Source organism: Rhea pennata, chromosome 7, assembly GCF_028389875.1.
Source record: "Rhea pennata isolate bPtePen1 chromosome 7, bPtePen1.pri, whole genome shotgun sequence".
In the NCBI taxonomy this organism is placed as follows: domain Eukaryota; kingdom Metazoa; phylum Chordata; class Aves; order Rheiformes; family Rheidae; genus Rhea; species Rhea pennata.
Window position 1 is genome coordinate 21,904,728 of NC_084669.1, and position 144,179 is coordinate 22,048,906.

General features: G+C 46.9%; 1 protein-coding gene across 3 annotated transcripts; it reads left to right on the forward strand.

The window, feature by feature from the left end:
* The first annotated feature begins 36,818 nt into the window (after positions 1 to 36,818).
* On the forward strand, positions 36,819 to 120,623 carry PAX2 (paired box 2). 3 transcript variants are annotated; one of them, XM_062580165.1, is made up of 10 exons: positions 36,819 to 36,876; positions 40,391 to 40,559; positions 41,667 to 41,864; positions 70,481 to 70,566; positions 72,659 to 72,778; positions 94,805 to 94,980; positions 96,868 to 96,994; positions 113,508 to 113,609; positions 119,057 to 119,143; positions 120,483 to 120,559. In XM_062580165.1, exons 1-10 carry the CDS (start codon positions 36,834 to 36,836, stop codon positions 120,557 to 120,559), a joined length of 1,185 nt encoding a protein of 394 aa, XP_062436149.1. In that variant the 5' UTR covers positions 36,819 to 36,833. The 3 variants fall into 3 exon arrangements, with proteins under 3 accessions (XP_062436149.1, XP_062436147.1, XP_062436148.1); XM_062580163.1 differs by having other exon boundaries at positions 36,834 to 36,876; positions 120,502 to 120,623; XM_062580164.1 differs by lacking the exon at positions 113,508 to 113,609 and having other exon boundaries at positions 36,834 to 36,876; positions 40,394 to 40,559; positions 70,481 to 70,539.
* The last annotated feature ends 23,556 nt before the right edge of the window (positions 120,624 to 144,179 follow it).

Consider the following 144,179-nt stretch of genomic DNA (forward strand, 5'->3'; position numbering starts at 1 on the left):
TGAGACAGGACAGATGGCTAACGTCCCCTTCCCATCAAAGAAACCCCCCAATGCAGAATTGGGGTGACCAGAAGAAAGCGCTCTGGCTCTTGGCACTTCCGAGCCTCCCAGGAATGTTCATCCTAGTGCAGCCAAACAGAGTCCCCAGCACCGAGAAGCGTGATCCTGGTGTCGATTTCTTCCCCTCTCTGCTTGGCATTTTCCGATCAGGAGAAGCACGCTGAGTCCTGCCTATATTGTGTGCTTTCCCCGCCTCCTGCCAGCCCAGATCTGGGTTTATTTCCTCATCCGTGATTATTGTAAAGAGGAGCAGAATGAAATGCAGATGCAGAACATGCTCGTAAGAATTTCCTCTCTCTCTCTCCCCCATCTGCCAGAGAATAGATTTTAATCTTTAATCCATGAGCAATCAGCGAACACTAGCGAATTGCAAATTACAGATGTTTTACTGTCTTTGGCATTTTTAGCTTCCTCGCTTCCCCACTGCCACTCAGTGTCTTTCTCACATCCTCCCCTCTTCTGCATTCATCGAATGCCACACGCCATCACCAAAACCATATGACACTGTCATCATTTGGTAATTAAACCTTTACTCACTTTAAATACGCAAAGCTGGCTGGGGTAAGCAGCACTTAACCCTTTCCTGACAGGCTCTGTGCATATCTTGAATGAAGGGAAGGGGGATGGCAGACAGAACAGTAGATAAGGAAAAGCCCAAAGTTTGAAACCACGTCCAGGTGTTGACGGCTTTCCTTACAGGCATTTCTGCTCTCAGAGAGGCCAGAAGAGACAGCAAAAGTTTCTGCTTGTTTCCATTTACCTTGTTTTCTGGGCTGTGTGGTACCACTGACAGTGAGGAGCACGAGCTTCTCTGTCAAACACGTCATGGGTTGCTGAAAGACAGTAAGTCCTTTATGAAGATAACCTCCAGGAAGGTTTACTACACCTTTAATCCTGCACTGTGCTTTCTCATTAAGAAGTTATAGACATAGGTATGGACTAGCTCTGGCTGCTTCAGGTTGTTTTAGCACAAGCTCTGCCAACGCAAGGTCCCTCGTTTGACCCTTTGCTGCTCAGACTCTCTGCTTATCTCCAAAGAAAAATCAAGTGCAGTGGGAACAGGCAGCAAGTGTAGGAACATGGGCACCCCTAAGAGGGGTGGAAAGGAGGCTTGGAACCAGTCTGTCTTTCTCCTCAGCCCCTGAGTGAGTCCAGGGCTGCCGAGCTCCTAGTACCTATGTCATGTTACTTAGTTCCTTGGACTATATATCTCGGCTGCAAAGGAGTAGGAAGAACTTTCGTACTGTATGAATCACAGACATTTCTATTGGCCGCAGGCTTATGGAGAAAAGACGTGTGGCACAAAATTACACGAGCAAGAGCTGCAGTAGTGGCAAGGGGCTCTTGTCTCAGAGCTGCTTTCAATAGAGAAAAGAGAGCGCTCATCACAACCACTCTGTGAGTAATCCAACTTTGCAGTGGGAGGTTGCATCACTATTCTGTACTGAAGGAATCCAAGGCGAATCTGGCCTGGAGAGTGTGACATGGCAAGAAAGAGAGACAGAGACAGAGAGAGACAGAGACAGAGACAGAGACAGAGACAGAGAGAGAGAGAGAGAGAGAGAGAGAAGACGTGGCTGCAATTATTTTGCCATAGATTGGCAGGGTATGCTTTTTCTGTAAGAAGACTGCAACATTTGGGGAAACATAAATAACAGTTGACAAGAGACGGCACCGCAGAGACAGGCTGTAATTGTTTCACCTCCCTCTGTGCCCTGTCCACTGCAGGCTCCCAAGGAACTACCTTTGCATCTTAGCTCGAGGCAGCAGCTCAGGGCCCCTCCGCACCAGGAACAGCAAGTGCCTTAATCATTTTCTACAAGTTTGTCAATTTAACAAGTGTTTGCCCAAGGGGCACCTGTCTTCCTGCCTTCCTTTATTTCTCCCTCTGCTTGCTTGTTTGTGAGCTGGTGCATTCTGCCTGCCTTCACCAGCTTCACAGAAGACTAGCTCTAAGCAGAATTTAGCTATCACTGGAAGCAACTTGGTCTACCCCAGTTTCAAAGTGGTATCCTCTCCACTTTCTGCCTTCAATTCTTTTTTTCTCCATCCCTGCCTCATGTATATGGAGGCTGCTGCAGCTAGAGAGAAACACTGATCTCTCTCTCTCTTCCTTGGCTGACTCCCTGCACTGAAGAGTGAATTTGCCCTGTGGCAGCCGGAGTTGAATTCACTAAAGCTTGAGCACCGCCTCTCCATGAAAATGTTTCCTTCCAGGTGAATCTCCATGGAACCTGGGGAAATACGAGCGAGCTCTGTTTCCTCAAAGCATTTGGGAGCAGCATCACACACCTTCCACGCGTTTGGGCTTCTCAGCTGGGAGCCTGTGCTATTTATCAGGCTATGAGGAAGAAGGCGGCAAGAGTGAAAATTGACCACTCATAAGATGGGGCCAGATACTCTCCCCGCACCAGGGCCCTGGATCCTCTCACAGAGTGACAGATGGAAATAAAAGCTGGTGAATAGACCATTAAAAATAGGTCCGGAAGCTGCTTGTTTTCTATTTTTCTTTCAAATGCAATGATAACAAAAAGTTTCCATAAGAGAGAATTAAAGCCCTTAATTTGAAATGTATTCCTTTGGTTTAGATTCTTCAGGGCAGGGCTGACTTTAACAGACACTGTTCCTATCAGACATAACCCTGAATATCATTGTACATGGCATTAGAACAACCCAGCATTATCTCAATAAGATGCCTTATTTCCTCTCACATTAGTCTGAGCTTCTGTTCTCAGAAAGTGTTGGACTTTAGTGCCCGAGATTCCCAAGCCCTGGCCTTAGCCCTAGCCTGAACCCTAGGCTTGAGAGCCAAGCCACCCATCTATACCGTAGAATAGACTCCGAAGTCCAGAGGCACTAGACCTATTCCTTACTCTCAAAATCCATCAGGTAAAAATTAGGACCCTTGACTCTTTATATTCTGAAAGCCTGACTCAAAAGCAAGCCAAATCCTAGTGACAGCCAGAACTGTCATCCCTGTAGCAAAAGAGATCAGAGGCACCAACCCTGATCAGTACCAGGCATCTGCCTAAGTATCACGACCCTGCAGAACACGCTGGACTCTTCAGTTTTTTGGCTTCCTCAACTCAAAACTTTGCTTTAATTATAATGGACAGCCCACCTTTACAGTAAAGATAAATAAGGTTTGTCCCACGGCAATGGCCATTCTGAGAGCCCAGCAGCATCCAACTAAATTTGATTCCAGCCCTTACCCTAACTTTCCAGCACTGTAGTCTCAGATGTAGCTATTGAAGACACTTCACTAATATAAGAGGATAAGAGATTGGTCCTAAAGAAATAAGACCCTTCTAACAAGGGCTTTACAGTAAACAACTTTAAACAAGATCCCTCTGTCATTAGATTCCCAAGCTTTACTCCCAGCTGTAAACTTAAAACTAACCACAGCTAATCTTGACAGTAAAATGGAAGTTAAAGCATCGTCTCTCATACCCCTCAGCCACTTCCCAACTCCAAGAATCCTACAGCATGCAGCAACTGACCAGATCCTACACTTTTTAGTTCCCAAACCCTGCTTGGAGATCTAAAAACTGAGGAAGCTAGATTGCTACTGAATGCTGCAGGGCCTTAAGAGTGATGAAAAGGGTTGGTGAACTGGGATTAATGCCTTAGATTTCCCAGATTGAGCAATGGGGCCATTGCTACAATTAAGAGCACAATTATATCAGGTTGGGTTAGGATTTTGAACACTCAAGACAGGAGAGCCCAGCTGGAGCAATGGCTTGGATTAATGCAGACCTATACCTCTTATTCTCCTTCACAGACAGGACCGATCTTTTGACTTCAAGCTGAAGTGAGATCTAGTGATAGCATTTAAGTCTCCAGAAAAAAAGATGGAGGAGTGCTGTATATTCCTATGCTCTGCAGACTTCAGAGTTGGGAAGAGGGCTAATCTTGATGAGGCAGCATTTAGGACTACATCATTAATGCAGGGATGAAGACCTTGGCTAGATCTGAGGCTACACTGGGGCTTGGGAGCCTAAAGAGTGAGGATACCAGATTCTTGCTGTAAAGTTCTTGGAATTAGAAAACAATTTCAGCCAAAGTCCCCCCTTCACCTCGTGGTGGCAGGAGGTTGTAATCAAAGCCAGGATCAGAATCATGGGCTGGTAAACTTCTGGGAAGTTGTTTGCTTCTGCCACATCACCAGGGCTAGAGGAACCCTGATGTCAGCTTGGGTAAGTGCTTATGTTGTTTCCCACAGAAAGATACTTCTCTGAGCTATAATTAAGGCAACTTTTAAGTGAATGTTATCACTCTGCACCTAAACTCTGAAGAACTCTGTTCATGCCTGACTATCCAATGCTAGAGGATGGAAAGTGTCATCTGGTATCACAGGATAAATCCTTCTTCATCACTGAAATGGTTCTCCAAGCTGTATTGGGGGCTTACCCAAATACAGGAGACTTATTCTTGTTATGTTGTGGGAGTATAAGGACTGAGGCTTCTAGTTTGTCTAGAAGTCTCACAGTACTGGGTCCTCTGTCTTCAGGAGCAGGCTGTGTTTAATAGGGAGCAGTACAACACATTCTCTGAATTATTTGTATGGATTTTTTTTAAATGGTATTTGAGCATCAAATCCTTTTTCAGAAATCTCTTTACAACTAATACAGAGTAAATTCAGCTGATTTCTTACAATATTGAGCTGATTCATGAATGGAATCTAAACTTCTGGTATGTTCCTACCCTAGATTTGACTTAGCCTAAATATTAAATATGTGACCAAATGATCAAAATGTTTAAAGAAGCTATTAAAGATGGGAGGTGTAGCACAGTTTTGGCATTTACTTCCCTGTGAGGAGAGATAGGGAGGAAACAATTAAGAGCAAAACATACTTCTGCTTAAGACATGGCTTTTATTATGGAACTGGCAGTGGGACATTACTGCAGGCAGGGAGAGCTGTGGCAACAAGCTCAAGAAACTTCCCTGTGACTATCAGTGATTTTTACCCTGAGGCTGATCCTGAGCTTCGTACTCAGGTCAAACCTACATTGATTACAAGGGAAGATTTGCCTGGACAGTGCTCCATTTGAGAAAGGCAAGCAAAAGAACATCCACTTAGCCACATGGGTTCGCAGTAGGCTGATTACATCTCACAGAAACCATAAGACAGGCAAAAAGTCCCAAGTCTGATGAAAAATATTCCAGGACGCCCACTTGTTGGCTTTTCTTGACCTTTCAGACAGTGAAGAAATGCCTTCCAAAAGCCAGAAGTACTACAACAGGTACTACTGAGATTGTCACCTCCGAGAAGATATTCAGTATGAATAACAATGAACTGTAGATTCAAGCGTTTCCCTTCAACTGCAGGACGCCTACAGCTGACAGCAGAATTTGTCTCTGTAAGCAGCCTTGTGCTCTCTCCATGCCTGGAGCTGCATCACAGCCTTTCCAAGACTTGCAGCCCCAGGGCCCTTCACATGCCAGCAGTGGTTTATAATCTCAGGCTCCTCACCACTGGCAGGAAGGACTTTAAGAAAAATGGGTGCAAAAGCCAGGAAGTCTGTGTCCTTATTAGTCACTATTAGGGCTGACAGGGGGCAACCGAGTCTTAGAACATACTCAGCTGCAGTGAGAGAGAGGGGGCACTGGAAAGACCACTTCCCAAACTCTAAACAAGGCTCCAGAGCAGTGCCCAGACTGACTCAGGTGCAAGCAGAGGAGTTGCAGTATGTTTACAGGTTCCTTTCAATCCCACTCAAACGGGCAGGGCCAAAGCAGACACACCAGGGCATTTTCCACCCGTCACTCTGATCAAAAGAAGAGTTTCTCCTCCTGCCTTCTCCACTCTCTGGTGGAGAATAGGTCCCCAGTTCATTCATAATGAAAGTGATAGGTCCGAGAAGAGAGAAACAAGCCACTACATACAGAGCATTTGCCGAGTTCTGGCAAGAGGACAGAGCGGTGGAAGTGCAGTGACCCTTCACATCTGTCTCAGCTCCTTCTCTCCTGGCTATGGCCTGCTGGATGCCCCAGTCAGAGCATGTGTTTTGCTCCACAGCACTCCTTCTCTGCCTATCACTGCTGTGAGACAACCCCCCACCCCACTCCAGGCAGGACAGGAGAGGGATAGGATGAGACATGCACTTGTTCAGCAGCAACCATCAAATCTATGCCACTGTTGGAACTGATAGGGCAGTCAGGGAGATTTTAGGAGACAGATCTGAGTACCTCTTCCTGTCTCTCTTCTACAACTTTGTCTGGCCCACAGACCTGTCTCCCTCAAGTCTTCTCCAGCTCTTCATCTCACCTAATCCAGGCATTTCATGAGCACACCTTGGTCATCCAGGCACCCAGTCAGCCTGTAAGCCCAAGAACTGCTCCAAAGTGTAACTTGAATGTTAGGTGGGAAGAACCTCCCCCAGCTGCATCTTTGTCTCTGCTGACCATAGAGGGAGCCTGGACTATGCAGGACTGTAGCTGAAGAGATCCAATTAGGCATTCCTAGCTAGGTGGAATAGTACTGGGTCCAACAAGGCCAGAGCAAAGACTTTTCCGTGAACTGCACCAAGATCCAATAAAGTTTGCTATGTGTTTTGCCACAGAGGGAGGAGCTGAGCTTGGGCACGTGGAACAAAAAGGAAGACTGGGAACAAGTGGTGCAGAACAAAAGGCACTGTCTTAGCAGGGTGGACGATGGTGCAGGAGAGCGCTGAAACCAAAATAAGAAACTTCAGAACATCAGTATTTGACACCAGTCACACTGCTGAGGTTTCATGCATGCTGGCACTGTTTTTTCCTCAAACTTAACCAGAAGGCATGCAGCATTTTCTGTTTGATTCTGGGAGGTAACTAGAATATTGCAGCGCAAGTCACTCTGCCTTTATACCCTCCCCTCCAGCACATTAAAAGATCATGCAAGATAATGCAGCCTCCTCTTAGCACATTGCCACAGAGCAGTTCCCACTATGAATGCAAGAGCAGACAGACACTATAACATAGCATGGAGGTGAAGCCCAGATGACTGTCACGGAACTAATGCTGCTAGCTTGGCTCTGTTGGAAGGAATACCTCCGCTGGGCTCCACCTGCTACAAGACCTGGAGAGTACCAAACCTGACCTGCTAGCAAATGGCAATGAGGAACTCTTGTCAGAGGGTGCTAGAGAAGTAATCCAAACCACTTACCTTCTCAGTGCCTTCTCCCCGCCCCCTCCTCGCAGCATTTTTCTGCCTGATGTCTCTACACTGCCTGTGCTGTTTGTCATGCGTTGTACAGCACCTTGCACACAGTTATGCTGGCCTCTGCTGGGCTATCAGGGCTCACAGCAGTAAGAATGATAAAATCCATTCGAAGAAAGTCACAGGGAATTGAGAAAGGTCTGGAACACAAATAAACCTGTACTGGGGGGAGGGAAGCAGAGGCGAAAGAGGCCAGCAGTACTGTAGCAGCCTTGAGAAAAGGGCCTGGCAAATTCCTAATAGGAAAGCAACACCAGATGGGCTCGCGCAGAGTGCTGTCACGTGTACCAAAACCTGGCTGATGGCCCATAAAACAAAGGTAAGGTAACATAGTAATGATCAGCACGGGGGGGGGGGGGGGGGGGAATAGCTGAACTTGGTGCCAGGCCAATTCATAGATTTATTAATGATGTAGGGCAAAGCATATCAAACAATAGCGGATGATACTAAATTCCGTCATCCGTCAGTTCAGCAGGTACGACAGGGCCAAACTAAGTTCCTCCATCCGTTTTACGCCTGCAGTCTGACACACAAGGTGCTCCACCACAGCTATGGCCATGGCACCCAGGACTCCTTGGTCACTTCCCATTCAAGTACTAAACAGACCTCAGCCTGCTCGGCATCCAAGGGGATAAGGGATCAATCTGCCCAGCAAAGCTAAAGACAAGCTCATATCCTGAGAGCTACACAAATGGCTGAATCATGATATAATCCCAAAATGAAAGTGGGCAAGGCACAAGCACAGAGCACCACCTACACTGTAATACCCCCAGGCAGTTCCTAATAACTAGGAAATTCATGGTTGCTTAGCCCTGCTTTTTTGTTGGTTTTTGGGGGGGGCGGGGAAGCTTCCCTCAGTGACTTTGCACTGATTATGGGGTGCTAACAGGAGAAGGGCATGCACAAAGACTGCCCAAAAGAGCCAACAGGAGGCATTCCCAAGCCCAGTTCACCCCATGGCAACTTGTTTATCTGAATCCCAAGTCATCTGCAGATGACATTTGGCCACTTCTTGTTACTCACTGTACAAATGTCCACACATTTATACAATAAGACACCATGCCAGTCACTCACAAAGTGATTGTCAGGCTGCTTGCCAGGATCTGTGCAATCAGCACTTAAATTAGTTTGGCTGTAGGTCGGTGATAAATACATGCCAGTCACAGAGCATGCAGGTACCCTCCCACACCACTCTGTTGTCATCAGAGAAACCAGCCAGAAGAACAAGAAGGAAGGTGGCTTTTCAGGGAGCAGGTGGGAAAGTCAGATGAAAAGACAGATCTGACCCTAAGCTGCAATATTCAAGTCCCATGAACAAAGAGTTTTAGTTTATGAACATGGGAAGGATGAAGAGAAGTCTCTACAGAGACCCTGCTTCTACAGAGGAGGGTCTCACTGGATGCAATGGGAGAGAAGAAAGGAAGAGCCAACTTGCAGGTTATGTGGAAAGGCCCCAAGGGAGGGGATAGAAGCCTTGGAATCATGTAAGACATTTAAAGCTTGCCTGGATAAAGCATCTGATCATATACAGTCAAGATTAAACATTTGCTGACCCTCTGGGGAATGACAGCCAAAGAACAAGCCTGTATTCCCTGTGCAGGAGTGGTTCACACCAGGACACAGTTGATGAAGTGTTCAGCTCTTCCAGAGCATTTTGCAGAGGGTAGCAACGCAGCCAAATGCAGGCAGAGCAGTACTTAGGGCTCCTTGCAGGCTCCCAGATCCGTGTTGGGAAGTTTGGCTCATCATCAGCCCCTGATGCGAGTTCCTTCCTTTGCCCGAGCAGACTGCTGATTAACTAGGAATTAAGCTGGCATGAGACAAGAGCTTGTTGATGTCTCTATAATGCTTCAGCTGATAGAGAAGAATAACTTTCATGTTGTCTATTCTGCTCTTTCTTCTGCAAAGACGTCCGATACTGCCAGGCTGTCAGCCAAGGTCCTCCTGATACTGCAGTATCGCACTCAACAGGATATGTGCAGCTCAGTCACGCTCCCTTACCCACACATACATGTTCAGTCATATGCAGACATATGACTTCCTGTGTGCATCCCCACACATTCACACCCAGACTTAGACACCCAGACATGCACACATGTCAAGCATCCCCAGACTGCCTGCAAAAGAACATTCACCATGTGCTCAGGGATGCACACACATGACTGTATTGTCACACACACGCTTTGATATTGGCATGATTGTGTATATGGGGAAGTACAAAAGTGCATCTCTGCAAGTATGTTTGAAGCTGTCTTTAAAGGGATGCATTCCCACTCTCACACATTCACATAGTCATTCCCAAGCAGTCACACATTTCTCTCAGCACAGATACCATATGCAAATCACACACAGGACATGCTAAGACATGGAGACTGACATGTAGTGGGTAAGCAAGTATACATGTATGCAAGTACATACATCACAGGACATGTGCATACAACATGCAGTCTTTTGCAAGTATGTCTAAATATGCAAATACCCTGCAAACCTACAGGAGGACAAATATTTTTAGGTCATATCTCAACAAGACTTCTTCATACATGAATGAGGTGCTGACAGTCCTATAAGAAGGGGAAGAATTGTTCTCTTTGCTAAAGATCAAATCCTTGTCTCTTCACACTCTATTATCATGGCAGGAACATGAAATAGTCTTAAACTGCAGATTTTTGTTACCACATTAAACAGCAAAAAGTCTTCTTAATGTTAATTTGCATCTTTCTAAAAGTGCTTTCCTCCTCACAAACCAGTCTCCTAAAAAAAGACAGAAATACTGCCCTATTCTCCATGCCTAGCACATAACCAGCTCTGTAACCACCATTGCCGACTGTACCGTAGCAATATCAGGATCCAGACTATGGATCAGCAACCCACTGTGCTAGGAGCTGTACAGAATGGTCCTTAAAGAAATTATAGCTAACATCTAAATCCTCTGTTTTTGCCCCAGTGCTTCACACAGTACAAGAGCCACTTACAGAAGCAGAGCCTGTCTTACCTAGGTGAGCAGTGTCTCCTCTTCCACACAGTACAGGGCAGACCTGCACTAGCTCTGCAACTCACAGCAGTGTAGCTATGATGATGTGAAGCTCAGCATCAGCTGTGAAACCCTCCTGAGGGGTCAAACAGGTATTAATTAGTCCAAGCTGGACTTTGTGCTTATAGACTATGAATAACACCCAAGCTAGCAAGTTTAAAGCCAGATCAGGTACATCCACACAACACAATGGACACATTTCTTCACCAATGCAATCAGCTCTGGACTTTCTACCAAGAGTCTTTCCATAACTTTTTGGAAAACAGAAGTTCTTCAGGGGTCAGAGATGCGTTAGTAAAGGAGGAATCAATATGCATGTATTTATTTGTTTTAGCGTTACGGCTTTTCCTTCTCCTGTCCTTAACAAGGGTGAGATACCACATGGGACACTACAAGCCAGCCGAAAAGGGCTGGCACTTACAAGGCACTTACTTTGGCAGATCTGCTTCAAAATAGCTTCAGTAGTCATAGGCTAACTTCAAACCAAGTACAGATGTTTTCAGAACAGAAGCAGTGGGATTGAGGGAGAAGAAAATAATGGAGTCAAAAAACTCTGCTGTAGCTCAGTTGTTAAAATGAAGAAATTCAAGTTAGTTTTAGCACATGCCAATAGCATCATTGTGGAGGTTACCATTCCAGTAATGGTTCCTGTTACTTCCTCTGTGCATGGGTGTACAAATGAGAAGTGAGCTCAATGGTATATATTTTGACTAATTCCTTAGCATTTCAGAGGGAATAGAAATGCTTTTAAGGCCTCTACAATGAATAAACACAGATGGAAAGGTTTTGACACCACATTCCCTCTTAAAAAAAGTATACTAGCTGACAAGGAAAAGAGAAGGTGAAAGCAATTGTTCTTAATCTATCCATCAGGTTTTGCCAAATTTGGAAGACTTCGTTGGTCAGGGAAAATAATTTTGAAATAATGGTTTCACAGCAAGTTGAAGTTAAAAAGGACATATGCCCCATCACCTCACAAAAACACTGAACTTTTATGTTGTGAATTTTATTGAACTCTGATGGTAAGCAAACACCAGGGAGCAAGGGCCTTTCTTAATCCTTTGACCTCTTGACTGCAGCCAAGGTGTGAAAGGTCAGAATAAATAGCAACAAGAACCCCAAGTAATTCTTCAACAGAAACACACCGTAACACCTCAGGCCTTCTTTTTTGCATCATCAGCTCTCAAGAACAGGTGTAAACCCTAATGGAAAGCACAGAGCTTTGTAACAGTTCTGTGGTACAAGCCATAGCCTCTGTCAGGGAGCAACAAGGGCCAGCTGCTCCCTAAGCAAAGGTGACTCAGGAGGTAGGGGGTATTAATACTGATCAGGGGTATTAAGGCCAACCGGTGCCCTCAGGGCTCTGAGAGCATCTCCAGAGAAGGCAGATTTGCCTAAAACCAATGTTACCAGCATAATGTCCAACTCGTGTTCAGAAGGGAGTGTTGCACAGCCTGCACCACTCCAGAGGCGTCTTGAAAGAAGCACCCAGAGACCACCTGGGCACGTCTGCAATGAACTGAAAAAGAGCCTGGGTGGATTTGTACAACAGTGTCAGAGGATTCAGACAGCCTGATGCGCCCTGCTGCTCTCTGGGCAAGAACAGCAGTTGTGCTCCTCCTTTTGCCCAGGTCTGAGGGAACAGCTTAGACATTTTGTTTAATAGGCCTTCGCTAAATCAGCAATAATGTGGTTCCCAGCTCTGTCGCTGTTTTCCTTTGCGTCTTTCAGCTATTTTTGCCTTTGTTCCTCATGAGTAACATGGAAATACTATTACTACCTTTATCTGCTTTGTACTCTAACTCTGGAAAGTGCTTTCTGAAAAGCATCCTATGAGGTTCTAAGATAGCTGCTTTGAGGAATAATAATTCTTTCCTAAAAGAAAATTTAGAGAAAGAATCACCTTATACTATGTCTGCCCTACAAGTCAATACCAGACTATTAATTAATTAACTTAAAATGCTTCCTTTAAAATAATATACCTTCCTGTACTACTCTCTCAATTTTTTAAGAGGAACTTGCACCTATTGGACCTCTTCACCTTTAAAAAATATGAAATAAACAACACCAGTGAAATTATTATACTTGTTCTAAATGGTATAACTGAAAAAAAAAACACAAAATAAATTGCTTGGTGTGCGTGTGTGTGTTTTGCTTTCAGGTTATTCTTTAACCATGGACCATATGAATTCATGTGATTACCTGGTTGTAGAATTCTAAGAGAGGAAAATGATCTTTATACTTTGAAATGACCAGAAAGCTTGTTTTGTATTTTTAAAGAAGAAAGCTGTTATGATTAACAAAATAACAGGAGTACATTGCCATCCCCAAATATTGTAACAATCATGAATTGATTACACTTGGAGATATTTGCAAAATAACAGTAAACTTTATATTCTTTTCATTTGATTGCTGAGGTCCAAATTAAGCTTTTCCTTGCAACTATATTAGGCTAAAAATACACTTTTTAAAAAATACCTGATCTTTAAGATTTGCATGTAATCACTTGACTCCAGGAGCTGGGGCTCTGAGAGGAATTGCTGTCACGATAAGATTTGTGACAATATCCCAAGAAGCGTCCAGGCACCTTCGAGGAGGTAGCTGCTAGATAAGGTTAAAAGGCAGCTCCTCACCCATACGGTGCAATGAATACACAAACCCCTCCAATATTTCATTCACGCAAGAGTCAGGCTGAGCCTCAGAACAAAGTTCGTAAATGCTAACAACGACCAAGGGAAATAACAACATCCAATCCATGTTCAAAATATGCACCCTGGGCTAAAGGGCACCCGGTTCATTATTGCCGGATGGTTCTTTTGCTGCTGGGTGTTGATCATTTGTGCTTGCAAGTCTAATTCATTTGTAAGGGTGTCTAGATGGCGAGGGGGGTTCGTGTGGGGGTGATTTCTAGTCTTACTTACATCTAAAGGGATATCTGTCATTAGAAGTCTGCGTGAGCTCATCCTCTGCATACGCACCTCTTCTACATCCATCTCAGACCACCCAGCCCACCAAACAGCTTGACACCACCAGCCCAGCCGAGGTCAACAGGAACCAGAGAGCGAGCAGAGCTCAGCTGACTGCAGCCGGCGGGACTTGCTCTAAGGATGCTGCTCTCTGGAGCACCTCGATCAATCCACAGGAAGAACTGCAGGAGTAGGAAAATAAGTGCCCAACTTTGCTGTCTGGTGGGCGGCTCTAAGAAGGCTGCCAGCTTATGCCAGCAGCACCACCAGCTTCCAGGCTGCCGGCAGCAAGCAGCACCACAGGCTGAGGCCCCAGAGGGACCAGAGCTGGGCAGGCCATGTCCCCCTGTCCCCAACGGACCGGGGCTGCACCTCAGCAGAGGGACCAGGGCTGTGCAGGCTGTCTCCCCCCCATCCGTGACCCACCTCTGGCCCTGGCAGCAGCACATCCCATAGTGCGGCATCGGGCAGGGGGCTGGAGGATCCTGCGGCATCACCCCCCTCCCTGCAAAGGGAAGCAGAAATAAAAGGCAGAAGAGCCTTGTGTGTGTTTTTATTATTATTATTTCTGATTAAAGAGGAATTCATTTCATCTTTGCCTCCTGCCAGGGGCTGAGGTGCCGCCATTGAGGTTAACGGTGCGGAAGAATACAAAAAAATTTCATTGAGGAGGATTATAAAAGTTACTAGCTGGAACATTAACAGAAGAGTAACTTGTAAAAAATGCAATATTACAATATTCACAAGGACGGTAGAGCGTGGTAAAGCTATAAAATTCAACATTAAAATCTTCTACAGCCTAGATAACCTAGTTAACAAACATTGTATTGGAACTACTTTTCGCCGCGGTGCCGAGGGGCGCGCGGGGCCGGGCCGGGGGGCGGCGGGGGGCCCGGGGGGCGGCGGGGGAGAGCTGGGGGCGGCCCCGGAGCGGCCCCGGCCCCGCCGCCGCCCCCCGGCCCCGGCGCGGCGCGGCGCGGCGCGGGCGCCCCGAAGGCGCCGCTGCGGCGCGTTTTCCCCCCGCGTGGGAAGCCCCTCGTGGGAAACGCGCACCAAAGGCGTGGGGCCGCCGCGGCGCCCGCCGCGCTTTGGCGCTGATGAACTTTCTGCCATTAGCAGCGCGTGGGAAGTGATTTGTCTAACCCCAAACCGCAAGCAGGAAGCAGCGATTCGTTTCATTTGTCACTAACACCAAGTGCCCATATAAATAACAGCCAATATGTTTCGCGGCTCCGACGGAATTCTGCAAGGCGAAACACCGGGAGCGTTTTCAAAAAATATGGAGGGGAATCTGATAATATTATTATTATCGCTTCCACTAATGATAATATCCTCATACAAATACATCAACGTTAAAGATAAATCGATGCCGTTCTTCCAAAATCGGCACGCAGAGTTGGTTGGCTCTGAAGTCTTGCTACACCAGGCAAAACTTATTTCTCTTGCAGTGGGTGGAGATCTCATCTCGCTTTGTTGTCTGTTATTTTAATGTTGTTTGTGGCTGCATCTTCCTCACTCTCTCCTTGCGCTCTCGCCGTCTCTCTTCTCAGGGCTGTTGAGTCGCAGGCAGAGAGTGTGAAAGGGCCAGGAGAGAGGGAGAGGGAGAATTGCTCTGAGCTACTGTGAAGTGGAATTCAGTTCCCTGGGGAGTTAGCAGACAGTTTGTGGAGATGTTACTCCAGAGTTTCAGACTATGATAAATATGATAATTTGTATAAAATTTGAATGGGTTCTTGTTTTCAGGGAGAATGCCTCCGATGATGAATGTTCATGATTTTCAGATAGATGGCTGATAAAAAGTGTATTGAATTGTTGAAAGCGATTTTAATTTTAATTCTCTACCTGCAGATGTCTGATAATAATAATGTCTCCTAATAAAATAGGAAGGTGTCAGTTTAAGCAGCAGTATTTCGCTTCACTTCATCCTTCCCATCCCCAGACTGTGGCAACATTAACCTCTTCTTATAAAAAGGCACATAAAATTATTATAATTACAGAGTTATTAATTTTAAAAAGAGGGTTAGCAGGATTTTTTATTATTATTAATAGAGCTCGCAGAGTACCCCTGCAAGTAAATCCCCGTGTGAAATGATGGATCCGATTGCTAATTCTATTATTAGATATTGCCTAGGAATTGCCTTTCGGGTTTTTAATTAGAGTAATTGAAACTAGAAGAGGCGGAGCTAATTATTTTTATTTTCTCCCTTTGTTATTATTTAAAAGTCATTGATAATGCTCCCTGCATTCAGATCTCGGCTTCGGGAGGAGACTTACAACAAAGCAACAAAGGGAAAACAGGCAGATCCGCGGGTCTGCAGGTGGAAGCTCCCAAGCCAGCAGTGTGCGGGTAGCAGGTTAATTGGGTTTGGTGGGTTTGGAGGATCTCAGAGGAGACCGCGCTCTACCCAGCTCCTGCTGCCTCTGATCCGGGCTGATATTTCATGTCAAAACAACAACAACAACAACAACTCTGGTAACATGAAATCAATGACCTGGCAGTTACACTCTAATTAGCGCCTCCCTCGAAGCAGCCCAAAGGCAGCCCAGGAAAATCTCGCACCGCACCGCACCGCACCGCACACTCGGGCGGGCAGCGCAGCGCACCGCGCAGCGCGGCACAGGCGCCCCGCGGGAGCCGGTCGGGCCCGACACGCCGGCGGCGGCGGCGGCTCGGCCGCGGCCCCGGAGCGGCAGGCGCGGAGCGGCCCCGCGCTGCCGCCGCCGCCGGGCTGCGAGCGGCCCGCGGGCGGCGCCGGGCCCTGGCGCCGCGGGAGCCGCCGGGTCCCCCTCCCGCAGCGGCCGGGCCCCGGCCCGCAGCGCCCTGCCCGCAGCGCCCCCCCCCCCCCCCCCCCGCGGCATGCGGGGCGCCCGGCTCCGTCCACGCCGCGCCACTCGGGGGGCGAAGGAAGCTGGATAAGCGACTCGGTAGCGCAAACCCGCGCGGAGGGCGCAGGCTGCCTAGCAGAGAAGCGCCGTTTTATAAACAGCAGCAGCTGGCAAAAGGGCAAAGAACTGAGCAGAGCTCGCAGCTTTTCTTAAAACTCACGCTAATATTTTATATATGCCCCAAAGGAGAAAGAAAGAGATACACATATGATATATGTGCATAAACATAGACCTCACAACCACGCAGGGGCATTCACTTCCAAACCTCTGTGCAGGTGCTTCTCTCCACATACTAAGTATTCCCTAGCTGTCTCCGAAATAAATGGTTATAATACGTAATATATATACATATCAGTTAAAATCTATTTCTTTAGATATAGAGATTTAGTTTTATATTATACACTTCCCATATACATCCATGTATTCCTTTCCACGGATGCATTCATTTCGTATCTGTGCGTGTAGTTGTGAATATAACATATATACCTATAGCTACGCAGGGGATCAGAGAACTGCCAATACACCCAGCAACAAGACAACTCGTTAGATACATAGTTGTCTAAGGAAGGGTGTACAGTTACATTAAGTCCCATTAGGAGGGTGCATGTCGGTCTGCGTGGTTTCGCACACGCAATTAAAACTGTAAGTTTCTGACTCCAGAGCAGGAGGAAATTACCAGAAGCTGGGGTGGTCTGGTCCCCCTGCCTGCTGCCTTCCCCCGGGGCGCTCAGGGATTTAGGAAGCTGGAGACGGGCAAAAGACATTTATTCAGGGCAATTAGAAAGCAGGTACCGCTTCAAAAATGGATTTATTAAGGGGGAAAGGAGTTGAAATTATTGATAAAAATGCACATAAACGATTCTAACAAAGTAGGGAAGCAGAAGCAGCTTGGCGTGTAAGGTATCATATTGGAACTGCTTCTGCTTTAGACCTCGGGATTAATCAAAGAAATCGCTGCAGCTGATGAGGAGTTATTCAGCAGCTGAGCTCTGGAAAACTGCATCCTTGCTTTCTTTATACATTTTATTATTTTCAATTGGGTTGAAAAATTAGGAGTGTTTAGAGAAAAGAAATACACATTTCTTCTTCCAGCGGGCTGGAAAGCTTTGATTTTATTTTCCCTCTTCTCTTCTCTCTCTCTCTCTTTTTTTTTTTTTTTTTTTTTTTTTCCTTTCCTTTCCTTCCCTTTCTTCCCCTTTCCCCTTTCTATTTTTCCTTCTTGTGAAGTTTGTGGTGGGGGCCGAAGGGAAGGCTGCACTGGAGAAAGTGAGAAGCGGCAGTGCCGGTTTTCCGAGGTGATTCTTCCTCTTCGCCCCTCCCGCAACATTTACCACTGCGGGTCCACCGGGGCAGGCAGCCGTGGGCCCGGCGGCCGGGCCGGTTTGCTCCTTGGGTGCCAGAGAGGGAAAAGCATCAGGCTTGGGCCCCTCGTGTCAGGTGTCTTTCACCGGGTCTTTCATCGTCCCCCTCGCAGGGCTGCCGAAAAGCCTCAGTCCGCTTGGCCGTGGCCGTGGCCGTGGCCGTGGCCGGGGCGGGGCGGGGCGGCGGGTCCCTCCTGCCCCGGAGATTCACCCACTGCAAAACTTCCCTATGAAACTTGGCAAACGATAAAACTCCCGGGGCTGAGCGCCCAGACTGCAGCTGCCAGAGATGCCCACCACGATCAGCCCTTTGCAACTTTCCCCGCTTTCAAAATACAAAGAAACGAATCTTGTTCCCAGGCTGGCAACCCCCTTCCTGGGTTACTTTTAAATGCCGACCTTCAGCTCTGTTGAACGAGGAGCTCCGTCCCTCGGTGGGCTCGGGGGCAAAGCTGCCAAGCTAAAGAGATAGCGGAAGGGAAAGTTACAGCCGTAAGGGGGCCAGGGCACACGCACCCAGGGCCACTCGGGAAATGTCCCGCGTGTGCAGCCGGCGGAGCGCCTGGCGAGGAGCAGCCGTGCTATTTCCACCCGGATGCCCGGGGCGCGGAGGAGGGGGGGGATGAAGGGCGTAGGGCCGGGGGGGGGGGGCAATTTATCGGTTATTAAAGGACTCTTCCCGGACCTAGAGAGCTCAGGGGCATTTCTCATCTTAACTCCAAACAGGAAAAAAAATGTAGTCAGCTATCTTTAATCATTGACTCCAGGGCACATTTCACATCATCTCTCAAATCTGCATTTTTTATGAAGTGTCCAAAACGTGTGCTGTGTGCCTAATTTTCTCTCCCTTACAAGCGTTAAGAAGAGTAATGAGAAATCGGCTGGAAATTAACTTGCTTTTGCCCCTGCAGCCTTCTCCCCCTCCATGAGGGATTGCAACTTTTATTCCCCCCCCCACACACACACACACTTTTATATCAACCGGCTCAAAGACTGGGGCTAGCGAGGGGTGCCGGGCGGGCGGGGGGGGGGGGGGGCTGGCCGCAGCAGCGCTGCCAGACAGACCTGCAAACTTTCCTTTTCTCTGCAGTTCCCAGACCATAGCAGAGATTCTTGTCACACGGACAATGGTTGTGCTCCCGGGATAAGGTGAAAGGCACACGAGCTACATCTTCCCCGGCTTTTATTCTTCCCATCAATATTCCTCGCCCGGCCCGACTCCAGCTCCCAAACCCCCTGAAAACTCAGCAAGCGCTAGAGATCAAGGGATCCAGCAGGCAGCGGGTACATGAGGACATTTATTTCTTAGGTTTTAATACTGGGAAATCCGTTGTCACTGTTGCCATTATTGTTACTGTTGTCACTGCGATGGTTAGTGATGCAGCGGGTACTGGAGTTTTCCACCGCGGTTGGGAGTTTTCCACCGGGCAGGAGGCGGCGGGTGCGGAGCGCGGTCTGGGCAGGCAGAGCCCCCTCCCTTCCGCCCTGGTCCGCACCCGCAGCTCGGCCCTGGGCGCTCGCACGGCCCTGCCGCCGCCGGGCAGAGCTCCGAGCGAGGCCGCGGCCTCCCGCCGGGCTCCCGCGCCGCGCCGCCGCCGGCTCTCCCCGCTGCGCGCCCCTCGGAAGGCCCTGGCCCGGGACGCAGCGCGCCTCTTCGCCTCCCTCGGCGCCTCGGGGAACTGTTGCTCCCGCCCGGCGGGCTGCAGCGGCCCGAGCCCCGGGGAGGCGCCGCCGCGGGGGCGGCAAGCGGCTCCCGCCGCCCCGCTCTGCTCCGCTCCGCGGCGCGCCGGGGCGGCCCGGGCGGGCGCGCCGGGGCCGCGGGGGAGCGGCGCGGCCGCGGGGCACCTGCGCCCGGGGGAGCCGCGGGGAAAGTCGAAACGAGCCTACGAAGAAAAGAGTGCGGGGAAATAACTCTCACGTTTCAAACAGTGTTAGGCGCAGATTTAGGAGCTCCATAAAATGCCAGTGGGGAAATCGCCTCGGCGCGGACTGTCATAAACGTTTCTGCTTTTCCGATCTAATTCTGATGCCTACCAACTGTTTGATGGCTGTTAAAAATGTTCCTTTCCTTTCCTTTCCTTTCCTTTCCTTTCCTTTCCTTTCCTTTCCTTTCCTTTCCTTTCCTTTCCTTTCCTTCCCTTCCCTTCCCTTCCCTTCCCTTCCCTTCCCTTCCCTTCCCTTCCCTTCCCTTCCCTTCCCTTCCCTTCCCTTTTCCCTTCCCTTTTCCCTTCCCTTTTCCCTTCCCTTTCCTTCCCTTTCCCCTTCCCCTTCCCTTTCCCCTTCCCTTTCCCCTTCCCTTTCCCTTTTTCTTTTTTTTTCTTTTTTTCTCTCTTCTCTTCTTTCTCCCTATGCCCCTCTCACTCACTTCTCTCTGTCCAGAACCTATATAGCTTCTTTTTCATTTTGTTTTCCTCTTCTATTTTTCTTTTTTTGGCATTATAATTCTATCACTATTCTATTTATCCATCCATCCACCCATCCATTCTCCTTTCATCTTCAAATTAATTATCCCCTTCTTTTATTCAGTCGTTTTCTCTAATATTAGTAAAAATCAATGTGTCTCTATCCATCCACCCTGATTTTCATCTTCTCGCTTACTTCAGTCCTTATTTTATTTTCCTCTTCTTTTGCACTTTAATACAACGTGTATGCTCTCTCTCCAATCTCTTTTTCTTTTGATGTGATCTCTCAGTTTTCCCTTCCTTTTCTTTAGTTATGGGGACTGGGGTCCCAGGCTGTGTGACCGTCTCTCATCTCCCCCCCCCCCCAGTCCCCAGGGCGTCTCCCCAAATTCCCCAAGCTCGCAGGGCAGCTCCCCAGCCCCTCCTACCCCAGGCTATCCCTAAGCGTAGGGCAATCGCAGGCCACTCGGCTGCTGCGTCCCCCCGCCTCGAGCTGGAAAGTTACGTCGGAGTACCCGGAGAAAAAACAGAGACCGCACCGATGCCTCCCAAGCCCCGGGAGCGCCCGGGCCGCCCGCGCCCGAGCGGCGCCGCGCCGGGCTGCGGCAGCCCCGATCCTCCCGGCCCGAGCGGCGCCGCGGGACAGCTCGGCGGAGGCGCCGGGGGAAGCGCCGTGAACCCGCTTCCGCGGGAGCAGAGTTAGCCCTGCCGGGGCTAAGGCAGCCCCCTCCCCGGCTCGGGTGAAGGCAGCAGCCCCGCTCCCGGCTGTGGCGGAGGGCGACGCGGCGGCGCGGGGCTGCAGACGCGGCGGGCGGCCCCGGCCCGGCCCGGCCGGTCTGCACCGCCCCCTCCGGCGAGCCGCGCGGCCCCGCGGGAGCCGCGCCCGGCCCACGGGCGCCCCACGCCGGCCTGGGCCCCGCGGCAGCGCTCGCCGGCAGCGCAGCCGCCGCGCTGCGGCCAGCGGTCCCCGCCGCGGCGAGCGGGCAGCCCCGGTTCGGGAGAGCCAGGCCGCAGCGGCGGGGCCGCACCCGTGGCGGGGCGGCGCGGAGTTCAGACAGCGGCGTGAGACTCCGCGGGAGGAAGCGTGACAAGCTGCTTTTTTTTTTTTTTTTTTTTTTTTTTTTCCGTGGCCAGGGCAAGTGTTTGCCTTGCAAATGGCTCAGAGCTTCGGGTTAATCATTTCCCGGCGCTGCAAAACACCGCCGGAGCTGCCCACCTCGGGGCTGCAGCGCTCTGCCTGCCTCGGCGCGCCGCCGCCCACGCGGGGGCACCGCGATCCCCGGGCCGGCGGGGGTGGCGCCCCCCGCCCCGCCCCGCCGCGGGCCCGCTCCCGGCGCGCTGCCGCGGCCGCCCGGGCCGCCCGCAGCCCCCGCCGCTCCCCGCAGCTCGGCGGCCTCCGCGCGGGGCCGCCCCGGCCGCTCCCCGCAGCAGGCCGGGCCCGGCGCCGGCCCCCGCCGCCTCTCCAGCCGCTCTGGCTCCCCGCTGGACTCCGGCAGCCCCCGCGCCCTGCCCGGGGGAGACGCCAGGCAAAGCGAAAGGCGCCGAGCGCCTGCCGAGCGCCGCCCCGCACGCCGCCACGGGTGCGCTTCCCCTCGCCGCTCGCCCGGCCGCCGCTGCTCTCTTCCCTACTACCTGTTGCAGCTAGTTTGTGTCTCGAACTACAGGGAAGAGGTCTGCCTCGCTCCTCTCTACACCCCCGTCATGAGTTTATCCCTTAAAACTCTCAGCCCAGATCTCTTTCCTAAAATGAACAGGCAGCCGGGGACCCGGGTCCGGAGCGGAGCAGGTTTCTCCAGGAGGGGTTTTACGAACTGAACTCTCCCAGTTAGAGGGAACTGGTGGCCAGTGCTCGTCGGGTGCATGGAGAACCGCTCTCGTTCTGCCTCCGCATTTCCCTGGGAACTTTCTATTCCGGAGTTAACTATTAACTGAGGGAAAGCAGGCAATTTTCTTCGGAATGTGAACTATTTCCTTTATCCAGCAGATAGATGGGGTGATTGATTAATATGGAAATTGATATTAAAATATGGGTCGTAGGCATGAACACTTTCCCTGTAGTCAGAGCCACGCGGCTACAGCCGCACGGAGGAACAGGCGTCCGGGGAAAGAAATGCACGAAGCTGTTATCGAGGGTTTTCCTGGTTCGCCAGGAAATATTTTAATCGTGGAATATACCCAAACATAATTATAATAATGGCTAATGTTAACACATTCCAAACAGTGCTGATGAAAAGACACAAGGAAAGGGCACAAGAGCCGGAACACGACGGACTTAAGTGTCTGCGGCCACGGCCACAGAAGACGGGCTTGCTGGCCGAGGCCCTGTGGTCCGGCAGGCAGGAGCGGCGGGGGCGGCCGGGCGCCTCGGGGCGGGGGGCCCCGGCGCCCCTGCCCGGGCCGCCCGGCAGGGCCGCGGCATGGACTCGCGTGTACACATCTGCGCTCGCTGCGCAGAGCAACGCGCACCCTACACTCGTTTGTAGACTGCCAGTTTGCTATAAGGGCCGGGGGGGGGGGCACAGACTGTAGCCAGCGAGTCCGTAATTCCAGGCTCTCGGTATTTCAGCAGGGCTCTGAGGTAGGAAGAGGTGCGAGTCTGCACGTGCGCCCACAACTCTCCCCTCCTTAATCATTTACTCCTCGTATTTGCAGTCGCACTTTTGCTCCGTGGTTAAGGGTCGCAGTTTGCCACCGAAAGGAGCTGTTCCAGCCGGGGGCCGGGGGCCGCGCTGCTCCCCGGCGCTGCTGGGGTCCCCGGCACCCCGCGCCAGCGCCGCGGCGCACGGCTGCCTGAGCGCCGGCAGTGCCCGGCGGCCAAGCCCGCGGCCCCCTCCGCTCCGCTCGGCCGCCTTGCGCCAGCTCTCCGGTCCTCCCCCCACTTTTTCCCCCCTCCCTCTCTTCTGCCGCTTCGTGTCTTTCTTCTTCTCTTCCTTTCTCTTTATTCCTCGGGGGGCGAGGGGGGAAGAGGTTATTTTCCAACTTCCTCTAGTGCTTTGCTATCTTGCAGGGGGTTGCTGCTCTCCCTCTTGCCCCTTGTCCCTGCCCCCCATTTCCCCCTGCCCCTAGCACTCACTTTCTCCCCCCTCTCCCGTCTGTTTGTCCCGGTGCCCGGACAATCATCGCTGTGTATGAAGTTCTAACTGGTTTGTGTCAGGCAGCTCTCTCTAAGCAGCCTGGCGTGACGGATTAAACATCAACTAGTTAAATAAAAATTAATATCAACTGCCTCCTAACTTCTAATGTCATGTTGTTTATAACTAATGAACTGATTAGGGGATAAACACATCAGGAAGACATTTCTGCTTCCCTGCTCTTTCGAGAGAGATTTGCAGAATTCAAAGTAAATCTCCCAGAGTCCCCCTTGGGTTTTTCTCACACCATTTTTTTGGGGGGGGGGGAAGAGGGGGATTCCGTGGGGTTTGTTGGGGCTAGCTTTGGAGGAATATGGTGTGTGTGTGTATGTGTGTGTGAGGGTTAGCTGGACTTATTTAAACATCTCCCCGTGGCAGCACGTTTTAGAGGAGTGTGCGGCTGCGAGCAAGGCTCAGCCGGCAGCGAGGTGATGAAATGCGCTAGACAAATCCGGTGCCTATTTTAACGCCGGTTTGGAGAAGACGTCTTAGAAAAATACTCATTGCTGCCATTATTGACTTTCTTGCGTCCCATTTTAATATTTAAAACGAAACTTTCTCCTTTGCTTGAAGCGACAATCGATGATTTTTAAGTGTTATGAAGGAAAGCGCTCCCTCCACGTTCTTTATTTTTACAATCATCCACTTGTCTGTGGCATGCTTTTTGCCAGACTGCTTTGTTAACATTTTCCTAAGCACTTTAGAAAAAGGAAACACATACACACACAAAACCCCCAACAGCCTCATCTTGGAGAGGTCCCAAGCTTTTAAATACTGTTTGCCCAGCACCGCCGGCTTTGACAAGACAATAATAACAGGGGAAGCTTTTTAAAACCAATTTAGCAAATGCAGAAATGTAATTTTAATGAAGAATCGATAGCAGAATGGTTCATTTTTCCTAGGACTCCTTGTTGGAGCTGAGAGAGACTTTCAATCAATGGGGAGATGGAAGAGGGGGGTAGAAAGAGAGAAAGAAAAATATTCGCTCAGTGATGTCTTTAGCACTGGAAATTTTTCTTCTTTTCTTTGCAGCCTTGCTTTATTTACTTATTTTCAATCGCAAAGCCTTTACCAAAATGCGGCGGTGTGGCCGAGGAGGAGTGGACGGACACACGGATGGACGGATGGACGGACAAACAGATGATCTCTCAGAAACCCAAAGCCGAGCGCCGCGGAGCCCCCGAAGCGGCCGGCGGAGCCGCGGCCGGACCCCGCAGCCGGAGGCGCCGGCCCCCCCCCGGCCGGGGCCGGCAGCCGCTCGGGCCCCCCCGGCCGCAGCCCCCCGCGGGGACGTCCTCCTCCGCCCTGCCTCCTCTCCTGTCCCCCTCGCCCTGCCAGCCCCGCTCCAAGCACATTTTTATGGTAATAAGACAACAAATTAATCTGCTGTTGCAACAAGACTTCCCTACAGGTAGCCAGTTTGTGGGAGGGGGGCAGAGGGGGATCAGATTCAAAGTCCAGGCGCTGCCCCCCGCGCCCCCCAGCCCCCTTTCCTCGCCGGCTGCACAGCCCGGTACGTCGGAGCAGGTGAGTCCCTCTCCACTTTTATAAGCAGCAGAGCTGCATTTCCTTTGATTGTTATTTATTTTCCCCTCCTTCTAGCCTGTCCCGGCTCAGTAGAGCGGCGTTTCGTTCTCTGTGGCTGGCTTTTTTTTTTTTTTTTTTTTTTTTTTTTTTTTTTTTGGTGGTGGTGGTGGTGGTGGTGGTGCTGTGGTGTGTGTGCGGCGTGTGTGTGTGTGCGTGCGTGTGTGTGTGTGTTGTTATCTAAACCGTTTAGTTTTGGGTGGTTGCGCCTAGATCTCGAAAGTCAGCGGGGGAAAGCAAGACACCCAAGCGGGGAGGAGAGAAGCGAAGAAAAGGCCGCGGCGGATCTACTGGTTTGCAGCCGTCCCGGGGAGACGGGCCATTAGGCAGAGGAGCCATGGCTCAAAGCTCAGGGAGAGCAGGTAAGGGGAGGGGGGGCGCTGAATATTCAGCAGGGAGGGATGAGACCGTCACCCCCAACTCCCTCCTTTGGCAGGAGGCAGCCTGCCTCTGCTCTCTTCCACACACCCCCCCTCCTCGCCCAAGCAGATTCTCCTCTAACGCCGCCACCCCGCCCGCTAAATGCCCGCTTCCCCGAGGGCTGCCCGCCGCAGCCCCGCCGCAGGGCTCGTTTCCCACCGAGTTTACCGCGCAAGGAGCCGCACGGAGCCTGCGGGCGCCGGGCTGCGCCCTGCCCCTGCGCGGCCGCTGCGCGCCGGGCCGCTCCGCTCTGCTCCGCCTCGCCTCGCAGCCCCGCGCCCGCGCCCGCGCCCGCGCCGCCCGCTCTCAGCCCCCAGGCTAGTGCACGCTGCGCCGCGGGCAGCGCGCCGCGGCCCGGGAGCTTCTCCCGGCTGTACAAAGCTCAAGGTATCGCCTGAACTCTCCCCCTCGCAGCTCCCTCCCCACCGCGCGGAACTTGGCGGCGGCGGCGGCTTGGCCGGCGGCGCAGGGCTGCGCGCACGGCGGCGGCGGCGGCGGCGCGGAGCGGCCCGGGGGGCGCGACGCTCGCTGCGCGCCCCCGCCGCCCCGCGAAACCTCTGGTGGGGGCCGATACCCCCCCCCCGGCTTCAATTTTATGATTTGCAAACAAAGCTTCAAACAGCCCCTTTCGGAGGGGAAGGCTTTGCCCCTGCGCTCCCGTCCGCGGTAAGAGCACAATTACGCGGTTTGTCTCTTTCAAATCACATATAGAAACGGAGCTTTTAATTTAAGAACAACAACAAAAAACAAACAAAAAAACCCACCTAAATACCTAAATGGAGGTTTAAAACGCAAACGTCGCCGGCTGTCAGCACGGAGCCGTGCTGCTGCCCTGGCTGCTGCCCGTTTGCTAGAAGGGGAGGCTTGGAAAGAAAGGCTCCGGCTCATGTCTGGAGCTGGGGGTTGCAGCTCTTGTTTTCTTTTATCGTTTCTGGTCGTGTCGCAGAGTGACATATCCCCCACCTAGAGAGCGATTCAGGTACACAAAACAGAGACACATGCGGGAGGCAAATAAAATCCACCACCCTTTAGAGAACCAGATCTGTTGCCTATCGATAAAATCCCCATATATAAATATATGTGCACCACGTGAATGAATGTCAGTATTAAAAACATTGTATTTGTGCATATATACACATACACACGTGCGGTCAAATTTTTCATAAACGCACCAATTAAATGTATTATATATGTTGCATGTTATATATAAGTATCACAAAAATTCACCAAAATGTAAAGGAAAAATATATAGGTAACGAAAAACGGCCATATAATAGAAAAGGCCATAGCGGCTTTTTTCGTTCTTCTCCACTGAAAATCTTCTAAGTCGAAACAGAAAAAAACCTTCAGAAAGTTTGCAATCCCCTCTGCTCCTTTTCCCCTCTGTGTTTTTAAAGGATCTGCTGAAGTCCCTTTGCATCTGAGGTTTAAATAGGGAGATCAATAGAAAACAGTTGTAATGATCTAATTAATTATGGCAAAATTAAAAGCGAGTAGAAAATCAATCTCTGATGGTGTTGAAGATGGAATTAAATTGATAGTCCATCTGTTCACCTCCTAGACCGTATAAATATGCAACCCAAGGACGGAGCTAATGGGATCAAGCTGCCTGGGAGACTCTCTCTCAATCTCTCTCTCTCTTCTTTTTACTTCTTTTCTTCCCGAAGTTGAACCCTGCAAAAATCAGACTTCCAGTGCTCCCACTGTCAGCCCTGTATTTACACAGCGTTACCCTGCACATTAGAGACACGCGCAGACGTTTGCGCCGAGCAACTCAAACCAACAAAAACTGCAAAACCTGAGGGTAAAAAACGTATGCTTAAGCTGAGAAAATGAGGGGGGAAAGGGAAGGAAAAGCTGAGGAGATAGCGTTCAGTGACAGGCATGTTGCTATCGTGCTATTTTTAAATCAAACCGACAGGCTTTATTATGATGGTGATGACTACCGAGTAGTTTGAGGATGCTCTCTCTTTAAGGATCTTTTTCATATCAGTCGGGGTTTAAGGAAAGTCCTCCGTTTCTTTAGCGGGATTTCTCTACAACGCTGTATGCGCGGTGCCAGGAAGAGCTGATCTATCGAGATAGTTTGGTGCCGAGGTTTGCTGGGTCTGTGAAGCTCGAAGGGGAGAGACGCAGCGAGAGGACCCCGGTGGCGGGCCGCCCCCCTGCGCCCGGCCCGGCCCGGCCCGGAGCTCCCCCCCGGCGCTCGGCAGCGCCGTGCCGGGCTCCGCCGGGCTCCCGGCGCTGCCCGAGCGCTCGCCAGCGTGGTCTTTGGGGCTATCCGCGCGCTTTGAAAGAAAGGAGAACTGATGTCATTGCCAAATCAGAGAGCCACCACCGAGTTCCCACACGTGCCCGTTTAGAAATAGCAGTAATAAAGAAATATTCTTTTCCACCCATTTCCCCGCTCGTTTGTACATGTGGAGAACACAGAAATAGCAGAGAGAGCAACGGGGCTAGGCTGAGCTGTCACACTGGAGGAGTTTCCCAGCATCCCGGCCCCTTCTTAATTGTGAAAAATGAAACCTAGGTGCTGCAGTTCAGTTTGAAAACACCCGAACAAAATGATGATGTTTATTGCCCGGGCTGGAGCTGCGTGGGGTGGGACTGAGCGATAGGGGGAGGCGGGGGTCGTCTAAACAAGTGAAGCCGAAATATAAATCAGCTCAGACGGGGGGTCCCAGGCCCCGTGGCAGCGGCGGGTGCACACCCACAGCAGCGCACCAGGGCGCCGCGGCTCCGGGCGTGCGTGGGGGGCACCGGCCCCACCTTCCCGGGCTGGGCTGGTGCAGCGCTGCAGGACCCTGAGCCCCGAAAGAGAGCCCGGCGCGGGCTCCGCTCCTGCGCTCCCCTGCGGGCCCCGGGGCCCCGGCCCCGCTGCGCCGCGCCGCGCCGCCCGCGCTCGGCGTCGCCTCCGCTCGGGCCCGAGCCGGGCCCGGGAACCTGGGCTGCAGGAGGAGGGGGCGAGGGCGCGGGGTCCCGTCTGAAGAAACTCCCCTTGTGAAGTCTGCCTTCCCCTCCCGCTTCCCCATCCACCCATCAAGAGTGTCCTGGGGGAGCAGCCCGCAGCACCAATCGGATTTATTAATTGATGTATTGAAAAGAAGGATTGATTGACATCTCCTAATGGAAATTACAGCCCCGCTTTGCTGCTGAACGCTGCCCTCCCGGCTATCCCTTCGTAAAGAAACCCTTGAGGCGAAAGGTAGCTTTTCATTTAAAGTGTCTCCATCCTCAGTTTCACAGATTAGATACATTTTAAACACAGACACACATATTGCAAATTAGAAGCTAATTTAATTATAAATCAAAACTGGGCATAAATCTGCACTCACCACAAAGGATCCATTTAGCAGAATGCAACCACTTCCCCTACCCTGGAAAACTGCCTTGCAGAAATAACGCTGTATATACATTGCCAAAGTTATGGATTGTGCACAGTTAAAAGAGATCCACGGGAGATATTTTCCCCCACGCTGGGGGAGGGGTAACACCCCGTGTGTCAGAAATTAGCTGATCACATGGTGACAATTTCTCTTTCTCCTAGAGAAAGGAATTCTCCGGTAAATGAAAGTTTGCATAGATGTAGAAGGTTGTAATTCGGGACTTACAGGCTGGGAGGGAGTCGGAAGCGGCAGATTTTGGCAGTCCGGCAGGTCAGGATCAACAGCCGGGCGCGCACTGCGCGCCCCCGCGCGCCCCCGCGGAGCCGGGCTCATACCGGTCGGTGCCGCGCTGGCCGCCAGCCCGGCGGGCGCGGAGCGGCGCGCCCGAGAGCGGCCGAGGCCGCGGCGCTGCGCGGCTCCGAGGCGCTCGCCGCGCCGCCTCCTCCGCCCCGCGCCCAGCCCGCAGCCTGGGGCGGCGAGCAGCGCCCGGGCAGCGCGGCTGCCCGCTCGCCGCTCGCTCCTTCCCCGCCCCCGCCCCCGCCCGGCTCCTCTTTTGAAGTTAAAAGTGTCCTTTTCTCCCCTTCCTTCAGCCCCTTTTCTCTCTCTCTCTCTCCCCCCCCCCCCCCCGCTTGGAGACTCCCCCCCGTCCTTTCAGCCCCCTCTGCTTCTCCTTCTGTCTCTCGTCTCTCGCGCTCAATTCTCTTCCTCGGAGCCCCTAAACTCCGAGGCGCGAGCAGCTGATGCTGAAGAGGGAGGACTCTGCCTCCACTCCGCAGCGAGGCGCCGCACTCGGGCTCTCGCTGCTCCCAGGCAGGGGAAGGGGGGAGCGAGTCCCTCCGTGGGACAGAGCGAGCCGGGACCGCTGCTCCCGCCTACTTCCCTGGCTGTCCCAGAAGGGGGAATGCGGAGGGCGGGGAAGCGCTTCCCCCCTCCCCAACTCAGCACCAGCCGCTCCCTAAAGCCCGCGGCGGCCCGCGCGCTGCCCGCCGGTGCGGGCGCCCCCGGCCGCGGGAGCCCGCGCCGGGCTCGCCTGCGCCCGCCGCAGCGGCGCCGCCGGCCGCCGCGTCCTTCGTGGGGGCCTCTCCGGCGCCCGGGCAGGGGCGGAGAGGAGCCTTCCTTCCCCGCAGCAGCCCGGCCCCGCGGCCGGGGGCTCCCGGGGCAGAGGCAGGGCTCGGAACGGGGCTTGGAAACGCTGCCGGGAATCGTGCGGGGGAATTTTCTCTGGGGAGGTGGGTCCGCGTATGTATAGGACTTGTCCGGGCTCAGCTCTGATGGGAAAGAAAGAAAGAGGGAGAAGAGGGAGAAAGAGGGAAACGTGGGTAGGCATAAAGAGAGAGAAAGAGAGGAAGAGAAAAAAAAAGAGAGAAAGAAAAAGAAAGAGCGAGAGAAGCATATATAGAGAGAAACCGGAGGCAGTCACGGGGAACACGTTACTTTGTAATGCCTGTGTGCAGAAGTCTGCTCCCAACTTCCCCCGCCGGCCCCGCGGAGCAGAGCGCGGCGGCCGCCCCTCTCCCCGGCAGGTCTCTTTGTGCGATCCTTTTTGGAAATGTGAATCCCAGGCAGTCATTACCACACTTTGGCCCCTCTGCCTGCTGGAATTACCCTTTCCGGGGACTTTAATGGGCAAGCGATAGGGTTTTTCGCTGATCCACAGCAGTTTTCGCTCCCTCCCCGTTTTTATGGGTGTATTATAGTTAGGGGTTATATAAATGTTTTTGCGTGTGATAACTGTAAATCCTAACATTTGCAAATGGCCCGGAGGCAAACTAACCTTGGACGGGCAGAGAGAGGGAGGGAGGGAGGGTCTCCCATTACTGCTGATTAAAAGGAGACTTTAATAAGCGTCTAATTCACTCATCGGGAGTTTTATGGAGAAATTAGAGGAGGACAAAAAAAGGCGCCTCTAGCGTGGGGGGAGGGGCCCGCAGAGGCTCCTCTGCTCCCCCCGAGCGCCAGCGCAGGGCAAAGGGAAGAGGCAGCTGGGCCTGGCCAGGGCCACAGCCTTCCGTCGCAGGAGGAGCAGGAGGGCTTACATGTGGGCCCAGCTCCTGTGGGTCAGGGACGTAGCCTGGAAACACCCGCCGGCCGCCTGCTCCGGGGGCACAGAAAGGACCCGGTGGGGGAGCGGGGGGGGGGAGGGAGACGCGGTCCCGGGGCCGCACAAAGACAGCGAAATGCAGGGGCGGCCGCGGAGCGGCCCCCGAGGCGGCCCGGCGGTGCGGGGCCGCGGCCGGCCGCGCACGGCCCCGGTGCAGCGCCGCAGCCCCGTGCCCGCTCCCTGCCTACCTGCTCGGGGCGGGAGGGGCGGACGCAGGCGGGGCGCGCCGAGCCCGGCCCCGTCCCCACGCGTCTGTGGCCCGGGAGGCCTGGAGACTCGCCCCAGCTCGGCCGGCCCGGTGCGCTAAGAGGCGGCTTTGTCGCAGAAGTGTCTCTTCACATTGTTGGCTTTTTTTTTTTTTTTCTCCCTCTCTTTCTTTCTCTCTTTCTTTTTTCCCCCCTCAATGAGGCTGTAAAAGGTCTCCGGCTTGTCTCGTTTTTGTGGCAAACGCTCTCTTGTAAAGAGGAGAGGTTAAAGTGTCGGTGACTGAATAAAGAGTAGCACACGTGGGCTATTACCATTCAGGGCAAACAAACGCAGGGAAGGGAAAAGCCAGCAGCAGGCAGGGCGGGGGGAGCGCGGCCCCCCGGCGCACACACGCACCCAGCCCGCTCTGCCCGCTGCCAGCCCGCCGGCTCCCCGCGGCCGCCGCGGCCCCGACACGCAACCCACCCACGGCTCACAAAGGAGCCGCAGAGGGGGGAGGCATGAGGGGGTCTTAGACGGGGAAAAAAAAGAAAGTAGCTTTAGGGGGAATGTGCTGTGGAGTGTGAAATTGCAGCCCGTGGTGCTCCATATTGTACCAGAAGCTCTCCAAAAACTCATCCTCCAACGTGACCAGAGGTGCTTAGAGGGAGAGAGCGCGGGGCTCTCAGACAGGGGGAGGGGAAGGATGGGGGCCTTTATTCCTTTCCTCCTCTCTTCCTTCTTTTTAATTGTGCATTTAAAACTAAACTTCGGATTTATTTGTTACACTCGCCACCGCGTGCAACCTCGCATCGAGTCTCCCGGGCAGAGCGAGGGAGGGGGAGGGTATCCCTGTCTGCCTCTCGTCGCTGTGTCCTGCCAGGGAAAAGCTCCCCAGACAGCCTTTGATCCGCTTCCACAGCCTCGCACGGCTGCCGGACCGGCCCCGCCACCTCCCTCTCGGGGGGCGATCCGACCCCCCAACCCCACAGTTAGGGGTGAGCCCTACTCCGAGCCCTCCCTTCCTGTGAGCTCAAGCTGCGGAGAAGCAGTGAGATGTCTCCTCAGACCAGAAATCACTGTCCTCACGACAAAACACCCCAAAAGTCACCCGGGCAGATTTTATCAAAGCGGCCCCTTCCTCGAAGCCCCCCCGACACACACACACATTGATTCATTACCACGAAAGCTCACATCTCTGGCTTTTCTTTCCTTTCACAGTCAGGGATTTTGGCTCTTATTTCCTCACCCGAGGTTAAATTAATTGTCACAGGTCAGAAAAATATATATAGACGGTCAGGGTAGATTTATCATGTAAATTCGTAAATACAGTGCTGGGGAGTATTGGGGACAGAGCTACCACCCCACGTCACCAATATTTGGGCTGAAAGCGCTCGCCGACTTGGTAAGGTGAAATAGGAAAAAAAAAAAGCGATTTACTGAGCTGATGAGTTAGCAGCTCAGTAAATTTCGAGGTGGCATAAACACAAAACTTCTGCCCCCACTGCCCCCCAGCACGCCGACCCTATAGCAATAGCTTGCGCTTAACTAGGTCCCAGTGGTAATGAGCGGCCAGCACAAGCTATAGAGGCTGAGAGACAACGTGGGTGCAACTTCTGGCTCTGAGACAACGATCGCAGTCAGAACAATTTTGCTAAAGGCCTGAATTTTCCAACAAATTCCCCCCACTGCCCGATCCCTATTGTTCCCCGGTCTTCGCCTTCAGACCAAGCCGATCTCCCTTCCCCCGGGTGGAAGAAGAGGAGAGGAGGCAATTGCCGAGAATAACTTTTGTTTAACCCGTTTCCGAGAGATAATACAAGCAAGGCAAGTTTGAGAAGCCAGCGCAGCACGGGAGAATTGAAAAGACTTTGGAGGAGAGTTGACAAGGCCCTCGTGGTTACGAGTGTGCTGCGGGAGGAGGGGAGAATGGGATCAATAGAGAAGATTTTGGCTTGATCAGCTGGAGAAAGCCGGCTAATGAAGCAGATCCAAAGATCGCTATCGCCGTAACTCCCCCCCAAAGTTTATTTTTCTTGAAATTTCCGCAGAGAGGCGGGCGCCTCTTTTGAAGTGTAAATGTTTCTAGGTTGGGGGGGGAGTAGAGAAGAAGGAGGAGATCCTCAGATCCTCTTTGAGAAAAGAAGAAAGAAAAGAAAAGAAAAAAGAAAAGAAAGAAAAAAAGAAAGAAAAAAGAGAAGAAAAGAAAAGAAAAAGAAAAGAAAAGAGAAGAAAAGAAAAGAAAAGAAAAGAAAAGAAAGAGAAAGAGAAAAGAAAAGAAAGAGAGAAAAGAGAGAGAGAAAAAGGAAAGAAGGAAGGAATGTATAGAAAGGATAGAAAGAAAGAAAGAAAAGGGGACGGAGTGGTTCATTTCAAATGGGACGGGAGAAAAGGCAACCAAGCCTAGTGGGATGGGGACAGGGCTGGGGAGCTCCGTGCGGAGCAGGGGGAGCTGCGACAGGCCTCGCCCTGGTGCGGAGGGGCCACACGGCTCTGCCCTGGCCGAGGCGACGGGCTAGTGTTTTTAATCCGGACAGACTGAAATTGTTCGGTGGATCTGAATGTTGACAAAGCAATTCTAAGCAATTCTTCAGGAAGTCTGCTGTGGGAAGGGGGCACCAGGTGATATTTTGGTATGTGCGATGGGGGAAGGGGCAAGCGAGCAGAGAGCTTTTTTTATCTTTTCCTCTTTTCTTCCCCTTTCTTCTAATTTCTTCTTTTTCAAATTTCTTTTATCTCCATCTCTTTTATTTATTTTCGTTCTCCTTTCCTTCCCTTTCCTTCCCTTCTTGTCGTGAGAAAACGGTCTTAGTTTTCCGAACTCGGGACTCTGCCTCGCTCCCCGCTGCCGATCTAGCTCCGTTTTCGGGAGCGCTCCCGGTGTGTATTCCTTGTCGAGTCTCTTATCACTGCCCTTCTCATCATCGAGAAGGGGAGACAGCAACGGGAAGGGAAGAAATCAGGGCAAAACACATTCTGGGGGAGAAATTTCAGATCTGCCGCCCTGCCGGCACCGGCCCACCACGAAGTTGTTACCTCCTTAACGTGCGACCAGCAGTTACCCCGGCCCAGAGCATCTCCGTCAGAGACAAATGAACTCTCCCAAGCGCTAGTGACTGCACAGCGCACGGAGACAACGAGCAAGTCCCCTGAAAGCAGAAGCCCTGCGGATGGAGGCAGTTAGGAAAGGTAGCTGTAACACTGGAGGATGTTTCCCTTCCTAATGGGGCTGTTGGAGGCTCCCACGCTCATGCCCGGCCCCTGCCTGCCGGCTGCACTGTGCGCTGAGCCCGGCCCTCGGCGTTGCCTGGCCCGCAGGGCCTGGGGCGATCGGGGCTGGCGGAGGGGGGGGGGAGGAAGGGGGGGAGGGCGCTGGACGAGGAGAAGGGACGGAGATTGCTCGGAGGAGGAGAAAGAAAAAGAGCCGCATTTAGCCGCAGGCGGTGCCCCAGCAGCTCGGCGGGCCGAAGGGGTTAACTGCAGCGACCGGCAGCGCAGTTCCAGCCCCGACGCGAACAGGAGTTGTTTGGCGGGTGGGGGGGAGTTAATGGCAAATGGGTCTGCGACTGTGTCCGTGTCCGTGTGTGCGTGTATGTGCGTGTGTCCGTGTGTCCGTGTGTGTCCGTGTGTGCGCGTGTGTGCGCGCCACAGCAGCCAGCCCCTCGCCGCCGCCGCCGGCAGGTGCGTGCGCCGCCGGGCCGGGCCCCCGGGCCGGGCCGCCCCCCGGGCCGGGCCCCCCGGGCCGAGCCGCCCCCGGGCCGAGCCGCCCCCGGGCCGAGCCGCCCCCGGGCCGAGCCGCCGCGCCGAGCGCGCCGCGGCCCTGCCCGACCCGCGGGCGCCATCTGCAGGCCGCGGCGCGGCGCTGCGCCCGGGCCCGCACCTGCGCCCGGCCCCGCTTCGCCCCGCGCCCCGAGGGGCCGCGGCTGGGCAGGGCCCGGCGTCGGGGCCGCGGCCGGGCGCCAGCAGGAGCGGGGCAGCGCTGCCCCGCAGGCTGGCGGCCGCCGGGGTCCGGAGCCGGAGCGCCCCGGCCGCCGGCGCTGCCCTCCGCGCCGGGGCGGACAAACCCCTCCGGGGCGGGGGGCAGCGTCCCTCCGAGCGGCAGCAGCGCTGGCGACTCCTGTTTCTGCTCAGAGAGCGGCCGCCGCCCCGCCCGGTGCAAACTGCGCCCCGGCTGGGCTGCTCTTAGCGGCTGGGAACTTGCATTTCATTGTGTTCCCTGCACCTCCTCGCAGCGCGGGTCCTGCGAGGATGAGGCTGCCTTACTTCACACGTAACCACCGGCGGTGTCAAAAAAAAAAAAAAAAAAAAAAAAAAAAAACTTTTCAAATCATCCTTTTTGCACACAAGAGAAAGAGAGACAGGAGTGAGGGGAGAGAGAGATAAAACATCAGCTGAAGTGCCAAAATGATTTATGAGACAGTGGAAAATATTTCATAAAGATCTCTTGGAGATTCTTTACTTAACCAGTTAGAAAACAAAGGGGCTGTTCCGTGACAGACAAGCAAAGGGTGGGGAAGGATGGAGGAAAAGAGGAGCAGAAGCAAACGTATTTCAGGTGATGATAAACTCGCAGTTTGAGAAACGAGACTGAGCTCACAGCAACTTCCACCTTGCCTTTTCACTTCTGGTTATTGCCCTAAGAAGGCATCTCTCTCCCGCTTCGTGTCGCCTTGCTAGGTCAAAGTCACGTCTTTTTTAGTAATAAACCAGCTTGTGAAGTAGTTCCTAAATCCTAATCTAGCGCTAAAAAACCGGCAGAGACGGGGAAAGTGGTAGGCCGAATTTGCTTTTATTTTCACAAACATGAGAGAGGGAAACTTTGCGATCACTGAAACAGTCTCAGTCCCTTGGTTCAAAAAGGTGCAAGGTCTCTTCTCACTGCTTTCTTTCTTCCTTTTCCTTCTTTCCTTCTTCTTCTCTCTTTTTTCTTTTTCTTTCTTCCTCCTTCCTTTTCTTTTTTCTTTCCCCTTTTCTTTTTTCTTTCTATTTTTCTTCTTTTTTTTCCTTTCTCTTTCTTTTTCTCCTTTCTACTTTCTCCTTCCCTTTTCCTTTTCTTTCCTTCCTCCCACTAAGTTTCACACCGAGAAAGCCCTGAGGTGTATCAAATCTCCCCTCCCCCGTTTCAGCCCGAGTCAAGTCTTCAGCAAAAAAGAGAAGAGTGAGAGAAGGGAGGAGAAACCACCCGGCTCTGCGTGTGCGCGCACGCGCGCGCGCGCGCTAACCGAGGGAGTTTAAAGCTCCAGAACCGCAAGTCAAAACAAAGCGGGGAGGGGGGGGGGGGGGGGGGATAAAGTCCGCTCCCGCGGGCTGCGCGCAGGCCCCCGGCCGCGCTGCATATTCAGCAGGGCGTCGCGCGCGGCGCGCAGCGCGGCGCGGCGCGGCGCGCAGCCGGGCGCGGGCCGCCCCCCCGCGCCGGAGCGGCCCCGGCTCGGCCTCCTCGCCGCGCTCGGGCTCGGCGCTGGCGAATCAGAGAGTGTCGGAATCTATTGCCTTTGTCTGACAAGTCACCCGGCGCGGCGCGGGCGGGGGCGAGGCCGCTGCGGCTTTTAGAGAGACACACGCCGGCGGAGCGGGCTCCAGTCTCCGGCCGGCTCCGCGCAGGCACTTCCCGCCGCGGGCCCGAGTCCGCCGGATCCTCGGCCCGGCCCGGCCGCCTTTCCCGGGGATTGCTACTCCGCTTTGAACTTAACTGAACTAGCCCCGCACCTGGAGAGCGGCGGGAGGAGGGAGCGCCGCGTCCGCCCGCCCGCCGCGCCGTGCTCCGGCGCCCCCTCCCCGCCGCCGGCGATGCGCTGAGCCCCCCAGCCATGACAGCCGCCTGCCCCCCGGCGCCGCCTGCCCCCCGCTCCCTCGGACTCTGCTGACTCGGCCGGCCCCGCCGCCCGGCCCGCGCCGGCGCTGCCCGCCCGCCCCGGAAAGTACTTCGCTCCCCGCTCTTCCGGGCAGGGGGCCAGCGCGCCCCGGCGCTCCCCTCCTCTCCTCTCCTCTCCCTGTGCCGTTTTTGTTTTTGTTTTGGTTTTGGTTTGTTTTTGTTATTTTTTTCTCCCCTAAGTCTTGAAGTTGAGTTTTAGAGGCGACACGGCGGCTTCAGCCGATTTCTTCCCCTTCCTTTGCCTCCCCATGGATATGCACTGCAAGGCAGACCCCTTCTCAGCAATGCACCGTGAGTACTGGAGCCCGGCTCCTTCCGCTGCTCTCCGTCCTTCTCATCCCTCCATTCCTCCTTCCCCAACCATTCTTCCTCACCTGATCCTCCCTCAGGTCCATCCTGCCAGCGCTAGTCTCGCCGAAACGGGGGACAGAGAGGGCCGGACGGGCAGCGCCAGCGCGGCTGCCCGCGGGGTCCCGGGCGGCGGCGGCGGGACCGGGGGCGGCGGCAAACGCGCAGAAACCGCATCGCTCCCGGAGGCACTCGCGGAGCGCGGCTCGGCAGCCCGGGCTCCTTCCGACTCCGTGTCACGGTCCCGCTTTGACCACGTCTGCTCGCAGCCCCAACGCCGCTCCGGCCCCGCGGGGCGAGGGCGTGTGTGCAAAACCACGATCCCCCCCACCCCGCGACCTGATGCGATTTGCTCTGATTTTGGTTTTCAGTCGCACAGAGCGGAGACGTCCAATTCAAATTAATGGCGGGTTGGTCAGCGGTTGTTTTGCGCTTGTTTTGCCCTGGTTTGGTTAAAGGTTGGACTGCAGGAAAAATAGGACAATTGTATGGCTGGGAAATCTGGCGTTTTCGGAGGTTCCCAAGAAGTCACAGTCCTTCCTGGTTCATCTACCAGGTCCCCGATGTGCATTTTAAATGCATTCTTAGCATGCAGGGAAGTCGATTCGCCATATACTTGCAGTTACGAGAACATTTCTATCGGAGGGGGACGAAGGAAAGCGAAAAGATTTCAGGGGCTGTAATAAGGAGTTTTTCAGGGATTTTAGTTCCACCGCATGGAGAAAAAAAAATACTTCCTGGCTTTAAATTAAAGAAAATACAAATATAAATCCGAGATTGAGACCATATTGACTCAGGAAATGAATAATTAAGAGCAATTTGTAACTTTTGACACTGAAACTTTTGAGGACACGCCCTGCCCGCTGCATAAAAACAAACCCAAAAGATATAAAATTAAAATGATTAGAGTCTATAAAATCCCGATTTTGTGAGGCGAAGGCAGGCGCAGAAATATAAAAGACCAGATCTCAAAATGTGGATGTGGGTAACCGTCTTCGTTTTTCAAAATTAATCAGTTCCCAGATATATTGCTTAGAATTTAAGGATTTAATTTTCGAACACCTTTAACAGAAAATACTCCGCGCATTAGACACTATTTTTAGTTTTCACCGGCGCGACATTCTGTCAGAAATGATAGCAGTAATTCAGCCTTCAGTTTGATTTGGAAAATGTAGGCAGCCGGCAGAGACATTTCACAACAGAGCCACTGACGTTTAAAAACTCCAATAAAATTCATAAACATTTTTTTGGCTCTCGATATTTTTTTTAAAAAAATCAACATTTGATCTGCTCCCTAAAATGTCTTTCTAGATCTACTTACCTAGGTATTAGTAAGCAATTGTAATACATATGGGCGCGGACTCCTGATACACGGACAGACAGCAAAATATAATCTGTTCGAAAACGGTATGATCGAGTGTGTATATGTATATACATACACCGGCATTCACACAGATAAATATACATAAAAATCTTCCTGCTCCCGCAGAAATAACCTTCGAAAAGCATAGTGCAGAGCAAAATAAACTCCAGTAAAAAAATACCCTGGGTACAATAATTTGAATTATTAATTTTTAATCTTTTTTGCATCTGTTGCCTTTTAATACTTTGTAATGCGAGTTATCAAAGGTGCTTTGAATTATTTATCATGGAGTTGCCGAAGAAATTGCTGTCTTGTAACTTTAGAGGCAACATGTGCAGAAGGGGCTCTGAACAAATGAAGAAAACGCACAGTAACATACACCCGCAGGTTTTAGCGGAGAAAGATAAATATTTCCCCTCCCCCCTGAGACCCTAAATATGTTTTGCGAAAGTGCAACAAAAGAATGCAACAAATAACATGAGCTCATCGGGCCCAGGGGAAGGGACCGGGAACCCACCCGGCTCCGTGGCCAAGGCAGCTGCGAGGGGAGATGCTGAGGTGCTAGCGAAGGGGTGAGGGAGATGGAAAAAACTCTATTTGTGCGAAAGGACTTGGATCGATCGCAGGGCAATGAGAGTTTCCACTAAGTTCAGAGCCAATAAGTCAGTGTCAGAAGCAGGGGAGAAAAAAACCTCAGCGAAAATACAAACAGATCATTTTTCAGCAAACTGCAAAAAGGAACTAAGATCTCTTTGCAAGGAAGATACGGAACGTTAGGGTTGCGCGAAAGGAAAGCTTTAATACAGTGCGCACTCCACAGCTATATCAGCTGGATACTCCGGAGATAGAGACACGCGGGTATCAGCGCAAGGGAAGCTGCACCCGCCTGGAAATGTGCATCTCCCCGCACGCCCCGGCACACGCCAACTGCGCCCGCTCCCAGCGCAGAGCACGCTCAGGTGCAAGCGGTGCGCACGGAGCCCAGCTCCGCTCAGCCCCCGGAGGAGACATTCCCCCTCACTCCTCACACCCAAGTCCTCCAGCCAGCACTTAGCAGGTGCATAGTTATTTTTTCCCCAAGTTTATTTCTCCAAATGGAGAAAGATGATTCGGGAAAAGAGACAGAGTAGTCCTACATGAGAGAAAGCGAGGTTTTGTTTAGGAAGGGGAGGGAACAGGGGAAAATAGAGCATTTCAAATTCTCCCCGAATTGGATTGAGGGAGAAGGGAACGGTGAAAGTCTGTTCGATTTTTTTTTTTTTTTTTTTACTAGAGGATTTTTCCCTTAAAGATCGAAATCTGATGAGAGAGGGTCTGTCTGTAAACGAATACCGGCTGAGGGACACAAAATATTTTCTTTCTCTCTCCCTTTCTCTTTCTCCATTTCCTTCTCCTTCTCTTGCTCTGCCTCTAAACCCCTTCAACTCACAGCCGAAAATAAACGGAGACGAGGACTCGTGCGGGGCACGGGCTGGGGCTGGGGGAGGGCGGGTTCGCCAACGGTCTTGACAGAAAACCGCGGCAAGAAAAGCAGACGGGTGAGCGAAGGCAGGAGAGCAGGAGGCCGGGGCCGGCAGCGGGCATGCCCGGGCCGCCAGCACCGCGCTCCGCACTGCGGGAGCGCCTCGCCGCCCGGCGGCGGGAGCGGCCCCGGCGCGGCCGCCCGCTCGGGCACGGCGCTCGCCGGCCGGAGGCAGGCGGCGGGCCCAGGGGCAAACCCCAGCGAGCCCCTGCCTCGGGAAAATCCGCTCTTCTGCCTCCGCTTTCTCTCTTTCTCTCGCGCCTTTTCTTTTCCTTCTTTTTTCTTTTCTTCTTCTTCCCTTCCTTCTCCCTTTTCTCTCTTTCTCGATCTCTATTTTTGTTTCCTTCGTTCTCTTTTTCTTTTTTTCCTGTTTCTCTCATTTTTTTTCTCCTCTCTATCTCTCCTTTTCTCTCTCTCCTGCCTCCTCTTTCCCCCTTTCGACCCTCAGCCATCACCTCCATCCATCTCTAGTCACTGGAGATTTTGCAGTACGAGTGGCGAAGAATCCACGACTAACGGTCTGTTTCTGGTGTGCGTGGGTTGTTGTGTTTTTTTTATTTCTCTTTCCCCAGCAGGGCACGGGGGTGTGAACCAGCTCGGGGGGGTGTTTGTGAACGGCAGGCCCCTACCTGATGTGGTGAGACAAAGGATCGTGGAGCTGGCTCACCAGGGGGTGCGACCCTGTGACATTTCCCGGCAGCTGCGGGTCAGCCACGGTTGTGTCAGCAAGATCCTGGGCAGGTAAGGAGAGCGGCGGCCCCCGGCGCCCCCCCTTCCCCGCGCCGGCGGCAGCTCCAGCCCCGCCGCCGCGCCGCGCCGCGCTCGCCCGGCGGCGCCGCCCGGGAGCTGCGGCCCGCGGCTGGCGGAGCTCCCGCCCCCGCGGGTCTGCGAACTCCGGGGAACGGGAGCGATTTGCGAGGGGTGGGCGGGAGGTGGGAAAGGGCCGGTGGGGGGGGGGGGGGTCAGGGAAAAAAGACCGAAAAAAAAACCCCAGTAAAAACAACTCACAGCAATCCGTGAGCGGCCTTAGAAAATACACGAGCAAACAAACAAACATCAGGGCAAATAAAGAAATACTCGTGGTAACCGAACGCCACCAAATATGGTGTGAAAGAGCCCCCGGGGCAGAGCGAGGAGGGAGCGGCGGGCCGGAGCCCGGCCGCTCGGATGGGCGCCCATGTCAGCAGGCGCTACCCGCCTCTGCGTGGGCGCTGCGTGGGCGTGGGCACCACCGTGCCCCTGCAAAGGACGTGTCAGGGCCGCTGTCGTGAGCGTAGCTAATGGCCAGCAGGGAGGCGGGATGCTGCCGCCCCACACGAGACCCCGCTTCGCAGAGCCCCGGCACGGAGCAAACTCACTGCGCAGCCCGCGCCCCCTGCGCCCTCCCGCCGTACCGGCGAGCGAGCGCGCCCGCGGGGCAGAAACGCGCGGGGCCGGGCCGGGCCGGGCCGGGCCGGGAGGCCGGGGGCGGCGAGCCCCGGCGGCGCCGCTCCCGCGCCCTCCCCGCCCCGCCGCCGCCGGGCCGCCCCGGCGGAGGTTTCTGCTGCGTTTCCCGATCCCCGGGCCTGAAACGCGCGTGGGCGCGGGGAGCACCGCAAACCCGGCGCTTCTCGCTCCCCGAAAGCCAGTGGCCAAAGAGGGGCTCCGAGGAAGCCAACGAGACAAAAGCAAGCGCGGGAGAGGGCCGCGGCGAGGGGCCGCGGCTCGGCCGGCCCCGGCCCCGGCCCCGGCCCCGGCCCCGGCGGCTGCGCGGCCCGACGGCGCGGCGCGGGGCGCTCCGCGGCTCGGCGCGCCGGGGCGGCCGGGCACGGCAGCTAACCGCGCTCCTTTGTTGCTCCGGCGCGGCAGGTACTACGAGACGGGGAGCATCAAGCCCGGCGTGATCGGCGGCTCCAAACCCAAAGTGGCGACTCCCAAAGTAGTGGATAAAATCGCCGAGTACAAGAGACAAAATCCGACCATGTTCGCCTGGGAGATCCGGGACCGGCTACTGGCCGAGGGCATCTGCGACAACGACACGGTCCCCAGCGTCTCCTCCATAAACAGGTAAGAGCCACCCCGCAGCCCCTGCCCGCCCGCCTCCTCACGGCCCCACACAGCCTCGCCGAGCGCCGCGGGAGCCCGGGACGGGGCCCGGGACGGGACGGGCTGCGCCGCCCCCGCGGCCGCCGCGGGCAGCGCCGCTGCGAGGCCGCCGGCGAGGCGCGGCGGAGCCGCTTCCCGGCCGTCGCTCCGGCCCCCTCCCGGGCTGCGGGAGGGGCTTTGAGGACTACAAGCTGCCGCAGCCCCCGCCGCGGGGGCGGCCCCGCTCCCGGGACGGGCCCTGCGCCGGCCGCCCCCGGCCGCCCCCGACCCTCGCAGGCGGCTGGAAACCAGCAGCGTCGATTCAGCACTAACCGTTTCCCCTCCGCCTCTCCCCCGCTGCTAGGGTGGGACTCTTGGTGGTGGAGGGTCTCGGGCTTGAGGTGGCAAAAATAACCGTATGACAGGTACAAAATGACTGATGCAGGGGAAAAAAAAAGGCTGTGATACCTGTAATCAAGTATTAACACACTGCAGCACACGCAGACTGCTCACACGGACATTCAGATGCAACACGCATCAGACCTTCACACTTGGCAAAACGCAGGCACGCTGTCACGCACCCGGTAGAAGTAATCACGCTGTTCTGGTGTAACATCTTTGCTGACACACTGACTACGGCCACAGAAATACAACCTCTAGGACCCTACTAACGCGTGCAACATTTGCAAAGAGTAGAAACAGGCACAGCATAGAGTAAGAATACATGAGATGCCTCACTAATAGAGTAACAGCACAGGAGATTTTGCACATAGTCCCAAATACAGAGCTCCCCCTTCAAATAAATGTATTTAGTGTATGTTCAAACATACGTGCAGCCTCCTGTAGACCATACATAGATAAAAAATGCGCAAGTCAGCATGCTGGCCCTTTTGATATATAACAAGTTTAGACAGATTTTTAAAACCTCGTGTATTTATAGCAAGGGAAACAAAAATAAATAGCAGGGAAAACACAGTGGTATTTTTTGTCTTGTGCTTTTCATAGCAGATTTATCAAAATATGTCTAATAACTCAGGCTGTGTATTTCTAACTCTGGCATCCTATATAAATGGGTTTTAATATTTTGCAAATGATATGGAATTATCCCAAATCATCTTGAAAACAGCAGGTAGAATTAGCTAGTGGAATGTACCTTGGCTAAGGAAGATTCCCTCAGACACACTGTCTCTGTAATATACTGCTAGGCTACCCTAGGAAATTATCCCTGTGTGTGCCATCTGTATTAAAATGGTTATTAAGTTATGAACAGGGTAACATAATACTGATCGGCTAATTATACACCCTCCTAAAAAACCTCCAGGTCTCCGTTACTCTCTCAGTCAGGTATTGAAATAATAACAGTTTGACATTCAGACACCTTACAAAGGCAGCTGTGGAAGGACACCAGCTATGCCTGCGAGGAATTCAGCCAGCGGTAGGGAAGCCCAGAGGAATGGCTGTGGGGTCTTCGGAGGAACGGGATACCGTTCTCCGAGAAACACGGGGCTGACACACACAGACTTCTACCTCCAAGTACGCTAGTGTCCAAGCATCACCGACGCCGCAGCCTCGTGCTTTCTGAACCCGATGCCTTCCATCGGGGATGCAATGTCCTGGGCAGGAGGCTGAGAGCCAGATTTTGCTCTTGCCTTTGCCACCAGTTTGCGGCAGGGTCCGGGCGCTTGTACCTCACTTTCCTCCTCCTGGAAACAAAGACTGATCTTTCTCACAGGGAGGAGAGAACAGGTGTCAGCTAGTTTGCATTTATAAAATGCTTTGAAAAGGACAAGGGCTTTGTAACTGCTAAGTATTACTATATTAAAGAGGCTCAGCTGTGACCCACCAGGTTTGCTTCAGATTGTCATGGCTTTTGAGTGTGTAGTCACCAAGGCACAGGAGCATTTTGGCTTCATGTGATTAAGGCTTTCCTCACTCCTTTTAAAAATTCAGGCTCAGCTTTGCAGTGCTCACCTTTGCTTGGGGCTCCCCAAACCCCAAATCTGTGAGGAAATGAGCCCATAATATCACAGGTCAGAAAATCTGCAAGTTTGTGCTGGCCGAGAACAGGACAGTGAGCTGCGAAAAAATTCCAGCAGAATAGGAAGGAGTGAGCGTGTAAGGGCCCAGTCCTGCTGCCACGGAGGGTAATGCGAGCTCCACCGAGCCCGTGGAATCAGTAACCAGCTTACAAAACACAAGGAGAGGTCTAAGTTCACAATTCAAATATACATTTTGCTGTCTCCCATTGCCAAAGTAAACACATAGAATTGGGTAAATCATTTGTAACCGCGCATTCCTTTGTGTTCCCCTTACCTACTGCATGATCGTAAATTGGACTTAATCTAACACTGACTCTCTGAGCAGCTTCAGACAGATGCCAATTTCTAAAACCAATCTGCTAGAAATATCTGTCTTTGTATTTTCGCAAAATGTGGACTTTCCGCAAAACTGCCTTGGCCCAATATCCAGGACTGTTAGATCTACTTCTGTGAGGGGTTTAATATCTTGAGACTACGAATGAGATCTACGTAGAAAAAGGAGAAGTTATTTATGTCCCTAGAAAGACAGTGAATATTCGACTCAAAAACAGGAAGCTCCATGTATATAGAAAAAGCTACTTTTGGTTATTTCAAGAAGTTCTGAAAATGTATTAATTACATTTTATTTTCTTTCTTTCTGGGGCTTAGTCTAACATTAACAAAAGCTTTAGGGTGAAAGACTACAAAACATAACAATTTCAATTCTCCTTAAAATCTCTTTTAAACCATATTTTCATTAAATATTTTCTGTGGTACATGAAGAATATGTGCCTGCATTGCACTGATCTGTCAGCAATGCACTGCAGATATCAGGATGCATTTGGGGCAAAACGTAATTTAGACGGTATTGAGACTTGTCAGAAACCAAACTCATGCAAATGCAAAATATAGACAAGCTATAGTGAAAAAAGAAGTTGTAACTACTCCCCCAAGATTCATCAAAAAATCCTTCTGCTATGTGGTGGTCTTGCTTTAATGACAGCAAAAAATCAAGATAGTGTATTAGTTACTAGGTAAAGCACATAAAAACTGTCAGAATCAAGACAAAGCAATTATTTGTACTACGGGAGCCTTCCAGTCCCCATTTCATACAGTAGGTACTATATGTTATAAAACTATTATGTACATGTACGCACCCATACACACGTGTGTGTGTATATATATATATATATATATATATATATATACACATACGTATATACATGTAAATATACACACACATAAGCAGCATGTAATCGAAAAGCAGCTGAGTGAAAGAAGCTCTTAATTCTTTGGTGAGCAATTAGTGCTTACTTCTCTGGAGCTTCTCTGGAGCATGGTGTGTCCTAAGAGAACCTTTCCATCTATCATATACTATAGACAAGTTATCTTTGGTCATTCTAAGTTAGAACACTTCAACCGGACTCATTTACGCATTGCTGTAAGCCTTGCGGTGGCCTCCCAAGAATGAGGGTGGCAGCAGATGTTAATGAGAATTTTTGCTTTGTTTGCAGCGCATACAGTTAGCCTAAGAATACAGGTTTCATGGGAAGATAACCAGCTTGAGCAAAATCTTTTGAACTAGACCATGAGCTTTAGTAGGACGGGAGTAGGCACGTACAGGACGTAGACGCATGGTTGTGCAGCTAGAGAGGCAATAGCTATTGTAATTGCAGCATTATTTTCTGTGTCTCTTAATATACAAATTCCATGCACTTCCCCAAATGCAGAGCAGAACAACCCACTCACAGGCAATTTGTCCCACTATTTCAGCTCTCTTGGGTTCAGTATTTGGGACTCTCCGTCTGTTCTTTTACAAGGAATGCAAAGGCCAAAGGATTATGGAGTTACGCTATAGTACGGTCAGCCTTCTGGGTACACCCTGGACAGAGGGTTTCTGAGAGTAGATCCACTAACCCATGGCAGAGAATGGAGTTTAGTGGGTATATCATCTCAGTCAGGCCATCAGGGGTATTCTCTATCTTCTCTTATGTATCAAGTATACATTAATTTTTTGTGTCATGTGCCTGGTTTTGAGGATATGTTTTCTGTTATGTTATGTAACAATTGGCTAATGATTCCTAGTTAAAGCTTCCATTAATTATGTGCTTTTTATAAATACCTATGGGTAGAGACACACACTGACTCATATTAAAATAGCCAAGGAAATATGCTTACTGTACAATGAAATATTGAGCCTGTGACCAATTTCAGTGGCCATGGGCAGGGTTGTATCTCTGTTAGAGCAAAGAATGGCATACTAGGAGATCAGGTTTCTCTTACCAGTTCTGCTGTTAACATTCTGGCTGATTTTGGTCTATCAGAAGGATTCCTTATGTGGTAGTTTTAATACCTGTAACAGGAAAAGAACAGTATTTAGCTACCTTTTAAAAATCAGTGTAGTCAATCCTTCAATAAAGAGCTCAACATATAACGACAACAAGCTCAGTACTGGAACTATGCTGTTTTACATCAGCTAAGGCTTTAGCCCAGGCAAGGGAGATACAATTGAAGAGAACCTCGGCTGAGGTAAACGTAGTGTCTCAGGACAGACAGCCGCGGCTGGAGCAAGGCTGGCACATCAGGGCATGGTCTGTGCCACAGGCGGAAGAAACCAACCTTAGGCAAACAGCTTTCTGAGTCATTCCCTGCTAGCCTAGCTTGAGCGTTTCCCCAAAGGACACCCCAGCCGTGTCACTGCTGAATCTCTCCCTACCTTCCCCACCAAACAGTATGTAAAATCTGGAAGCCTGGGAGGATACGTACAGATTCTAGGGGGGAAGTCTGAAGAGCGTAGAGCAGCTCTAACCTCAGTTTGCTCATAGTAACCAAGAGCAGTGAAAACTGCGTGGTCTGCAGTGGAAGCCAGGCGAATTGCGCAGTTCACAGTGAGCAAGTGTCTGCGTCGCACAAACCTATCACCAGCGCGAGGATTCAGCAGGCACACGGTCGGTTTTCTCAATGGAGAAGGCAAGGATTAGACTGGCCCTGTAGCCTGGATTAGCCTCTGACTGACAACAGGTTGGCGGAGAGCAGGAGTGAGGAAGGCTTGTCTGACAGTACCCAGCATAATTTACCAGGTCTCATAATTTGGCACTTTTTGGTGCACACAGAAGCAACTCGGGATCCTAGCAGGGATCCTCCCGTTCAGCTGATGCTGAGTCCAAGGTTTCCACTGAATTCCTGCACCAGGGTACACTCTCAGGGTAAAAGACTTCTATTGCCAGCCGCTTTCAGTGGAGCAAAGAATGCAACTGGGTCACACTGGGCTTCATTATAAGGAATATACTCCTCTAAACTCAAATTCTTTTCCATCAGACACAAACCTGGTATTATCATCTTTTCATCATTGCAAATAAAGGACAGGCTCATAAAGCAGAGGTTACAGACAATGTTACTGCAGCCAAAAGAGTAAATGAATGCTCACAGCATTCCTCTTTGTCTTATTCCTCATATCTGGCCACTGAAAGGTTGTATGGAGATAACTCCAATAAACTAGTCACATTTTTTCTAATTTTCCTGTGATGCAGATATTAGCTGAACAGATGCAGTATTGTTGTGACTAGGAAGTCTTGCGCTTCCTGATCTGTGAACCTAGAAGTTTGGTACTACATCAGTCTCTTTATCATCTAAAAATGCCAATCCTTCCTTTTTGTATAGATGTAAAAAAGCTTGATTTTCATTAGAAGTTACACATTTTCAAGCTTTTGCATTTAGTAAGTGATTGCTGCTTTCTGCCACAGAGGTAGCTGCATTTCAGCACTGGGTGAATGAGTCTTACAGAGCTAAACCTCATGTACCAGAATGGCTAATATGTGAAAAACCATTTAACTTTGGGAGGAAAAAGGAGAAAATATAAGCGACTTGGCCAAGCAATGATGAAGTGGTGAGAACAATACAGGGATCTGAAGGGCACAGCCCCTCCAAAAGGAAAGGAATTATTCAGGTTTAAACAAAGCGGTATAGCCAGGAATGAAGGCAGGGAAGTAAGAGAGCAAACATTTAAATAGTAGCAGAAGGAATCTCTTCATAGAGAGCTCCGTTAAGTTATAGAATTGCATCCCATAGGAATTCCTAACTTTTTTGAATATATATAACTAGATGGGATTAATAACACAAGCAAACATCCTATACGAAATATTCCTGCATTGGCTAAAGAGACAGAAAATGCTCTAGTAGACCAGCTGGACCCTCTGCGGTACGATATACGCACAAGGTATACAAAACAAAGGCATGTCTACAACTATATACCAAATATATCCAAAAGACTGTCTCTGATCCTAAAGCCCATTCAAACAAATGATTTCTGTATTACTTGAATAAAAAGATTATACTTCAAAACAGCTGAACACAGCCAGATCTTCACTAAGTTTAACCTGACATGGACTTTAATGAAGGCATGTCGACATTCAAACAGTTTTGGCTCACTATTTACAATCTGCACTATATTTAGGGATCCCACTTTTAGGGAAGCTCTTTTTAAATGGAAAGAAAGAGACTTTCAAAAGCATCTGTCATCAGCCTGACAGTGCAGCTAACTAGGGCTTCAGGAAATCCCATCCATGTGTAGATGACTCTGGTGATCATTATAACTCTTAAAGGCAGTCGGAAAGGTTTGAGTTTTGCACCCAAACAATCATTCTTTAAACTGAGAGCTAATGACAATGAGAAGTTTTCCACTGTAATCTCAGTTAATCCATTGCAGTCTACACACATAGACAGATTTACCAGTTTCAATAGTTAAAAAAAACGCTGAGACTGAGCCCAAAATCATGAGATTGGCATAAAAATCATGAGCACTTGTAATACAAGGTGGATTTTTCTTACTTGTTTTTACTTTTCTACCTGAAGTTTTTAAAGGGATTTGGGTATCTGACATTAAATGATTTTTAAAACACCTTAACAGCACAGCCCTTTGTGTCTTCAGGGAGCAGAAAGCCCCCCTTTCAAGATCCCCAAATACCCCTGAGCACTGGAAACATACTTTATTAAATGAGAACTGTAATTCTCATGCTGTCCCTTGGCTAGAAGAGCTGGAAAGCCAACAACAAAGACTGTTAGGCTCATGATGAAACACTAGACAGTATGATATTCAGCGTTAGCCTCCAATTTTCTCCAGTGCCAGTAACTGCAAGCTGATTTTGTAGCACTTATATGGCTATCTACCCAGCTGAAAATCACAAATCTAATCTCTTGGTTTCCAAACTCCTCAGACTGCACTTACAAATATTCATTTCTGATCAATTGCACCTGCTAATATTTCTGAATGCTCACATGTGATGACAGAGTCAGAAGCAATGTTGGGGCTTACTACTTCTACTGCAACTGCATAAGGCGGCTCTGGGCACAGATCACAGCCCACTGCCCAAAACAGGCACTGCATAGATAGGAATTTCTTTCACAAGATTCTTTTAGGAAATCAATGTATGCACATGTGCTTTTCTCCATGCCATCCTCTTAACTTCTGCTAGGCTTGTAGTTCAGACAGTCCTCATGGTTTTAGAGATTAAACATCGTTATCTGTCATAAGGAATGAGAGACTTGGCCAGGGCTCATGCACCAAAGCTGAATCTAGCAAAAGGCAGAGCAAAACTGAAGAGCTCTCTCTTCAGGCTCCGATCTGACAAGATCAAGGGTGAACGTTAGCTAGATTGCGACAGCCTCCGCCTCTCCCCCGATAAGTAGGCAAATAAATAAATAAATAAACGGTATCCTAACTGCACTGAGAACTCAATAAAACAATCACAGCAAATATGAGGAGGTATAAATCTCATGTCTGCACAGGTAACCCACTCAATTGCTTTTATTACGGCTCAGCCTGACTCCATTTATTACCATCCGTGGCCTGGGTGAAGGATGTTTGCATGGAGGGTGGTCTCCTGGTGAAACCCTACCCCTAGAGCCGTGACAATCAGCCCATACAGAGCTGGATTTTGGTGGGGAGACCAAAGGCAGATCCATCTGTCTGCAAGAAAACCAGTCAATAACCCTGTAACTAGACCCGTTGTTGCTGGGAAAGGGACAACACAATAGTTCAACACTGGAGCCACAGGAGAGAACTAGCTGTGGTTGGAGTGTGAAGAACGACAGGGCATACGCGTGATGTGTTAGAGGTGTCCGGACAAAGTATGTCCGTCCCTACAGATATGTGAGGAGGAGTGATGGGGTAGGAGGAGTGTAGAGGGCAGCTTTGCACAGATAGTCAGGAAATTGGAAAGGTCAATGTGCCTGGAGGTTGGTACGCGGAAGGAAAAAGGGTAGAGTCATACTGCGTGTTTTTACAGGTCATTTTTATGGGGACTGTGAGTACAATGCAGATGCATCTTTGGGGAAATTTGCCTGTTGGCTGGATATTACATATGAGTAAACTGGTACATGGCAGGGAAAATGTATCTCCTGGCAGGCACATACGCGGTGACACAAAGTGCTAGGAAGCTAAAGGAAGCATATGCGGGAGTTCTGTGTGGCCAGGGAAGGAGATTCCTTTGTCCTCCGTCTGGCTTGGGATTTATGTGTGTACTAGTTTTGACAGAGAGGAGGGAGAGTGATGTGCCAAAAGCCTGAGCTAACGGACTGTGAGTTCACAGATACGCTTTCTAGAAAATGCTATGTATGAAACATTTACCCAAACCTCACTGTTAAATAGTGAAAGGGGATGCTGGGGACTTCTCTCTGCCTGTATGAAAAATAGAAGTAGGACATTTTTGGCTGCTCTCATCCCCTAGTTCTGCCATTCCCATAGTGGCTCTAAAATTTGCATGGCATATCATTCCCAGTGCTTTTAGCACCCCGCAAACACAGGCACACATGCGTGCGCACACATACTCGCGCAGAGAAATGCTGGAGCTTGCCTCTATTAATTCCTCTCTCATGGGAGCCAATTTAATTTTTATTCCTTTGGTTGCATGTTGAGCAGTGCCTCTTCTCCTCCAAGGGGAGCAGCCTCCACTCTCTGCAGACTTCAGGGCACAGGCCTAAACTTCTGTCTCTTGTTGGAAGGCAAATCATCTCAGGAACAGCTATGGGCTCCCATCAAAATGCCCATCATCGTATTTCAGTTGAGAGGGGAGGTATCCATACTTTGCAAAGTAAATTGATCTCTGCTCATAACTTGTAACAGGAAAAGCAGAGAATGTGACAAGACAACAAAGGCGCAGATGAAACTCTCACGTATCTGCCAGACAGGATGCTCTTTGCCACCTCTACTTTAAGGGTAGTTTAGATGGCTCTGGCAACAAGAACAGGACCAATCGCTTTAGGTAGGGAGGGCTAATATCCCAGCCCTTTGATTCCTGGAGCTAGACCTCATTTTCATTAATAGATCTTCTGTTTCTTCAGGCTGGGCTGAAATATGAGGGAGACTTCATTATCCCCGCGCCCATTTTCAAACTCTCTTTAAATTGTGATGGAGTCTTTGGGCACTAATGTTTGGGCACTTCTTAAAGGGGCTTTTGCCTTTCAACATAGTCATACTTTCCTAAAAATTCTTTTAAGAACATTTTTTGGTCAGTCAACCTTTAAAACAGAAAATTGCAGCATAATGTGGCTATGTAATAGTGTCTGCTGTTAATATTTGCCTAAATTTAGGCTCAGAAAAACATTCTTGGTTGTTTGAATTTAGGCTTTCAAGCTTGAAAATGTATACATTTATACATAAATTATATACACATAAACACATATATGCATTTATATATAAAATTAATGGGGAAGTTAGAGATCAATAAGGAAAGAGGAAAGGAAGGATGCATGTTTGAGGAAAAAGGATCCATGTTTGCATACTGTAAGTGCAAAGAGGAAGTGTATTTCCAGGATACAAGTGGACCAAGGCAGAGTAAGCAGAGGTGGAGTGGAAAATGAATAATGCCACAAATTCCCTCTCCATACTGAACAAACAGCAAAATTCAAGTTTTAGAGAGACTACGTGCCTCTCTCTCTAAGAGAGGCAGAGCTACCAGCGCGGGGTGGGGTGGATGGGAGGAAAGGGCAAGGGATAATGATGGAGTGAAAGGCTGAGGAAGATCTGCCTTGACTGTTGTCGAGAACAGACTTGCTGTGCTTTCACACAGAGCAGGGTGGCCACCACGCCAAGCAAGGCACAGAGAGGGACCATCCAATATTGACATCCAGCTCCCTTATGTGGCTTTAACAGTTTCAGGCTATGTGTGTGCCTGTGTCAGGGGTCTGCGCAGGGGGAGAAGGAAAGGATGGGGACAGAGTAAGTGAATCTGGCTGTGCATGAATTCTGGTGAGGTATACAAGCTGCTGAGCAGGGAGGAGCTGCATGTGTGTGTCTGTGTGTTTGCACGTAAGAGCACATGTGTAAATGTATAAAAATGTGATTTTTGTGATCCTAACCCTTTTGTGGACTATATAAATTTCTGTGACTTGCAGTGGTATTTAAAGAAAATTATACAGTTATGGGTGACTGCCTCTTTAAGACAGATAGGTGCTTGGTGCCCAGCAGGCAAAACCAGCAGAGCTGGTGGCACAGGGACACAGGCAGTGGAAGGGAAACGACCCTGGCACAGCTGAAGGCAAGGGGTAAGGCGATCGTGGGGAGTAAGTCTTTAGAAAAATGCATGCAGAGGGTGCCGGCCTTGTAAACGAAACCTTTGTGCTGCCTAGAGCACCACCTTTCCAAAATGAAAGCACCTTCTGCATCATTTGAATGTGCTCCTGCATCATTCTGTGCACTGTGAAGTAATTTGAGCACGGAAACCCGCATGCATTTGTGTGGCAAGACCGTCGAGCCCCTATTGTTCCACCAACCTGCTCTGTAATGGATATTTGGGTTAGACTTGCCCTATACCCCATGACATGTGTACGAGGAGGAGCGTGGGCATGTCACTAGGGCAACTCCAGCTGGGAGTATAGACTTATCACAAGAATCTGAATGTACATATTACTGGTCTGTGTAAGGACAAAGAATAGTCTTATCCAAGGAAAAAACGTTGCAACTCTGCAGTCATGTACTGGGAGTTACAGGGGCGAGCAAAGGCATGGTGCTATGCAGTTCTGGAAGCCCACCTAGGTTTGTGGGGCTCTGTATACGATTCTGCATGACTGCGGAGCAGCCGCGTTTCCCACGGGCAGGGCCACAGCGTGGTGCACTCACTGCTTGTGGCTGTGCACAGCTGCGCACGCGGGTGCCTAGCGATGACCTGTGTATTTGTCAGGAGTCCTTTTGTGTAGGCCTCTGGACAAAGTGATGTGGAAGCCACATCACCAGCATGCTGAGGAAAATGCATCTGGTGAGACGGGCAGCGTCAGTAACACAAACCTGCCTGTGAGCGTGCCTGTGGCGGAGTGGCAGGTGATCATGGAAGATGTGTGAACAAGGAAGGCACGTGGTGGAGCGCGTACATGTACGCACAGAGATGCCATGTATGGACCTGCTGTTTGGGGCACCTAGCACGTCTGAGGGAACGTGTGTACACGGTCTCATGTATTCAGAAGGATGTGGATGTGTGCTAGTGTATCTTATAGAGGACCCAGGCTGCAAGAAGGTGCTACCTGGCGACAGTGGAGGTGAAAGAGGTTATGCTAGAGGAGGTATTTCTAATAGTATACATAGTTTAATGCACTGGACTCTCCTCTCCTCTCCCCTTCTCTCCCCTCCCTTCACACTCTTCTCCTCATTACCCAGGTTATCTTGTTTGGGTTAAGAGGCCAATTTCAACAGACTATAATTGAAGAGTGAAGAGAATCTGATAAGATAAGGAAGGGACATCATTCCTCAAGGGATCAATAGAGGTTTCATGTTCCTCCTTCCCTGCTGTGTTCCTAACATGCTAACGCCGTGTGCCCATGGGCCTGGTTTATTTGCTCTGCTTGTCTGCATGCCGGCAAAGGAAGAATGGCAGTTGGGGGGTGGCTCTAGGCCCTTGTCTGTCCGGGCTGCCAGAGCAGGGCAAGTGGAAAAACGAATGTACAATGGGGATGCTGGCAGTGGTAATGGAAAGGAAGGGGACAGGGCAGTGTAGTGGCCTCCAGGAGCCAAGAGGAGGTAGGGATGTGACAAGCTTGATGCCCACCTGGATCTGGCAGGTGGGCACAGGCTCCTAAGGGAGATGTTCACCTTTGATCTTTTATCTCAGTGCCTTGTTCTGCAAGGGAAAGATATTGATAATTTGTCTAGACAGACTTGTTTTTCGTGGTGCTCACCAGCAGACAAGCTTAAAGCTTTTTACAAGCACTGATGGGAGCTGAGCCACTCGCGATGAGGGAGGAGTAATTACCCGTACCCAAGGCAGGGCCAGGAGCTGGTCTTGATGAGGTTTATGTTAGGATCTGTGGTTCAGGCTTCGTGATTCCAGTATCTCTCGAGCTGTCCCTAGCAGTTTTTTTTGGACTAAAGCAGCATGGGAGGATCCACTTAAGAAACATCTGAGCTGCCTCAGCAGACAGGACAGGTCCCTCCACGGCAGGCAAGCCCGCCGGGGCTCCCCCCACGCTGCACGCCGACAGCTTGTTTCCTTCTCGCCTGACGCCCCGTGGCAGGAAGGTGCGTGTGTGTCGCAGGGGCAGCACGAGAGCCGCACGCGTCCTTGCCGCAGGGATCGGCTCTGCCTGGCACGTGCAGGCAGCCAGGGCAGGCGGGCTGGGCAGCGGCGCGGACGGCAGCGCTGCGCGGGTCTCCGAGCGGCTGCGCAGAGATGTCCCTGCAGAAGCCGCGGTCTCGTGTGGGCGGCAGCGCTCTGCAGGGCGCTCTGCCGTCGCCGCAGCCCACGCGGGGAAGCCCAGGCCCGGGGAGACAAGCTGAGAGGTCAGCACAGCACAGGATCCAATCCAGACCCCACGCTGCAAGGCTGGGCAAGTTTCTGGAGAGCCTCAGACACCCAGGGGTCTGCAGCTGAGATATCTTCTTCCAGCTGATTTCTTTTTTAACACCCAGAGAAACAAGACACTGAGAGCAAGTCAGTCATGCAGTGAGCATGTGGCAGAGTTGGGAATACAACCCAGATCCCCTGACTCCCAACCTCAGGCTTTAACCACTAGACCATGCTTCCCTCTAAGCCACCTTGAACTTTCCTCAGTGAGGAAGGGGGCTGCTAAGCCTCTGCGGGCTGCAGTTTACCAAGCTGTCAGGAGTGTGCTCACTGGACCGCCTCACCAGAGACAGCCTTCCTCACACACGCTAAAAAAGTTGAAAAGAAATTCATTTCATGGCCGATGGTTGCTTAAAAAAGGCGATTCCAGCATATGTATGTGATAAATGTTAACTGTGCATTAATCGCATTAAAGAGGACCCTATAAACTTTTCATTTCTAATTAAATTCTGGCCGGTGATTCTGGCGAAGCCAGCACACTCCGGGCCTTTGTTTATGTGGAAAATTAAAATGCAAATACAATGGAATTTATTTCCATTACCGGAGTGATATGCTGGGCTCCTCCATTTAACAGCCTCCAATTACTTCCAAACAGGTCTCTCTCCTTCTCTCTCTCACTTGCTCTCTTGCTCTCTCTTCCTCTCCCCCTTACCCCGCGGTACTGCTACCCCGCTGCGAGGAGCGGGGAGCCGGTAAAGCAGTGGGTGGGCTAAGCATGGTGTCACCTACTCAAGGTCAAAGGCAGGCAGGAGGACGGAGGAGGAAGAGGGAAAGAGTGGGAGAGCCCAAACGAGAAGGCAGAGGCAGTAACATGGCTTGAGCTAATGCAAGGAGGAGTAAAGGAGCTGCTACCTGTTAGCAGCCTCACTGAGAAATATTAGCTAAACTAATTGGCTTGCTAAATCCCCGCAGTCGAGATGACCCGATTGGGAGAGGTCACAAGCCTTCTCCTGATGGGACGTTTTGGTGACAGGATACACCTGAGAGCTCTCTTGGGAAGTTTTCTTGACCTTTTGTAGTCCACGCCATGACTTTGGATGTGACTGTAGCTGGGCCATATCCTGACGCCTCACGAAGCACAGAATGGTCCTAGGGCCACACTGCCTGCACACAGCAAACAAATCCATGCAGCAATGACACCTAATCATCAGCAGAAAAATAACTGAGCTCCCTTGTTTATTTTTCAAGTGACCAAACGTGGTTACACTGGCACGGGGCACTGCTGCACAATGCGTGTGCAATTCAGAAACCCAGAGATTCACGGCACGTTTAAAACATCTTAGTACATATTTTTACAGGTAAACACTGCTGACACAGAATCACATTCATTCCTGTATAAATGAAGGACCCTGGTCAGTGCAGACACGTGAACATCTTCAGGCAGCCACACACACACCCCACACATCTGCGAGCAGACACGGGTGCCCTTCTGTGTGTCCATACAGAAAGCCACACAAGAAGACCCTTGCAAAGGCATGTGTGCTTCACTCTAGACTTATGCAGTCATTTATAGATCTCCACAGATGCAGGCAAATCCGTTTGGAACGGCACAGTGGAGTCTTGCCTCCAGAAACTTCGGACATGGAGACTTGCTCAAAAATGTAACTGACAAGTCTCACCTAGATCAGAAGCATGCCAGGAGGTACACGCATCTAAACACATCACGTAGCCTTAGAAATACAGCTGATCTCTTCTTTCTAAGGCTTACTAGCCTTAGAAGTAAGCATGTGAGGCGCGCACCGAGCTGTAGACACCGCAGCGGCCACAGACCGCTCGCGGGAGCACGGGGCGGCGTGGCGGCCAGCCCCGCGGCGCTGCGCGCCTCGCCAGCCAGGCAGCCTCGGCACGTGCCCCGGCACGGAGGGCTCGCGAACCAAAGGGACGTTCTCCCTACTGCATGTGAGCGCCTTAAGGAATCACCTAGCGCGAGCGATCCCGGCGCAGCCGACACAGGGAAACACGAGAAGGACACATTCACTCACGACGCCGAGGAGAGGCCATTACCCAGCCAAACAAGCCAATGCCTGACATCATTATTCAATACACAGGAGCCCTGAAATGCACACTAACTCAATCACAGAGACACGCAATTACAAAATAATCCTGATGGGATCAATTGAACGGACATGCGGTCGCACAAAGCACACCCACCCCGGCGTTAATGCACAATAATAGCTGCCCAACAAGTGAATACAAATCAGGCACTCCAGACCACAGCGGCGAAGCACGCGGGCCGCGCTCTCGAGGCGGGCTGGGGAGCTCCGGCCGCAAAACCCACCCCTGGCAGAGGGGCCGACCGCTGAACTTCGCGCGCCTGCAGAGTCTGGCTGCTGTCGGTCTGGGGAGCAGTGAGCAGTAGGACCCTGAAGCCAGAGCGTATTTGCGTCCTGGTGAGGCCAGTGGACCCTGAGGGCACTCAGGACCCTGCAGGATTGCACCCACAGCCTCTGAAATACACCCATATAGCAAAGTGACACATTTGCTCAATAACCAAAAGCTCACTGCAGTCACTACTAATGCAAGCACGGGCACGTGGCCTTCAGGACTCACCGTAACACAAACCAATACAGCAAAGCGAAACCCACTGAATAATATAAATGCAACATGTCCACACTATGAAAGGATGCAAACGCTCCTGAATACCCAAAGCAACAGAATCTTCTCACAGTCAGGCCTCAGCACAACAGCAAACTCCCTCCCAAAGCACACACAAACATACCACAGCACCAGTGTCCTTCCCCATCACACGGGAATAGAGTCGAGCGCCCACGTTAAACACGTTCACAACACCAGAACCACAAGAAACCTTCCCTGCATCTCTCAGGCTCTGCCAGGGCGTGCTAACCAAGCACTTAAACGGGGCCTCAATGGCCAGCTTTTGCAAGGCCTGCCTGCTCTTGCGGGCAGCGAGAGAGCGGACCCACCTCCCCATCTCCCAAGTCTTTTTCTGGGCACTGGAGGCATGAGCAGTAACCAGGTTTTGTGTCTAAAAACTGTCTATTATTGAAAATGACAGAGAGGACATGGCAAGACTGTGTGTGTGTGTGTGCGTGCGCGCGCGCGCACTGTGAGTACAGGAATTCCCCTTCCTGGACCAAGTCGGCTGTTTGTAGCCATTAAAAAGCCTAGGTCCTCATGCTGGGTGTTCAGTGAGTATTGATTCAGTCTGCAAGCAATTTTAATATTTCTTCAGGGACTTTCCAGCAACAGCACAAGTCATTAATTCACCCTCCCAAATTGCTTATTCAATAGCAGGAACATGGCTCCTGAATAAAGTCCCAGAATTTATGTGACTCGCACAAGTCAGGAGGTCAAACAACTGTTATGGAGCGAAGTTAAAAATCCAAATAAATTATTGACACTTTTTTGGGGGAGTGGGAGGAGGGAGAGTGGGGGAAGGGGAAGAAAAGGTATTTAAAATAGGGTTTTGTTGCAATGCCCCCAGGATAAAGAATGGAAAGAGATTGAAGACAAGTTGGAGTTTGTAAAATCAATGGGATTTATTGCATATCCGCTTGGCATTTAGTAACTCCTTCCCTTCCACCTCCCTCTGCTCTGAACATACATGGGGGAGATAAACTCTTCCACAAAAGCATAAGCAGCCAGCCCCAAAGTACACACATGTACACCCACACCCTGAAACACCAGCGCACGCACACGCAGGGAGGAATATTGCTGTCAGGCACTGCTGTAACACCAGAAGATCCTCTCAGGCCCAGGACCCCACCATGCACAGCATTACACATAGCCGTGCAGTAAAAGACAGTCTTTGTCCGCAGTCTTTGTAGAGAAAGAGACAGGAGGGGAAACTGAGGCACAGAGCGAGTTGGAACAGCCGGCTCGGAGTCACAGGGCCCGTGAGCACACCGGCGGGATTAGGATCCAGGCCACCGATGCCCACCAGCCTTCGCGCTGCTGAAAGACGCTGCCTTTCAAGGGACTGAGAACACGCGGTCCCAGTGAGCACAGCCTAAGGAGCCATCCACCTCCCGGGGGGGCAGGCACGCACTCCGTAAACGCACCCAAGAGCTAACCCCACCCCGCATCACGCACGCCCACCCGCATGCAGATAGATGAACATGCACATACAAATACACACGTGCTTTTACTGAGCTCATTGCTATTCAGAAAGCACTGCAGGCAGATCACCGCGCACAAGTAGAACTCACCTGCAGACTGACATACACGCAGATGAACGTATGTACAAATGCACAACACATATGCACGCACTGATACATCAGCATATCCTTACAGAGATGTTTATCCACACCGCTGTACAGAAAAAGTCCTGCAAACTGATGTGTTGCTGCAAATCTGTATTTTACTTATAGTGGTATCTCTTTAGCTAGCTCTGTAGAGACAGATACCTAGATACACAGAAATACATTCTGTGCAAGCACATTAATGTATAGGACTGTCTCCTTATCGTATTATACTGGTAACTGTTTCAATGAAGCTACGCTAATTTACACCAGCCAAAGATCTGAGACTGTATTATCTGTCGAACAGCATTTATTCATTAGCACTAACTCTGTAAAATAGCACGGGCACAAAAACACAGCCTAACCGTGTAATCAAGAAGTACTTGATGGCTCGGGAGATGGAAGTGGTTTTTGCTTTGTTTGGGGGTTGGTTTGTTTGTCTGGTTAGATTTTTAGCAAAGATTTTGGGCAGATGTTTTATCTGAGTTGAGATTTTCCAAAATGCAAATTTTCAAGGGCTTTTTTGCATTCTGATAAACAATGTTTGACAGCATTTTCTTACTAAAATATGCTTTGACCAAATACCCAGGATGGTTTTAAATTTAAGCAAGGTAATGAAAAGTTTGAAATTTCCATAATTATGCTTTAAAAATATTAACATATGTGCATGAAAAAATATGCTTCTGAGATACTTCTCTGACTGCTTTGTTCATGGTTGATTTTGCAATTGCCCTTTAAAAAATGGCAAGAGAAAATATTTGGGCCACCTTACGGACCCTCTCTCTTCTTAGACTACAAAATATTCAAAAGGAAATGTAAGAGTAGTATAGTTTGCTAAATACCATTGCCTCTGTCCCTCTGCACTCCTGTACCTACAAATCCTTATTGCGCCAGATCTTGTCCCTACGCTTAGTCGAATCAAACAATGAAATAAATGTTAATTTATAGCTGGAAGTTTGCTGATCCATTAGGTGGACAAGTACCTAATTCAGACTGCTTTGAAATAATGCAACTGGATAAAAACTGTCAAAGTTCTCCAGAATATCATGATTTTCTGACAGGTTATCTTGCAGCCCCCCAGAACTAGAAACAATACCGTATTCCACTGCAAAAGCCTAAATAGTAGCATTCGAACAATTAAAAATCACAGCTCAGGTCTTCAGATGGTGTTAATCAGTTCTGGTACCTCTCCTCTATCTACCCCAGCCAGTGTCCGGCCCCGTGTGCCAAACGCTGGGCCGCGCAGTCCCAGGCGGGTCTCTGGCAGGTGCCGCCGCCGCAGCTCCGGGGCCGGCGAAGGCGCCCGCGCGGGCGCAGGGGCGAGGACGCGCGCGCGGCGGCTTCGGCTCTGCTGCGCTTGGGCCGGCGCTGGTCAGTGGACAGTTGCAGAAGGAGTCTCAGCTGAGACGGTTTCACTGAGAAAGAATAGGCAATGGGGTCGTTTACACGGAGGCAAGCAAGAAAATTAATCCGAATTAACTTTGAAAGCGGATTGGTTAAAACCATTAAAATGCTGTTTGGATGCTCATTCAAAATATAAGTGTCCTAAATTCAATTTAGTTTACTTCATTTCCGAAGTGAATTAAGCTAAACTAAATTAAAGCTGTCTTAATTCCAAACAAGGAAGTCAGAGGTGTAATGTAGTTTAACTAGACCATTTTAATCTCACACTTTCAGTAAATTCAAATTAGTTATTTTGCATAGCCATACGCAGGTAAACCCTGACACTGCTAACTCCTACAGGCAGAGACTGTATTTATACGGAGTAAGAACAGTGGCACTCAGAGTCCAGGGTACTCTCCACCTGCCATCCCAGTTGTAACATAACGTCATGTAGATAATAGCCAGGTTGTCCAAGGCCCACAAAAATACATGCTTCTGCAGTTTATTAAATGGATGCCAGATACGCTATTCAAAAATACAGCAGACCTGCACTCACAAATTTATACAACTATGCAAAAACCTACAGAAGTATGAGCCTTACAATGTCGCGAGGTTCCACCTAAATCATCTATCAGTATTAATACGTGTTAGATATTACATAATGGATATTATAGCTTTGCTATGGATGAGTTCTAGATGATTATGACTTATTATTTGTAATAACTGTGCTGGGTGCTCTACAAAAACATCAATATAGCTGGCTGTTGATGGTTATAAGCCACAGATCTGAACAGCCTATCTGCCTATTAAACTCTGTTAAAAACTGTAATGGTTGAATAAATGTTTATTAAACTAAACGTCTATTAGATCTTCATGGGGTCTGAATATAATATGTGACCCAAATGTCTTAACTACATATAGTCACAGTCATAAATATAGATCTATAGGCAAAAATAAACATGTACGCACAACATCATATGATAAATTAAAACACGCTAAGGGACAAATGCTAAGTGTTGTGAGCCCACAAACAGCACATACGTAAACTGACATATAGTTCATACTCTTGACACTTCAGACCTGTTTGTGACTTACATAGAGTCACGCAGACTGGCTCCAGATTTGTCCTCTGGTTATAAAAGTATGACTCTGCTCTATTAATATGAAAACTAGACTATGTTATTTTGAGATGAGCAACAACTGTATACTGGAAGTGTATGTAGCACCCAGCACCCTGGAGTACAAGCCTGTGGCTGGCTGTTAGCAACATAACAGAGCAAGGAGTAAATAATAAAAAGCATTAGGACCAGAACAGGAAGGAGAGAGATTCAGCTTTTCTCCAGAAATTTCCAGCTGTTCAATGTGGTTTTTATTTTGAATCAGAACTTCAGGAAAATTTCTACAACCACATTTCAGCACAGTTGGAAACTTCTGTTTCAATAAAATGAAAAAGTATTATTCAAATTTTGTTTTCAAATATACCCAAAAAGGTAATTTTAAAACGATTTTTTTTTCCCTTTCTTATCGGGCTGAAACTCTTCTCACAATTTTGTTTACTTCTTTAAAACTCAGTGTAAAAATAACATTAGATCTAAACTGACACATTCCTAGTGCTCTTTTTATTTTGAGTTTGGTCAGACATCATTTTCCACTATAAAATATTCCCTGATTCTGATAAAAGGTGAAACCCACATAAATGGGATACTCCCTAGCAGACTCAAGTGAATACTGTGGAACTCTACAGCACACAGAGATAATACTGCTTACATACAATGCTGCCCAGACCTCAAAATCCTAAGTCAATATTCCCCAAAAGCAGAAGACCAGCGTAAAATTCACAAGACTGTAAATAACAATGCATTTGGGTTTCTTTCTCTTTGCCTCCGGTTCTGGGCCTTTGGGAGAAGCCAGGGCCCACTTCCCACCTGTTCCTTGCAGTCGTGAGAGCCAGAAATACCTTGGTTTTAAATGAAAGCTGAGATTTGCACATAATTGCTTATCTTTAAGATCTGAGGTTTTACATAAAATACCAAGTATGAAGGGCTTGCAAGAGAGCTGAGAATATTAGCTGCATTTATCTGTTTCCTCCCAGTTCAAGACTCTTTTCCTAGCACACACATGTCTTCTGTTAATCAAAATGAATGTCCACAAGGAATTCAGCACAGGCTCCTGAATTTTAATAACTGAAAACAGGCTCAAAGCAAAGCTTTCAATTAAAAGTTCCCATGCTCCAGATTAAGATATTTAACCTTGGCAAGCCCATGTGTTTCTGTAAGTCTTCTTAACTCACCTGCTGGCACAGGCCCTGCTCTGCCAGCCGCAGCCCGGGCTGTGCGGCGGTCACTGGCGTGCTGGCAGCTCGTAGAGCTGCACCCGGTGCCAGCTCCACGCTGCCGTGGCAGCGCTGCTAACAGGACCCAAGCAGGCCGGTCTGGAGGTACAGAAGTCGTCACTTTGAACCGCGGTGCTGAGTAGATGTACTCTCAGAAAATAATCTTAATTCCTCAGGTATCACAGCTATCTGAATGTTTTCATTGCATCAGTCTCTCACTAGTGAAAGGGATGTAGCCACTGGCGATGCCTACACTCCCTCCTGCTCTCTTCCTTGCAGGCTTTTGGTCTTCTGTCACAGAGATCATGAGCTTGTTGAGGGGGACTGATAGGTCTGTAGCTGCTGGAACGGATATTCTCATGGGTGCTGCGAGTCAAATATCTGCTCCCCGGTTGCCCATGACACTAGAATTTGGACTTGGAGCCACCCAGGTGGCTCCTCCATGGCCCACGTTTCTAAGTCCAAGATCAGTAGAACCCATTTTATTTTTGGAGCTTTCCATAACTTTCCTAAAACCTAGGATGACAAACATCTAGACCCAGACCCAGTCTGCTTTTCATATTCTGTAGATCACATGACATCTTCTAGATGTTTGGATTTTAACATATTTCTCGCTTTCCTGACTGCAAAGAAAGCCCTTCAAATGTGAACTCAGTATAATAAAAATAGGAAGACCTACCTCAGGACATTTCTGCACTGCAGTCACTGCCTGACTGCAGCTCATGTAGACATACCTTGCTGGCTTTAAGCTAGCCAGCTTCAGTCTTGATGGCTGTGTAGCCACGGCTTCACAGAACACAGCAACTATCTAAGCACGCGTTCAGTTTCCCAGGCCGATTTTGTGCCCTTGTGCAAAGGGTTAACAAAGATCCACTGGGATAAATGGGCTAATGTTTCTCAAAGCCCAATGGTGCAATTTATTCTGGGATGTCAGGCTAGGTAGTCTAACCCATAGGGCTGACCACCGTCAGCCCCCGGAGCAACAGCGGCATGAAGCTCTGTGAGTCGCTGCTCACCAGGATGAGCTGTCAGGCCATTATTTCCCTTTCGCACAAACCTCCCCCTCGGAAGGCCCGCAGCTTCACCTCGCCCTGCTTCCCTTCCACCCCTCTTCCTTACTTCTAGATGTGTACTGTGTAACACAGCAGAACTGGAATGGGCAGAGATCTGCTAGAAGCTGAACGTTAATGCTCTGCTCAAATTAAATGAAATAAAACCGTATGGTGTCATCATGGGTCACTGATTTAAAACAACCAAAAAATCCTAGCTCCTCTCTAAGCCCGTCAGATAGTAAAACTGTTGCTGTGAATTCTGCCTCTCCTCAGAGTGCAGCCAAGAAATGTTCTTTGCAGCAAAAGGACAGGATTGGACTTTCTCTTGTGGTCTGATGTGAGCATGCTAACCTGGAACCAAGCAGCCCTTTTCCCCTCACCTTTTCAGGCATTATGTCAGCGTGGCACCAGTGAAGTCAATAGTGCTTCAAGGATTAACAGTAGACGAGGAGCCAGACATCCCCAAGGAGGACAGGGATTGTGTTTTGAGATATGCAAGGCATCTCCATTTCCACCTCTCACCTATTTGTAAGCTTCAGAGAAATAGGTGACCCCTATCCAGCCACCTCCTAGGACCTCGTATCCATCTGTCTGTCTGTCTGTCTATCTATCTAATCAAACTATCAAATCTGCATTTACTGAGGTAGTATACAATCACCCTTCTTCTTTCTCCCCTTCCGAAAAGAAGGGAGGAGGAAATACAATTTTCATGACGAGAGAGAGTGTGAATGTATGAATATTGCTTGTGGCCCCTGAATGTGGCAAGGTTTGAACGCATTCTGCTCTCTTGGCAGGGAGTCCAGGAGCCTCAGGCCAGCTAGCAAGAAGCTGAGTTGGCTGCTCCTGCCAATGTCAGCTGTTGTTCTGAGAGCTGCAAGTGTTGCAGTAGATTTTGAGAGCAGTAGGAGAAGCTACTATTCCCGGCACATCCTAATGGAAATTACGTTATGGTTTTTCTGGAGCAACTGCAGCTCTGATCTTTCCAACTACATCTGCTGCTGCAAATTTAAATGTGTAGTTGACCACTGATGTCAGTGTAGCTGAAATACAGCTCCTGTGCTCCTCCCTCCCTCCCTTCCCTTTACATACAGCCACTGTCAGCAGGGTACATGCCACTTCTTCTTCAAGCAGGGGAATGAAGCCAATACTGTGCTACAGTTCGCTGGAGCACTTACTTGGCCCATGCTATTACTGAGTCTGAGCCCTTCTAGCTGTCCTCACTGTGCCCCAGGTGGCAAGGCAATGCTCCTATCTTCACTCTTCAGGCAGGAAACAGAGCACAGAGAGAAATAACAGTTTGTCCGAAGTCTTGATGAGAGGTCCATGGCAAAGCAAGGAGCCAAAACCCTTTCCTTAAGTTGGATTAGACTCTATCAGGCTTTTATTTCCTTTCCTTCACCACCCAACTCCCTTGGTCAGGTCTCCTCACCATGCTATGAAGCTTGCTTTCTATTTTGAACTTTGTGCAAACAACTTCTTCCCTTTCTTTTGCTCAGCTGTGACTTCAGTTGAGCTTAGACCCTTGCGCAGAAACAGAAGACCCTCTCCTATTTGAACTAAAGCCATGTTCAGAGCTCTTTATGCCTGCACAGCACGAACCTACATGTGGAATACTGTTGGCTCCATGGCAGCTGTCACCAAGGAGCCCAAAGCTGGCTCTTCCCATCCCGTGTTCTCCCTCTTTCTCAGATGCACTTTGATGCCAGGAACACTGGGATGGTCACCAGCCTCTTTGTAGGAAGCGAACTGATGCAGAGAAGGAATCACTGTGTCATTTAGCCCTGCATCAGGTCCTCTCCAGGATGGTTCTCACTATATTTTGCGCATAGCCCATGGCTCAGCCATGTGCTAATTAAGCAAAGAGACACAGCAGGGTGAATGTTCCTTGGCCATCACAGCCTCCCTTGGATATACTGCAGAGAACGAGGCTGAAGTTTAGCAACGTTAGCCATCCAAGAACTGTTTTAATTGCCCAGTAATGCATACCCTGGGGTCTTGTAATGCGCTTCTAATATGGAGCATTTAAAATATGAATACTCCAAAAGAATTAAAATGGTGCTCTGTGGAGTGTAGGCCTCCACTCTGAAACACAATCCATTGCAAAAGAATATGATCAAAGTGAGGATACTGGTGTTTTTTGAAGTATGTCAAGGTCTTTTCCTGGGCAGCAGGACACATCATTCCTTTTCATGGTGCAACTTTACTCAGTTCTTCCAGGATTAAAAAAATTGCTAAACTTGGAGCCCCATACTGTTCAGAACTCTGCAGTGGGGAAGTAAGATTACCAAAGGAAAGCTTCCTCCAGACTGCTATCATCTGACGGCTTCTTTCTATACAGTGAGAGGGTATCCACCTAACCATCTAAGAATTTTTCTTTGAGACATTGTCTACAGATTCTTCTAGCAATAGTAGGAGAGGAGAAAACACAGAGTGCATCAGGCTAGAAGTGGTCTAGATAGTAGTGTTACAGAAACAGGGGGACATTTCTTAGAGTCTGTCATTCTTTCAGTAAATAATTCCTGGGCAGATTTAAAAGTGATTTTTCACTTACTTCTTCACAAACAATGAAAGGAAAGTTCTGCTTCTCAGTAGGGACTATATGTCAGTTAGTTTTATCTTGAAGAACTTTTTCTACATCCTTGATCAAATCTGATTAGAGCTGGTTGTAACTGTCGTATCAGGAGAGATGATTTTTATCTGTCCATCTGTATTCAGAATCAGCAAAAGGAATTGCAGTAAAACTTCCAAAATAACAAAACAGAAATCATTCACTGGAAATTCCTGACCTAAGAGTGAATACTTAAGATAGTAAGAAGCATCTGAAAACAGGCAGATGGTTTCAGTTGATGCTGTCTGAAGCATTAACTCTAGAAAGTGTTACTACAAGCCAACCGTGGTAACTCATGAACTCCAGGAGTGGATGTATAATTCACGGTGTGATGGTAAGTCCTGTAATGACACAATATGCCATTACTTAACATAATATCACATATTAAATTCAGATTGCAAAATGAAGTTCAGTTTCTTTACTGCATTTAAAGCTCTCTAAATGTCCTGCTGCTGAAACTTCAGAAGGTTATGTATCAAATCTGTGTATATTCTTTGAAACTCAAAATAGACAACTTATAAAAAATCTCCCACTGGAAAATGAAAAAAGGGAATTTACAGTGCGTACGAGCTTATTCCTCTAATTAAACACAAATGCTGTTATCGGAATCACTGACTGTGATGGAATTAGAGTAGGGATGACTTCAGTCCAAAGTGACAATTTCTTTTTGAGAAAAGAAAGACTTTTGAAAAATCTGCATTTACTTCAATAAATCAGCACTGCTGACTGGCACCCCAGGATCTGTGCCCTCTCCTCTTCTGAGAAGGATTGAGCAAGTGGTCTGCAAAAGGCATGTCTTTTCTCCAGTGTCTACAGATAAGAACAAGCCACTGAGAGCAGCAAGAGATGATCAAGGCTTTGCTCCCTCTCAGATAGCAGTAATCCAGAAATCCTAGCTTTGAGGCAGCAGAGCTGGCTTAGTGTGTATTTCGGCCTCTGGTATGGGCCAGAAGCTTTCAGCAATCCTGAAGTTTAAAGACAGCAATATTATACTGCATGTGTTGCTACAGGATCAGGTCAGCTTTGTTCCTCTTTCATCTGCCACTTCATCAGATGGTCCTGTGTACAACAGACCCCTTTGAAGCCTCTTAGAGTGAAAGCATCAATTCCTAGCAACGCTGCTATTTTTCACCATCCCTAAATATATTGGCACCCGGGTGGTGTATTGCTGTATTCTGTACTCCAGGTTAGCATCCTGAAAACTCTTCTTTCCTTACAATGCCAGAGTTCAGCCATGACTGTGAGGCAAAGGAGCTCTGCTAGGGAAAGCCTCCTCATGACCTGCCTCTTCTTTTAACCATAGGAAATGCTTTCTATGATGAGACTTCATTAGATTCAGTGAACCACTGCCAAGAATTATTTGATCCAAATTGTTAGTGGTTGCAAAAATAGAAATGCTCCCCTTTGCTTACTGTTCCCAGACCCTTTCTCATGACACAAAACTAGTTTCATTCTTAAGAGGGGAATGTTTTTCAGCAGAACCTTTCACCTCTGGGTCACTAGCTGAAATACGGTCCTGGCTGGTGGTGACCAAAAATCATTACCAGTTGATGGCTACTTGGTGAAACGAGCTGATGAGTCTCATTCCAGTTCCTAATGGACACATCTCAGTAAACACAGTAACAACTGGCACCAACTGGCATTCTCAGTTGAGATACCATGAACTCAACAGGGAAGAAAACTGAACTTTCCTCTTCATCCCTTGCCTCAGTTTCCGAAGCATTATGGACAGGAATTTTACATCACCGTTGTTTCACAGGCTGTTTTTATTCTGAATAGTTTCAGAATGCATGATTCAAACTATGCATGATTCAGCATAGTTTGACTGGCCATCTCAGTATAATTAGGCTCATCTTATGGATCCCCTCAGTAGAAGCTGAACTATCCTGATGTCACTTCTCAGTATGAGTGGAACCGGCTGATGTCATCTCAGTGCTAATAGGACATTTTATAATATGTCATCTAAGGCTGCAGGGGAAATCTTCTAACCCATTCACTATGCTACAGTACAATAGAACATAACATAGTATAATGTGCAGGTTAACTCAGACCCCCTTAGGCAGATTTTGGATGGATTGATAGATGGATGGATAGATACATTTATACAAAGTATACATACATTATATCACTCTATTGATTTTTAAAAAGTTCCAGGTCTGCCTGGCTATAATGAGATTTTTGAACTTTGTGTTGCGATCAATGAGGGGAATATTATTGGCCTGGAGAATTGATATACCCGCTCTCTGTGGCTTGTTCTGCTCCTGGACTGCCCCTGCCCCCAAGGTGTACGATTCCATCAGACACTTAACCTCTTTTACAGTGTCATCAGGCTAAAAGGAATCTAATAGTGACACGGGACTTGTGCTCAGCACTCTGGCACTATTGCTTTCCTGTCACAAATAATTTATAGCTTTCTATTTCCATCCCTTTGCCTGCACCCCATCCCCTCTTTCTGTTTCTCTGGGCTGGGGGGAATCAATAAACTCACACAACCAGAGTGGCACTTCAGGGGGCTTTAGGGAGAATGAGAAAAAAAAGGGGGGGGAGGGGGGAAGTTATATTATTTGCCCTGGCATAGACTTCTTAGATCAGCTCCTCAGCTAGTGAAAATCAGCCCGGCCTCAGAATCTGGCCCCTCAGCCCCAAGGGCCTCTGAGACCTTCTACCTAGGTCCTCAGTCCTACCTAGGATTCCTGGTACCACTGAACTATGTATAATGAGGATCTGGATCTTCATCCCCACCTATGAACCTTGACATTACCTGTCTCCAGCTAAGTCCCAGGCATGTTCTCTGACATGCCAATTACTGTCCGGGTTTCATCATGTGTATAACAGAATTTACTAACACACTGAAGTGATAAGCTTTGAAATATGCTTCTCTTCCCTAAGAATCCCTCACACTCAGGAGTCATGCTTTTTCAAAAAAGTCCTCTCAAAGTCTCTGCCTACCCCTAATGCTGCTTTATCCATGACATACGGCCCACTAGACACACATTTGCTCTTTGAAGTTTTGCCAACTTATTCCTTATAATGTGTTTTTTGGGGAGTATAGCCTTCTACAAGAAGCCCTTGGGTGGGCAGGGAGAATGCCAGAGTTATTTGCTTTCACTTCGTGGACAGGTATTTGGGGAGAGTTTAAAACTCATATAATGCAGAGCTGACAGTTCCAGAAACTGAGCCGAAGGAGCATGTGCACCTTCAGTCTAATTGGAAAGACTTGTTTTAATCTCAGAAGGGAATTTTGTCTCCATGGCCTCTGCACTTTATGGCTTATTTGCTAAGTTTCTTAGCGAGAGAATGGTTCCTAAGCCACAAATACCCAGCATCTGCCAGTAGACAGGGTCCCACTAGGCAGGTATTAGGTGCTAGTGATTTTCTTTCATCATTGACCTCAGCTGGATTTGAACCAGTGACCTAGAGGTGAAAGATTTCATGTAAGAAGAACTGGAGCACTGACAATTACAGCTCAGTTTATTTTCAATCTGAGCTGCATTATGAGCTCTGTGGCATTCACTGAGGCACCTTTTTGGGGTTCCTGTGCTACAGTCATTCACCACCTGATAAATAGCAAAGGTATCTCTTTGCTGCAGCTTCTTTTTTTCCTGGTGATCTATATCCCATCACCACTTCTCACTAATGTCTTCTGCTCCCAACTACTTGTTTAGGAAGGACAAGAGCTTTTGTAGAGCCTTACGGAAGTTCAATTCCTTCAATCCAAAGCCAGAAAAGTATTTTCTAGGCACCTAACAAAATGAAATCTGCACTGTTTGCAAATCCTGCAGTAGCTCTACTACCTGCATAGATTGCCTGACGACCAAGTTAGAAGTGAGCATCCTGCAATCAAATCATAAACGATAATGCAGTTGTTAACGCACAGGAGAGACTGGATCTCAGCTTGTTCATTGAGCACCGTAGCTATGCAGCGAATATCAGATCTGGGGAGGCCAGAGGCAGAAAGGACAGCCTTTTTGGAACTGGCTCTAAAGTCCTATGACTATTAAAGCAGTAGAATCACGACCACAGGGAGTCAAAAGAAGTCCCTCTGCCCCACTAACTGCTGCACCCAAAGGCTAGCTCGGGCTTTCAGGTTCTGGTAATGAGGATTGCTGGTATACAAAGGCATAGAGAAGTTGTATGAGGAGTCGAGTTCTGAACACGTTTTGCTCTTTTTCAGGATTATCAGAACCAAAGTTCAGCAACCCTTCCACCCAACACCAGATGGGAGCGGGACAGGTGTGACCGCACCAGGACATACTATCGGTAAGAACTGGCATGAGGGGTGTCAAAACAAGTGGAAATTAGGATGAAGCTAAGCTTAGGAACAAAGTCTGACAAGCAGATGCCAGGGCAGAACAAACGGGAGAAGGGGCGGGGGGAAAGAAAGCTCAACAGAAATCAAAGTTTCTATTCTCCACTGCCTTAATTACATTGCATAGAGGGGTATCAGGGCAGAGAAAGTGGCTCAAGGTAGGCGCTTGCCCAAAGTGATTCTGCCTCTACATCCATTTTACTTTCACTCGTTTTCCTCCCTAGAGAGAAGCATCTACCACTATCCTATATAAACTCCAGTCTTCACTTCTTGTCTCCTTCTTACTTGAACTTGCCTTTCCCTTCTCTTTCCCTGTTTCTCTTCTTTCCCTTTGCTGGAACTAGTTCATTTATTTAATACACAGATTAGAATGAAATATTCCTGATACCTTGCAACTGAGTTCTTCATTGTTCTAGCCCTGCAGTCAGGTATCCCATGGGCGTTTTCATTGAGAAAATGCATTTGCTGCTAGGGGAGATGGCTTTATTGAGGTGAGCAGCCGACGGAGACTGTAATAATGCTTCCAAAAGTCTAAACGTCTACTAGTCTGCTGTGTTTAAAGGCACTGTGCTAGAAGTGTGATATCTTTCACTGATGTCTCTGTGGTCTGCGTGGCGTGTGTGCCTGCTGTTGCTAGCATGCTGTTACTCAGTAACAATTCAGAGCAGGAAGAAATATGCTGTTTTCTGGGATACTTCGAAATACAGTGGCCAGCTGTGGCCTAAGACATTATCTTAGATACTGTTGGTTACTGACAATCAGCCGCAGTACAGAGATTTACTGGAAAGTGCTGGTTTGTATGGACAGAGCTGCCAGATATAATCCTGTACACAAACTGTGTTCAGGGACATAATGGAATTAATGGGCTGTTATGGAACAGCATTTCTGGATGCCCTTTTTAACTGGACTTGCTCACGGGACTGGGAAGCACTGACCACACCAGATGGAGTTGGCAGATATTATTCCTTCTCGGAGAAACACTGCAGTGTCTAGGGAAAGCACTGGCTGAGCTGAGATAGTGATTGCGAGTGCTGCTGCTGGAGTCTTCCATTGCTCTGGGGGGTACTGCGAAGTGTGGGTCAACACTGGACAGTGTTGATAAGTTCTACTCCATCCTGGAGAGCTTGAATTGAAGGTATTCACTACTTTAGTTCATTTTTTTATGGCCTGAACCATGGTTATGGATAGCCTATGAGAGAACTGGGGTATGCTCCTAATTACTGGGGCACACTGGGATATAATAGGCTTGTCTGCTGCATGCATAATTCCACTTAGTCTATACTCTAAAACCCTGATTATCATGAAGTGATTATTTCAAATGTGGATGAGTTGTCATTTCTGATACACTAGAACTCATGAGAAAACCTGACTAGCCCTGAGCTGCAAGAGGAGTCTGCTTCTCTATATTGGTCAGTGCAAAAGTGAGACACTAGATTGTCGTTAATGTGGTCTGAAGTATGTATCATCAACTCATGATTTGTTCTAATAGGGAACTGAATTTATTGGCCTAAACACTGAAATGCTTCTAAACTACACTAAGAGGAAGTGAATTTTCACTGAGTATACTAGGTGGACATGTGAGAGGCTGGTCTGGCTAAGACAGAATATGTGCATTCCTGGTGGATAAATGCTGGGAGGAAATGATCTGTATTAAGCTCTTGTCAAAATATGGATAGATTAGAAAGTCACTAGAGAATGTGGCCTATGCAGACATTGCACTCAATTCCACTGGCATGCACTGGGAAGCCTGCTCTGAACTGGGACATAATGACAAGGTTTAAGTTCTTTGATGGACTGCACTTGCTTATTGTTACTGGCCCTGAACTGGAAGGCTGTGGAGCTACAATACAGGAACAGCCTGGCAAAGCTGGAATTTAGTGGTACAGGAGTATTAGTATGAGTCCTTCACTGAGAGGGATTGGGATTCTGCTTAGTGCCCAGGCTTTGCTGTGAGACTGGTGGCATATGTAGCTTTCAGCTGGGGGCTCCCTGAGTGCTGTGCTGCTCTCCTCATGGCCCTTTTTCCCTTTTCGTTTTGTCCAGTGCCCAGCACAGCATCCCCTCCCGTCTCCAGTGCCTCCAATGATCCAGTGGGCTCTTACTCCATTAACGGGATCCTGGGGATTCCTCGGTCGAATGGCGAGAAGAGGAAACGTGATGAAGGTAGGGGGAGGGGAGAAGTTCATCCTCCCTTTTATATTCTTTGTCCCCATGTACAGGCTCCAATTTCAGGCCGAGGTTTGCAGCTGCTCCAGGGGCTAGATCAGTTTTAGCAACAGAGAACAGTTCCCCGCCACTGCCCTGCTGGCTTGGAACGTTCTTCTTCCAAGGCCTTTGCATGACAGACATCTGCTCAGCAGGCAGAGAGCCGTCTCCATTGCTGGAGCCGATCCCAAGTTCATTCACTGCTGGAAACGGCTGGAGCTGAATTCCCCAGGTGCCAGCAGGTGCCTAGACTTTGAACCACAGGCAAACAAGGTTTTCTTGACTCGCTTTCTGACAAAATGCTGTCTCAGAGAAACACCAGCAATGTGGGAGGATCCTTCACTCCCCTTGCAAACAAGTTCCTGCCCTATGATATGCCATGAGCTACATTAGTTGATGTGATCAGAAGGGCCCAGCTTTTGATGGGTAGCATCTACCACAGCAGAACTGCCATGCTGGTAACAATCTGAAAGCAGAACAGCAGGTCTTTGAGCTCTGTGGTCCTAAGGTGTCATCTAGGTCTTTCCCTAGTGCCCTGAGATATCAGGATTAAGGTATCGCCTTCTCTTTCCTATCTGCTGGGAAGGACTTAGGGCACAGTGAATCTTGAAATGAGCCAAAAGCTGCAGCCCCAGGTCCAGATGGACAAGGTCAGGAGAGGTGGGTAAGATCTTGGTGCTGTTATGGTGGCTTTGTAAATCTTTTGTCTTAAACCTTGCTCTTTTATTTGGATACATTCAAAAATCAAGGACCGGGAGGTGAACCTTCCTAATAGTGTATTATCTACAACAGTAGTACCTGACCAGTCTGTTTGGTTCAGCCTTGTGTTTGTTTATGCTGCTTTCCACCGTTGCCTGTTGCATGGGGGGACCTCCTAGCAGTAAAGGTGACTCACTGTGCTGTGTGCTGTAAGCCCGAGTCTGTGGCATAACATCAGGGTTCTTGGTGATACATGGTGGGAAGTGAAAGCCCTCCTAGTAGAGATGCTGCACTTTGGGGTTATGCCAGTCATTTTCTCCATCTTTTCTCATGAGGTTCACATCTGTAAGTTCCGGATCCAAATAAACCCAGTAATCTCAAGAAAAAGGCAATTGTTGTGGCCCCTTTCCTCCTGATACAAAGTAAAACTAGAGGCTGTAAGCAAGGACCCAATTCAGCTCCTGTTAAAGCAAATGGGAAGATTTTTGCTGAAGTCATTGGAAATTGGATCAGGCCCCAGAGCAAGATCCATTTCCCAGCTAGATGGCAGTAGGGCCCAAGTAAGAGAGAAGTATAGCAATGGAAGGGCTGAGTCAATGCCTCAAAGTCAGAGAATGTCATGAATAAGAGTCTGCAGACACTGCAAATCCCTCCAGTACTTATCATCATTATATATACAGAAAATAGTGACATTTCAAGCAGTATGACAAGTTTCTCTAATAGTTGTGCAGATCTCTTGGCAGTATTTGCGGATTTTGTGAACCAGTTTGCATGCATTCCTGCTTGGTGATCACCAGCACTCAACACGGTTCCTTGCCATCTCATCTGAAAACAAAGTAGCTCAATCTAGTTTTAGTGGCCATTCTTTCCAAATACTGAGAAAGACCAACTCAGTTTAGATGCAGCCGCTCAATCATTTCTAGTCCCAGAATCTGAGCTGCTTGGAGCAGTACAATTAAACAGAGAAACAATCAAACAGACATCTAAGATCATGACACTTCACAATGACTTACTGACATTAAGAACAACTCCTGTTGTCTGTCCTGATTCATGTCAGCTTTGATAAATGAAGGAAAAGAACTTCTCTGCAAATCCCTGCTGTCAGCCCACATACCCTGCTAGAAATCAAAGAGATAAAAAGGTATACCAGGTAGTTCTGAAGGTGTTGCTTGCCTTTGGCTCTCAGACTTTCAGGTGGCAGTTGCATGCTGCAACTGCAATGTCTTTTGATTGCCTTAGAGAACAGCTTTCATCCTGTCATCCCAGATATCTGCCCCAAGGGGATGTCCCATTCCTGTCCCAGAGAAAGCTCGCAAGGGACCTCCTGCCAGCTGCTGAAACTTCCCATCCAAGATCTGAGTTATCTATGCCTCTGCTTACTTTAAGAAATGTTGAAAGACACCATCACTTTGCAGGGTTGGGTCCCAAAGCCAAACAGGTCCAAGGGGAGGACTCACACAGCCCGTGACCTGCACTTTTTGCTGGGCAATCTCCCTGTAGCTCTGATTACTCCTAGGTGAGGTGGAGGAATAAACAGGTAAGGCAATAAATCTCATGCAATTAATTCTTCTGTGCTCAGAACTGATGTAAACAACTTCTTAGTGCTTCCCAGAGCTGCTGAGCACTGTTTTGCTGCAGTTAGGTAACTGCAGGGCTTACTTTGCATTGGAAAGCTCTCCCTTATGGGCTCCCAAAACAATTCTGCTTTCTCAGCATTTTGGGGGTGGCTCTTCCTTCATCAGAGGAGAGGAGGGGGCACTGCTCTCTCCTTTCTGCTCCATTGGACCAGACCTGCTGCAAGGATGATACTCTGAGAAATGCCATTCAGCAAAGAGGGAGAAAGTAGCAAGCTGCTCCTGAACCCCTGATTATGAAAATCTTTTAGCACCCTCTGTGATGGGGGAACAAGGTGGGAGAAAGACCAAGGAGCCTCTGTCTGAGCATGTCCCCTCTATCTGAGCACGCCCCCTCCCCCAGGTCCTCCTTGCTGCAGCTGGTGCCTACATTAGACAGTAGCACAGATGATTAAGAAGAAGAGAGATAATTATGTGTCAAGATGATATAGCAGAACTCCCGAGTTGGACAAAAGGAGCCAGACGGATGCATGAGGTGGGCTCAGCAATGGACGCTGACAGCCAGGTGTGTCCCTCACAGGGAGCTAGAGGGGAGAAGGGGAATCTCAGCCTACTGAATACGTTGGTTGCAACTGAAGGGTGGCCTGGGAAGACTATGGTGTTGAGAGAAGGCAAGCAGCGAAGCAGGTCTGAGCACCTGCTGGACAAAGGAAGGAAGTCAGATCACAGTTCTCCTCCAGTTCCATACGACTTTCTCAGGTGGGTTCCTAGAAAGAATGGTCAGGGTTTGCCTTGTTAAGATATGTATTCCTTTTGTTTCAGTTTTTGCCCAGTGATTGCAAACCTCTGACTTCAGTGCCAGATTAGACACAGCAGAGAGCTGGGCTCCCATAATTTTTTGAATAATTTGGCTTAAAAAGTTCACCATCACTTGTCCAGCTCTATGTACCATTTCTTGCAACCTGTGGGTGTAGCCAGTGTTGCTGCAATCTCCCTCTGACCTTCCCCACCACTTGCACACCCCACCCCAGTCTTCCAGGGGTAGAAGAGGCACCACAGGGTGTAATGATTTTCCTAAGGCCACTGAGGACATCTGTATCAAGCTGCAATTGGGAACAGGAATCCTAGCTCTCATCAATGCTAATGTTGTACTGTCCTGTGATGGCAGGTCAGGCTGAGTAAGGTAGTTCTCTCTGAGTAAGGTGGAGCAGCAATGAGAAGTCCAGAAGGATGAAGGGGAAAATAACAGGCAAAGATGCCTGATGTGGCATCACCTCTCTTTAATAGCTAAAAGCATGAGAATGAGCTGACCCAGAGCACCAACATAAGATTAGCAGCATTCAGATACTTGGGTAGTGTATAGCAAGAAAAAGATGAGTGAGGCAAGGATGAATGAATGGAGGGATGAACAGATGAATAGACAGATAAACATATAAGATGAAAGAAATGTTTCAAACTGCTGCCTATATACCATGGCATCTCCAGCTGGGTGAAACCTTTGCGATCTTTACAAAATCACTCTTATTAAAGATAACTTCTTCTCTCAATAGCAGGCCACAAGCAGACTTCCTTTATAGACCCAAACTCTCATTTGGGATTCCTGTTCCAGGGAGGCTAGTGCTGTAACAATCTCAGCATTATTAATCTTGGTTCCTGACAATATCTGTAGTATTTGACAGCATTACTGGCAATAATATCTGCAGTGCCGACAATGGCAGAGATAATATCCCAGAGTATTATCAGCATTAGCAGGGATCATATCTGCAGCCTGTTATTGGCGGGAGCAGACGTAATGTGTCCAGTATTATTAGTATCAGTAGTAATAAAACGCACAGGCTTGTTAGTATGATCAGTGCTAATATCGGCAGTAGGTTTGTGGGAGAGGAGGGGACCGAGCGATTGTTACTGTAAGTGGCAATAATACCCAGGCTGTCTGCAGTAAAGGAATCCCCAGCGGAGACGGGGGAAAGAACCTCAGAAAGCAGAAGTTCCTCCTTTTCTTTCTTCTCCTGTCATTTTGATGATTAGGGTGATTTACATCGGAGTGATGCAGGGCTGTGTCAGTGCAAGGGGATAATAAGGGGCCACCACCATTTCTGCAGGTCTGACGGCGTTTTCCAAAGCGTTAGCTGTATCGACGCAGGTGATTCACTGCTCTGCTCAGAATGGGGGCTGCGCTGCTGCAGTCCGTGGCACCGAGCTGTTCAGAGCAGGGCACTGTGTACTAGCAGCAGAAGCACTTGCCCAGTTGTACAGCTGCAGGATAGGCAGTGTTGTCATAGGTGGGGCATTTTTTTGGTGCTGCAATCATCATTTTCTGACTGTCACCACTACAGCATCCTATACAGAGAGGCATAACTTCTGTTACTGGTGGTTTGCTCTTCCCTCACTCCAAATAGGATTGTGACTGCAGAACAGGGTCTTGACAGAATTCAGCTTGCCTACTTTGCTACCTGGCCATGATCTCTGTTTTCCTATTGGGAAGGTAGAAACACCTCCTTCAGTGGAGTGTGAAGAAGGGAGATCTGCCATACTCCTAATCCTGGAAAGCTGGTCTTTTAGATACAACCTCGGGATACACAATGTCTTGAAGAAAAGGACCACAATTTTGAACTAATTTATTTCAGTGGAAACTAGTGCAGGGAGGAGAGAGGTCTAATGTTCTAATGTGTTTGTGGAGGCTTGAGTTGTTTAGCAGATATACAGTAGACGAATGTGCCACTGCAAGTCTGATGCCATTTCTGTTGCTCAAAAAGGCAATGATTATATCATTTGGGAGATGCAGTTGTAACATTTCAGGTGACTTTGTATCTTTGTCAGTGGCATCAATATGTCTTTCAGCAGCATGCCGTGGTTTTCATGTTGCTCTAACTGTATTGCTATGGGTTGTGGGTTTGTGACACTAATGATGGGATTAACTGTATCATTGCTTGCTATGTTGCCCCATTACACTCAGTGCCATTGCACTCTTCGAAGGGGTGGCTGTGCCTTGTTTCTGATGGTATGACTACACGCAGTTAAGGTTGTCTCAATGTGGAATTGTTGGTACCCCATTGCAGGCTGTACTGTGCTGTCATTACAATTCATACAGTTGTTACTGCAATTGATGTAATTTGTTTACTGACAACAGACTGTCGTCTGGTAGTGACAGCGAAGGCAGTAAGCCTACGTTACTGCAGTGCTGTGTTGAGCATTGCGTGTTTTCAGGAAGTGTGATTATATTGTTCCTCCCCGTACTGGGGTCATTTAAGGAGAAAAAGTGAGCTTACATTGTCACCTGCAGTACGATCATGCTTCACCAGTGGTACTGTTGTACTAGTGCAGAGAGGTCTGGCTTTTAACTACCCTGTAAGGAAATACATTTGTTTTCTTGTGCTGTCTCTATATAGTTGCAAGGAGTATGAGTGAGTCATTCCATCTGATTATATCATGGCATCTAATGTCTGTCTGTCTCAGGGTGCAATAGGTATATTTGTGTTCTCCCCTAGTGCTGTACTGTTGAGGACAACAGAGAGTTTTTGGATCCCTGCAGGTGACACTACAGTATTTCTGTCTGTGGTGTGTCTGCATTGTTTCGTGCTGTGATTTCTTGTTGACACAGCTGATGAGTTTGCATTATTCTATATGATCGCTTTATTGCCGGTCAGCAATAGTTTTAACGGCACTGAAGACACAAGTAGATACATTGCCTTGGGTGCTACCCCTCTGTTCTAATCACCACATACACTTGTGGGGTGTGCACCAGCAGCTTATGGCTGTGCACATGGAAAGAGCAGCTTCTGGAGTGTTTCACACTCCGATTTTGTAATCGTCCTGCTTTCTCTGGGACCGTGTTGTTTCACACAGCATGGCTGAGTCTCCAGTGGTTATCAGTTTGCAATGATGGTGTGTCACTGCAAACAGCAGCGGTTATGGGGAACCTCCAGGATCACTGTGTCTATATACCTGAGCATAGGTAACAGCTCCTCATTCTAGATGAAGACATAAACTGAAGAGGCAGTTTATTTTCAGCAGCCACCCATCTCTCCCCTCCTGCGGGTCTTTTGCTGGTGAGACTCCTAAGAGAACACAAGGAAGGTGCCTGCCCCTCATCCAGCACTTCTCTAAGTAAACTGCAGGAGGAGGACCAGAAAAGGGAGAGTATTTGTGGGAAAAGAGAGGCGGGAGAGACTAGAGAAAGGAGATGACAGTGCATAGGCAGCACAGCACTGTCAGAAATGTGGGTTAGATCTGCAGGTCTGGCTGTAAGCAAGGAAGACAGTGTGTGTGTGCGCATGCAGTCCTGGGAGACTAGGGGTGTGCTTGCTCAGGATGACTTCAGGTAAGGGAGAGTTAAACGCCTGCATCAGAGAAAGCAGTTTGGGCAAAATGCTCTGCTTCTGAAGCTTATGTTGCGGCTTAGTTTGGCATGGTTTGGTACTATCTGTAGAGAAGCTGGTCTGGCTTCAGCTGTATTTGCCTGTGTCGCTGCTTGTGTATTTGTTTATTCAGGGCTGCACGTGCATTTGTTTGTCGTACTTCTGTTCATCAGGATTACTGGTTTCTGGTTATCTACGTTTGTGTACTGGGATGAGTGGCAGGTTGGACTCGTATTTTTGCGCATGCCCTCACAGATCTGGAAAATATGTATGTTAATCTGTGTATAGCACTGCCTGGTTGGAGTACGTATATTGTGGATCGTATGGATATCTGGGCATATATGGCTCAGTATTAGTGCTATGTATTTTCATGAATACCAGGTATTTGTATTCACATTTTGCGCATGTATGTGAATATTATGTATTTGTATGTATACTCTGTGTGTACGTGTTGTTACATACTTGGGGTATCATTGTATCTTTGTGGTTGCTAGATTTCCATAGATAAGTAGCCTGGCAGTGCTGTGCATTTCTGTATATGATTTGTACAGCTGTGTATCTGTGTTGGTGTTACATATCTGTGTGTATGTTCTCTACATATATTTTGGTTGTTCTTGCCTGTGTGAAGGTTGTTTATTTACGTAAATAGTTTGTATTTGTGTACATGATTTAATTTTGTATAAGTGAATTTAAGGAAATTCTGCTGAGTTCCAGGTTTTCATTTAGAGGTATGTTTTAGTGTATGTGCATTTTTGTAAACTATTTGCTTATTCAGAAATTATATTTAATTGACATGCACTTGCATTAGTACTTCCTTGTGTCTCAGTTTGCATTTCTGTCTTTAAATGTTATTTGCTACGTTTTGCGAGTCTTACTTCTATGCACAGCTCTTGCTTATCTGTGTGAGTGTCATGAATGTGTGTTTGACTGTTTATTTGTAAATATTTAGTCTGTGGTTAGATCTTCTACTTCCATGTTCTTGACAGTGACTGATTTCTGGGACGGGCTCTTGCACCATGTGTGTCAGCAGGAGTCAGGCAGCTACAGCTCCTCCCAGCATCTCTGCTGCCATTGCCAGGTGTCTGCCGGGGCAGGGGCTGCTCCCAGGCCTGGCTGGTGCTCGTCTCTCCCTGGACCTTGTCCAGTAGGCATGGGGTGCACCCTGGGTCTGTCTGCGTTCCAGGAGGTGGCTTTCTCCCAGACAGAAAGACTATGGGAGTCAGAAGGAGCATGGTGCCTGGAACCAGCTCCATGAGGATCCCGGGTTAATGCATGTTGGATGACAATAACACTGCAAAAGGGATCAGTGAGCTGGCAATGTGTGAGGGAGGTGGTCTTAGAAAGTATTGGAGGGTTGTTGGCGGCATGGCAATGGGAAGCAGGACTGCTATAATGGGGATCAGGGTGCCACGACAGCGGGAGACAAGGATAACACTGTTACGGGCGTCAAGTGACATGGCACTGAGGCATAAGGGCAATACAGCAATGTAATCAAGGAGACATGGCATTGAGGCGCAACAGGGATCAAGGTGACATGCTGACGACCTGGTCTGATCTACTAGAACAATTAGGGCAGGGGAATTTCCAGCAAGAATTGCCTTAACACAGCAAAGGAGAACAGGAGGAGCAGAGTGAAGAAGAGCCGAGACAGCTCAGTGGCATGTATGGAGGCTGTAGGAGCTGGGCAGCTAGCAGTATGGGACATGTTGTAAATCCATGAGGAGATCAGTTGCATCCTGGTGTCAAGGACTGGGCAGTCAGGTAGCGCTTGCATCCCAGCGATGGAGAGTGGGGCTAACACAGTGATGACATCAGGCGATGGACACATTCCATGATGGTGGCCATGGACCATAGGGAGTGTATGGGCAGGGGCACTATTCCTAGCTGCTGGAAAAACAAAGAACCTAAGAGGCAGTAAAACAAAAACAAAGGAGACTTGGAAGCACCTGACAGCCCTAATTCATCACAGCCCAAGATTTTTTTTCCCCCCTCATGTTCCCATTATATTTGTTTGTAAAAGTGGAAATCAATTTTGAAGGTAATTTTCTGGAAAGAATGGAAGGGAGGTGGGAGGGCCGGATAAGGCAGAGATGGCAAGAGGAAAAAAAAAAATTTAGGCCAGGCACAGCCCAGGGGCAGCTCTTGGCAAGGTGAAAGAAAATTGCATATTCAATCTCCATCCATGAATCTCCCTTGCTGCTGCCCGCCTCCTGCTTGAAAACAATGAAGGCTTTCTCCCCTACGCTGCACAACGCCTGAGTATCAGCGCTCACTTTAACTTCAGGGTCATTAATTCACCTGATTATTGCAGGAGAGGAGAGGGTTGCAGAGGCATCCGTTCTAGAGAGCCCTCCCTTAGCTCATCCTTTGATTAGTTTGGGGTGGGGGGAGTTGAGATAATATGTTGTCTTGACTCAGTTTAAAATGGGAGGGGTGGAAGGAGGTAGAGGTGGTGGAGAGGGAAAGATGTGGCCCCGTTGTTGTGGAAGGGAGGGTCGGAAAGCAGCCATTCTCGCATCCCTCTGCTGTGGTGTTATTGCAAATTAAAAGTAGCATGTTCCACTCTGCAGCTATCTTTCAGGAGGGGAGGGGCACGGGTGTTTGTCAGCATGGGGATGGGGGGGATCTTATCATTGCTTCTTCAGCAGCCCAGCGTAGTGTCACCCTGTGAGGTGACATTTGAATTTACAATTCCGCTGAGAAAAGCCATTAATTCACAAATTAACATTTCTCCCTCTCTCTCTCTAGCTCTCTCTCTCCTTCTCTCTCTCTCTCTCTCTCTATCTCACATGGATGTGCAAGCAATTGAAAAGACAAAGGAAATAGCCTTAAGGAAGAGACTTTACTGCTACTCTGTCTGTGCAGAGATTGCTACTACTGCTTCTAGATAGATAAACCAATTACCTGAGCTGCTCTGTTCATGGCAGCCTGCTATTACCTCCTTTTGTAGAGCTGACTCCATTGCTGGATTACACTGTGTGTATCTCATTAATGTAAACCAGCAAGATACTGGGCACTGTCCCTGACCCTTCCTGCCAGAGCCCATTGCTGTGCAGTGGAAGAGGGGACTGGGAGAGGCGTCAAGAGCAGAGGTGATGGCAGGCACCATGTACTTGCTAATGCAGAGGGAACCAGGCCACACAGAGAACCAGCTCAGGAGACACGCATTGAGCTTAGGGCAGATGGCAGCTTCCCTCTTCCAGAGGAGACTGCATGGAAGTTAACCTGCTCTCTCCTATGTCTTGATGAGCACTGACAGTTCTGGGCACACAGATATGGGTACTGGCACAAGCTATAGGCAGCTCCTTGCAGCTCCATTCTCAGTGTTACCCTGATTTTCCTCCAAGTGTACTAGTGCTGAAACGTGTCTGGTAGATAGATACAGAGGTGTGAGTACCAAAGCTACATTTACCTGGATGCAGTTGTGGCTGAACACACCCAGAAGTGAGTATTGACTCACAGAGGTACACAACAAACCTCAGAATAAGAAGTAAAAATAAGCACCGTAGTTGATGAGCTGAGAGGGGCAGATTTCTTCTTAGCGCAGCCCCACTGAAAGCCAGTGAAAGATGCCTATGACATTCTTGTAAAAGACAAACTTGGGAAAGTATTTGCCCACAATCTCCAGTCCCTCTCTGATTCCACTTTGTTGCTCTCACTTGTGTGCACCTGCCACACTCTCTTTCACGTGCTTATTTCTGCTACAAATGCTTGCACAGCACACGTACAATCTGCGCACAGCCACGCGCATGTAGGTACCACGTCACAGCCTGACACCCCCCGGCCTGTGCCTGTGCACACTGACACCCATACACACATGACCTCTCCCCCTGCTCCAGTACCACGGTTCTTTTCAGCAGCTCCAAGCCTGCCTACCAGGCTACACATCAGCAGGCAGCTTTCTAAGCACCTTCTGCAGCTCTTGGCATACAACCTTGCAGCTGTATGCCGGGTTCCCCCTGCCCTGTGTTCTCCTGGTCACACAGCTCTTGTGTTCCAGGGGGAGATGTCCTAGCAGTGTGGTTTACATAAAGACTTGCATGTCAGTCATTGCTCCCTAAGTATTTGATCTACATAACATTGGATAGAAATCTTTGCCAATAGTTTTTTCATCTCATAAAGATCTGATAGGTCCTGTTCAAGCCTACCTGTCATTAAAGGCAGAAACCTGGAACAGGGAGAAGGAGGCTCTCCAGATAAAAGGAAAATGGGATAAGACTGCTGTTTCTGGAAGCCTGGTCTCCATGTGCTCCGTGCATGGAGTATGTGCCTTGCTTTGGCATTGCTTTGGCTCTTTAAATCTTTCTAAAAACCTATCCTGTTAACAAGAGCATCTGCCTCTCTGACATCCCTTCTGCCCCACACCGTGAGCAGCACATGGTCAGGGAGCAGCATCCCACGGTAGGCGCTGGAAGACGGATCACAATCAGCGGAGGAATCGGCAGGCAGTGCCAGTAATTCAAACCATCCTGACCGTTCAGTGAACCCGAACCTGCTGACCTTGACAGCACTAGACAGCAGCGGCCTCAGGAATCCCAACCTTTGCAGAGGCATCGGCTCAGGATGGCTCGTGCTCTCTCCCTTTTTCTCTCTTTTTCTCCCTCTCTCCTTCCGATCATATCCCAGCAGCTATGGGGCCCAACAGCCAACCCCCCCTACACACAGATTAGCTCCCAGTTTGGCCATCTCTGCACTCCTGAGCCTACATCAATGTAACGCTCAGCATCACTGGCTGTTCACAGATGGGAATCATCCCTATAGGAGCATGACTTCTTGTGCTGAACAAAAACACCGAACACCTTGTTCTCAGTCAGGGCCAGAGAGAAACCCCTCCTACTCCCAAAATGGGGACTGCAGTTATTTGAAAGAAGAGCAGGAACTCTTTGCTTCCTTAAGTGATAGTATCAGATCCTTTAGCCTTCTTTCACTGGATCTCAGGAGGAAGCAACAAGATCTCACCTACTGATTAGCCCATGAGAATCCTGGCTGCATAGATAAGGGGCAAGGCGGCGGCGACTGGAGTGGAGGGGAGAGAGAGCAAAAAAACAGTGTGATTAATTTTGCCACAAGAACTTACATTAAAGAAAAATGCAGTTTGTGAACATCTCTAGACCCTCTCAGAGAATGCTGGATTTCCTCCAGTTCTTCTGTGGCTGACAAGCAAGGCCTGAAACAAACAGCATTTTGTGCTTGCCTGCAGAGGCTAAGTTAGGCTTTAAGACCTTGCACATGGAGGACAGCTCTGATAATAGGAGATTGCCCGACAGAAGCAGTTATAAATACCTATCTATTTAGACATAAGCAGACATGTTTGTCTTCTATTTTAATCTGTCCATAATTCTTTGAAGGTGATTTTCCTGTGCACCAGTCAGATAACATAAAGGGCACTTTAAATAGGTGTTAAATGCAATTCATGCCTATTTTATAGCCCTTTCCAATGTCAGAGTTTTGTCAAGGGGCCTAAGAATAAGGTCTAGGTCCACATTTCTCCTTTGCTTTTTCTTCATCCATCCAGACATCCTTCCTGCTTACATCCCATCAGGCACCAGGTACCAAGTCCTCTTCCCACAGAGGCTACCACAGGAAACACACAGGAGCAGAGTGGCTGAACAGGAGCTGGGTCATGGGTATCCCTGTTTCCATTTGGATGTGGAGCAGGTCGGGATTGCTTTCTCACTGGCCCTGATTTGCCGAGAGCTCAGAGGTGTTCTTCTGCTTTTGAGCTAAGTCTGTACTGGGACAGGCTTAGAGGCATTTGATTAAACATTAATGAGGTGGATACTGTTGTACATCAAGTCTTGCATTCTCGTCAATGCTTTGGAAAAGGCTGTAAGGCTGTTCTAAAAGACAGATGCATTTCCATGACTGGTTTTCTAAAACAGTTGTTGTTTTTGGCTTTGGCTTTTGACATCTAGTGTGGGATGAGGTAGGCCCTGAACGCAAGAATTGACTTTGTAAGCAGATCAGAACTATCCTAGAGTTTGGGAGAACCCAATTAAATCCCAGTGAATAAAAAGTAACTAGCTAAGCTTCAAAGGTACTTGGGGCTCTCCACTGCCCAGCTTGCTGCAGTTTGTGGCACTGGTTGCTTCTGATGATGTTTGGGGTCTGCCTCTTACAGTTCCAAACGTATCTCAGACGTATCTCAGACAGTATAGATCGGTTGTATCAGTATAGGATCTTTCATATATCAGTAAGGGATTTTATATGAGTTCATGCAGAAAGAATGCAAATTACTTTACTAACAATTTACAGTTATTATAGGAATCAGAAAAAGAGTTTACATGGTAACAGTCCAAGCTAATTGCAGCATATTGCAAGCCTGCAGCTGTTTCATTGCATGGCATTTTGCAATCACCCATCTATATGATAAATTGTTTATTAACCTTCCTGTTCTGAAGATCTCATTTACTACGGAAATGTGGCTGACTGCAGTGGATCGTGGCAGATGTTGACCAATGCACAGTAACAACACAGCAATTTTGCTGTGCCATGTCCAAATGAAACCACAGGAGAATTAAGATATGCTGTGGGTAATCACTCAGGCTGGATTTTGTTCAGGACAGCCAGGTTAATGTCTGCACTCTTGCAAAAAATGCCATGGGAATTTTAATGACTCTGAGTGATTGGAGCCTTTGTTTTATGGCACATCAAAAAATGGTGGCTCTAGAAACACTCTACTTGAGCCTTGGTTTAGTGCTGACTCAGAAGAGCTTCTTATAACATGATTCACTAGCACCTGGCTCAGGGGCAGGCCCAGCCACCTTTAACTTCTGAGGTTAAGGCAAAAGCATGTATGAGGGGAAACCACGACAGAGTGAAAGGCAGAGTCTACAGCAAGGGAAATGGAGGGAAAAGCGGTATGAAGAGGTATTTGAGTGGGGGACAAAGCCAATGGAACCAAGCAGCCTCAAGAAAGGGGTATTCGTATTTTCTAGACTGTGCATTAGAGGGGCCTGTGGCTTGAACTAGAGTTGCTGAGCTCTAAAGCTGGTGTCATCTCAGGTGCCATCTCAGGGTCTCTCAGAAAAAGGGAGACGGGGCTGGACGGGGACAGCCCCAGCTCCCTGCCTTGTCTCTAGTGGTCTGACAGTAGTGTTGATTTGCATGTCAGGCAAAGCACTGCTTGGGAAAAAAAAAGCCTCTGAGTGTGGCGGTGTCAGCGCTCGCTGTTGTTCGACAGTGTAAAATTAAATTAATAAAGCCCCCAACACAGGAAAACATAACAGGAAATTAATGGCCTTTACTGTCGCTCTGATGCAGTCATTTGCAACCCTGCTTTCCGCACCAAAGACTTCATAAATGCAAGCAGTTTCTCTAAACAAGCATAGTTAGGGCTGCATGCAATGTAATTTTTTGCCTTGCTTCTGTCCTTTGGAGCTAACAAAAGCCACCGTTTTCTATGTGCTCACCAAGGGGGATCCTGCCAAGAACCAGCTCCCCAACAACTAGGCTTAGGAAGACGAGGGGAGGGAGCTAAGTCAGACAGTATATGCCAGCCACGCTGAGAAGGTCTCCTGCTCTGTCAGAGGGAACAGCAGAGCTCCTGGTGCCCTGCTTTTCTGAGGCAGCACTTCTCCCTGAGGGCTCTGTGCTAAAGGCAATGCTGTGGGTACAAAAACAGTGTAAATCAGGATAACCCTTGAGTAACTTTAAGGTTGTGTAAATCAGTGCAACTCCACTGAAGGAAAGAGAATTATAGATTTACGCTAAGCTGGGGATCTGGCCCATGTGTGACAGTGTTGCTTGCTACTCCACCAACATAAACAAAGCAAGTGTACTAGCTCCTGGAGGCAGCTGCCTTTCTACCTGGCTAACAGTTAAACCTAATAGTGTTAGTAAGAGATATTGGACCCACACTCTGTCCTTTGTTACAATGGTATAAATCCCCAGTGACTCCTCTGAGGTAAGGGAATTGCTGTGGATTTACAACAACCTGGCTGAGAGCAGAGTATGTCCACTCACCCCCAGCATACCCAAAGGTCACAGTCGCGACTGCTTGCACAGAAACCCCCAGCTTGGACTGCTTAGGCCAATGCCCCATGTGCACCCCTCCGAATGCTGCAGTATATGACACACACACAGTCAAGGCAGCTGTTTGCAGGCTAACATCTAGAAAGACCTCTATTGGTGTATTCAGTAAGGCTAGATTGCTCATTATACAATCTAACACATAAAACTACAGACTTAGTCTGTACAGATTTAGTTTCCCAGATACTCTGGGCCAAATCTGTTATCATACACTTATATGCTGTAGTAAATACATATGATTTTCATACGCATACACACACCCACATCCTTAAGTGCACATTTGCATGCTCCCATGATAATCCAAGACAGATCTGAGTACACACTTCATTACACATTTGCACACACAATTCATTTCATTTACATTCTCATTGAGCATTGCCATTTTGCTCATGCAAGCCCTGCATTAAAGCTACACTGCCCATCTCGGCTCCATCTGATGTACTGTGTCATACTCAGCCCTTGTTAAAAGCACTGCAGCCCCCCAGCTGGCACACGTGAGGATGGCTGGCGCACATCTCGCTCTTCTTTGGTTAGGTTTGCACATCTCCGTGCATGGGCAGCCTTCCTTGCCCAGCAATTCCTCATCTGAGCTATCCTCTCATTCCTAACGTGCAATCCCTTTGTTTCTGAGCCTTTCTTCTCTGAACCTGAGCATGCAAGTAACACACACGCGGTATGCATACACAAATGCACCCAGTTCATGTGCTGCTCACACACTTAAATTACAGAGACACCTGGACCAGCACAGCACCATCAGTTTGCAAACTTAGATTCAGGCTTGTGGATTCTCTTAATGCAAATGCAAACAAGAATCAAAACAAATGCAAAGCTCATGAAGGCTGATATACTTCTTTGAGGTGTTATTCCCCCACCACTCATCTTCCACTCTGTTTCTGAAGGATACTGTACATAACCTGCGCTCTTACTACATCTTCTTTCACTATCCCAGTATACATCCCTGATTTTACATTTACTCCACATATTGCTGGGTCTTGCCAGCACCTTCCATGCTCTGCTGTTGCTGCCCTGCATTCACTGAGATTCTCTTCCACCTGAATTTGAGGTTCACCTTTTTCCCCACAGTTCAGTTATTGCAATCAAAGCCATGACAATTCCTGTAGCACTGCCAAGGGCTGAAACACAGAACTGGCCCGTCTAGAGAAGATGCCTCCTTTCTCACTGCCCAAAAGATAGAAAAAGTCCTTCAGGAAGGAATGTAAACCAAATTTTACAGTCTTCCTTTTCCAAACCTATGGAGTAGGGTAAAAATGTTACACAGGTGAAAAGATGACCAGATTAGGGCTGCTAGTCCCTGCCTGGTCCCTACCACGGGGGTTCAATATTAGCTTAATCATTGAGGATGCAAGTAGGACACTCTAGAAATGTCAGAACAGTCAAACTTAATCACTTTGTCTAGACCAGGACACCAGAACGACACACTTCAGACAATGTGGAAATAGGGTGATCTACTCCCTCAAACAAGGTCTTTGTCCCTGGACTCCCCTGGTCAGCACCTAGCTGAGCCCCAATGCAGGAGGTTTGCTCTTCCCAGCACAACGCCTGATACCTGGCTTTGAAGCCCAGAGCCGATATGGCCGGGCTCCTTCCTGGAGCTGTGCTGCGTGCGAGCGAGGGGCTGCGCGGGGCCGGCTGCCGTGAATGACAAGCGCTGGCTATCGATCGCTTTCTGAACTCGGCCCAGCCGATAGAAGGTAATTAATGACTCCATTTGCCTCAGCACCGGGGAGAACAATTGAGTTTGAAACTGCAACAACCGGCAGCGCTGCGAAAGGCCCCCGGGGACGTCCCGGACACCTGCCTGACAGGCCAGGCTGCGCTGGGACAGGGCAACACATCACACGGGGAAAAAGAGAAGGGAAATCGGATAAAGGGAAAGAGCAGTATTGACCCCAAGGATGACTCAGGCGGGGGGCACTCGTGGCGGCGAGGTGGGTACCAGAAGGCGGGACAGGGCTGCTCTGGGGTAAGCGCCCCCGCGGGGAGCTGCCGGCCAGGGCCACGGCAGGCTGCAGGAGAGGAGAGGCGCCTCGCTGGAGCGCTGGGAAGGCATTTCGGCAGCCGGCTCAGCTTTGCTCTGTTAGACAGCTGCATTTCCCTCGGAGGCTTTGACAATTAGATGGGTTCTGCTGTGTCACCTGGCTGGGAGTTCTCATGCCAGTCACACGCGCTTTTATTATGACTGCGATTTCTCCTGGTAGTGCTACCAGCCTCCACCGAGAGCAGGGCCCCCAAGGCGCTGGGCAGACCTGTCACTGGGGCAGTAGCAGTCCCGGCCCCAAAGAGAGAACAGTGCCAGCTTGCTTCTCTGTCAGCTGTACCGGTGCTCTCATGACCTTCCTATGCGCTCTCTGCCACAAAGGCGTTCCTATGTCAGCAATATTAAGAGCACCTTTAAATTACTTGTTGGGACAGGTCAGTCCTACCCTGAGCCAGGGTGCTTTCTGTGTCACCTGTAGCTAGGGATGTGACTGTATCGTTTGTGTTACTTGTACATAATGGTGTCTTTGTAGCTTCCAGGCCTGGGAATGTCTCTTTATTTTGGAGCTATTTAATGGGCATATTCCCTGTGTCAGATGCAGCTACAGTTGTTTCTGTGTCCTCCGGCAGAGCAGCTCCTTGTTACCTGTCAGGATATTTCTATGACACCTGTAGAGCCTTTCTGTGCCTTGTGTCAAAGGCTTTTGCCAAATGTTGGCTCTGTATGTTCTCTCAGCAGCCCCTGGGGAGGCGAGATGTTTCCTGTTAAATGCACAAGGCAGCCCTGATCACGCTGACAGCAACTGTGTGCTCCTATGAGGAACACGGAGACTGAGGCCATGGTTTACCTCTCAGCTGTTTGTTAAGATCCTCCAGATTTAACAGAGAGGTGCCCCTGTGTCACAGCCCCAAAGATTCCTGAACCACTAGAAAGGGAACTGAGAAAAGTGATGATACTTCCTAACAACAAAGCTGGCGCAGCCACCTTCCGGCATTCCCCAATTCATCCTGCAGCTGAAGCCTTGCTTCATCTCAGTGACACCCCTTCCAAGAGTTTCTTTCTCTGCAAACTCCCCTCCGTGGAGCTTTTACTCCTAGCAGTACCCTTCATCAACTGAACCCACGGTTGACTGTCACAGTGCCACTCCTCACAGGATCTGCCCTCCTTTCCCAAGCCATCTCCTCCCTGTGAGTCCTCTCTTCACCCTCACCTGCAACCCTCTGATAGACGCCGTCTCTCCTCACTGTCCTCGCTGTTCTTTATTGCCACCCTTGCTCGTAACCACACAATTGCCAGCCTTCATACTTTACTTGTGTATTACAATATTTGAGGTTTTCCCTGAAACTCCAGCTCAGAGAGTCATATGCTTAGGTAAGAACTGCAACTTTGATCTAAAAACAGATGCAAGTTTCTGCCCCTTACAATTTCAGGGGAAAAAAATGAAAAAAACCTTCTATGGGTTCTGACACCAGAAAACAAAGACAGGGGATTTACTTTCCTTTGGTTTTGAAGAAAATATACTGATCCATGACTGTGAATCTCTTTAAGTGCTAGCAACACAGGACCTATAAATCTCTATCATTCAGGATCATCTCTGAGAAATTTTATCTGCTTCATCAGTAAACTGCCATATGCACAATTCATATTATAGCTGTGTGAAGTTTGGTATTTGTGTGCCCTGCCATTATTAAGCCCAGTCCTACTACAAGATAGTTAGACAAGGTCCACCCCTAGAGAGACTACAGTACCCTGTCAAAATTTTGTCTTTGTAGATTTTAAAGGTGGAGGTCAAGACTGGTTGTTGTAGGCTGTGACTGCGTATGCCCTCACATACCCAGAACTCTTGTCTGAGCTAAACATTCCCTTTCTCCTCACAAGTTTTCCACCTGTCCTGGCCTATTCTCTTGCTTTGATCATTTGGCTTCCTTATCTAACCCTGCTGCTTCCCTTTCTCCTCCCATCATCCTTTTCTTTCATTTCCCACTGGCTATACAAGGACCTTTCTTACCAGCTGGTCCTGAGTTTGGCAAATGTACACACCACCGACACACACACACACAGACACGCACTCTCTCTCTCTCTCTCTCTCTCTCTCTCTCTTTCGAACAAATAAATAAATAAATAAAAAGGTCAGTGAGCAGAGCAGCAATAACCCCTAAAACAGTACTATCAGAGGGACATGATTGATCAATTGAATTCCATAGCGGCTGAAAAATGTGGGATTAAGTAGTGTATTATACGCACAATGAGTTGAGGCATGATGTTCATTTCAAGTTCATTTCGCCAGCCCTCTGCCACCAGATCAGGCAATCAATAGGGGCAGCAGATATCATATATCACCTCTCTCCGTGCTAGGGAGAGAGCACCATAATCTCTCGCAAATTTAGAGTGACAGATTTGTCAAGATCTGAAGGGCCCCTGAATAAATGAAGGAAAAGAGACTCCTACAGCGACTTGGGAAAGCTGTGGTTTCAGCTCCTTCACACAAAGGCATGGGCCACGCACACATGGGAGACACGTGTGCGCAGGGCTCTGCGGCACGTAGGAACTGTAAATACATGTGTGCACAAACCTGTATGAATGATCAGGACAACCTACAAAGGGTAAAACCTAATTTAATGACGATCAATGGAAGTTTTACTGTTTACTTGAACACCCGCCCACTTACACCAAGCACTGTGCACATTTTAGGGCTACCATGCTTGAAAAGCAAATATAATCTAAAACAGCCACCTCAGTCAACTGGCTGCTCAGGCATATAAGGCGATGCAGAATCTAAAACATGCCAGAATAGTGATTGATTGTAAAAATACCAACGCATATTAACAAAATGGTGTGCACTTTCATGCATACTGACTGACATGTGTGGAAAAAAGTCCTCAAAGGCAAACAGCCTACAAGATGCAGACAAATTAAGATAAGCTTCAATACAGATACACTTTTTCTTTTTTTTTTTTTTTTTTTTTTTTTTTTTAATGAGCCTAGACCCAGCAGTTCCCTGTCAGCTTTCTGCAGAGAAGAGAGTGACTACTAGAATTAGGAGCATGTGACTCAGGTTACTTTAGTCCTTCTGAAAGGAAGTACCAGCCCAGTCTATCTAAAACTGAAAACTGAATCTGCACTAACTAGCACAGTGTACAGTCCAGCAAGCCAAGTTCTTGCTTTATTTTTTTCTAAGCCAAATCTGTCATGAGCTCCAGCCTTCAGCACCTGTGAGGATAAGCCTAAAGAGAGTAAAAATGCCAGGGATCAGTGTCAGTAAACATCCCCACTCTGACTAGGGGTGGAAAAGAAAAGAGTAAGAGAGAGAAAGGGAAGGGGCTGCTCGAGGGAAGGCTGCTAGCTGGGACAAATCAATATGTAATATTTTCTATGGTCTTGTGAGTGGTACTGTACTACGTTACTGTATATAATGTACTATTGATTATATCATATTGTATAATCACCTATAAACGGATATATCTCATAGCCAGGAGGCAGCAGGCTCAGTTATTACTCTGGGCCACCAGTTGGACATTAAGTGTGCCAGGAAAACAGTCGGCATGGCACCATCCAGGAGCTAAAGGCTGAAGTGCCTGTGTGGCATGGTTCTAGCCCTTCCACAGCGAAATGCCACTCCTGACCCACGGGAGCAGCCTCCTGCTGTGGGCACGCTCTCAGTCACCCAGAAGAGGGTCATGCAGGTACCTCAACCGCTTTCTTGCCAGACAGCAAGTTTCTGAGCTTCACAGACAGGAAGCTCCTGGGAGAGGCTGAAGTCTGAGGAATAATACTAAAAAGCGGGAAGGTGACTGTAGTGTAAGAGGGAGAACCTGATCTTAGGTTAGACAGAGCTGTAAGACAGTCAGACCTTTGTTTGATGAAAATAGTAGGTAGAGATTCAGCACAGAAGGTACGGAGATGTGTCAGCATGCACGAGAGTATTGTAAGTGGTCTCACCAAAGTTAGACTGAGGAGTGGCAGTGGAAAGATACTCAGCACAGTTGGAGAAGATTATAATGAGCAGACGTGCCTCAGATGAGATGAGGGATTATGACAAAGGGAGATCCACTTCAGGAGGTTTTAACAGACAGACTCACCTTGGATGAGACAGATGCTAATAGCAGGAGACTTACTCACTTCAGATGAAAAGGGGTTATAACAGAGATAAACGCACCTCATTTGAGTTGGGGGATAACGGGGAAAAAAAACAGATGGGTGCAAAGGTGGTTTATCATACAGGAAGATTCACTCTGGATGGGGCAGAACATTTATAATGGATTCACCTCTCCTCCAAGGGCTCTCACAGAGACAAACTTACCACATCAGACACAGGGTGGCATAACAGAGATAAAGACACCTGAAACGTGACAGGAGACACACACTGCAGCGAGACTGTGGCAAAGGGTTGCTGCAGGCACAGAGATGCACCTCTGATGATGCTTACACCAGGAAAGGTTTTTCTCGTAGTTAAAACAAAGGGTTACAAGGGAGGCTGATTCCCACTGAGTAGGACTAGGATTCGTGATACTCTAATTCATTTTGGATAGGAAGGGAAACAGTCACAGATGAAGATTCACCTCATTCTGGTAGGAGGTTTATAACAGAGAGATATGGATTGGAATAAATTAACAGCTACATGGAATGGGACAAAGATCCCAACAGAAACCAACATATGTTGGACAGGACAGAGGGCTCCACAGAGACTTGTCTGTGGTGAAAAAGAGTCAGAAACAGGATTGCTCATGATATCTGGAGGGAGAAAGATTCATCTACGATATGACAGAACATGATCAGATGGGAAGGAAATTATAATGGAGATATAACTTCCACTGAGACTGAGGAGCTAAAATAGGACCGTCTCCCTCCCAAGCTGTATCAGAGCACTTCTCCCGTTTCAGGCTTCTTCAGCCCTCTACAGTACAGGTCCATCCTCACACTGTAGCTATTCTCTGAGCTGCCTCTCTAGTAGCCTTCCACCGATGCTAATCGCTGTGCTTCGCTCCCATTTTATGCTCAGCATTGGAAATTTGGCAATTTTTAACCCTGAAAATCAGTGGAACCGAAACTCATCTCTGAGCTGAGCACCATTCTCCACAGCCTCAATCCTGCTGGGCAGGAGAGTCCCCTGGAGCCAGCAGGAGCATCTCCAGCAGGCCAGCTGCCAGGGCCAACAGAAAGGGGCTTCCCTCGAGTCTCCCCGGACTCCTTCCTGCAGGAGGGGCACAGCTCCTTGGGCAGAGGTGGAGGGCTCCTTTCGCTACTGCTCTGTTCTTGCCCCCCATCAGTTGCTGATCTAAGCCAGGGTGGTGCTAACTCCGTTTTCTCTGTCTGTGCCCTGCAGATGTATCCGAGGGCTCGGTTCCCAACGGAGATTCCCAGAGCAGCGTGGACAGTTTGCGGAAGCACCTTCGTGCCGACACTTTTACCCAGCAGCAGCTGGAAGCTTTAGATCGAGTTTTTGAGCGTCCTTCTTACCCTGACGTCTTTCAAACATCAGAGCACATCAAATCTGAGCAGGTGAGGGCCAGCCTGGCAACGCAGACCCACAGGCGCCTGCAGGGTGATGGCAGGGAGATTCCCTCGCCGGAATCGCTCCTCCTCTCTTCATCCCTTGTTCTTGTGCTGACCCGCTATTATACCTATATTGCATTCACATTCCACAGCACCTTCTAATCGTAACTGCACTGATGCATGTACACACAGCAGCTCTGTCTGCCCTCATGACTTGCCATGTACACTGTGCTCTTCCTAAATTCCCAGGTCAGCTTTTCTCTGCACAGACACCTACAAGTTCATTTGCATGTTCCTTCTGGGGAGGTACTCGCACAAACACTACCATGCGTGTTCACCGGCACACGTCACTGCTGGCAAACTCATGCACTCTCAGACCACACCAGTGACCAAGGAGTCACAGCCTGGCTTTAAAGGACTTTTGAGTATTTTCCCTCGTGGCCCAAAGCTGAGACCTGACTCCAGTCTTCAACCTAGTTTTCCGCACTTCTGCAGCTCTGCCCCCCTTCCCTTTACTCCCCCGCTTCCCTGGCCTTTTATCCCAAAAGCTGTTTGTCTTAATAAAATGAAAATCAAAAGTCTTTTTAAACCGCCCCAAGCCATAAACCAACAAAGGAAGAGAAGGAGAGGCTGGCTGTGGACTCCCTCCATCCCAGAGTCCCTGGGTTTATTACAATGAATAACCTTTATTTACTTTCATTAGACTATTAAGCACCAGCACAGTCATTTTTCCCCCTGAAACTCTGAGCAGGGCCCATAAAGCAAATCCGAAGCCTAATTGAGTTCATTTTAATTTCTCTCCGATCACAGCGAATTACTCTGGTGATAAATCAGGGGGCAGGCTCACCCCCAGTAGAAGGCCTAATTTGCAGCTAATTACAAAACTGATTTCTACAGGAAGATCAATACGAGAAGGAATTGGAAATGACTAGGCAGTCCTAGCCAAGCAGGGACAGGGGGCGGGGAGGGGGCAGCGTGCGGGGAGCCCGCTGGAGGAGGGGGAGAGGTGGGGAGGGGGTTGGGGAAGTGCATGGAAAAAAACAGAGCAGAAAGAGCAGAAAATCAGTTTTAATTTAACGTAATATTAATCAGAGCAACTTTTCCTGCTGTTTTGTAGCCTTCCCGGTTTCTCCAGCTCCCGCGTCTGGTCCGGAGGCTGCCACAATAAAAAGGCAATTACCAGAGCCTTTCGGACAGGACACCCTTTCAGATTCAATGGCTCTCCCCCTCCCACCCTTCTGTTAGCCATGTGGCTCCCCCCTCCCCAATTTCATACCCCAATGCACAGAGTGACAGAGGCGGGGGATGAGGCTTCTTTGTTTGTTTTTAAAGAGCTAGGACAGAGGTAGCAGCGGAGGGGAGGGAGACAGCTCAGCGGGGGGGGGGGGGGGGGGGGAAGGGGGGCGACTCAGTAAAGCTGCCTGCACTGGACCAACAGGGGCTGTCTACAGCCCATGTGCCCCAACCATGTCACTGAGGTCTTCTGCCCCAACCGTCCTCACGCCCAGAGCAAATACTTCCTCCCTCTGCTCAGCTAGGATGGGGGGAACGTGGATTTCCCCTTTCTTCTCCACCGAGCTTGTATACACAGACGTTCCCTTTCCCACAGGCCTGAACGAAGACTTCAGCCATCCTGCTCACAGCAGGCCAGGTCCCGTGCTTGGCCTCACCCTGCTTCCCCTGCACAGCAACACGCAGGAGGGTGGAATAGCTCATCCTAGGACTCTCCCCACCCCAGCCCTCTTGCCACTTGTATCTTCTCCATTTCCTCCTCCTCCTCCTCTTCCATCTGTGCAGGGGTTTGCATCTCTCCTCTTCCTCCCCCCCATCTGTACACTGTTCCCTTTCTCTCAGCGCATCAATAGCAAGCTGTCTTTCTCCTCTCTTCCCCAGGGTAATGAGTACTCCCTCCCAGCTCTGACCCCTGGTCTCGATGAAGTCAAATCAAGTCTATCCACCTCTGCTAACCCAGACCTGGGGACCAACGTGTCAGGACCCCAGACATACCCTGTGGTGACTGGTAAGCTGCCTGACCAAACAGCAGAACCAAGCTTTTTATTTATTTCCCTCATCACCATTAGCTTCTGCTTTTTCTGCTAATGCAAGATATCCCTCTGTGGTAAACATGGAAAGAGACAGAAAGACTATGGAGGAAGTAAGGGAACAAGAGAAGCTTGAAATTCAGAGTGCTGGCAGTTTTGGGTATACCTAGAGGTGCCAAGGTATGACTCAGACAGGTAAATCCAGACATGAACCAGGAACTTGTGTGCCCACATGTAGCTTAGGGATGGATGACCGTAGAGGACAGGTATGTCCAAATGTACACTGTGATTTCTTCCTTTGTGTCTCAGAACACAAGCTTCATGGCTTAGTCACAATCTACGCTTGGAGTTCTAGGGGAGAAGTGATAATTTAAGCTTTATTCACCCCTGGAATTTTTAGGGGGCATTTACAAGTTAAATACTGAAGTTTGCTGAACTGTGACTGTTAAACTCCCTCTTCCTTAAGCCCATGAGTCTCTAACAGCAGCTGGCAAAAGAAATTTGTTCACAGCCTCCCTCCTTTCCCTTACTGTGGGCACATTAAACTCAGGTGTGACTGGGAAGCCAGGGTAGGAAATGAGACCAAGTGCCTGACAGCAGAGGAACCAGGATGTGCAGAAGTCAGAGGCAATTTCTGCAGCAGCTGTTTCATTCAAACTTCCCTGCTGCTGGTTGCACTCATATGACCTGGCTGGCACAGGACTTCCCTGGGGTCACAGGACATGCCACCCTGACACTGGAGTTAGACTGCCTGGTCTGTGCATATCTAGAACCGTAAGAAGATATTTAGGTGCCACAGCCCCTTCTTCTAAGGCTTGTTCTAGTCACTACTGCTTCCTGCTCACACAGCTACCACAGATCTGAGAATTCCTTCTAGGCAGCTAAAGCAGCTGGCAAGGCTCAAGCGATTTGCCCCAGTTTGCTATACCCCCCTTACCCTACTGTTGCTGTAGCCCACTCTAGAAACCTCACAGCACAAGCTGAGAAATAACTCATAACAAAGAGACGTATCTTGTTAGCAAAGGAAAGAGCTGCTGCTTCTTGGCCACAAAGCTGGCCTCTGATGGCACAGAATCATTCAGTTTGTATCTCTAGTTTTTCTTTAAAACAGCTAATAGCCCATGGGGTCAAAGCAACTGCTCACTAAGATGCAGGCAGTTGTTGCTTGTTCAGCAAGGGGGTTTTGCTGCATGCAACATTTAGCTACTAGAAACTTTGGAATGAGGTGGGGTTAGTAACAGCTACCCCAAATAGAAAGGAGATCCACTGTAGGGTCTGCAGAATGTCATGGAGAACCATGAGGAGATAAACTGTATATTTAGAGAAAGTGTAATATTCCCATTTTATTATTCCCGTAATATTTCCATGTTTTTTACTGTTATCAAGCTTGACCCAGGATCACCAGAAAAATGGTTCACCTATGGCAAATTTGTGTCACTTTTCCGTGTATTCTCATATGCAAGACAAAATCCAGCTGGGGTCCCTCTATCATTTAGCAGACCTACATCTTTTACTGGAAATACTTCCCCGTCCAAGGAGGGCAAAGTCAGCAGAACAGCAGTACTGTCTTTCCTTCATGGAAGGCAGGTCCCCTTAGCTGATTTAAAGGTGAGGTGCCTAATGTTAGAATTTAAATTCAAAGGGGCCATTAAGATCATTCTGTTTTGTCCTTCTGTGTAAGAGAAGATGGTACCTTTCAGCCTGTTAACATTAGAGATGAATTCCCAATGGTTGGAGACACTGCACAAGTTTTGGACATGACTACTCAAAGGTACAGGAGAAGACAGATTTGGTCTTACATAACAGGCTGTGGTCAGAGGCAGAAGATACTCTCCCTGCCTTCCCCACGTACCATTCCCATTCCAGTCCCTGGAATACTCTCAGCTCAGCTTGGGAACATCCCCATATGATCCATCTGGATCCAAGAGTGAGAAAAGTTCATTTCAGACCCAGCTTGACACTCCCAGGTGGCAACTTAGCACTAACATCTCAATCTGTATGCGACATTTCAATCAGTGCAGAGTAACAAAAGCAGAACTATTAGCACTAGGAGCTGTTCATTGGTGGTAATGATGGGGAAACTCAGAAACTAGAAATGAAAAGGGAAAAAAACCTCAGCACCCTGAAAGGCAGCGGGGGAAGAGGGCTGGAGAATTTTTTTCTCTACACTTAGGCCAGGATCCAATGTTTGGATTAATGGTGCCATTACCCAAGAAAGGACTGCAGATAATGCTCATTCTTAAAATGGTTTTGCTGGCAATTAAATGGTCGCAGTTATTGATCTTCATTGATCTAATGTCCTTTATTTGCATAATCTATTAAAGATGAATGATTCATGATGTTTTTGCTATGGGGCTGGGCAGTGTTTTCAGGAAAGACCAGAGAGGTGAGGAGCTCAGTGCTGCCTCCTGATGTCCCACTGGACAGGAGCTAAGGAAGAGGCTGGGAGCATGCAGTGTATTACTGTGGTACCATGCAGCTCCCTCTCCCAAGATGGGATACTGGAGTAAGAGCCAGTATTGAATTGCTGGTTGTAAGCACTCAGCTTGACTCAGTGCACAGGCTAGTACCTGGGGTTTAAAAAGCCTGGGTTCTTGTTCTGGGCCATATGTCCACTAACTGGAGATACTGTTGACTTTAGAGGAATTAGGGTTTCAGGCTTCATACATAGCACTAGGCAAGTCATGCGACCTCTGTCTAAAATGGGATGATGCTAATAATGCAACACTTATAGCTCCTCAACTTTATGAAACCCAGAGACAGATAAAGGGAATTCTGCATCTTCTATACCTAAATACCTCATTACATGCCAAGATTTTAGATAACTACCTATTATCAACGTTTTGATGACTTCTGGAGAGGTGTTTTCTCAGACTGTGTGATCTGAGAAAGCTTGCTGAGGCATCCAGTTAGTCATGGGCCACTGAGACTCTAAAGCCTTCATAAAGGGCAAGAATCCCAAGGCTTTGCTTTCGGAAGAGCTAGTGATACCTTTTTCTGTCTGGGAAGTCTGAGCTGGGGAAACTTTTTTTAAAAAACTGAAACTAAATCTTACATCCTGAAAGAACCACACACAGATTTTGTACCTTGCATAGGTAGATTTGTTTGAGTTATCACCTGGCTCTACAGAATGTCCTGGGACAAGAGCAAAGAGACATTTTGGAGATGACATTATGGTAGCAAAACAGGGAGCCATCTTCCCTGACCATTATTCAGTGATGATCTCTAGCAACACAGTTACCCACAGCACAGCCTTGCCTGGTACTGCCAACATCAAATACTGTCTTTCAGATAATTAATCCTTCTAAGGGATCTTAGATGATCCATTTACTACATTTATCTCCTGAAGCAATGTCTCACCACATTTGTTTACCATGGAGTAGATAGGTCACCCTTATTTACCCCCATGAAGCATCTGCGAGGCATTTCCATAACTGAGCTGACATTTCAAAGCTAGAAGGGCATTGGGCTAGGAAACTTGCTCCCGCTGTCTTTCACAGAACAGAAAATGTAAAAGTTTGCCTGCAACTTTCTTGTGAAGCACCAGAGAGGGAATGCTCGTAAGAGCTGCCTGACAACACTGCCTCATCCCTTTTCTTCACAGTCAGGGAAATGGGCCAGCTCCATCCTGCCTGGATGTCGCATGCCCATGATATTTAGTTTGGCACAGATCCCTGACAGTCTTGGATAGTATCTCTGGATACAAATAAGGATTTTCAGAAGCAAAGATCAAGCTTGAATATGCCAAGATAAGGCAAGTATGTATAGCTGAACACCAAGACAGGAAGCTGTCTGTTCAGAGATGTTCTACTTCCAGCATTTCTATTGAGGGCAAACGGATAAGTATAACAGCAAATTAAATCCAGAAAATCTCAATAATTTTCTTTTATTCAGTATTTTCCATTGGTCTTTGATTTTGGGAAGTACTCAGTAGCTGACAACCCAAAAGTGAGTGGGGGAGGTCCTCAAGTTTTTGGCACAAGCAACCTGAGTACTTTAAAAAACACACGGATGCTTACAGAAACCTTGAATCCTTCCAGAACAAAAGCTAGGATCCCTCTTTAACTGCCAGTAGAAGTATCATCTTTCAGAATAGGCATGTGTGAGAGAAGTGAGGTGGCTTCACACTAAGTTCTGAGTTCTGGGGACTTATATTCATAGCGTGACAGAGTCCCATCCAACCCAAATAGCTCGCCTGGCAGCTATCCAACAGAAAGGCAGCACAATGCCTGTAAGAACACAATGGCTTGCAAGCTTGCTCATTAACAGACCTTTGTAGAGGAGAATTTACCTACTTGATAGCCCTTAAGACTATAGCAGAGGTGAACAAAAATTAAATCCTGGCAGATTTAAGTAAATAGACTTAAATCAGCATTTTTCCAACTTCTAACATTGATTGAAATGGGAGTATATGTGACCTTTCTTTCTTTTAGATTTTCGAGTTCTTCAGTGCTCTGGTTAGTTAATACGAGCAGGTAACTCTTTAAGTCATCACCACCCACCAAACAGCTACTAGGTTCTTTACAGAAAATGTTTCCTTTTGTCTGAGAAAACAATTCTTCCCTATAAGAACAAATATTCCAAGTGAGAAATCCTGACAGCCAGTTCATGATGTGTCAAACAAAGGCATCAAAAATGTATGAACTCCACAGATCTCACTTTCCTCCAGACCTCATTTCTCTGGCATAGGGTCATATTTCTTTCATTTTGAATAATTTTTTAAATTGAGTTAATATTCTCCTTTTCAAAATGAACTTACGCAAAATTAACTCATAATAACTGATATTAAAGGCTAATATTTGCTATGTCTGAAAGACTCTTCAATTATATAAAAGCAATATTTAAACAGCATCTGATTTCTGTTGAAGTTTTAAAGAAAGTTGTGATGTTAAGCATGGAAAAATCACTGGTTGGATACCTGGATCAAAAGTTTTTTACAGTGATAAATAATCTTTTGAAAACTTCAGCCTCCCACAAGGTGAAAAGATATTTTTTCCTTCTTTTCAGCCTAGTGAATGAACTGAAAAGAATTTTGTTCAGTCCAGTAACTAGGTCATTCAAAAATAAGAAGCAAACTAGGATTTGAAAAAGCAGGAACATTTGTTTTCCTCTGTCAGTGAGTGAATTAAGCTTGGTGTGAAAGGACGAGATCTATTAATTCTAAAATCAAGTTCTAAAATCAGTTCAGTTTCCTTTTACATACATATGTATGTATGTATATAGATATATACACTTTCCTTCATTTAGTAAGTTGTTTTTAATGCAAATCCTTTTCAGAGAAGCTTGCTTTTTTGATTCCAGTATATTCAGGAAGTCAGAGTACTTGTGGTCATTTTATTTAATTAGCATGAATAAATTACAATTACTGTTTTAATTGAATGCTAATTTCCATCTATATATAACTTGACACAAATCACAAGTAAAAAGTTAATAATCTAATAAAACAATAATATGGACTCATCATTCACCATTTTCCCACAATAATATGTAAAGACAAATTATGTTAAACAATATAATTGCTTAAATAAATGTGCACAGACGTAATTCATCTGCTTAGCAAAGAAAGAAATAGTATGTTTAGTGTAAATGTTGTTATTTGTCAAAATATGTCACTGTTACTGCCCATAAAAATCAACCTTTTAGAAAACATCTACATAGTGCAGTAAAGCAAGATGCTTGATCCAACTTGCTGTTTTAAATCATGATTAAAACTGGTCATTAGAGTCAGTTGTATTTATACCGTTACGCTGAGAGGGGGAGCAGTTCCTTCCCCTTTTTCTTGTTCAGACTGGTGAAAGTTTCCTCTCTTGCTCCAGTCTACTTCTTTAGCCTCCGACATCAGCAAAAAATTCTGGTCAGAGCTGGGGAGTGCTGACTTAAGAATACTTCTTTAACGAACCGCGAGGAGCCAAGAGGTGGCTTTAGAGGCGGCAAAGCCTACAGGCAGATACAAAGCAGCACTCTGCCACAGCCACCACGGCCGGAACCGTCGGCAATCAGCAGCCTGTTGCGCCTGTCTCAGGCTGCTCAAATGCCCTGGCAATGGAGCATGATAAACAGTCACACGGCTGCTACAGGTCTGTTATGATGCTGCCTCATCAGAAGGAAGGAGATAACTTCTGTGGAGTCAATCTGCAATGTTGGAATATGTCATATAAAGTGCACAGACTGCTCCAAATAAAAGGATGAAGAGCCGCACCCAAAGTTCCAAATTCTGATCTGAAGTAAGTGCTCACTTCTGCAAAGAGGCTGTAAGCCTCTCTGCTCTTTAAGATTAGCAAAAGCAGATATCCACAGGACCTCTAAATTTCATCAAGAGCTTCCCATCCCCAAGGAGAGATGGTATCTTCTTATCTTGCCAGGGAAGTTGGAAAGGCAAAAGGCGTTACTACTCTTCCCCAAGAACAAATGGCCGAGGGTGATAAACGGTCAGACGAACAATCCTGGGAACAGACAGAAATAGCAGGGAGAAGGAAGGGCTCACATAAACTATTCCCATCTTTCCAATGGAAGATTCATTAACAATAATTTTATGATGCTGAAGAAGACTCCTAGGCTTGAAGGGTATATTGCAGCACGGAACTCAGAAATGGATGAAATTCATTTCTGAAAGAATTCACGCCTTCCTTAAATTAGCATTTAAGTGAACTGGCTCATGGCAATAGCAACAAATTGACATTCCCAGCCCTATTTCCCTCAGCAAGGGGGCAGCATTGCAGACTGTCACACTACACTGCCAAAAGGGACTTTTTTTAGTGACTAGAATTAGTCTTCCTAATGTGCAGATTTTAGCTTTCCCTTTGAGGCTCAATGAAGGATCCAATAAGATCGCTATGATGAAAATATTCGTGATGCAGTATTTGTGCACTGACAGCAAAGACTGTGCTCTACCGCTGAGTTAAGCAACACCTGTCAGCAGATGTTAATAACTTTTGATCTCCATCAACTGTATTGGATTTAACCAGGTCAGATGCTCGTACAATTGACATTGCCCACTACTGTCTTTCAGAGAAATGGAGAGCTTATGGCAATCTTTGGCCTTTTGTTGGTGTAGGATTGTTGTGGACTACCCAGGAAAGCCTGCCCTATCTTATGATCAGTGGAGTATCGTTGTGACGAAACCTTGGAGAGATCCGTAGTGCAGACTGCGAGGAACTGACAGGTGTCCTGTTCTAATTACATTTCCCAGCATATATTTCAAAGGCATCTTCTTTAAGTGGTAACATTCAAGTCCCAATCCACCAAGGAATTTAAGCTCATGCTTCACTTTCAGGCAGGGAGTCATCTGTAAATGCAACACCCTCAGGGGCTGAGACTCAAGAAAAGGGAGAGCAGAATGAAAGCTACCGATCCCGTCTGTTTGCCAAATAAACTGGCACATCATTCCCTTCCCCCACTCCCATTTTAAAGCATATCATCAGCTTTAAAATCATGAGCTTCATCAGTTCCACCTGCAAAATAAGTATGCTCAGAGCCACATTAAGCTTTCAGTGGAGTTCTCAAGTGATTAATAATCACTTGCATTAGGAATATTAAGAATATTCACCTGCCTTTAAAAAGTAAGTTTAGATCACAGATCTACTGGAAAGCTCCATGTCTTACAAGGAATGAGGAATATAAAAACTCAGTTTTTCTCTAACATAATATACAGAGTTACAGTTATACAGTTATACAGTTATACAGTTAAGTATATACAGTTATACAGTTTGAGGCTGTTTCTTTAAGTAAGTATTTCAACAATCCACAAGCTCAGTATTGAGCTAAGAACATGGATCTGTGCAAATACAGAAAATAAACCTGAACATTCAGGGCTCCTTCTCCAGTCAGTAGACAATGCAAAGAAAAAACAAGAAAGGTATAAATAGAAGTGGATTAGTCTTTACATACTTTCCAGTTGCTCTATTAAAGGACTGTTACTCATGCAGAGAATTAAACAAAAAAACTCCTCAGGATGATTTATATCTTCAGTGCATCTCGCATAATGTTGGGGCAGAAGAAAAGCTGAGAAACTGAAGAAAGAAAGAAAAGCTGGTTCTTCTCACATGACAGTGAGGAAAAGTGAAACATATGATTTGTCAGGCCACTTTGGTCTTCTGCATGACTTTGGAATTTCTGAGGCAAGATTCTCACATGGCAGAAGGTGATGTGGCTCCACTGGCTGTAGTGTTAACCCATCAGTTTGGCGATGACTCAGTCCCAATTTGTTTGCCATAATGATTTTTTTTCTAAGAATGATATTATTAGCACGGGAAGAATGTAAATAGAGGAAAAGATGTTTCAGTTGCTAGAGAATAAGCATAGGATTCGAGACACCTAGGAAAAAAATCAGCTTTGACATAGACTTCCTACATGAACTTGGGTACATCCCTTATCTTCTCTGTTCTCAGTTCCTTATAGACAAAACAGCGATCCCTACAGGGATGTGGTAAGGCTATGTGCTCTAAAGACTAGGGAGGCATTGAGATCATTTAAGTATTTTTATAAAGACTCCAGGAAAAGGTGAAGGACACCAGCTGTTGTCAAAACTGTAAGTAGTGTTGTATTAAGTGGGTATGCTCAAGCCAACCCTTAAGCAGAGACATGCCATCTCGATATTCTTTGTTTATTGAAACGGAGTGCTGCTAGCTTGTCCTGCAGGAAAACAGCAATGAAAAACAAGCAGCTTATCTAGTCCTGCGAACCCCCCTGCTTCCCTTCCCAATAGCAGCAGAGGGCATGATAAAAGCTGAGATGAGTCTCTGTAGGAACCCAAAGCTGTGAATCTTTCTCTCACCCTGTCTAGCCAAAATCCCTTCATTTGCGGGGGGAATTTAGGCCAGAGATCACCAGTTCTAGCTCTCCGCCAGAATAACAGAGGAGAGAGTTAGAAATGAAGAAAAACAGTCATAACTCAGCAAGTACAGTCAGAAAGAGAGGAGCTGAAGGTGCAGAAAATATTTAGTCCTCTGCTACATTTGCAGCTTTATCCCACCCTGCTGATCCTTCCAAGTTTCCCCCACCATGACATTGCCTGTTATTTTGGGTTGCTTCCAACCAAGGATACCATGTGCCACTTAGAAGAAAGAAGCTTGGGATGGGAAGAGTTTTCCGTTTCTTTGGAAAGGGGTTGCAAACTTATTCCATTCCCGACTCAATTACTGGGCAATTTCCATGCCAACATACATTGATCGATACCTCCAGGCTCCCCTAATGCTGTCTTACTGAGGGACACCCCTCCCACCGAGATGCATGGCAATGCTTCATAGCTCGCTGGCTTGATGGCACTAGCAGGACCTGCGAAGAGGGGGGCAAGTATGGAACTCCTCTTGCTGTCCTTCATCACATATACAAAAGAATTAACAGAACGAAGAAAATGAGAAGTGAAAACAAAAAAGGCGCGGTCAAAGCTTGAGGTGGTTAAAATGAAAAATGGGCCTGTTCCATTCACAGCTGGCTAGAGAGATCAATCAGTTGATCTCATCTACACTGGCACAGTTTGGAGCTATAATTCACTGCTGGGGCAATTATTCCAGTATAGCAGTGGCAGAAGTTATATTGGAGACAGAATTCAGGTGCTTTTGGTCAGTGACGAGTTAGACAACACGGGAGTAGAAGTGTGTAAATGCCACCCATCAGTGAAGATGCAAGGGATTTAAGTTATGCCTACGTAGCTGCAGAGTGCAGATGGATAGATAGACTGACAGATAAATAGACAGACATACGAGAGTGATTTTGGTTGTACAATCATTTGCTGTCTGACCTTATCCTCTCCCCCTCTCTGCTGTTCTCAGAGAGCACAGTGTTTAGCATTATTACATCCCTGTCTCTTTGCCCTGTTACTGTTGACTCCTTCTTCCCCCCTGCACTGAGTAAGTAGTGCTGCTTCTGGAAGGTGTGAGGAATTTTTCCTCATAAGCCTTGAAGTGTTCAAGAAAGGGCTGGGCTCATCTCTGCTGTGAGTCTGACAGGGGCTTTAACAGCCTCAGAAGGCTGGGACAAATAGCTTCTGGTCCCTTAACCCTTCTCAGCTTTGCAAGGCAAGGCCTGGCACTGTTGTTCCCGTCGCAAGGGCTTTAGACAGTCTTTCAGGTTGAAATCCTCTCTGTGGTGGCTGGACAGAGAGGAAATCCAGGGGCTGGATCAGATTGGCCTAATGCTACAGCAGCTTAAGCAGTCTGTTTTACCAGAGATTATGGTTTCACTTACACAGAGCGCCTGAAAAATGCTGTGGTTTAGAAAGGATTATAGCTGAAAATTCCATGCTTTAAAGGAGAAATAAAGCAGGGGAGGGACTAGGAAACTGAATGTGCCTGGGGGCTGTGCAAACAGGATTAACCTCTGCCCATAGCACCTCTTGCTTCTGCCCACCCACGTTTCCTGAGTCTATCTTCTTCTCTGCCCTTTCTTCCCCACGGGCTCCCCACACCTGTCCTCGGACTCCTCTCTTGTGTAGGAGGCAGATCTGAAAAAGGAAACTGGAAAATATCCAGGACCAAAGTGTCCCCATTTTGCTTAGGTATGACTGTCAAATGGCTTCCTTGAATAATATCATTCTACCTTTAGCCCTGAAAAGCATGGAAGCTTTTGGCCCTCTAGTCTGCAGACAGATCTGTAAAACAATTAATCAAAAGTATCTGCATTATTTAGAATCTACACTGTTTGGATAAAGGCTGCAGCACTGCCAAACAGTCGGTGACTGGCTGTATGGCCTGAAGGTAAATCTGTGTACCCTAAGCTTACCACCTGATGGCAGAGAAGCCAGGAGTAAAACAGCTTTGGGGGTTCTTCATCTACAGAGACCGAGCAATGAGATGTGAAGACCACCTGTAGGATTGTAGGATAGTAGGATTACAGTAGTGTAAAGTAGAACCTAGATGCTAGTGTGCTGCTTACTCTGATGGCACTAACTGCACACTCCAGCTTCTGTTCACCAAATCCCTCACAGAAGGTCCTTGCTAAACAGAGCTTCCTATAGCAAAGTAGGAGAAGAAATGTCAGTCTCAGGAATGGAGTCTTGGAGATCTGAGACCTTTGCTGGTCATCTAGATTAGAGAAACTTGGAGGAGAACACAAGTGGCAAACTGTCATTTTTGCCAAGTAGCAAACCTTTAAGAGACAAATGCCTCAAGATAAACAGCATTTGTAGGTAGAAACTGCCCAGCCCTTTATTGTCTAGGCAAATACTGCAGCCTTACAATAAGGTGCCCAGACTTTAAGCCAGTTCTATATTAATGAAGCCAGATTTACAACCTAATTATATGTCACATTTATATTTTTTTTTTATAAAGCAAAACCACCAGAGCTAACTTGTCTCATATGCCACCGGTAACATTTGCCATCACTGCAGAGAAATGGATTTCATTTATTGGCTTTACTTTGTTTACCTGAGGGTAGATGGTTTGCTAGATGATTTGGATAGGATCTGATCGCATCATCCATACTTCTCTTTCAGGTGTTCAGATACAGAACTCTATTACTGCTGACCCAACAACAGTGGGTACACTGGTGTGTCCTTACTTTAGGTCACCGAGTTCTACAATTCCCACACCTCTTAAGCGGGAGCCAAGCTAGGAGCAGTTTCAAAGCTCTATCTGTTGTGCCTATGCAAATTTTCACATCTGAAATGGAGGCCCAGTGAAAACAACAATGAAAATAAGACCTTCTATAAAGTCCCCCACCTGCTCCCCCCCTTCTATCTCTCCATCAAGGTATCTGTCTGGCAACCCTGTACTTTAGGAACCACTAAAGTCAGTATTGAGTGTTTTTATGATCGAAGCTCCTAACTGTGCCAGTGTAAACAAGATCAATTGATTGATCTATCTATCTGCTTATGAATGGTACAGCCCCATTTTTCATTTTAACCTGCGCCTTTTTTGTTAAGTGTTTATGGAGCTTGGCTTTGCAGGCTTTGGCCATTACACTGAGCATCCTATTTAACAGATGCTCTTAACCATGCTGCTCTCCTAGGGATGGTTACTTTGGCTTTGAAGATACAAAGTGGTGAATTTCCTGGGCCAAAATGTGTCAGTGTCACATCTCCCTACTCGCCAGGCCAGCAAGAGAAAAGAGCAGGAAAGGGAGCACAGAAGCTTCAGAGCATTCTTCTCCTTTCTTCAACCCTATGCTTCTTCCTGTCCTTCTCCTCTTGCATGCTCCCTCCCTTACTTCTCCGTTCCTGCATCCCATTCCTCCCACCTGCCACTGCACTTCATTCGTACACTCTGCTGCCCTGCAGAGGCATCACTGCAGTTCGAGCCTTGCCCCCGGGTGTGTTTACTGCTGTTGTCTCAGCACTGGCTCCTCTGGTCTACCCCTAACCTTTTTATTTTTATTTTTATTTCCATTTTAAATTAATTTCCCTGTAGATTTTAACCACTCCATTTTCATTTACCCATTTTGTTCTTCCTCTCCTCCCTTCCCCACCCTCCTCTTCCTCCCCCCGTTCCCTTTGTCTGTCTGTGTCCATCCCTTACCCTACCACAGAAAACCTCTCCTCTCCCCTCAGTATAAAGCAAGAGCCTCATGGAGCCTCTCTCACCCCTTTCACCCCCACCACGCCGGCCGGCTCTGGGCAGGCTGACCTTCAGCCCTTCCACATGGCCCTTTCAGACGATGCGTCCACGCCTTGCTACAGTGCCTTCCTTCATCATGGTGCCCACTTTGGGCAGTCCAGCAGCCAGCCTCTGATAGCAGGTAACCGGCCTTGGCCACAAACTCAGTGGGGATGCTGCAGGAAGGGGTTCAGTTTCGTCTGATGGGGAGGCCAGAAAATGCTGCAAGCTCTTTGAGTGCAAGTGTGAATCACAGCAACATTTTTCCAATTCTGTGTGTGCAGCATGTGTTCTCAGCTCCATGGAGAGTCACAAAAAGATTTCATGCTAGTCCTTCATTTTTGTAGACTAAAATGGGAAAAGAAACTGTAACTACATAGAAGTGGCTGATGTCCCAGTTGGATGAGTTTGGGATTTAGTATGGAACCATTTATATTGCAAAATCTTGTGTTACCTAAAGAGCCATAATGCCCTGTGTACCATAGGCACGGCCAGAGTACTGTGTGTTAGTCTAAGGTAGATGACTGTGGCTTGAATAACCTAGCCAGCTCTAGGACTGTCAGATAGGTAGTTCAGCGTGGACTGTAAAAACTACTAAGACGGTGGATAAATACCTAAGCAGCTAGCGAGCACTGCCAAGCTAGACTGTGAGCAGCACTTGTGTCAGCTAGTTTGGGAGTATAAGCAGGTACCTTTACAGAGCAGACAGAGCAGCCAAGAAGCAAGGCATGATATCTGAGTGCCACAACCAGGAAAGGTTGGTCAGAGACCATAAAGTTTTATAGCCAAAGGAACAGGTGGCCTTCAAATGAAGAACAGAAGTGAAGAAAGTAGCTTGCAGAAGATGGCAGCAGCAGGTGGGAACAGGGAGTATAGAGGAAGAAGTTTAAGGTAGGCACCAGGAGAAACTCTTGTGGAAGACGACTGAAGCACTACGTTGCAAAAGCTGAGCAACGGCTTGATGAAAAAGTGAGAAACATCTTAGTGTTAAGAGATCCAGACTTGGCGATCACTGAGGCTGCTGTTACCCCACTGTCAAAGAACAGCGTCTGGGCTTTTTCAACAAAACAACTGTTCCGAATGCAGATTACAGATCCTGATGCACAAGAAACAAATCTTACCTCTGCCTCCTCCATGCTCCTACATTATTTTTCTCTTTTGACCTAACATTCTCCCTTTGTCCTGTCAGGTGAGACTTGCATTTCTAAAGCTCCTCCCTATAGGAAAACAGCAAACAAACAACAGAGAAGACTTTTGTGCTCTTAACACTGTCTTGGTCCAAATCTTAGGATCAGTGAGATCCCCTAAGCTCTGGATATTGGCATTTCCCAAGCCAAGGATTCCCTGACAGAGTCTCTCCAACAAGACAGTTCTACAGGGATGCAGACACATATGACATTCCCCTAACCTAGAAGACACTGTGTTTCAGGAGATGCAGTTGCCTTAGTATGTTTTTTGAGAATTAGACACAGGAGAAAATGTTGAAAAGCATAAAGAACAGTGATAAAGGTACTATGTTTATCACTCAAAAGGCTCTTGGAGAAGGTAGAGTGGCTAGAACTGGCAACATGTTATCAACAGGACAGATACCAGTTTTGTCATAACCCTGGAGTACCAGAATTAAATAATCCTGTTTACCTGTTGACAGTGAGAGGACATAAGGGAAGGGGGCTGGTTGTACGTAGTAGCATTTTAAGAGTCTCTCTGTGGGACTCTTATTCATATTGCTCATGCTCTACTGGTTTGTTATTTTCTTTTTCACAATTTGGATTTGACAGATGACCGCTTCCCAGTGAATTATCCATACTGACTTTGGAGTATCAGCCTCCGCGCGCTCATGTCTGAATAAAAATATAGGGGTGTACATGCCTAAATCAAGTAGGAGAATGTGTGTGTATGTGTTCCCACTTGAATGGAAGTGTCAGAATGAATTAATTTTGCCTGCTACTAAATAATGTTCTCTCTAAACTTTTCAGTGACATTGTTTTCTCACTCATCACCTGCTGTTATGTCTCAGACTAGTCAATCTAGGAAACTAAGGGGACAGGATTTTTAAACACAAAACTTTCTTTCCTCAAAAGAATGTGGAAAAAAACCCCCACATCTAGCAGGTGTTAGTCATACTGCTTAATACACAAATCACTAAAGCAATCATGGTGATAAAAGAAGAGAAGAGTGTAGGATATAATTCCCTGGGGCACTATATACTTATTTTATCAATATCAGGGAGTGGCTAGAAAATGGCTCAGTCACTATCTAGTAGTTCAGTGCCCATTATCTAAGGTGAGGTGAGTTAGGAATGTTTGCCATGGTTCAGGAACCTCTTCAGGGACAAAAAAAGAACTTGCTTTTCTTTTTTATTGAGCAAATCACTTCAGCAATCTTTAGTCAAAATCTATGAACGCAATGACACTGGCTTAGCTCACCTCATTGTAGAGAAACTTCCCCTTCTGGGAGTTAGAATTAATTCTTCATGTTGATTCAGTTTTTGCTCTCTTATATAACTTCTATTTATTCCTAATTCCTCTGCCAAGTTTCATGCTTGTTCCAGGGCCTATTTCATCAATTATCATTCTATTGTTAGTAGAGCTAAACCAATTCATATTCTTCTTTCATTCACATACCTCAGCACAGTTCCAGTGACTCCAGTGGTATTAATGGGCCTTACTTAAACAGTCATTTCTAAAGGAGATTCAGACTCCAGTACCCCTTCCCATTAGAACAGACAGAATAGAGAAAATGAAAAAAAAAAAAAAAAAAGAAAAGAAAAGGCAAGAAACGGCACAAACTTCTTGGTGAGCTACAGCTCACCTAGGGAATGTAAAAAGCTTTGGATGATTGGGACAGGCTGAGATCTCAGTAGGCAGCACTGGAGGTTGAGCTGTAAATCTCCCAGCAGCTGTGGGGGAAAGATTATCTTAATTTATTTAGCCTTTTTTTCCTTTTCTTTTTCTTTCTTTTTTTTTTTTCTTTTTTTTTTTTTTTTTTTTTTTTGGTTTTGGCTTGAAACTCCCAGCAGCTTCTGAGATGATTTTAGTTCATTTAAATGCAATAAGCACTAACAACAAAATGCCCTTCTGGCTGGCCCATTTTCAGACTAACCAATTCAAATGAGGAAATGCCTCTGGCATCAACCAAGAAGCCTCCAGCTGCACTTCCTAAGAGATGAAAAATAAACTGCAATCATCCACCCAGTCCACACCCCTCTCTATTCCTTTGGTGGAGAAAAGATACAAAGACTTTGGGGATTATTAACAAAAACTTTTATTTGTGCTAAAAATGAAGTGGGAATCAAATTAAATCCCTCAACCTTATTATCATGTGTATTACACCAGCAACTGGAAGGACTCCAGCCAGCATTGGATCTCTCTTGTGCTAGGCACTGTGTAAAAGTAGTAAGAGTGTGTCCTTGCCCCAAAGAGTTTGCAGCATAAAAAGAAGCACACAGCAGTGAAGTGACTTGCTTGCCTAAAATCATCAGCAGGTGAATTGGTGAGGTGGGAACAGAGAAGGGCACAGAAAACTCATGAGTCACTTTGCAGTGCCTTACACTTTAATCGTGAGCTGTAACATTACCACAGTCTTGGAACAGCATCGACTGCATGTCGGCAATACTCTGGCAATGAATATGCTGCCATTCTCTGTGCAGCTCTGGCCCTTTTGATTTAGTTAAAATAGATCTAAAATTGCTAGCAGGCTCAAGTATCTACAGTGAAACACAACCCATTCTTTTGAGCCTCAAGAAGACAAGTTTTGACATCCATCCTTACAGTTTGAGATCAGAAGAGTCACAATCTTCCACCAAAAATTTTCAATGGAAGGTCAGCAGATATATGAGAATGTCACACAGTACTTGCCTATCAAGCTGCTCGTCACTTGATGGTGGGACAAAGGTGATATCAAATCAGTACGGATGATCCTATCACTATTGACCATCTATCCTGATTCTTTCCCTTTCCAGGTCGTGATATGGCAAGCACCACCTTGCCTGGCTACCCGCCCCACGTACCCCCAACTGGACAAGGCAGCTACCCAACCTCAACTCTTGCAGGAATGGTACCTGGTAAGTCAACCTCCAGACTTCAGTAATGGAGCACAGGGGTTTGAACAGTATACTGCTACTGGAAGAGCTTTCACAGCTATAGCTATGGCTTTCCTGATAGTAAGGCCTGTCCTCTTCAGAAAGAAAACGTCAGGTGCCTATAACCAAGGTAACTAACAATTCATTCTGTAACACATCTCTCCACAGTAACTGATTCACTGCTGCTATGGGCAACTAGCTATCTATAACCCGTGGTAATTAATTAACCTTAGTATTCATTAGCTAATGTAATTATCTTCCAATGTCCCATGCGGATTATTATGTACTGTTCATGGCTCAGGATATTCAGCTATCCACTAACTTAGGATAACAACTTACTTTCTATCTAAAGCCAGGACATCTAACTGCAAAACATCAATGGTAATTTAATACTTGCAATTTTTGGAGAGCTACTGTCCACAAGCTAAACTAGTTAAGAACTCAGGAGTGATTAGCAGTATTTCAGAAGAAAATAGCTGTTCCCTTTCAACAACCAACTACTTACTCGCATCTTGTTTGCTCCTACCTTCTTAATAAGATAATGCCTACAACCCAAGAAACTACCTACCTAATCCTACATTTGAAAGCAAACTATTTCTTTGCTACCCAATGCTTTTGAGAAATACCTTCTCCTGGCAAATGCACTTACACTGCCCATTGTTCAGGGAGAGCAAAGGACCATTTACCCCGGGACAGCTGAAAAGGTCACTGCCCCAGGCTGCATTCCCTACCCCTCTGATGGAAGCTCGCCTCAGTGGACAGATGAATAGGCAGTTTTCATTTCTCAGGCATACTAGCTCAGAACTCAGAACTGTATCTGCCACTGATTTCTGTTTATGTTGACACCCTGGAATGTGAATTGTGATAGCAGATACGCTGTCCATTCTGCAACCTTTGCTACAGGAGGGATGGCCCCAGACAACAGCTATGACGCGAAACAGCAGAAAACTGAGAGCAGAAAGCTCTTACATCATCCTACCAGGATTTGTTTGGGCTCAGGAGCCAAAATCCTAACTTAATCCCTGTACAAATCTTGGGACAGCTAAACAAACATACATTATAGAGAGTACAGATAATCAGTGGAATTATCACAGATAGGATATGTTTGCAGGTCAGAATCTTAATATCTTTAAACAACAAATCACTGCTTTCACACCATGAGGTGCAGGTATATACCTCATTCCAGAAACAAACTACCTACTGCTTATATTCCTAAAATATGCAACAAAATCCGGGCTCTGCTCTGAAGATGATACGATCAACCTCCAGATCAGGAAAATATAGTGGGTCATACCTCTCTCCAACTGCCACTTTGGTCCCTTGGTATAACTGACCAGCTTACTGAACGTTGGGGGGTTCAGTAACACTCAATTAGAGAAAGTTTTTCCTGTGGCCTGCTTGGGCATCCTGCAGTACTTGTTGCATCTTTCTGCAAAGCATCAAGTACTGACTGTTTCACTCATATTCCACTGGTCAGAGCGAGCCTGGCAGCCCTTCTGTCCCAGCCCTGTAATGTTACTTAAGACAACAAGCTGGAAATAAAGAGGCTTCCTGAGAGGAACACAAGACTGGCTTCAGTGGCTCACACTGCAGGTATCTCTAGCTATACTACTCTCTCTCAGGGGCCAAAAGCAAAGCCTGGGGAAGGACAGTAGGAAGAGTAGGAAAAGCATGTGGTGGTACTTACTCAGAAGGTCTGCCAGCCTCCAACAAGTTGCAACTCAGAAACTTCCTAAGTAGAGTTTGTATCTGTCTAGCTAATATTAATCACCCTTGATGAATTTACCTCCACAAACCTGAACAGTCTTTCTTGAACCCATACCAGCTTTTAACATCTCTAGCAACCTGGCAAGGAGTTCTGCAGCTTAACTACATATCGTGTAAAAACCACCTCCCTTCATCTCTTCTGACCCCGCCACCTGCTAGGCTCACTTCATGCCTCATAGTTTTTGTATTAGAAGACTAAATGTGTCAAGATTTAAATACAGATACCAAGAAACGCTGTTACAAGAGGTTCCCAGAGCATGGATTGCACAGCATACAGGCCTCATAAGATCCTCCGCGCTTACTTGCTACCTCTGTTAAGAGTCCATGCTGAAAAGGGAAAACAGAATATGATGTTGCTAATGGTTCGTTACATGTCCCTTTCTTACATGCAAGAAAGATCAGGGACCAATGCTTTAAGTATATTAGAAACAAGAAGACAGTAAGATGACTGATCAGGAGTATCTTTAATGAACATACAGACATGCAAACAAACCTCATTGTCCAGATGTGAGTGAATATGATGAAGAGGCTCTAACTTCTCTAAATAGAGGTTCTGATCTAAAAATAGAACTGGTCAGAAAATAGAATTTCCAACCCACCCAAAACTCTGAGTTCTTGACATTTCTTTTCATCTGCATTGGGATGAGGAGTCAGAATCTTGAAATAGTTCAATTTGCAAGCATCAGGATGAAACATTTCAATAATGTCAACACGTTCTAGATGTCAAGAAATATTAGAATAATAAAAGAGTTGAAAGGAAATTAAATGAGATGAGAAAGGTAAAATGAAACAAAACAAGAAAGTCAAAACATAATACTTTGTATCAATTTGCAATCATTTCAAAACTTTTCTTTCCAAAACTCCATTGAACCTGACAGGCTCATGCAAAACATTTCCATTTTGATGAGGCAGCATTTTCCAGCGGAAAACTGTTTCTGAGAGGATTGTTTGACCAGTGCTAACCAACCTCTCACTAAACTTCTAGTTGTACAGTCTAGAGAAGAGCTTGTCTCCAAGCACGGCATCCATGCAACATGGTCAGTCATGCATGCAAATATCTCTGAGATTTATGCAGATGATGTGGTAAGATATATATTCCACATTTGCACTTGCCTGTAGCTTCAGGTCACAGGCAGATGTGGAGGAAAGCCAGTAAGTCTCTGAGTGCACTCTTGAAAAAGAAGGAGCTAGTCAGTCAAAGAAGCACGAATCAGGTATTGTGCTACACTTAATTCGTGAAATGCTCCCTACAAAGGTAACAGAGCACCTTTGATCCCTGACTCACTTCTTCCTCTTTCCCAGAAAGGCCATCAAGTTTCTGCAAACTGTTTAGTGAAGTGAGCATCCTCAGGAAGGAACTGCAGTTTGCACAGAGCAGCGCAGAGCCTGCAGAGGGCTGGTGATGGCAACGGCAGGGAGTCGTTAAACAGAATCCAATGTTGATGAGGAAATTACACTTGTTTCATTAGTGATCGGGGAAGGCGATAGCTCAGTTCCTCTTGGTCACAGTTGAGCTCAAAAGCTCATTATCCTGCTGCATGCATGCTTTCACTCCTCGTCAATAAACACCGTTTCCAGTGGCTGCCCTCCCTCCTCCCTGCCTCTCCATAGCTGGGGCTCTTTCTCCTCTACTTAACCTGTGGTTCAGGATCACTATAAACAGTTTAGGGTGACAACTCAAGAGAGGGTTAGAAAGAAGTCTTGAAATATCAGAACAACTTCTCTTGTTGTAGAGAAGTGATCTTTATACGAGGCAATCCAAAGCAGGAATTTTCATCTGGACTGTTTTTTCCTTCTTTGGGGGCCAAATTTACCCCAGCATATCCCACAGATAAGTCACTTCAGTGGAGCTAAACCTGGTTTATGCTTGGCTTTTTGCCCTTCTATCATCTCCCACAGCAACCTGATTATCTTAGCAGGTTTCATCTTCTCTTTCCCAGCTACCTGTCAGGATTTTCAGTGCAGGATTTTAGATATGGAAACATGTTGAGTCATTATCATTAAAGCAGTATTTAGTAAGGTCTGTCACACAATAAGAATTTTAATGCTGAAAATAAAAACTACTCTGACTAAAAGACTGCTGGATGGTAATTGCTATTGATACATACACCTTCTCATAATGACTACCTAGGTTATTATTCTGAATGTCTTTAAAAGACCTGTCTGGACAAATTCTCCTCAAGTTTAAATCAGTGCAAATCCGTTGACTTCAATAGACTTCACTTCTCCCATCTGAGAATCTGTGGGTTTGGCTTTAACCCTCCCGTGAGGAAAGATTTGCAGAGATTACAGTATAATCAATTGACATTTCTTTGGTAATTGTTTCACAGGCATTCAGTATATCCTGCACTCCCTTTCTTTCCCATTCCAGGGTATCTAGCAGCAATCCTAGGAGCTTTCCAAACACTTTTGCTGTAACAAGAACTCCAGCTCCCCACCCAGAGCAGACCAGAAGCTGGTAGTTACTCTGTTCTTTCACTGTCCCTACAGTGCATGATAGTGCCCTTCAGATGACACGAATCATTCCCAGCCTGTCTGTATGCTTTAAACTGAGGTGGTGACTAGACAAGGGCATATCCTTATGTAACAGAATCATAGATTTTTAAGACTGCAGAGTCTGTTGTGGTCATGTATTTTGAATGCCACACTATACCTCCTCAGTTATTAAATGTAATTCCCTTAGCCTTGCACTTCCCTTCCCCTTCCCTCAGCTTAGAAAGCAAGGAGACCCTGAGCCTTACATGCAATAAACCTGGGTATTTAAGAAGACTCTAAAATATTCAGATGTTGTTTCAGAGTGTTATTACATCACAAAGTTTACAATCATTTTGGTGTGAGCCTATTTTACCAACGTGGAAAAGGGAGCTGTAGCCCAGCTTGTCTTTCAGATTTAAGGCAGCACCTAAAGTACAGACCATTAGCAAATTCTATTCTGGAACTGGAATGCAATGTGTTTTCATTATAACTCACTGACTAAACATAAATGTTGGTCCCATCATATACGGATCACTTTTCTGACATCACTGCACAGCGTAAGACAGAAAGACTCACGCATTTTCCCTTTTGTGTTTCGTATTTAACACTACCATACTCTGAGAATATTTCCAATAACGAATTTGAACCATATTCTTCTCCACAAATACTTCATAATCTGCAGCACCTAAAACTAAAATCTACCAATGCAAATCACCATCAACAGAACTGCCCCTTGAAGCTCCACCATGGCTGATGTCTGCTGTCTTGAAATTACCAGAGAGCCTTTATAGATCAGGTTTTAGATTAGATTTAGGTTTTATTAAGAAGAAAGCTGAGGGCTAACTGTAGAAAAAACTTGCGTATACAATCCTAATGCAAGCAGACAATCAGAAATCAGAAGGCAAAGAAAAATAAAACATTTTGTTTATCTGTATTATTGAATTTCATTATTTTGAAGTAATGCCTTGATTCTGAAGAGGTCAGCCTTACGACTTTCAATTGTTTAGGCAAGTAACATTGCACTAACAAACACCATCCTGAAGGGCAAAATCTCAGCTAGGCAAGGAAGCCATATATAACAGTTTTCCTGGTGGCACACAGATTCAACGTGAAGATTCACCTGATGGAGTAGTAGACACAGATCTTCGTTCTTACCTGTATTTCACACATTCCTTGCTATCTTCCAGGGAGCGAGTTCTCGGGGAACCCGTACAGCCATCCTCAATACACAACTTACAACGAGGCCTGGCGATTCAGCAACCCAGCATTACTAAGTGAGTACCTTTTTCCCGCAGCACACCCCTAGCTTCGCGCTCCTTCTGTTTGTCTCTTTGTTTTCTTTTCTTTGTTTGTTTGTTTTTGAAAGGGGCCTATACGTATTTGGCCATGTGAAAGATCTCTTTCCTTGCTCTCCAGTCCAGTGTCTAGATAGATACATATCTGACATGCATTTTTTATCAGTTCTCTTTCACAAGATGGTTCAGAATTCCAGTCCAGTGCTGTCTTCTCCTTGGCTGCATCCATAGTCTATTCCAGACTAGATCAGAAGTTCAGTTCAGGTTATGCTCCTCTCACAGGCTGCAATCAGCATCCATTCAAATTCTGTTCAAAAATCCAGATGAGGTTTCAATACTTTCCCAATATAAACTGAGAGTCAATACCTGGGGATCCTTGTATCTCATAAAAGTTCTTCTCATAGGACCAGTTGGAACAGTGTCCAGTATGGGAGACAGGCTACAGCACTATGTTTATAAATGGCTGGTGGAGTTTTCTTGCAGTAATACTTAGCTTCAGGGACTCTAATATACCTAGGAAAAGTCATCTTTTTTTTTTTTTTTTTTTTTTTTTTTTTTTTTTTTTCCAGAGAGTGAAAAAAATCCCCTAAGACTCTGTCTTCTAACACAACATTTCTTTGCAAGGGAACAGGAGGAGATTTATTATATGTAAAATAAATCAGCTGTGATTATGAACTACATAATAACTTAGGTTTAACAACTGGATAATGGATGCACATTTTATTCCAGCGTTGTTAAATCTCCGTAAATATGACCTTTATAATCAATCACTATTTAACACACACTCAATAACCATCCAGAGAACTTTTGTTCCAAATGCAACCAAAATCCCAAGCAACGAAACAATGGAATTTTGATTCATTTCTCCTCTCCTGTTTTTAAATCTGACTCACAATACTCAATCACATATGTTCAGAACATCCAGCCCTCCAGCAGCTTCCTTGTCACTGTAGATCAGGTGTGAGACATTTCTGCTGCAACGCTCACACATGCTTCCCTCTCAGCTCTTCACTGATGGTCAGAAGGAGTAAAAGATCCCCTTCCCCTAGAGGGGCTTCAGACCCAGAGGCCCCAGTAATCTCTCTTCACTGAAGTACGGTCCTCCATTGGCTTCAACTGGTAGCCTTTCACTACTCCCATCAAGAGCTGAGTCCCCAGGTTATTTCTTTTGATTCCTTTCCTTTTCTTCCCTTCTTTCCTTTGTTTTTAGTTCTCCTTTGTTTCTTTTCTTTGTTTGATTGTTTTATTTTTTATTTATTTTATTTTTTTACTGTTTGTCCTTTCAACCAGTCCATTCTTCTCCTGTGTTAACTTTCAGGTTCCCCTTATTATTATAGTGCCACATCCCGGGGCTCCGCACCTCCCACTGCTGCCGCTGCCTATGACCGCCACTAGTTACCATGGAAACCACATGAAACTGCAGGGCGACAGCTTAGGCCTCCATATTGTACCTGTCTGATCAACTCCCTCCATCCCTGGGAAGGGTGAAGAGAACTTCTCCGTTCCTCCCCACAGTCCAGCTCCTTCCTCTTTGCCATGAAGGCGCCGGACCAAGTGCTCACAACCTGAGACTGAGAAACCCACCTCCCCTGCGCTCCACCCTGCACTCCATCCCGCCTCCTCTCACCAACATCGGGAAGAGCCTCAGGCCAAGACGCGTGCTGCACGAACCCTTCAAAGCACCTCGGCAAAGTCCAGCTGTTCAAACTCTCCTCGATTTCCAAGACTTAAGGGGAACTGGGAAGCAATGCAGCTGGCAGCCTTTGCCTTACAGGACCCCAATCTTCTGGGATCGGTAAGGGCAGAGGGAAGCAGGGGAGAAAGCCACTCGCAAAACATTGTTCCCCAAAGAAATGTTCTTCTGTGGTGGACTCTTCAAAATCTAAGACCATTGATGATTACCCTGTTTCCAGGACAGAGCGAACAGGCTGGCTAGAGCGGAGAAGGCAGTACAGAGACCTGACCTATCTGGCAATGAAGAAAAGGACCAAGTAATTATCTGCACGCCAAGAGGGGTTCTCTGTGCACCTCATCTCCACTCTTCAACTTGGCTTCCTCCACGGTTGGCTGCAGCCCACCCACATGTGGTGACTTTGCAGGCCAGAGTTGGGGTAAAACTCACACATACACCCACAATTTCTGTGACACACAATCAGCTCAGACAGAAGGATGGAGCAACATTTACAAACCGGCCGACGAAATGAAGAAATATATAAATAGATATATAAATATAACTGTGTTTTTATGCTTTGTCATGAAGGTCTGTAAAAAGGAAAAAAAAGAACAAATCCCCAATTTTCTAAAAAACTCAAGCAAACAAAAACAACAAAAAAACAAAATAATAATTAAAAAAGCCTACAAAAATAAAACTCCAAGTCCCATCCCTCCCTGCCACCTGAATGGCAGACAAGTTCCTCTGACGTTTGATGCTCCTCTCTCACTCTCGGGTTTTGTTTCCTTTCTGTTTTGCACTACAAAGGGATGGTGGTATTGGAGAGGATTGGATGCCAGCTCCGCCCCCATCGCCTCCTCCTCCTCCCCCTTTCCCAAATCCTGTCTCTGGGGAGCAGTGTGGACAAGTCACATTTGACAAAGATACCAAACACATCAGTCGACAAAAAAGCACTCTGAGCCAACAAACGTTTTCCATGTCACTGGTTGGCAAACAAAGAAAACAAGCCCAGCTGCGCTCTAACGGCGCTTTGTGGTGGAAAGGAAAGTGTGGGGCTTCATGTGGGCCCATGTGATTGCCCTCTGGACAGCTAAGACTGAGATGGACAAATTCAGGATTGGCTAGGATTATTGCTTGGTTCCCTAGCCCTTAGGTTCCTCACCCTTTACCTTAATCCCTGTACCCATGCCTACTTCAGTTCACCTACTCCTGACTTCCACAATTTTAGATGTGCCCTACTCCATTCTCCAGACTCCGACAGTCTGATGGCAACACCCTCGTTATCTGTGCCCAACACCTAATTTCCTAACCACTACAGCCTTGCTATCTGGGCCTCCTTTGTTCCCAGTCTGTCTCCTTCTACACCTAGTAATTTATAGGCATACATTCAAAACGGTATGCCTGCATCCTACCAGCTATTCCCTGCATACAGCCTCATCTTTTCATCTTCAACCCTATACTGTGCACCTAATATTTACCTCTTAACCCAAATGCTCATCTGATGATTCTCTAGGGATTATCTACTCTTTTTGGTTCTCAAGTGACTGGCAAACACTGCTCTGCAAAAGACTAACTGTCAATAGAAATGCTTATCACTCCTGTTTGTCAGCAAACTCATAAACTGTTTCTTGCACTGACACTTCCTAAAACATACTCAAAGAAAACACGAAGGCAGCCATAGCCTACCCCCAGGGCATCAAGTCTGCCAAAGTAGATCCTTGTTGTTTTAGATTTTTTTTATCATATAGAACTAGCGGACTACTGCCCATGAACCAAGACAGGATTGAGAATCAAACCCCCGAGGGCATAGAAGTGAAAAGTGGAGCAATCTGTACAGCCAACATTATGTATAAAACCCCAAGTTCCCAGCCTCTGAGGAGATGTGGTTGTGGACTCAGTATTCTGTCTCCAAGTTTAACTTGTGTGTATGAAATCCATCATCAGTAAACAGCTGTGTTGATCCCAAAGGCCCCTTTCACCTAACACTTTTAGCCTTTGCATGGCTCTAGCTGATTGTAGGTCTGTCTTCTTAATAGGATGCCCAAATGATAAGTGTGTGGGGTGGGGGGTGTTTACATAGAAGATATAGAGCTAAAATCTGTTCCTGTACAGAACGAAATCAAAGAGGTCACTCCTAATCTTTTAAGTGTTACTACGCACCTCTTACTTGTGCATAACCTGCTGTGAATAGCAGAGGTGTTACACTGTCACTGAGACCAGAATTTGGCCCATTATCTCATTCTATTCTGTATGAGAAACAAATGTTAATAATTTCTAAAAATTTACTTTTAGTACCCCTTCTGTTTTCCTCCATAGACACCAGATGGATGCTGGACCCTGTTAATAGTCTCCTGTTTAGTCTCTCAGTACAGCCTTTGCTCTGCTTGTGCAGTCCAGCTTCACACAGCACGTGGTGAAGGGCAGAGGCAGTAAATCAGTGTACTGGCAGCTAGAACCTCCTGAAGAGGCTAGAGAGCAGCAGACTGACACACCTCACACTTGGCAATCTGCAGTCCAGGAAGCCACTACAGAGAAGCTAGTAGTTGAGAAATGCTTGTTTTTAGAATGGTGCTTTGCTAAACTTGAGACACAAAATAGGGTGTGAAAGCAGAATTTGGTTGGCTCACTCATGGCTGGCTTCATTTGGCCCTCAGATGGCCAAATCCATTCATTGTTGGAGTAACTCCACTGATAAATGGGGATTTCCACTAGGCATTAGATTGGTCTGGAAAGTTCATAAGTATAGCAAGCAGTTTAATCAGGAAAAATAAAAGGAAAGCAGAATTATGCAAAGGACTGGGCAGTCTAATCCTCTACCACCACCATCTGTAGACCCCCATGCGAATGTACTGAATTACATTTGCCAAAGAGTTTCTTGTGTTGGTTGTTTTGATTTACAGTCGGTGGATGCATTGTAAAGCAGTATTATAGCTAAAGTCTAGTAGCTGACACGGGGATTTATGTGGTGATATTATGCAGAAGAAAACCATCAATATTCATATAGATTCCATTAGACTGGACTATGCAGGAAACGCAAAAATTCTACCAATTATTTAATATTATGTTATTTGCAAAAACAATTGCTGCTTTGTAGGAAGATAATGTGTGTAATGTGAAGGCAATTCCTCTTGTATATAAGTTCATCTCCATCTTCATCATGGTAGTTATTAAAACAGCCTCGTCTCATCCTGTAGATAAGGAACACGCTGTCTGTACTGTGCGAGTCTTGTTGTGCTCACTGAAAACAAAACGATGTATTCAATAAAGCACAGCACAAATCCAGAACCTGAGGGAACAGCCAAACCTTGGAAGGACTCCTTCCCCAAAAGGCCAACAGTTGCTTTATTACAGGTGGATTTTTCTTTCGTTTTTCTTAAAAGAATTTTACAGGCAAAATGAAAACAAAACATTGGAGGAAAACATCACTACGCAAAAACTAGTGAAGTCTGTCACTCACATCTCTGCCATTCTGCTGTCCTCTCCCTTCCCCCCATTTCTTTATAACCCCCTCTTTCCGCTTCATTTCTATCCCTCTCTTTTGTTTAGTTGTTCCCACTGTTTTTGTGCATTCTCAGTGCATTTTTCTATCCAGAGAATCCAGATATCAGAGCAAGTATCTGGGAGACAGAACTCCTCAATTCTCCTCCTGGCTCTAGAGAACCTTTGTCAAGTCCGATTTCTTCCCCATGCCTCTGTTCCAATCTTCTGCAAAATGGGGAGAGCAACACACCCTAGCTCACAGGAGTACTGTGGAGCTGCATTAATTAGCACTGGCTCAGTGCTTTGAGATCCTGGAAGGAAAATTCTCTCGGAGTGTTAAGTATTATTATGAATAATAATGAATGTTTTCACTACATTTCCCTCTCCTTTCCTTCTTCTCATAAATCACTCTTCATTTCTTTATTCTTCTTCCTGAGCTCTCCCTTTACTTCTTTCTCTTCTTTTCTTTTCTTTTTTCTTTTCATTCTTAGCTCTGCTGCTATGCTTGTTTTCTCTAATGGACCCAGCAGAAATGTTGTGTGACTATATCACCTTCTGTCAAAATTTTTCCTGGAGGGGGAGGGATCTTGTGAGTTCTCAAACGATACGCTTTGCTGGAAGGAACAAAGATCTGGTATTTAGAATTGGGCAGCACCTTTGAGGCCTGTTCGCCGAAGCTCCCATGTCCTTTTGGCCCAAAGGAATGCGGGGCAAGAGGATGGGAGGGGAGCCTGGGGTAGATCCATTACAGCAGACATCTTTGTGACCTGTAAATGTTTGGGGGGGAGGGCGGGACAGCAAAATGAGCCCTGCTGTGTTGAAACAGGGCCAACTCTGCATGCTTTCTGACCCATCAATAGTGATGACTCAAATTTAGAACAAGACTTCAGAACTAATCACAATATGAATGTGAGGATGTTCAACAAACAACAGAAGAAGAAAATATAAAAACCTGCACCTATTTCTCCTCTTGAATATATAATCATATATGCATATAAACATTTTCCCAAAGGAATTTTGGTTAACTGAACTGTTGGGAAAAAAAAAAAAAAAAAAAAAAACACCTCTTTTTCCCTGAGAAAAAGCAGCCCCTTGTGAAAAGGAATCAAAATCACAGCTGCCCCCTTTGGGAGTGACAGAACGAGGGCTTCAAAGGACCCCACAAATACCACCATGTGCTCCTTGGCTGGGTCCAGGATAATGGCAAACTTGCAAGCCAGGAAGGAGGGACCAGATAACAACAATACCAGAACTGAAAACAAATCCAACTATAAGCAGCTCTGCCAATGCTCACTAGGCTAAGCTAGACCTGAGACTGGGAAGGGGGGCCATTGCCAGGTGTAGGGTCATACCCATTTTAGGCTGCTGCAGCCACTCTTGGCTTTTCCTCATCACTTCAGTTCTGTTCGACTCTTTTCTTTTTTCTTTTTTGTGCACATGAGAAATAAAAAGAAATTTTTTTTTGTATGTCACTTTTGTGGCTCCTGGCTTGTTTCTCTTTCCCTTTCTCACTTTCTCTCTCTTCACTCCTCTCTCTCCAGTGGATTCCCCTCGAGGTCTCCAGGATGTTACACCCTTCGGGCACCATGTAAACAATAAACACTATGATTGCTAATAACCACCGCACCGCATGATGGAAGGCCCTGTACATGCTTGCAACTCCTTACAGCACAATCCAGTCTCCGAGCCTCCACCACCCACCACTCTGCTCCTGTTCACTGCCAGCAGGACTCTCTCCTCTATCGATCTCACTCAACTGACTCCCAATGATCCATAATACATCTGCTGTCCCCAAGTAGTTCAGAAAATCAAAATGCTCTTGGGTAGCCACAATATTAAAAGGATGTGGGGTAACCCAGAGTCCCCTTCCAACTCTACGCCTGTGTTCTCATAACCCCACTTGAGGATTAGTAACACCTGATCAGCATGCCTCTAAAAGGATTTTAATCTTCCAGGATCAGTCCTGGCTCTCCATCAAAGCACTCTTCACTTGTGTGAAGTCTCAGTAGGAGAGAGGATGACTGACAGCTCATATCTTACCCCCACTTCTCTGCTGCCCCATTTTTTGTTTCATGAGAGGAATCCCATTAGCCTGATGTTTTATTGTAGTTTGTGCTCTCTTAATCTCTATCTGTCTTGGTCAGCTGGGGGGCAAAACCAAATGCAAAGTCATTAATAACCCATTCTCCAAACTATTCATCGTCTGCCTAACAAAGAGCTAAACATGGTATTAAGGTATGCTATAAACATACCAAAACCAGAGGTTTCACTCATTTTTTCCTCAGTCAAGCATTAATTCTCCAAGAAGTCAGAAGTAGTTTTATGTCATAAAGGCTGAATAAAAATGTAGCACAAAGTCAAGCTAAGGTAAAGCCATTTTGCTTTTGCAATTTTTAATCATTTTAAAATGTTTTCACAAGAGCTCTTTAAAATCAGTGGGCCAGATTTTCCACTGGTACGCATCTATCCTCTAAGGAAAGTCTGTTCAGAAATGCTTCCAATGCTTTCATGAAGCTTTCTCTCATCAGTCAGTTAAAACTGTTCCTTTTGTTTCAGTTTATATTTTCCTTTCCAGTATTAATAGAATTGGCTGAAATTCCCCCAACAGGGCATTTTCCATAACCGAAAGTCAATTTGTTGAAATCTAAACAGTCTGTAAAACCAATTCAGTTTTCACAATGTTGCAGTAAAACTGCCTGGCAACTATCTTGAAGTAAGAGACCCTGGGTTTCCAGGGCCCACAAGCTGCCAGACAGATAGGTCCAGACTCCGATGTAGTGATAGACCTGCACTATAAATCAGAGCAAAACTAGATTTCAAAATTCTGAAATCTTTTATGCATCAGAATTACCTTTCTCCACCAAAATTTAGGTGATAAGAATCAACCCCTGGATTAATACATGAGATCTTGGATGTTAATCTCACTAGAATTAAAGGAAATTAATTCTACATACATTCACTACCTGATGTTTTCACCTCTGGTGAAAAATCAAGACTCAATAAACAGATGAACTAAAACAAAATAAAACGATTTTCAAAATTCATTCTGATAAAATAATACTAGAAAAAAAAGCTAGAATTTAGGATAATCATCTTACCTGATATCCCACATAACGCAGCCCAGAAAACTGCACCCTGAGGTTCCTACTTAAGTCTCCGTAACTGGTAGTTGAACTATAGCAAAACTTTTGCAATTTCCAAGAACCCATATATCTTAGAAATGGAAATATTTGTGTGAAAGAGCAATTTCTACTATTCTGTCTACTATAACATTCCTCTAATAATCCTGCCATAATCAATGGGAATTCTCAGTGTGAAAATGCCTGTGACAAAACTGAGTGCCACAGTCTGTCTCCAAATGAGGAAAAGGATGTTGTAAGAGATTATGCAGCACTAGGAGAAATCCTCTTTACAATTACTCTAACAAGAAAAATAAAGAAAAATTTGGATAATCTGAGATGATGACAACCTTATTTAAAAACAAGGTATAGGCAAGGAAACACTTGGAACACTTAAGCATGCACAGCGCCAGCCAATCTATCCAGATGATACACATCTGAAGGCATTAAGTGAGCTAGCAGATTTATTTACTAGACCACACACAATCAATTCCGAAAAATTGTAAAGACCTGGGGAAATGCCAAAGACAGAATGACAGCAAACATGACACCAGTGTTTAAAGTGATCATGAAAATCACTGTCTAGTAAATCTACACACTGATGATTGTATGCAAAGTAAAATGCTTTAAAATATTAGGGGAAGGATCATCTCACTGAACAACTAGTAGTTAATGAACAGTAAACATCCTGTACATAACAAATTCTTGACTGCTTCAGAAAAGAAGCTGGGAATATTCACAGAACAGTTAATTTACCATGATTCAGGAGCTGTCTGCAATGAAGCAAGGAAGTTTGTTCGAGCCTGTACTGCCAGCCCCAAGTACTTGAAAATCATGAATGAAGCACAAAAACAAACAAACAAACAAACAAACAAACAAACACACACCCACAAGACTGGAAATCATGTAATTTGTATAATACTTGATACCATTTTGTATATACATACATTTCTATACATATATATGTATAGAAAATAAAAATAAAACAACTTTTGACTTCTAATTTTGCTGTTTTGAAGACGACCACAGTCACATTATCAGTCATGTCTCTTCCACTCCAAGAGTCAAAAATTTGCTTCTTCTTTCAGTGAAAAGTGAGCTTCTCATCATATCACAGGGACCTGCAGTTTAGGGCTTTAGGAAGAAGCTCAAATGTCGAAAGACCTGGCATGCCCCTGTAAGTGCTGGCAAGGCTGATGAGAGCTGATTTGATACCACAGCTTGTCAGCAAAGACTCATTTTTCTCCTGCCTTCTGCTGTGTGAAGTTTTGGTGGAAGCTGCCAATCCAAAGCGTTTGATTCCTTCAGGTTCAAACTCTACTTGAAGCATGTCAATTCTGTCTACATCAGCTGCTCAGAGAAGATTCTTTCTTCCCCAGAGCAGGTTCTCCCCCATCAGCAACCCTGGCCATTTCCTGCAGCTCCAGTCTCCTTGTCATTTTTTTCTGCCCTTTCCTGCCTTCTCAAGTCTTCTGGTCCAGACATGTTCTCCCTCTGCACTCCTCTCCTATGGAAGACATGGATTTTCCGTACTCTTCATTCTCTGCCTACTACCTTGTCATATCTAAACCCATCCATGTTTCTTGACATGCTAGCTTCCTTTCCTGTCCCTCCTATTCCTTGTTCAGACACTACTAGCTTCCCACACACATACAGAGGATTTCTCTATCCTTCTGTTCTTAACCCTACTATTTTCTGCTGCTTTCCACAGTATCTTTCCACTACTACTCTGACAGCAACCAAGCTTCAGTGAAGAACTTTACTATTGGTAGCTTAAGTTCCAGTTGCCACACTTTGTAGGCAAATGCTGACTGGCTTACACTGCCACTGCTGATGAATTCAGACCTAGGAAGGAGACTTTAAGGGACTGTCTTAACTCAGTGCAGGGCATAGCCTCGGTTTCAGAGAGAACTACATGCCAGTCTTTGCTGAAGGACAGATTTTCAGTTATGAAAAATGTAACAAAAAAAGGCTTCACTTCTAAATTGTCCCTTTTCAAAACCTATTCTTTGCATAAGAACTACTCTGTTTTTGCCTCTCTACCCACTCAAAAGGAGTGGAATTGTGCTGTTTTCAAAAGACACCCTGGCAATGAAATATTGCAACATAATGACTTTCAGCCCGAGACCAATTTCACGCACACACTGATGAACATTTATGAAAAGAAGACAAACAAAATCCATACAGAAAACCCAAAGGGTGCAAGACTCAACAGTGTGAAATTTCACACAGACACAGTACCACTCTGTGCACAAGAAAGAGGTGTTTTTCCTCCATCAGAATATGCCTCCATCAGAATGCACCTTTAGCTATAGACCTGCATTTGGCCCCTGCTCACTACATCAAGAAGTGCTTAGTCACAGTGCCTTTATAATAAGGTGGCTTCCATATATGCATTTTTGGGACTCATACATGAAAGTCAAATCATCATTAACAAGCAAATCACCCCAAAGCCCTTTATTTCCAAGCCCTCCATCTAGCATCAGAACCAATACTTTCTAATTCGTGTTTTGAAAATCTCTAGTTTATTTTTACGAAAAAAATCCTTTTAATATAATTAAGGGAAGTGAGCTTATGGGCCTGAATTCACGGACAGCTATTCTTCTACTGATTTTTTTTGTTCCTACTATTTGCTAATTGAAAGAGATTGAAGATCACTTTTTCTAGATATGCTTCAAATCCAGGAATCCAAATTTCTACAAAGCAATAACTAGCTAACCAAGTTACCTGTCTAACATACCAGGGAACTTTATATAACCTATCCCACTATTAAAGCTTTGCAGAAATAGGGTAATAGCTTGCTCTCAGTGGAGACAACCTTTTATTTTAAGCAGAAGTGGTCCATACCAGGAAGACCCAGACTGACTGTCTGTGCACAGCACCATTCCTCCTAAATGCCATGGATTGCACGCTTGGAATTGAAGGAGTCCTATATAAAAAATGGTAGTAAAAGAATCCAGCTAAGGCTGCAAAGCTGGGTACCCCAAAGTTAACAAATGCCAGAATATAGGAAGACTAGACAGAACTCTACATATAACGTGCTGGACGGAGCAGGAGAGAAATTAAAAGAACTGGTCATACTTTTTCCTCTTTAATTTTGCAGGGTCTCTAAGGAATATGGGTTAAGATCACCACACCAGTTCACAAGGTCACAAACACAAATGCCTCATACACTCCCACTCCCTGTGTATTCGTCTCCTCTACCTTTCTCCAGTGATTCATTTATGTCGTGCTAGTGTGGTCTACTAGTAGGTTAAAACTGTTAATAAATCAGGATGGGAGCATGTTGTACCTACTTAGTATTCAGTTTGCTCTTTTATAAATGATTTGGTAGAGAATCAGGCCCTCCGCTCTCTCTAGCTGACTCTCATCTGATTCTAATTCAATTTCTCTGCCTATTGTTTATTTCACCGCTCCCCTGTGAAGTGTCAAATGCTGATGTTCCGTCAGCCCAGAACTGTCGTTTATATTTGTCATTCAGTCCTTGTTAAAAAATAAAACAGGACTGCGCCTGCCTTGGCGCTCTCAGCCTGGGAATTCCCTGTGGTAAAATTAGTCCATTTAGATGGAAAGTTTTGTGTCACTCCCCTGTCTAAATTGGCAGATCTGGCTCTTTTGCAAAAACCAATAAACTGTGAACCTTGATGCATCTGTCAATCAAACTCATCTTTCGTGGGCAAAGCCAGATGACAACAAAAGCTGGGCAGGCTCCTCCGATTGGTTCTTCTCATTTAGGCATATCAGGAGGCACCTGTCACTCCTCCGGCTCAGCACCGCGCTCAGAGGGACTCCGCTCACGGAGTGATGAATCCTTACTGGGGGCTGGGTTGGGGCTGGGATGGGAAAAAAGGAAGGGGGAGTTTTCAGCTTCAATAAAATCTGCGACTTGGCTCTTTCCTCATGGCTCTGGTGAAAAGCAAGAAATTGGCATCACCTTTTGTTCTGGATGTGTTTTTTTACATATTAAGTGAAGGCTGTGATTTCTTAAACTGTGCACATTTTCTGGTGGCTAAAGGGATGTAGCAAGAGCAATAAATGTGACACACTGCACCCCTGGGGACTAAGCCATGATACCCCAGAGGAAGGAGGGGAGATAACCCATTCCCAGAGCTGTGGCGCGCACCCTGCCTGTCTAGTTACTGCTAAAGAGGAAAAGCAGAGAGGGTATTTCTGCCGTCCCGTTAGGAAGTAGGAGGACCATAGACTGGGGCAGAGTGACTGAAGACCACCTAGCATGTCAAGGGCCACATTTTTCACAAAGGGAGAAAATGGCAGTAAATCCCAGTAGCTCACACCAAAGCACTCGAGAGGAACTGGAGAGCTTCAGAGGTGATGATACAGTGAGAAAGACTCCTACAGAGAACAAACTTCAGAGGCATCTCAACTTGCCCAGGTTTGACTGGAAAATGCTGAGTGCCGCTGCCTGCACCACAGAAGGCTGCCAAAGGTCCACTGTTGGTTTCCTCAGTCTGCAGCAAAAGTGACCGCTGGGCTTTTCTTTTGTACACTTCAGCATTCAAGAACAAATTTAACCTCATTTTTCAAAGTATAATCATTTGCATGGTTTTATAGAGCTGCCAGTGAACCATCCAAGAAACGTGTTCTTCCGCAGAGCTGCTGTTTGATGACACATGCATGTTGCCTTCTAAGCACCCCATCACAAAGTTCATCTCATGCACCTGCACTTTCTCCTCCTACTTTGTTTTGCTCAGAACAGCTCCCCCCCACGTCACTTAGACAGCGTGCAGGTATGGATATAACTGTCTTGGCAGTGAAGCAGTCAGCCAATCCTCTCAAAACCAGAATGTAGCATGTTGCTAATTCTCACAGTTGCCTCACAAGTCTCATGAAAGTTTGTTTTTTTGCCCCAATTACCAGATATATGATACAACATCAAAATCTCAACCTTCCTAAAACAGTTCTAAGTTCATGTGGTTCCATCGACCAGTTTCAGTTATAGGCTCAAAAGCACAAGACAAAGAGCTGCATTTTTAGAACAAACAGCAAAATCTTCTTCATGACATTTCAGCACAGAACTTCCTTATGACATTTATGCACACATTGTTATTCTTTCAGACGGAGAAAAGCAATTCTTGCTTATTGACTGTTTGAGGCCTGCCAGACTGGGCATACAAAGTACTGATTTTCATGTGAGAGATGAATCTGGTAAAACATTGACCAGATTATGCTAGTTAGCATTCACAGACACGTTTGCTATGAGTGTAAGGTCAAAACACAATCTGTACATCATTGTTCAGGGTCTTGAGAAGACGCTTAAGTAAGTCATAGCTTACAGCAGGCAGCTCCAGGGATACTGAACGAGTACACAGAGTAGTAGAGCCTCAGGCTACAGTCATGGAAAATCCACACACAGTCCCTGTGGATTGTGATGACAAACCATACTACAGTACTACCTGGAGTCATTGAGATGAAAGATCCCTGTACTGTGCAAAGTGAGAAATCATTCCTGCCCTGATCCGCCTGCTTTTAATTAGATAACATAGAGAGAGGAAGTGACTCATTCAACACTGCTCCTCTAATCATTGACAGAAAAGGGATGACATGTACATCTCCTGTCAGCCATTCCAGCACTCTGACCACTAGGTCATCCTGCCTCTTTATGCAGATCTGAAGGAAAGGAGGGTCCACCACCACTTAACCTCAGTGGAAGGATGCTGGGAAGTGATCATGTTCCAGATGACAAGAGGTGGCTGTTTAGACCCATCTGACCGACGTGCTTTGAAAGGTCTGCCAGATTCTTGAGAACAGAAATGAAAGAAATGAAAGTTTTCTACCTGCAACGTCATTTTCTGGCAGAGGAATACATACTAATAATGTAAAGATAGTCTAAGCAAATTTGTTAGAAAATACTATGGCAAAACGTAAGAGGGACTTTAAGATGTTAAAGAAAGCGCTCAGAAATGAACTCAAAGCAGCATTGATGGTCTGAAGAGAGGATGTTCATAAAACTATTAATACAGGGAGAGGCTTGCCCAAGATTTTCAAAAGCAGCTGTATGAAATGTAGCCCACGTTCAGCGATCTAAACAAACACTACAGCTTTCCAAAATCACTGACAACGCAGCTCTTTCACCAGTCCATGAGCCACTTGTGTTTACTGCAGATGCATGTAGGAGTGAAACATGATTTCCCATCACGATTTTTTCCCATGGCAATGCTTTACTCTGAGAATGTATTGGCCAGCAACAACTACGAAACTAGCCCGTTTTCTGAGCTGTGTAATCTTTTGTTCCGCAGTTTCACCTTCGCCATTAGATGCTCAGCCTTTTTGAAAATCTTTTTGGCAACAGCTGGCAAGGATCTCTGAAAATCCATCTTTTTTTCTGTGCCTAATCAGACTTGGGCTTTAATTAATCATTTTTTAACTTACCCTTATCTGAAAATTCTCTTCTCTAAGTTCACATGGAAAATCTTCCCCTGTTCTTTCACCAGCTAAGATACATAGCTGATATATTCATCACCCACATCATCTTAAGTTTTACTGCAAGTCAGAAGGCACTTAAATTTTACCCTCTGCTCTAACTCTTTAGTTGTGCTTCCCCTTCTGTTTCTATCAGTTGATCAGTCTTACTCGATTTAGGTTATCGTTACTGTGTGTAGCGGGACTTCTCTTACTATTCTGTGTTCGTACAGCAGGTAGTAATTATAGAGAGCTCCTGGTCCACACCTGAAGCCCCTGATAGCTACCACAAAATAAGCTATAAACATCAAAATCTTTCCTTGGGAAAGGCCACAAAGCGATATCTCTGGCGAAAAACCTGGTGATGCCAAACATTTCTTTACCTTCAAGATAACTTTTCTGTCATTACTCTGACTTCCCAGAAAATTATGCTCTGGGTCAAGATTCCACAAGAGAAACGCCCACGAAAAAGGAGAGGTACCGGGTGGAAGCAACGCTACAGGGAACTAGGAACAGTCTTTGATTCTGGAAACCTGGCACGGTCTTTACAGGTGCCTCCAATATCGTCCTGTGTGTGTGTCTCTATTTTTATTTTTGAGGTTGGATTGCCTGTTTTCACCTGTTATTGTTTATTTATTCATGTGTTTTACCTCTTTATATGTATTTTTTTGTTTGGCTGATACAGTGAAAGTGAAAAATCAATAACATTTTGATTTGCTTTGAGACCTGTTTGCCTTCACAAACTGAGACTGATCACAGACATCACCTGTTTTCTCACAAGAGAGGGAGACACCAGGACATTTGGGAATTTCGGTGGAGGATGTGCCAGGGGAAAGCAAATGTTTATGTGGTTAAATCACAGGCCTGGGCTTCATCACGTTTGTGTTCAGTCCAAAGGTGACCGGCAGGAAAGGGAGGCAACGCTTTCTGGAGCCCTTCCTTCTGAGTGAGTCATACACTAGCAAAGGTACTAGTTTTGTGTAATCTCTGAATTAAGTGGGCATTAGTAAGGGAAAAGTAAAAGCTTCTTGATGCAGTTCTTCCCTTAGGCAGCCACTCAGAATACAGAGAAGTCAAACCTGGATTATTTGGTTACATGTGTACAGATTTGCTTATGTCCGTTTTGCACAATACCTATCTGTGTACTACAACAGCGAGTGCCACAGCAGGTATTAAATGGCCAACCAAATGCCTCAAAGGCAACAGCAATTTTACTACTGACTTTGGTTATGCTCCAGAACAGCAGAAGTGTTCTCTTGCTTTTAATTTTCCAAAACATACACACCTCGGGTTGAAATTCTCGATGCAGCTAACCAAAGAGATACATACTGATGACAGAAAAAAATTGTACAGCTGCAAGCTTCCTCTTACTCCTTCTCCTCAGGCATAAAGTGTTGTGATTGCATGTCCTCTCTCACTTCCTTGCATTAACCCAATTTCAAAGCTGCATAAGCGTGGTGAATCTGTAACCCACTGATCATCTAGTTTTCCTATCAAAGATGGAGAATGTTTTCCACACCACTGTTTCTCCCTGTGTACCCAAAGACAGCCAGTGACCTGTCTAGTACGGCTTGCTCCTAAGCTCACCAACCAGAAAACAAAAGGTGGGTGCTCAGTTTCAACTAGTAGGGCCAAAACAATCACTACTGTTTCTGCCATCTCTCCTTGTTATATATACACTTCTTCCTTGAAATGAGCTTTTCCAGTCCTCTCTCACTCAAATGCTGAACAAGTCACCCAAAATACAGCTCAGACTGAAAAGGACAAATACAGGAGAGAAGAAAAGGATCATTAGAAGGAGAGATGGAAATAGACTGATACTAAAGGTCCTTGTCATCACCTTCTTGTGAACATGACCCATACCTCCTCAATGAAGGATCTCACGTACCGTGTCACAAAGATGGTGAGAAACAGCTCCCTTTACGTTACTCTTTGATCTACCACAGAGTTGCAATAGTTTCTGCTGTGAGCTCCAGTGTGTCCCCAGTGTCTAACAACACACGATACTAACAGCAGCCAGCTGGTTTATGCAATGAATTCTAGGACCTCAACTCGAACACAAAGATTTTACCTTTCTGACCAAGGTCTCCGCCTTTTGTAGCCCCGCAGGCAGATGGATGTTTATCTAGACTGACATTAAGTCCATCATACTCATTGGAGAGCTCCTATTTAGCTCAGTTAACGATACAATATTGATATGACAAGCCACTTGTACTCTGCTAAAGATCAGGATAGCCCCTACAAATGTCAATGAGAGTGTGCTAGCTCTGTTCATGACTGAGTATCCACTTGGCTGGGAGTTCAGTCACCTGAATTTCCTTTTACTAGCTACAGACAGAGTCGCTTAAAGGCAAGTCACTATGCAGACTAGTACAATCCCTAGCAATAGATTGAGTTGTCCTGCTTCTCTCCCAAGATTATTCACAGGTTCAGGCCTGTGCCACCTCTGTCATGATCTTTAGGGAAAATAGACTTCCTCCAGCTTCAGCTGGGATCAAGAGCACTCAGATGGCACTCAAGGATCTCTTATCTTCAAGCAACCACAGTAATTCTTCCTTATATGTTTTACATGACTACAAAAAGCTCTTGTTTCTGACTGGACTGTCTAAAATATCCTGCAAACTTCCATTCCAAATTAACCACTATGTAAAGAGGCATGGCATTATTATCACTCTATTATTTTCCCCATGAAGTAATTCAAGCATCTTTATCAAATTGTGCTAGGCTCCAGGAAGAAATCTTAGCTGAAATAGTCACTCAAGGATCCTGCAAATTCAGAGTCTTTTCATGTCTTCAAGAATTTTCTGGTCTGTTTTACAATTATGCCATTCTCTTACCTTTTATCTATGCTCCATGTGGTCTACTGCTGTACTGCTCAGGGCACTCTTTGACCTCTGCATCTCTTGGTGTCAGAAACAGTCCTTAATTGGAACTCATCAAAATAGTTCCTGAACAATCCCCAGAAGTCAAGCTCAAGGCTTCCTTAGCAGAACAAGATCCTGTAGGTCACAAGAACACAAGAAAAAGAATACACCTGATTAGATTACAAAATAACAAATTTAAAACTGATAAAAAATTTCCCCAACAACTAGTATTTTTACCATTGAATTGAAAGCCACAGGAAATTACTAAGGTTCCAGAAAGGACTAGATAGTGTGTATATATATGTGTGTGTGTGTGTATGTGTGTATATATATATATGTATATGTATATATACGTATATACATGCAGGTATACACCCAGAGTTATTAGCGTTCAACAAGCATTCTGGAAAGACATTAATATTTCTGCAGTTAACTTAGTTGTAGAGTATTTGAGCCCCCAGTAGAGATCAGGTTCTTTCTACCTCTGCCCATTGCACAGATCTTCGGCCTCTTAAGGATCCTCTTAAGAATGCATTGAGACTACTCCTCGAGATGGTAAACTAGACAACCTATGAGCCCAACCCAGTCCTACAAATCCTATGTTCCTAAAACCACAGATTTAGCATTAGATGTGAAGATAGTGAGCCGACAATTCTAATCATGGCCATTGATGCAAGACCCACATATTGAATAATCTGTAAGTTGTATGTCTGGCCATCTTGGCTACTTGCTACTGTAACCTGGCTAGTTCCATATGCAACTTGTTCGGAGCTTTTTTTGTTCCTATTTGTTTTCCACTGTTTTATGTAGATTTCATTTTTGAACTGGTGCTTTTTCAACCACAAAAGCTTTTTTCATCTGATTCACAATAAAAGCTTTCAGTTTTTACTCTTTTCAATATTTAGCAATAATTTTGCTATTAAAACATCTGCATTTTGACCCAAATGTTTGGCTGATGAGTTCCATGACAGCAGTAAAAATATGCCCATTTACTCCATGTGTACATCCTATGTCACGTTCACCCGATTGGTTCAGGACAGCCTGATCATAATCAGACTTCTGAGAGAAATTATTTGCCTTCTACATCCCCTCCTCTCAATCAGAAGTCTGAGTCAAAAGAGTTACACTCATGTAAACAGTGTGTAAGCAAAACCAAAATCAGGCACTGACTTTTCAGGACAGTTGTTTTCAATTTCATTGCCCCAGCTACGCCAGAGGAGACTCATAGCATATTGTGCTCATCTTATCTGGCCTCTGATACGAGATACTCATAGGGTTTCTTTGAATTAATTCCTGTAGCAGGTCCAGTAGCTGGAGTTGAGCTAGGAGAGTCTGTTTCAGACAAACATTCACAACTAAGTATAAAGGTTCTAGTGCTGGAAAATACACTGAACCCTAGCTAAAATATTTTGACAGGTGATTATCTGCACTGTTAAAAACACACTTTATTTCTAGTTGAATTTACGTACTTTGAACTTGTAGCTGCCAGAGCTTGTCAGATCTTTGAATACCAGGCTGCAAAGCCTTTGCTACAAAATTTATGTTCTCCATTTTGATATTTATAAGTTGTAACACTACTAAGCTTGTATTCAATGGCAAAAACATATAAATAATACATAGTTAGACACAACTTATCTACGTGTGTGGGCACTCTTTGTAAAAAGACATTCCGACTCCTGTGCAAACACCTGTTCACTAGCAATCAACAACGTTTCTGTCCTGTGGAATGCTTAATTAACCTCAATTTAGACTGGTCCTTTCCAGCACCTCACATATCTCCCAAGTTTTCTGGATTAAGCTTAATCTGTTTGTATGACTTTGAATCAGAGAAAAATCAGCTAAATTATTATTGCCACCACTATCATTTTGTATATGTTAGTTCCTACATACAATTTTGCTTAGTACGTTACCACACTGCAACGAAGAGCTGGTCCTCATCCCAAACAGTTTACATTTTAAGATCCCACACTGAAAATAGCTACATTCACGCATTTCCTCCTTAGGTCAGCTATCTCACGTCACCACTGTTATTTTGTGTCCTCCTGTCTGTAACAGGAATATTTCTAGGCTTGATCCCCTGCATTGCAGATGAATCTCAGCTTTATTTAGCCAAGTAACAACAATGGAAACCTGCTGCAAGAGTCCTGAGAAGGAGATTACTGCACCAGTTCCTTACAGTGATCATACAAGAAAAGGAAAATAAAAAAGTTTGAAAATCTTCCCTCTACCCACTACGCCTTTGCATGGCAGGTACTTTCCTGTATACTAGCTCTCCATTCAGTAGCTTTAACTGGCTTTCTAACTTGCAGCAAACTCAGCGCTCTTTGCTGTGTGCCAGTTCTCTAATTCCTGCATGTCTTCACTCTTCACATTGTAGCACTCTCCAAAGGACGGATGCTCAGGTATTCTCAGATAGGATGTAGGCTACAGGGCTTCACTCAACTCAGAGTAAAAACATCAAAACAAACACAAACAAGCAGCCTATCTCCTTGCTGCTCAGTTGCACCCTTTTTACCCCATGAGAATCTGTGTTAAATTTGAACAAATAACAAGAAAGATACTGTCTACCACCACATCATTTATGCTTCACCATCCCCAGAGTTACGGGCTTGCAACTCAAAAGTCAGTTTTGCCTTCAGACACTTTATGGTACGGGCGCTCATTTTCTTGGTTGCCTTGCTGAAACCTTTGGTTTCAAAAAAAAGGGAGATGACTGAATGCTGGTAAACCAAGCCACAATGTGCCAAAAACCAAAGCTAAGTCCCATTAGTCTGCAGCTAAAGACAGTGGATAGCAGTTTCAGAAGAGCTGAGCTTTGACCTAAACACTGCTCACAGCGAGGCCAACAGGAACACTACTGGTAACTCTGGTAAGATCCACTCCCTTCTTGGATGGCCCTCACTAGCAAGTACACCAGCAGATACCAATGCATTATGAGGTGCTGGACACTGCTCAGCACCTATGAGAACAGCATTTCAGCACATACCAGCATTTGGTGGGTTAACTGTACCTGCCCCTAGCTTCTCACTCATATTATCATGAGAGGGAAGTAGAAATGTGGGCAAAACATACCAAGGTTTGTGGCTCAGCCCCAGAGATACCAGGAAACTTCTTCAGGCTTTTGCTGCTTCCCCCCTCCTCCCAAGCTATGGTGCAAATTGTGGAAAAGCAGCATCCTGATTCCCATCATGACAGAAGTAAAACTGCCTTTCTCCATCATCTTCTCCTTATCCCCGTCATGCATTATCCATTGCACTGAGTGGTACTGGAGGGAGACGAAGGGGAAAAAATTTTACCAGTCTCTTTTTTTAAAAAAAAAAAAAAAAAAAAAAAAAAAAAAAAAAAACTCCTCCTCTCCTCTTCCACCTCCTCTTTCTTCTACTCCTCCTCTTCTTCATCCTCCCACCCACCCCCACCCTGTCCATCTCCCCTCATCCCACTCACACACCACTCCCCCCCTTTACCGGTATCCAACACTGTCAACCCAAACACATGATAAATTGCCCTGTCAACAGAATTCATTCAGGGACCAATTAATTCCACAGAAATGAACCAGGAGCCATCAGTTGCTGAAAAACTCCAAGTGCAGGGAGCGAGGAAGCTAGCTTTGTGAGTGAGAGAGAGAGAGAGAGAGAGAGAGGCTTGGGAAGTTAGTCTGACAGAAATTGGTCATTTAATGCTTAAGTGCACCGTAGACAGCCCTGTCATAGCAGCCGGCATGGCAAAAACTCCCCCAGTGCTTTATTTATTAATTATGTGGAGCAGCACGGGGGTCACTTCACTGTCTCGGTACGGACTCATCAACTTTACTTCTTGTCACTGGAAGAGATCCCGCAGCATGTGGGATGGAGGGCCAGGCCTTATCCTGGTTCTGTCTCCTTCTGCTATCCTGATGCAAGAGAGGCTAGAAGCAAGTTTGCAAGAGCAAAAGCTGTGCCCTCAGTGAGAGCGGGCAGTGGCAGCGAGGGAAGCAAAATCAGTTGGAAGTAGGAGGCAAACCATTACCCTGCTGCCGTCCAGCTCTGCAGCAGAGGTGGTGGTAGCCTGCAGATTTCATTTGCAAAGCTTCCTCATTATCCTCCTTCAACTTCTCCTTAGCCACGATGCCTGCAAAGCCCTGACAGCAGTTAGGCTGCTGATGTATTATGAGTACTGCCTATCCTGCTGATCAATAGCGTCTCATTGCTGCTCACTGTATTCCCTCAGCTGTCCGTGCTACTCGCCGCCTCTTGACTCACACCTGCAAGCTCTCCGAGGGCAGGACCATCTTTCTTTACAGTGCTAGTACAGCACCAGGCAATGCCAGACTCTGATCTTTGAGGATGCTCCTTGAACTGTAGTAACAGAAAGAATAATTCTATTCTTTTACAAAATCATAGAATATAAGGCTAGAGGGGACTTTAAGAAGTCATCAAGACTAAGTCCCTGCCAAGGCACGATCAGTAACAGTTACATGATTTCTAAACCTTTTTGTCTCGTCTATTTTTAAGAGCAATGATGAAGGTTGCACAACCTCCCTGAGCAATCTGCTCCAGCACTGAAATACCCTTCCCCGTTCTACTCTCCATCCTGCTGTGGCTTTAAGCTTTGAAAACATTCACTTGCCCCCCAGAAAACCAAGGCAAGCTCTGAGATACATCTCCGCTTTTGAGTAAGAGACAGAAGCATGTTTCTACCATATGGCAGAGATTTACAAGCGACGTATGTGCTACTTCTTCTCTTGTCTGGCTGGAAAACAACGAGGTACATGCTCACCTAACCCCGTCACGCTCACCTTGCAATCGGGTCAGTGAGGCCGAACTACAGAATACCCTAGACTGCTCTCTGCACCCTGAGACAGTCTTCCACAACCACAGCTCCACAACCACCGCTGGCCCCTTGTTCCACTTTCAAGCCCTCTACAGCATCATGAGCCAACTCCACAGTTCACATAAACTGAAACAGCTGCGGCAGTTTGCTCTGAACAGCACTGCTTCATACCAGCAAGGGCTCCTATTACTAGGGCTCCTACTCCGTCCTCAAGACCCAGCAGTATCTCTAAAGGGTGTATCTTGAACAACAAAAACCAGGAAGTGAGTATCTGATTCAGTAACAATCTATATTTATGCATTTATAGGTATCTATATTTATGTCTCTATCTTCACAGTACCTATCCAGTAATGAATAAATCTTAGCGCATTATAGAAGATAGAGCCTGACTGGGAAACTCAGCTGACAGAGGACTATTAGTTACATGGGATTCCTACAAATCCCTTCCAAGATCAACTGCAGTAGTGTTTCTGAATCAGGCTTTAAGTGAGCTTTTTAGTATTAATTTTTTTGCGAGTAACCAATATTTCACACAGAAATTGAGATGAAAAATATGTTTCGTGTTCTTTAGTTTCTTATGAGAAAAGGAAGAGAATCTTATGTTCCAGTTAGAGAGTAACGTATACAGGCAAAGATGATCTTTAATTGGTCTGCAGGATTCACACTGCAGTAATCTTTGCCACTGACTCAGGTAACCATCTACAGTGTAAAGATTAGCACAAATGTAGAAATAACAACAGCTCTATTTTCTTTCTTTGAGTCATTACTCAAGTGAGTCAATTCATTGACTGAGTCAAGTCATTTTCCCATGAAAACTTGACTTGCTAACCCCAGAGATACCTGCTAGTTCTGTCTCTTTCATTCCTATGCTTCACCTGAAAAGTAATGGGACAAAAAGTGAATTTCAATAGTGAAACTTAGGACTGCAACTATCATTAGTGCCTCTGAAAAGTTTATATTTCAGATATTCAGCGTGGGGCCATATTACAAGCTGATTTTCTTAAGTGACAGTTCATATTCCATATGGAACTCTTCATTAATAAAATTTTTACTAGATACAAGTTCTTTGGTGCAATAACACTGTAAGTAACAGGTAAACAAATACTTAAAGGTATTCCTAGTTGGTGCCAGAACTGAACTGCACCTTCATAGAGCAGAGATAATAGGAGAAATCAGATATTACATAGTTTTGGCAGTGGAGGGCCTAAAAATAATCAGATAATCAGGTCAGGAAATTATTTTTGTCTCGGGACAGACTTTCTTAGGCAGATACTGATCATTTTTATTGTCTAAAAAGATAAGCAATAAAGGTAAAACCCATTCTATGGAATGAAAGGATATTTTGGTCTCCAGTGGATTACTCCACGAGATACTCCCATTACAGGGCTACTGAGTACTCTGCGGTTACCAGTTTGTTCAATACTTCTTGTCCCCAAGGAATTCACTCTGCAGGTCAAAGAATTCAGTTAGCAGGCCCCTGCACTTCATTTCTGCTGCAGAGCTGCTCGGTGGACCTCCTTTCACACAACTCCTTCCCCTCTGGAGCATCCTGTTTTTTCAAAGCTTCCGTCTCCTGACAGTACATGACAACTTACTTCCCAGACTGGGACACAATGAATTGCCAGTTCCCAGTTCACAAACTAAACTGATCAAATCATTTCCCTGTCCACGGGGGAGTTACTCTGCGATGTAACTGATAATGATTTACGGGGAGAGGGGCTGGGGTTTCAGTGGGTACAGACCACCTCTGTCTGCACTCACGCACATCAAGGACATGGTCTTCTGGAATGTAAGTAGATTAACAAGCAGGAAAAAAGGAAGACTAACATAACCACTATATTGCTGGCATCTTTCTCACAAGAGCAGCCTGAGTCTGGAAACCTGTAGACTGTTAATTTAGCCAATGGCAGAAGCTGAATAGTGGGATTTGGCTGATGAACTTTGTAGTAATAGAGACTACCAGTTTTAAGTGTTCAACAGCTCAGAAGGCAGCTTTAAAATCTCAGAAGCAAACTATGTGGTGGCATGCCTGAAGATCTGCCTTCTTTTTAACCCCTTCAACTTCTTAGCCACATGGCTTCAAAATAGCCTTTTTAAAAAATAAAAGTTGTATTATAATGGAATCATTTGTCTCCTGGAGGTGGCATTTAAAAAAAATAATGTAACTAAACAAGGCATCACAGTTGCTACTGCTAGACTGAATAATCCCTACCCTGTATACGCAGGGAGGGGTATGAAGATCGTACACAGTCCCCCCTTGAGACAGCTGCATCTGCCCATGCAGGTCCCAGAACAGCGGTTCTAACCTGTGGCTTGCTGGACTTGCTCCCCAGAAGATGAAGTTATTCCTAGCAGAGGACCTTAGAGAACAGTAGAAATATCTGACCCTGTCTCAATTGCCCTTCCCAGGTCTTTTTCTCCTTAAGCTGCTGAGTGGCACCGTTAGCTACGCACTGCTGCTTTCAGCATGCAGGGGTCACCCGCCCCATCTGCTGGGGGCAGAGGCCTCGTCAGCGGAACAGGCCCTGGATCAGTCATGGCACAAAAGAGTTCACACCTGAAAATCTCCAGTTGATGCTACCTTATTTGAGTCTTTTAAACTAAACTGAATGCTCTTTCCCTTGATACAGCTGGCATCAAGGGATCAGTAT

Coding starts and splice junctions, on each gene's coding strand:
- PAX2 (XM_062580163.1), top strand. CDS start 36,834: ATGGATATGCACTGCAAGGCAGACCCCTTCTCAGCAATGCACC. Junction 94,981..96,867: donor AGCACATCAAATCTGAGCAG/GTGAGGGCCAGC, acceptor TCTCTTCCCCAG/GGTAATGAGTACTCCCTCCC. Junction 96,995..113,507: donor GACATACCCTGTGGTGACTG/GTAAGCTGCCTG, acceptor TTCCCTTTCCAG/GTCGTGATATGGCAAGCACC.